This window comes from Seriola aureovittata, chromosome 12 (assembly GCF_021018895.1).
Source record: "Seriola aureovittata isolate HTS-2021-v1 ecotype China chromosome 12, ASM2101889v1, whole genome shotgun sequence".
Lineage (NCBI taxonomy): Eukaryota > Metazoa > Chordata > Actinopteri > Carangiformes > Carangidae > Seriola > Seriola aureovittata.
Genome location: NC_079375.1, coordinates 20091014 through 20224491, shown reverse-complemented (window position 1 = coordinate 20224491; position 133478 = coordinate 20091014). Strand labels below are relative to the sequence as shown.

General features: G+C 39.9%; 8 protein-coding genes and 1 long non-coding RNA gene across 9 annotated transcripts in view; 7 read left to right on the top strand and 2 right to left on the bottom strand.

Moving 5' to 3' along the window:
* Positions 1 to 23266, top strand: part of LOC130179030 (uncharacterized) — a 72573-nt gene extending 49307 nt beyond the window's left edge. The window contains exon 4 of the long non-coding RNA XR_008829221.1: positions 23188 to 23266. This is a non-coding gene — a long non-coding RNA (uncharacterized LOC130179030). The remainder of the gene's footprint in view (positions 1 to 23187) is intronic.
* On the bottom strand, positions 7435 to 23752 carry LOC130179027 (BMP/retinoic acid-inducible neural-specific protein 3-like). Its single transcript, XM_056391734.1, has 8 exons — positions 23550 to 23752; positions 23139 to 23419; positions 19284 to 19486; positions 17006 to 17223; positions 13798 to 13903; positions 12223 to 12459; positions 9982 to 10204; positions 7435 to 8719 (listed from the first exon to the last, which is right to left on the bottom strand). Exons 2-8 carry the CDS (start codon positions 23384 to 23386, stop codon positions 7585 to 7587), a joined length of 2370 nt encoding a protein of 789 aa, XP_056247709.1. The 5' UTR covers positions 23387 to 23419; positions 23550 to 23752; the 3' UTR covers positions 7435 to 7584.
* A 47944-nt stretch (positions 23753 to 71696) lies between these two features.
* Positions 71697 to 76664, top strand: rgs18 (regulator of G protein signaling 18). The gene is made up of 5 exons (XM_056392539.1): positions 71697 to 71957; positions 72479 to 72583; positions 72802 to 72863; positions 73429 to 73595; positions 74900 to 76664. Exons 1-5 carry the CDS (start codon positions 71836 to 71838, stop codon positions 75152 to 75154), a joined length of 711 nt encoding a protein of 236 aa, XP_056248514.1. The 5' UTR covers positions 71697 to 71835; the 3' UTR covers positions 75155 to 76664.
* A 6197-nt stretch (positions 76665 to 82861) lies between these two features.
* LOC130179198 (regulator of G-protein signaling 21-like) lies at positions 82862 to 84282 on the top strand. Its single transcript, XM_056392022.1, has 3 exons — positions 82862 to 83235; positions 83310 to 83476; positions 83750 to 84282. Exons 1-3 carry the CDS (start codon positions 83061 to 83063, stop codon positions 83924 to 83926), a joined length of 519 nt encoding a protein of 172 aa, XP_056247997.1. The 5' UTR covers positions 82862 to 83060; the 3' UTR covers positions 83927 to 84282.
* A 4151-nt stretch (positions 84283 to 88433) lies between these two features.
* Positions 88434 to 90119, top strand: LOC130178250 (regulator of G-protein signaling 13-like). Its single transcript, XM_056390319.1, has 5 exons — positions 88434 to 88608; positions 88722 to 88781; positions 88876 to 88937; positions 89044 to 89210; positions 89320 to 90119. The coding sequence occupies exons 1-5, from the start codon at positions 88526 to 88528 to the stop codon at positions 89503 to 89505; spliced, it is 558 nt and encodes a 185-aa protein (XP_056246294.1). The 5' UTR covers positions 88434 to 88525; the 3' UTR covers positions 89506 to 90119.
* A 6334-nt stretch (positions 90120 to 96453) lies between these two features.
* LOC130179067 (regulator of G-protein signaling 21-like) lies at positions 96454 to 99055 on the top strand. The gene is made up of 5 exons (XM_056391800.1): positions 96454 to 97268; positions 97377 to 97448; positions 97551 to 97612; positions 97706 to 97872; positions 98222 to 99055. Exons 1-5 carry the CDS (start codon positions 97219 to 97221, stop codon positions 98468 to 98470), a joined length of 600 nt encoding a protein of 199 aa, XP_056247775.1. The 5' UTR covers positions 96454 to 97218; the 3' UTR covers positions 98471 to 99055.
* A 1211-nt stretch (positions 99056 to 100266) lies between these two features.
* ro60 (Ro60, Y RNA binding protein) lies at positions 100267 to 106912 on the top strand. The gene is made up of 9 exons (XM_056390686.1): positions 100267 to 100399; positions 101259 to 101865; positions 102539 to 102759; positions 103088 to 103234; positions 103330 to 103467; positions 103558 to 103674; positions 104065 to 104181; positions 104401 to 104547; positions 104955 to 106912. The coding sequence occupies exons 2-9, from the start codon at positions 101277 to 101279 to the stop codon at positions 105105 to 105107; spliced, it is 1629 nt and encodes a 542-aa protein (XP_056246661.1). The 5' UTR covers positions 100267 to 100399; positions 101259 to 101276; the 3' UTR covers positions 105108 to 106912.
* Positions 106913 to 107199: 287 nt separating this feature from the next.
* cdc73 (cell division cycle 73, Paf1/RNA polymerase II complex component, homolog (S. cerevisiae)) lies at positions 107200 to 128929 on the top strand. Its single transcript, XM_056390687.1, has 17 exons — positions 107200 to 107375; positions 108047 to 108152; positions 108336 to 108405; positions 108972 to 109034; positions 109178 to 109230; positions 109801 to 109889; positions 110102 to 110315; positions 112104 to 112202; positions 112517 to 112595; positions 114363 to 114427; positions 123513 to 123570; positions 125164 to 125199; positions 125404 to 125491; positions 126488 to 126649; positions 127069 to 127169; positions 127765 to 127906; positions 128047 to 128929. The coding sequence occupies exons 1-17, from the start codon at positions 107245 to 107247 to the stop codon at positions 128081 to 128083; spliced, it is 1593 nt and encodes a 530-aa protein (XP_056246662.1). The 5' UTR covers positions 107200 to 107244; the 3' UTR covers positions 128084 to 128929.
* LOC130178450 (beta-1,3-galactosyltransferase 2-like) lies at positions 114505 to 119337 on the bottom strand. Its single transcript, XM_056390688.1, has 2 exons — positions 118226 to 119337; positions 114505 to 116860 (listed from the first exon to the last, which is right to left on the bottom strand). Exon 2 carries the CDS (start codon positions 116671 to 116673, stop codon positions 115405 to 115407), a length of 1269 nt encoding a protein of 422 aa, XP_056246663.1. The 5' UTR covers positions 116674 to 116860; positions 118226 to 119337; the 3' UTR covers positions 114505 to 115404.
* Positions 128930 to 133478: the final 4549 nt, after the last annotated feature.

The following is a 133478-nucleotide window of genomic DNA, read 5'->3' as shown; positions in this document are numbered from 1 at the left end:
TAAAATCCTGGAGGGAAACACTTAATATTTGCCACTTTTGACATGAAAATAGGCACATTTTACAGATGAATTACTGACACTGCGACTTCAGTCCAAAAATGTCGGTATGGCATTAAAAAGCCGTCAGTCAAACTCTAAAACAAAGCTGGGCGATCATGAGATTCAGTTTAGAGAGAGAGTTGAATATCTTCACATGCCGTGACAACATATTCAAACAGTGGCGTGTCAGATCTCATTTGGTGTCCAAGTGTCGTATTACATTACTGGATCGGTGTCACATTATTTGATGTCTTATCATTATTCCAGTCTACATTAGACCCCTTATTACTGCTGGCAGAACATAGCCCCTCTTTTAATTTTCTAAATTAACATGTCCTTATGCTAATTGAATGGGGTTTTAATAGCTCTCAGTAGACAGCATTCAGAGTGAAAGGGAGAAAAGCTACGAGAATGCCCCCACCGCCCACACACATCTCCTCTCAGACAAAAGGGGTTTCTCATGAAAGCACCTGATGACGTGAAACAAAGCAAATACCCTTTCAATTCACAAAGCAGCCATTGTGCAAATGCAAAGTGATATATGTTTATGATTTAAAAAAACAAATATGAAACACAAGACTCTAAATTGAAATACAGCGATCAATAACCTGATTTCCTTTTGTGTGCTCTGTTTATCATGAAAAGGTCTAAAAAGCAGTGATGCTCTACAGTCAGTTTCCAAGGAAAGGCTCCCTCTTGGCTTTTAAAGCAAGCTGTCTGGACTGTTCTGACATATCGTCAGCTATTATTCCTGATGCCTCCCATGGGGTCGTCCTCTCCATAAACTCTTCCCCTTCACTGAGCCCCTGCCTCCCATCACCAGCATGCTTGTTAAACAGACACACACATTAGTCTAACTCATGTTTCCTTCGAGGCCCACAAGCCTGCCAAGCCAAAGCTCCTGCGTATCGCCCAGCCTGTGCCCAGTGTGTGTGTGTGTGTGTGTGTGTGTGTGTGTAGGTACGTACGTGTGTGTGTGCACGCCGCTTGACACGCGTTTATACTCCTCTGACCTCAGATTAAACATCAAGAAGCGTGTGTACTTTTTCTCTGTGGCTGCATCCTGCTTCTTAACCGCTCAGTATGTCTGGTTTGACCTGTAGAAGATTTGACCCAGAATCCATTAGCAGAGGAAGACATATGCATTTTCTCCATTTGAATAAAAATGGAAAAAAATCACGATAAAGAAAGAATCCTGTAAGAAAATATGCAGATGTAAGGGTTAACATATTCTTGCAACACATATTCAAACTTATCAGCGCCAAGAGGAATTCTGTCTTATAAATAAATCTCTGCAGGTCAAGAGGAGTTTGAAGTCAGTAGCATCAATGTATCTGCATAAATACAGTATGTTCCTAAAAAGTGTCTAAATATCCTCAAGTATCTAATAGAGAAACGGACCTCAGGCTATGCAAATCCAAATCAACACTGTGGTGTGATGAAATACATTTGCAGAACTAACCGACAGGGTGCGTTGCGGGGTCCAGGCCTGTTTAAATCAGTGCAGTGAAGAATCCTGTAAAGACTTTAGCGTAGAAGCCACTGATGGATGGACCAGACCCAGACGCCGCCGACGCCATCCTATCCTAACCCGGACCTATAACCTATGAATTATTGAGAATTATGAAATTTGGAGCGGAGCGTGCCGATTAACCGGTGCAGCATTTCTAGCCTTTACGACACAGGGTCATGTGACATTACTCAGCCAATGACTGTGACGCCAATCAGTGAGTGAGAAACACACACACGCGGTGAAAGTGGAGGAAGTGGGATAGAAAAAGGAAAGAAAGAGAAAAGGAAAGATGGTCAGTTGTTAAAAAATGTTAAGATTATTTATTACATAGTGGTTGAGACTGATGGTTAACTGTTGGAGTTGACCATAAAGAAGAAAAATGGAAAGTCAAGCTAAACTTTTAAATTTCATATCGCAAAATTAAGCACTTTATTGTATTTTTTCAAAAGCCCGCTGTCTCTATGTAGTTATTACTTATTACAGCCTTTGTTATACTCAAATGCTGAAACAACATATAGTTAGTATAATGTTATATAGAGATCATTATTATTATTATGATTATTATAGGGTGTACATATAATATATAGTATATATGTACAGCTTGTAGTAATAATAATAATAATAATAATAATAATAATAATAATGATAATATATAATATTAACCTGCGTGTCCCACCACGGTTTCATAATGAGCTGAAAATATTTTTACAGTGTTTCCCATTAATCAATTTAATTGTGGCAGCTCACCACAATATCAACGACTGCCACAATAGATTTTTCTTCACTTTTTCAAATCTTATTTTGTTGATTAGCAGCGTGCAGAGCATTGATTCGCTCAGCCCCTCCTTGCCACTCTCTCTCTCTCTCTCTCTCTCTCTCTCTCTCTCTCTCTCTCTCTCTCTCTCTCTCTCTCTCTCTCTCTCTCTCTCTCTCTCACACATACACAAATACGATCGGATATATATCGGAAATATAGAGCAGGCGAGTGAGGTCCGATCAGAAGTGATCACTAGAGGCAGATGTGGCGACGCAGATGTGAAGTGTCACGCTCAGAGCTGTCTACTTGTGATCGGATCATCCAAGGGTCATGTTAATGGGCCTGAGTCAGCACCTGCTCCTGGTCAGCATCTTAAGGCTATTACTCAGCTGTTAGTGAGAAAAACAGAGCAAGCCCCCAAATCTTTTATAACTGAACCTAATGTCTTCCTCGTTATAGTCTCAGTTCTCAGATGTAACAGCAGCTTCCCATTCTGGCCATTATTTAAAAGTCAAGTCGTGTTAGTTACTCGTTGGTGTCACAGTCACGGCCGTCGCTCCAGTTTATTTCCTTGTGTTTCTAGTATTTCCCTCCTGTGGTCCCCTGTCCGTCTCTCTCTCTGTGTATGTGTGTGTTGACCGTAACAGAGCGACATGGACCCAGCGGACACAGACTCGCTCCACCAAGCCCTCGCTTCAGTCAGTGTTCTGTAGTGGGACAGCACGACCACATTCTCTGAACGTTAACCCATGTGATACGGATTGGTAACCAGGTGGACATTGTCTCCACTCACCTCACCCGGCCAGCCTCTGGAGTCCAGTCTAGCCAGCCCGCTCCTGTAGCCTGTCCTACTCCCCCAGGCTCCCTGCCAGGACAGCCTCACATCCCCGAGCCAGAGCATTACACTGGAGATGTGGGGACGTGCAGGGCTTTCCTTCGTCATTGCTCCCTGGTGAACAACAGCCGTCAACCTCCACTAAAGATAATTATAATGAACTTTCATTTGTATGGCTTTACAACAAAGAAATGACATGCATTAAGTGAGACATAAAATGAACATAAAAACATCAATATAAAATGAGATGGAAAATAAAACCCATTTGTTGATAATTATTTGGTAAGATAAATTGAATGAAAATAAAATAAAAAGATGGTAATAAATTATTAAAAATAGGAAGAAATAGAATACATAGAATTCATAAAATCCAGTGAGAAACTTTTTCTTTAAGATGAAAAACTTTTTTCGTCTGAGTTTGCACTCTTCTATGAAACGAACAGCACAACAGAACTTCTATTCCCGACGGAAACAAATGCACCACAGGTTTTGATTACACCAGGGTCGATCTCTGGTAACATCCTTTTCACAGGGTCTACTGAGATTATCTTTGTTTACATCAGCAGTAATACAGGCTCTAACTGAAGTTATTTTGTTATTGAAGAACAAAGCAAGTTCAGCACATCTTGATTGCGGGGGGTTGGGGTGGGTGGGGGGGGCAGTGTTGAGCAGCTGGTCAATAGTGGTGGAGAGTAATATTCTGGAGTAATCTTGGAAACGTAATCCTTTCTTGCCAGACGTAGTGCTTTGTCAAAGGCAGTCATGGCCTCTTAGTTTATATCACAGTGAGGTGTCGGTCAAATTTTCCTCCAGTCCGTCTCAGCTGCCTGACTTCTACCTCGACCTCATTAATGCTGTTATTGTTTAACCGTGGGGAGATTCTGTCAGTCGACCTCTGCTTAACCTTGACTGGAGCAACACAAAGAACAGTCATAACTATACAGCTCAGCCTCGCCATGTAGGAATTGCAATTGAACTAGTCTTTTACTCTCTCTATTACTAGGTTGGTTGAGTTCAAGGCTGTTAATATGAATCTTCTACATTCAGATAGGTCAAAAGTGACCTATATTATGTGGTTGCTTGGAGGGGATGCTTTAGCTTGGGCTGGGGGAGAACCAACCTGCCATTTCTTTTACCGAGCATCTCCCAGCTCTGCCTCTCCGTTCTATCCCGGAGGAGAACCCGTGCGGCTGCGTCGGGCCTGTCTTTCTCCTGCTGAATAATCTCATGCATATACTGTGGTGAGACCAGGTAATTTCCCTGACACTTGCTCCCTTCGGCCAAAAGGCCAGACTCACCAGTAGCAGTGGTGGTGATGAGCCAAACAGGTGGAACCAGCAGTCTTTGTTGCTGCTTGCTTTAGTGGACTCCAGAGCTGGAGTTTCTGTCAAGCTGCTCGATTTCGTCCTGGATGCCAAAGCATCGGATGGAAGACTGTCACACACTGTAAAGAAATCTTTCTCTCTCCAGTAACCATGGTGAGCAGATCCAATTCCACCTCATGCTGTCTCCTCAGGCTTTTCTGGTTCTTGGTCAGTCGTGGTTGAGACAACATAATCCCATCCATTTCTGAACCAACCGTCTCGTCCACTGTTGCCTCTCAGTATCATGATCTGGGGGATGATTTGGTTCGCAACCTGCCTCTCCTGAAGCGACATTTCTAGTTGTCCCCAATTGATGCTGAGACTCGTGCACATGTTTCTGCCTGTACTGTGTGTGTGCCCACCTGCAAGGCTGCTTCATCCCCTCCCTTTCCCTCGTTGGCCTTGGACTCACATTGTGATGGGTCGACCTCCTGCTCACAGTAAAACAGTAATACTTAGCATTGTGGATTGTTTCTCCAAGGTTTTGCACTTTGTGGCTCTCCACAATCTCCCTACAGCCTGTGAGACAGCTGACCTCATAGTTCATGACATCTTCATGGTAGCCCCTCGGACACTGTCTCACACCGGGGACAGGGTTTTAAAGGCATAGAGGAGAGGTAGAGTAAGACAACATTGATACCACTCTTATATCTGTTTGCTGTTGCTACAGCCGGTTAGCTTAGCTTAACACAAAGACTGGAAACATGTGAAAACAGCTAAGCTGTCTCTGTCCAGTGGTATTAAACTCTGCCTATACCAGAAGTGTGAAAAACTAGTTAACACATTGTATTGTGTTTGTTTAATGGCTGCAAAGACCACGGTGTAAAAATGACACGTTAGCTTAGCCTTTGCACCAAGCTAGCCATCTATATAGCGTACACAGATGAAAGTGGTATTAATCTTCTCATTTTACTCTCAGTAAGAAAGCAGATAAATGTATTTGCAAAAATCTGTATTTCTTCTTTAAATGGGGGTTAAGTTTATTTTGTAGTCCGTCCTTGGTTGTTACTTCCCTCTTCTTTGTACATACAGTCTTTTTAGGTTTTAGGGAAGTCCCCGAAGGTTTGTGCTGTGTTTCCTTTGAGCACTTTTGTTGTTGGTTAATAATGATAAAAGTGACAATTAAATGTTTGTTTACTTAGTATTTTTTTTTAATGCAGTTCTACTGGAATCTGCTAATGTAGCAGCTCTCTCAAAGTGCTAGATCATTAACCTCAGTAATTCAGTTAAAGATGATGCCTTTAAATCAAACTGAACCAAAACATAAGAAGACTTCTTTTCAAACTGAGCTCAAGGACAAGGTGTGTGTCCTCAAACCAAAACCTGCTTCCAAGCCAGAGCTCTTTTCCCCGTAACAGACTTACCCCCGAGGTACACTGGACTGCTTCCAATGAACACTGCGCCACATTTTCACACCCAGATGCAGAATATTTGCTTGTTAAAAAGATTTTAAAATCACGCCAGATGCTCACTATTTAACCACAGGAATTAACCCTTTACTGGGACGTGGTCCAGATTCACTATCTTCCTCGCACACGCAATCTTTTCCCTGCAGTCAATTAAAACACACAGTTCAAGTTGGTAGAATTTGGCATATTAAATATTACTGCTGCAAACTACCTCCAGCACATAAACTTCTCTAAAAGTAAAACAACTTTTAAAATGAGAGCAGAAGAAAAAAGGAAAAGGAAGGGGTGTTAAAGGAAATTTTAAAGGGTGATTTTACCATATGACTCAACTAGCCAATACCTTGCTCTTGTGATGTCTTAATAGCTCAATAAAAGACTTATGTTACAGCCTGGAGACAATGCAGCTGTGTCTTACAATTGGTCAATAACATTGTAAAATCAATGTGCTCAAAGGCAGCCTGCGGAAGATGCTAAAACTCGTAATGAAATCGGTGCCTTCAGCACAACGTTGAGCTTTACCAATCTACTCTGCACTCTGTGTGTCTGCTGATTGAACAGATTTTTACTGTAACACTGCAGCGTGATGCATCATACAGTAATTTGAATGACAGTATGGTGGTGGTAGTATTATGCTCCGCACCTCATCTCACAATCAAAACTGCATCAACAACCTCTCCACATTCATCCTGAGCGATAGAATCAGAGCAAATTGTGTCTGGCTTTAATCTCATGAGAAACATGTCTGGTGCATCTTGATGAAGCTGCGTCTTTGCTACAAGCTCTTTAGATGCTAGTCTAATCAAAGCCGCGCCATGCTGCTACCCCGCGGCTCCACTGCTGACAGCCTGTAGGGGATTAAAGCTGATTTCCCTTTTGGTCAGAGTCACTCTTGTGACGGTCCAACTCGCTGTGGCGCCGGGCAAGAGTACTATCCTTGTCAGTGATACCTAGCTTACCGTTGTTTGATGCTGGGCATGTCTCTGTGGTTCCCCAGCTCATCTATCACAGTAAGTGTGAATGGCGGACGGGGACGGCGGAGGAACAGAGGACGGCTGCTTCCAACCCTCCCTTCTCTCAGTATATACTTAGTAATCTGCGCCAAGGCCGTTCCCTCAATGGAGAATGGAGACCTTGTGTTCTGAGGCTCCAGATGGGCAAAAACAACACAGCACACACCACTACGACTCTCCAGTGAGAGAGATGCTACAAGTGTCAGACAGACTAGGAAGGCTATGAGGATATTTTCATGCATGAGTTTTTGTGCTTGTGTTTGTGTATGCATATTTAAAATGTAACGTGACAAAAATAGGAAATTTTCTCAGTCAACTTCTTACCACACCATGACCACACCCACACACTGCTAAACTCTTTATGAATAATTTCTAAGGATGTTTTTTCCTCAAACTTTGACTTTGACTAGATTATTTCTTATTTAGGAATGAATATTTAATCATGTAGAGAAATAGTTCAGATTTGAAAACAAATTTTAACGTTGATCCATTAAAACTACACTGAAATGACAAAAACATCAAATTTAATTGCACATAGTGTTTGTACAACAAAGCCTTGAACAACATACCACACACTTGACACAAATGGATCCAGCTGACAAAGGATACAGGCCTGTCTGTGGCAAGGAAATAGTACAAAACATCAAATAGTGGCCATTAACTACACAGTTTATTTGCCTCGTACTCCACGTAGTTTGGTTGTCTGGCACTGAAAGCTTGCAGGGCAGTGAGTATCCTGGTCACATCTGCGCTGGACAGTTTGAGTCTGTGGCGGAGCAGACAGGCGAACAGATCGACATGTGGGGCCCCTGGAGGCGAGAGACGGTTAACCCTGTAGCGCAGCTCCACCAGCTGCAGCAGGGCCGAGTCCTGTGATCCCTGAGTGTACGGGTAGTCTATTTGCAGAATCAGGTCCTGGATTGCCTCTGGGTCAAAGTGCACGCTGTATCCGAACAGCTGCATGCTGTTCACTTTCATATAGCCGATGTTGTTGGACGGCTCCGTCTCCTCCAGAGGCTCATAGTACACCGTTGTGTTTTTGTTTCCTCCTGTCGCTCCCACAGAGTCCCTTATACGACTCCTCAGGTAGAAATGAACTGTCTCAAAAAAGCTCTTCCATCTGTTTCCAAGAGTCAACGTCCAATTATAGCAGTCCAAAGGGATATCCAGCTTGGTCCGCTCCCAGTCGGGGTATCCGTGCTGGCCTATAGGCATGGTCCAGCTCTCTGAATGGCTTCCCCCGAAGGGATTCACAAACAGAGACAGGGCCGGCTCCAGAGTGCTGTTCCTAGTGAGGCAAAACTGGAGGGCGAGTCCGAGCAGCATATGAACACGGTTGGACTTCACTCGGTTGCTCTTGAGGGTGAGCAGCATTCTTTTCCTCCATGACGGGTCGAACCACGTGTTTACGCGCACGTCATTGCTCACGAACACAGCATGCAGAGAGATGCGCGGGTCGCGCCGCTGCAGCAGGTAGCGCAGCTCTAGATCCTGCAGGTCTCGGTCGCTCTCCAAGCCCAGGTAGGGGTCTGTAGGGTCGGGCACGGCAGGCCGACAGGCTCCCTGGGTCAGGGTGAAGCCGGAGTTACAGCCGGAGCATCGTGTCCGGTTCTCAGTGGAGCAGGAGGCGCAGCGGGCTCCATCGCCCACAGAGCAGGGAATGAGGCCCTGACAAGGTGGATGGCTGTAGGGGCAGGAGCAGCTGCGGCTTTCGTCACTGTAAACACCAACCTGGTTGTTCTCACTGCAGTATAAAATGGAGAGGGCGTAGCTCAACCAAAAGTGCAGAGGCCTGAAGGAGAGACAACAGCTGCGTTAAACACTTCAGTTTCAGAGAGTCTGCACTGCTGTATTGGCTATTACAGGAATTTATATTTGTCACTTTGAGTCTTTTTCATGTTTTCGTGATTATGCAATGAAAGAAATGTTTTGCCCAACAGGATTAGTACTTTCACAAAAAATATGTGGTGTTTTGATGTGCAGCAAAAACAATTTGAGCCAAACTCCGGCTCAGCTGGAGCCACAGAAGCAAAATCAGATCAAAATGAATATTTTAATCTATTGAATTCCCCGTCTGTGTTGCAGATAGGACGAGATGACACACACAGACCCACACACAGACACACACACATCATTATCATACATCATACCCACACCCATCATAATACTCTTAGTATCTCATACATCTTATCTTTCTCAGGTTTACACTAGTTTATAGATATGGCACAGTAAAACATAATTATAATGTGAATACAGAAAAGAAATAAGCAAATGAATAAAACAAAACACAAATTTTGTTTCACAGAGACACAACACTACAAAATTGAATCACCTAGTAACCCTAAGCCGCTACTGAATTTATTTTTTACAAGCAGAGGGCGTGTGATAAAGAAGTGTAATTGGATTGTAGACTGAGGAGGCAGGGCCTGCAGTCTGACTAGCACACTGATGGATTGTGTCATTTAGTTAATTTCCCTGCCAGAAATAGCTATCAACATGGAGCGTTCATGAGAGAGGCATAAATCTGAGTGAAGTTATGACCACAGAGGTCTCTGATAGGCTGCTGAAATAGAGCGTCCAGGTGGGAGTGCTGCTGAAACAGCAGCCATAACAGTAAAAAAAAAAAAAAAAAAGAAAATGTAGGGATAGATATAAGCAAAGAGTGTCCACGGCAGCATGAACTCCTGGATGCGATTAAATTGAATGAATTATTACATGAGGCATCTGAAGATGCTGGATTGATTGTGATGCAGTTTAAAGCTAATGTGAAACCGTTGCGTCTGTTTGGCAAAACATGATCCCACTTGTCTCATGCCCCCCCCCCCCCCCCCCCCGCTGGAACAGAGAAGCAGGTCTGCTCCTGTCAGCACTTTTCACCTCACTCCACAACCACTTTTCCTCAAGTGCCTTCTAATAAGTATCGTCTCACTCCGCTGCTTTCTCCCAGCGCCTGCCGCATAAATCATTTTCATAATTATAAGTTTTGGGGAGCACCTTGGGTTAACAGGCTGCAGTATAAATATTCCTCCCACTTGCTCCTGTCTTGCATCTTACCTTGGCCGCTGCAGGACTATTTTGGGCTGTTTCCGGCACCTCCTGCTTAGGCTGAAGAGCTTGTTAGTGGTGCGGCGAGCTTTGGCGAAAAGCTGGTTGCTACTGGTCTCCAGGTGCCTGTAGCGCTGGAGCAGGCTGGCATCTGTCCTCCACAAGTGTTCCACGACAGATGTGTTGACAGCATAATGGGTTGGCAGTTTCCCAACAAAGCTCTGGAACTCCTCTGGTAGGAAAGAGAACATGAATAAGTAAACTCTGCCCGTAGTTATGAGCCGCAGGGTAACAGTATTGGGAAAAAAAGAAAAACCAAGAAAGAAAGAAAAGAAAACTGTCTACTCCTCATTGTTTGTCCCAGAAAAGCAAACAGCTCAAGAGAAGAAGTAACAGCTGCAACACACCTGAAAAGCATGTTTTGTTATTTTGATTTTCTTCTGTTGGAGGGAGGATTGCTGATCTCATCAGCGTGTCAGACAACAAACACCTTCCATATTTTGCTTCTGAGAAAAGATGCATGTTAACCACCACCTGTTGTCAGCATACAGCGCCGCACACCTTCAAAGCAACTAGTCCATAATTAGACGTGAATGACACTGAAAGCAAAATTGCTGCTCCTGCCTTCTGTGATGTGAAAGTAAGGCAGGTTGCCATGGTAACAGTAATGACTTGCGTGAAACATTACCAAGAAAAACAAGTGTTTTAGAAAAGTTCCATGGCATTTTTATGATGGGGGTGGGGGGAGTGTACTTTTTCACACTTAGATGCATTTACTGCATCTACATTGCTCCACTCAGTAGTATTAATAATAATTTGCACATGACAGCCGTGTACTGTGTCACTCTCTTTGTACATGTGAGATCCCAAAATAGAGACTAACCTGAAGCACTCAACGCCACCGGGGTCTGTGTCAAAGGTGTGCTGTTTTTTTTTTTTTTTTTCCAACATCAGTGAATTCAAGATACTATAATAACACAGTGGTAGACCTGTAACCTTGGCCTTGTTTCCTCTGCCGGTTCTTCCTCCTTTGTCTGCCACAAAACAATCTTACAAATTGGCTGCAAATGTCTGCGTGAAGTGCTGTGCAAAAATGTATGTATAGTGTATTTATGGTAATTAGAGCGCTGTCTCAAAATTAATGTGTATACATTACTAGCTCTTGGGCACAGGCCAGGCTTTGTGTAATTGCTGGTTCCTTTATTTGTTGAGTTGCCTTTGTGCACGGCGTGGAGCTGAGGGACATTAGAACAGGGGCTCTGAAAGAGGAAGATACAGCGTTGTCTTATACATCAGGCCTCTCAGTCAGCGTCAGACAATCAATGAAAGAGCTCCAAACTGGTGCTTCGGCTGTAGTGGTTAGGGGAACAATACAGCAGTAATTTAACATTTTGATATTATAATTTTAGATCCTTAATTTATTCCCTTTGTCATTTTTTTTATTTTATTTTATTTTTTGTACGTTGATTTACTTTTTTGCTTGGATAAAATTTAAGCAAAAGGTGCCTTTTTCTTTTCAGGAGCTTTAACTTGTTGAAATGACTTATCGTTAAATTACTTACTTAATTTAAAGTCATAGTCATTTTGGGGAAAAGAAAATGCGTTTTTGTTTTTTGGACTGGTGTTAGATGAGAGGTTTGATACCACACACATGTCTGCATGGTAAAAATGAAACTGCAACTGTTGTTTATGTGCTGGACTATTTTTGCATGGAGTAATCGTCGGTTTAATATACACTGTGCAGACACACAAGTGCTATCAATCTTTCGCCTAACTCTTGGTAAAAAAAAAGCCAATTAGCATATTTCCTATAGTGTTGATCTATGCCTTTAATCACACTTCTTCTTCAGTGATTCTACACAGCACATTGGTGGGAACAGATGGATGTCTTTAAAAGGTCTGTGTATTTTCAGTCACTGCAGCCCTGAGCACCTTGAGAGCACCAGGAACATCATTTGATGTGACACATGACTGGCAGGTCTCTTGATTCAGTATCTGGCAGCTGCCAGTATTTGACAGCCAAGAATTGATTTAGAGCAAAAACAAGACATGTGTTTTTTGTTCATGTTAGCTCTTAAATCCAAGTCTAAATTTATTCTTTTGTTGATAAAAAAATCAACTATATCCTGAAATCCAAAATTCTGAGAAAAAAGCCAATGTTCTACGTCTGGGTTTTTGACAGCACCATTCAAACTGACATTTTCAAGTCCCTTTTTGGAGGGTCACAGTAAATTCAAATCCCTGACTCACCGGATTCTTCAAACTCCTGGTTGGTCAGCCTCCAGGAGTCTCTGATGTGCAGCAGGTTGTTTTCCAGAGTCTCCAGGTCAGAGAGGGGACAGTTGCACCGAGGGAAGTCCACGCTGCACTCGCACCAGCAGTCACTGTTCTGGCAGACAAACTGGCCCTCAGATTTACAGCCAATGTAGCTGAGAGCCGCCTGAATGAAGCGGCTTTGTAAATAGCCGGGGAGGATGACCTGCAGCCCTGTGGGGTGTGAAAAACAGGATCAGGTAGGCTCCAGTAACCTTTATTAAAAGCTGTACTATTGAATTACTGGACTTTTTTTTTTTTAATTTAAACATTAGTAGCAAAAATTTGGTTGCTATAGACCTTTTTGTGTTTGTAAACAACAATGCTGTGTTTTGTGGGCGGAGCCGAACTGGTGGCAGAAAGTAACGGTTAGAGGTGTCAAGTGTCAGTTTGCGACATAGTGGATCAACCGGACACCTTCCCCAATCATTTTAATGGAGCAGCAGGAGACCAGTTCAGTAAGTCAATAAGTGAACAATTAGGGAACAAAGTCTGGATTCTCTGGATGTATGGATGCCTCCCATGTAAGACATCCTCAGTCATTATGTTGTCACACTAACGATATCATCAAGTTTGTCCTCAGTCGTAGTGTAAATGTCATATCACAGATCTAATATTAACATATGTCTCGTGCATTCATTAAATGCTTGTGTAAGTTCTGGGTTTACATGCTACTTCTGCTTACATGCTAACGTTGCTAACGTTGGTCAATGGTCTACTGAGACTGTCAGCTTTGTGGTCGCTGCTATTACTAATTAATTGTTATTAACTACATCATTGATTATGGATTTGTGTGTGATAAATGGGGGAGATTTGATCAGTCCAGTCTGTCCGCTTGCAACCGTAAACGTCTGTGTTTAGCTTCAAAGGGCAACTTAGACAGTGATTTCCTATAAACACAAAGATGCATTGCTTTTCTGACGTCCAACAGCACAATAAGACTTTTTTTCCCCTTATCCCGAGGATCTCGTTCTCTCTGAAGGAGAAGGAAGGTTTTGGTCTTTTCATGAGATTTTGTAACAATAAGAAAAATATCGAATAACGGCAGATGTATCCTTTAAAGCAACATTTATATTATAGACATTTTGGGACGTGCTTATCTGTTTTGTTGGTGAGAATTAGGTGATAAAAATCATTATCAGTTTGGTAAATATAAGCTGAAGCAGCCAGTGAACTTAGCACAAAGACTGAAAACAGTGGGAAACAGCTAGCTCATTATTAACATATTGTTGTATATATTGTTTTATCGATACAAAAACCGAAGTGTAAAAACAACATGTTTGCTCAACAAAGCTCGAGCATCTCCTGACTGTATCTTCATATTTAAGATGGAGGTGTCAGAGTGGTATTGATCCTCTCATTTAACTCAAACGTGTGTGTATTTCCCAAAATATAAAGTTATAAGACCAAAAAAAGAAAAGAAAGAAATCACTGTCAAACTCTGCAGCGGCATCAGTGTTAATTTAGAAGAAGCTCATAATGACAAATGATTTTTTAGGGAGCAGATTTTACCTTGTAGTTGAACCTTGTTCTCTGGACTGTGAACCAGCACCGAGCTGACTGTGTCCAGGTTGTCGTAGTTGCTGCATCCGAGCGGCCCGGTTCTGGTTTCTGTCACCTGCAAGGATATTGAGAGAATACAGTTCGGTCTAAAAACTTTGTCTGGTGTCTTTTTGGTGATTTCATTATGCGAGACACGGCTTAGTTGTGACTCAGTTGTGTCTTCTATTGAGTTTGCTGTGTTTCCTCATATTAAATAAAGAAAACAGACAGCAGATAATTTTAGTTTAGTCAGTGGATATAGTCATCAATCATGTCACTTAGGCATGACCTATATGTATTGACTCATTTATTGTGCGTTTTTCTTTTAAAAAAATGACAATCAAAAGAACATAAACAGCCTCAACAAAGGCGTTTATGCCTCTAATGAATTTTAAATGCAGTGAGTCACTTTGAAGTTATTCTGAAAAGGTCTTCAATTAGAAAGTTTTCTTTCCTCAGACAGAATAATTTGTTCTGATCTCAGAGAAGAAATCAACTTCTCTCCAACTGAAAAACTTTAAACTGATTCACTTCTCTGCTCACATCATTTCTAAATGTAATTAATCTGGATGTTCTGACACACGGAAACACAAAACCACATAACTTACTGTGTATTAGCATAAATTTATGCTCAGAGTCCTTCCTGTTTCTCACTGAATCCCCAGCACCACATGTGATTTTAATGAATGGCCATGTAACACAGGTGCTGCTTCACATCCCTCATAAAATGCAGTATTCATCTCCCTCTCCCTCCCTCTTTCTCTTGCTCTGATCTTCAATCTGCCTGAACTCCACACATGCTGCAAAATGGCAAATGAATGGAAGTCAGCCTGGCTGGAAATTAATGGAATGATATCTTTAATCCATCAAGCTGATGCATAACCAGAGGAACACGTTTTCAGTTCGGGGGGGGGGGGGTACTTGTCTTCATCAGTGGCTACTCACTTTAGAATCTACGTTTGCCCCTCGGGCTGATTAATGCGTACGCTCTAATAGCCACTTCAGATGATAAAATGGATGATTGGTGTTTTATACTACAGGACGCACAACTGCTGCTCCGGGCTGCTTCTTCACTCTGCTCTTTAAAGCTTGCTGCTGCTGAAGTCTTAGAAACCCTTTATCTTGTACTATACTTTTCTTGCTGCTTTAAAAGAGTTAATTAGCCTGTAATGGGTGGTTAGCAAAGACACATTGACCATTTTGCTATATATTTAAAAAAAATAAAAAATAAATAAAAAAATCCATTTAACAGAGTCTAAGACGAATCAAATGTTGCTAGTTTCTCCTGCACACATGAGTTCACTGTGACAATAAGCTGCACGTTGAGGAGAGAAAAAACAGCAGCGATAGATGCGACAGTCTTGCTGAAGCCCTGCAGGTGAATCTCCTTGTGTCGGGCCAATTCTGTAAATAAGCATTTGTTCTTAATCCCACATCATTTAATAAGTTATGGAAATAAGTTCCCTGAGCTAGTACCAAAGTATTTGTTCGTACACGTATCTTCAAATTGAGCTACCAGATTGTCATGAAGGAAAACTTTGCTCATACAGTTTTCAACTTTGAGTGTTTCCTACTTGTACTATATATATATATTATATATACTTCTATTCCACTATATTTCAGAGATAAATATTGATTTTGCTCCACTGTTTTTATTTTATAGGTATTGTTACTAGTTACTTTTCAGATTAAGATTTTACATATAATCTATATGATCTGTTAGTAAAATATGATCCATTGTTGCAGATTAAATTACCTAGCAGTATAAAAAGATGTTTAAATTAGCCCCACCTCCACCAGTTACAACATTGAAGTACTATTATTATTATTATTGTTATTATTGGTAGTGGTAGTAGTAGAAGTACAAACAATACAACAGACAAATACAACTGTCAGAAAGTGAAAGTGAATATGCAATTCTAAAATGATTTCAGGGTACAGTGATTTCCACAGCCTGTTATAAAATGCAGAGCACAGTGTTATACAGTGTCCAACTTGTTTAGATGCTGGTGCATTCATGAAGAGCAGATTACCGTTATCCAATAAAATTAAAAAAAAAAAAAAAGTTGCCAAAATCAAGTGTGACCTTGTCTGGAGGAGATTTATTCTTAAAAAAAAAAAAAAAAACTTATTTTAAGTTTCACGTTGGAAACAAGCTTTTTAATGTGTGATTTGAATGACAAGTTTTGGTTCCAATAATAATACATAGCTACTTGTTGTGACAACGAGAATAAATGTTAATTTCAAGCCCTTGAGCAGTTGAGATCTGTGGAAGATTAGATGTTACCTCTTTGCCATTTCAAAATTGCATGACTATGGATTTGTCTGCATTTAACAGCAACTTGAGTTGAGTTAAATGGGGGCTGAACAACATGCTACATGTTAATGCATCAATAGAATCGTTCCAATAATATTGACTAGGGTCGTTATTTATAATATAACTTGATATAACTTGAAAAAAGCCCACGCCCAGCAGTGATGTCACAGAGTACTGCCACACCCACGAGTACACGTCTACATCACTGCAGCAAGGTGAGAAGTTAAACTAGAGAAAACCAGCAAAAGCAAGATTTTAACTGATAAGATTTTTTTTTCAACACTTATGTAACATTAATAAGTAACATTTTGCATTCAATACTTTTACCTTAACTTAGTATGTTTAAAGCGTCATTTTGCTACTTTTACTCAAGTAAATGATCTGAATACTTCTTCCACCACTGATCTCAGTCTCATAGTTAAAACAATGAATATATAATATATCGTTTAATATGTGAAGGCACGTTTGTTCACACCAAATATCACTGGGTCAATATCGCACCAACAGAATATTGGGTTGACTTAATATTTTAATCTAAAATTATACTAGGTACAGTTAACACAGTATTTTAACCAAGTGTTGTGTGTGTGCATTTATTTATTTATTGATTGACTGTACTCATTTTCTGTCCCTGAAGACTGAACAAGCCATTCATAAATATTCAGTAACCTCATCTGAACCCACAACCATGCAGGTCCAACTCGATGCTTTATATCTTGCCATTCCCACGTGTAAATGCTGGAGGCTGACACACCACCACACTGCTGGGGAACAACTCTGCTGCCTTCAGGCAGTGACTTTGTGGTGTTTAATCTCCCAACACACTGCTGCTGTATTTAAAGCTGTTTGACTCGAACATACCCGTATGGCGGTGGATGCGATCTGGAGGTGGTGCAGCCTGCGAAGGGTGCTCTCTCTGTCGGTGAAGTAGGAAGCAGCCAGCTGGTGAAGGGCTTCCAGGGTCACCGTCCCCGTGGTGTTTGAGTTCCTGTTGCCGTTACGGCCGGCCTCGGCCCCCGAGGGTGAAGACTCCTGGCTGAGCTTCCTCTTGTCCACGAATATCGTCAGAGACTCTTCCCCTGGTAACAGTCAGGCAGAGGGAACGAGAGCTTCATTAGCTCTGACAGAGCAGCACTAATCACCTTTCATTAGTATCTTTTTGGGTCAGATAGAAAAGCGCAGTAGTGACTAAATGCTGTGGGGAAACTGATGGTTTGGATGATTGGAGGAAAAAGCACAGACGAGGTCTCTGAACTCCTCTTGAACTTATTCAAGATCATTGATCAAGTTCCATTAATTATTTTAATCATCTGAATTATGTTTGCCAAAAATTGAAAAACAAAGCAGCTCTCAGGTCAGCACTGATTCACTAAATAAATTGTCCACTCAGAGATACTTCTAACAATTATGAATATTACATGAGTAATGTAAAAGCAGCCAACTCTAGTTAAGTTGAAAAGTCTTAATGAGTCTGTTTTGGAACTAGAACAACAGACTCATAAAGGCTTTTCAGCTTTTCTCACTATGTTTGAAGTATTTTATCGAAGGAAACTCTTCAGTTTACTTGAGGTGTTTTAGTGATACAGTTACCAAAATGATTGATAAGATGAGATAAGATAAACCTTTATTAGTCCAACAGTGGGGATGTTTGAAATATGATAGATATACTGTATATAATAGATAGATAATAGATACGGGTCATAAAAAGAAACAATAGGAAACAGTCTTGTGATGGCTGCTCGAGGTCTTTGTCAGGCAAACTTAAACACAAGACATACGTGTTCAAAGCAAGGACATCCACTTCACTCAGTCAGTTGTGGCAGCTACAGCATCAGCTACGTCTGAACAAGAGATCAAGAGTTGTTCCAGGTGAGACAAAGGAGTCGCGTCCGGTTATTAAAACCTTCTGTGTTGTGTTGTGGTTTGTCGGGTCTGCCGTCAGAGGAGACAATTGCCTGAGAGACTGTTGAATATTGGTATAAAATGGTGCAACTATGAAGAAGCTCTTTGTCTTTAGTTGAGAGGCTGAGGGCACGTTCACACTCAGACGTTTTCATTTTAAAACGAAAACGATCTCTGTGCAGAATCACTCTCCCTCCATACTATCACAGCTGAAGACACATACATACATGAGCATTAACATACACTGGGCATGCGTGAACCGGTGTAAACAGGAGGCAGGTTGTCCACTATGCAGTTGGTTAGTTGCAGAAAATACTACGAGCAAGGAACTGCAAAGGCAGCTGCAGCGTCGAAAAGCAGAATTTAACTTCACAGCAGCTGCTAGCAAAAACAGCGTCATCAGTAACACTTGTAATTCATTATTCATGTTGCTTTCAGCACCTGTAGTCCAGGCTGATAAGACCCAATCAGGGAGCGACCTGGGGTGTCTACTTCGTTGTTTCCAAAGGTGTCAATTTTAACCGCAGGGTTTTCAATCTCTAACGGGAGCAGCAGCGTTTCCAAAAGGCTCTGTAGGGGCTCAAAAACCCCGGCATCGTGCGGATGCCAGGTGTAAACGTACAGCGATGCGTTTTAAAATTAAAATGTAGTATTGTGGATGCAGCCTGAGAGCCAAACTGTATGTTTACTGGTGATTATTGACTAAGTGCTGTGTTTGTTGGAATGATATAGAAGCAACCAAAACATCAAAATAATCCTGATAACTTTTCTCAGAAGTCATTTCAACTTGCACAGCGCCTCCAAGTCGTGTGTTGTTTTTCTTACAGCCTACACTTTTCAAACCCATGCGCTCACATCTTCTTACAAAATATACTTTGCCATAATGATTTATTAACGAGAGAAAAGATAAGCCAATTGTGTATAAATTATAGTGTTGTACAACAGTAATGAAGCTCTGTTTAGGGAACCATGCTGTTTTGACAGCCAAACAAAAATATTAAACCAGTTTTTTTTCGCCTTTTCAAATTTAGTTTTTTGTACTCTAAACCAGACTGATTTGAGCTTTTTTGTGAGCCAAAAGACGCTGATCCAGAAAAATTATTACATGCTTTGTTGTTTAGAAAGCAACAGACGGTAAAATCAGTGCCTCACATGCTGGAAAAAAAACAAAACAACCAATCACATAAGAAGCTTTGTGAATCAGACTTGCTTTGAAGCTCAGTGTACTCTACTGTACCTCCAAGAGTGGCAGAGAGGAGGAGGTGGGTGCCATATTTCTTGATTAGACTCTCTGTAATCGTCTGGAGGGTTGGCCGCCTCCCCAGCTGGCGAATGGTGTGTATGAAGTCGGGGTCGAGGGGCAGAGCCAAACCGCCGCTGCCACCAAAACTGTCCCTCTTCTCTACTGCCAGGCTGTTGACCTTCCATCGACCAAACTCCCTGGCAACACGGCAACACACACACACCACACACACACACACACACACACACACACCACACACACACACACACACACACACACACACACACACACACACACACACACACACAGACATTTTGCTCATTTGATTGAGGTCTTTAGCTGTGTTTAAGGCCCCAGGCTGCTGTTTAACAAGCTGTGGTGAGAGCACTGGAGAAGGTGGATGTGTGGTACATACTTTAAAGCACATATACTATACAGTGTAGTGACCCCACAGCTGTGAAGCTGTATCCCCTGAAGAGCCCTAATAATAAGCTGATGATATGTCAGAGAGACACTTTTTTAACCACCCACTTTCTTACTAAAGGGAGAACAAGTTTAGCTTGACCTTCAAGTCAGTTATTTATCCACTGTAAGATTTTCATTTGCAATTCCCGTGGGAATTTGATGAAGTATATTTTATTTATTTTATTCTGAACCTTTTTTGTCTTAAATACTCTGGATTTAACACTAGTAATTATATATTACACATTTTAAATAATAATATAGTGGTTACAGTTTTTCCATGGTAGAATTGATCTCTTTTCTTAAACAGAACAAAGAGGCTTTGAAACTGCGTTTAGACATTCATGTTGGGAAATGAGACTGTTATTTTTATTTTTTTTTTACCTGTCTTTTTCTGTCCCATTTGTTGGAAAGAAAATAGAGACAAAGTTCTGAGTCAAAGGAATTTCGACATTTTTGAAAATATACTTATTTACTTTCTGGCAGAGACTCACATGAGCGTTGCCGCCCTTGTGTCTGTAAGGTAAATATGAAGAAGCAGCCAGCAGCTGGTTATCTTAGCATCACATCTTTTTCTTGTATGGATTAAAAAAAAAAAACAGATAAAACATAATAATGAGTGAGCTTTACAGTTGCTGGTTGATGGATTTTTTTGTATAGAGCCAGGCTGGCTGTTTCTCCCTCTTTCCAATCTTTATGCACAAGCTCAGCTAACAGGCTTCTGGCTGTACCTTCATAGTTACCCTCCAGACATGAGTGTTATCAATCTTCTTATCTAACTCTCACCGAGAAAGCAAGTGAGTGTTTTTCCCTAAAATGTCAAACTGTTTGTTTGTTTGTTTGTTCGCTTGTTTGTGTTGTTCACTCCAAATACCTGCTCTCTTTAAAGTGCCTCAGTATTACAATGTACTCAGGCTGTGCTGTAATTGCCCTGTGTGCCTAGAGGTTATTGATGATTTGGATACTAAAGATGAGCATCACACCATTTTTTTTTGTTGTCAAATTCATGTGTTTATTTTCCTCCTATAGACAAATATGTTGATATGTATTTACTTTTTTTAACCAAATCATGATTTTTCCTTTTTCAAATCAGCTTGGTTACTCCACAATCTTTCCATGTGCCCTCTGGAAATTGCAGAAGTTCCCCCTCGGGTACAAGAACCCCAGGTTCCAATCCTTCGTGCTGCTTACTGTTGTCTGAACGAGCTTGTCACAGCTTTGAATAACTCCTATGTGGGTAAAACAGAACTTATTGCAGCGCGACTCCCACTGCTACAGAAAGGCGCAAAGCCGAAAGTCCCACATCATCAGCTGCCATCATTTGTTATCTCGTGCCCTTTGGACACGAGTCTCACTCAACTCTAAAGCAGCTTCCTCCCTCCTCCCTCCGTAGCATCAGCTTGTGTCTACCTCTCCCACAGTGCAGCCTGCTGCTCTGTGTACTTCCCTCTCCTTCTGGGAGGCAATCAAATCACTGCCATGAGAAAAACGATCGGCAGAAAAATAATTGGGGAACCGGGACAGTGTGGAGTGTGTCATTACAGCCAATCATCATAACGAGGGGACAGGCTGAGTGTCAGTCACTGGCGGACAGATGGGCATGGCAGATCCAGCCCAGGGTTTAGCTTACAGCTATTCCATCAGCATGCACACACGGCAAACAGAGGGATGTTTGCTGTAGGAAGGTCCTGGGATATCTAAACATGATGGTTTAATGTATGTTCTGTAAGCAATCAGAAGTGATCAAAACAGCTGCTTGAGAGGAAAAGAGAACTATAAAAGCAGCTGCTGCGAAGAGCAAATGGACATCTTAATCACATGCTGCTGCATGACTGATAGGCACGTGATGCTCATGGTGGTGTAACAGAGGTCAGAGGGCTAGAATAGCAGTTTAGTCCCCCCCCGGCTATTTAAGAGCACATAGAAAAATATGGAGCATCTGCAACTCTGTGGAGACTGTAAAATATAGATATGACATATTTCTAAGAATAAATGCCTCTGGTGTTTATACACTACAGTTTATACTTTTCCTGATATTATCTATCTACAAGACATTAAATAATTGGTCAAAACAAGTGGAGGAACTATAAACTGGCCCAAACTGACTCTCCTGCCTGCAGTCATTTTACAGCGGGTATTTTTTTTTTTTTTTTTAAAGTCTTGGTTGAGTCTCATTTTGGAGTTATCCTTAAATTCATAATCCCTAATCCTCGAAAAAGCCTTTGGGTTAGAAATGTGTGCAGGCAGTTTACAGGTCGCTGCTTCAGGGTAAAAGACCCCACCGAGTGGTGAAATGTCAGCCAGCCAAAAGGCTACAGATGGCGGCCGCCTTCGACATTCCAATCTGTTCACCTCTTTGTCACTTTCATTGATTTTCACTAATCATGGAACAGGGTTTGGAAAAGAATACGCCTCAAGTCAGGGGATCACTGGGACAATTATGCAGCAAGGCCCATTGAAAAAAATGCAGGTGTCACTCGGAGATAAACACCACAAACTAAAAGCTCCCTGGGAGGAGATAATGGACCGATTGATTTATAGATGCAAACATAAAGTACTTTTTCACTTTGGAAAACACTCGACAGTGTCCACCACAGAAAGAGAAGCATAGTCCTGAGGCATTGATAAACCACACAAGACTGCAGGGACAGCAACTAAATATCAGCAGACATTGATTTTTGACAAAATCGTACACAAATATACGTGCAAAATCTGAGCCACCTTATTGCATGTGTAAAAGATGTTGGACTGAAGTGCATTGACTGGCATAGTTTACACCTCACAGTTGCAACAAAGCAGGAAAGACCTAAGCTTCCTTGTGAGGAACATTTAGACACAGGCAGCAGCAGCTAGAAGTGCATGCAGCTCAGGGATGCTGCAGAAAGTCACTGACAGGATGTTGCTGTCCACACACCGTCATGGCTGCAGGGGTCATTTTGAGAAAATCAGCAATAACAGAATCATCAAAATGCCAAACACCCTGAAACGAAAACCCAAGAAAGAAAGAAATGTTTGATTTCTATTCGAGTGGCAGATCAGTTTTCAGGTGCAAGGGGGAGCGGGGGGTTGAATTTTGCAGTGCTACAGTGGTTCTTCAGATTTGCTCATCAGCTTGTGACTAATTCGGTGCAGGTGTGATACCTGTGAGGGCAATCCTGAGAGTGAGCAGCTTTTCATTCCAAACACTACAGCAGCTGCTTTCACTGATTAGTTCCTCTCTAGCTCAGAGTGCTCATCAGTGAAATTATCCAGTGGTATGTTTGGATGAAATGAAAATCTGCACTTTGCAGCCCAAACCTGAAACAACTGAAGAAAGATTTAAGAAATGTATATCTTATAGGGGAAAAGTAAATGCAGCACACACCCATAACACTCCAGCTGTCTCACCTGTAGATCTTGTATCTGGTGCTGAAGCCCTGCTGGTATCTTTCCGCAGCCTCCGTGAACTCTAGTGACTGGTGGAAGGGCCCTTTATCCGACAGCAGCCAGCCCAGGGAGCCGAGGGCGCTGTCGCCTTGTCCGGCGGCGGCGGCGGCGGCCCTGGAGGTCCAGCAGCAGCAGCAGAGCCACAGGCTGAGAGCCGCCCCCTCCCATAGCAGAGACAGCCGCTTATGACTGATTCTCTGACAGCTCATGCTTCACCCAGCGACACCTCATTTCTCTCCGGACTGGGAGGAGGACAGGAGTAAGATACTGTTACACTTTCACACATTTCAGGGATGAAAAAGTAGTGCGTCGCGCATAGACTAAGTGCATGATCAAATCTTTTTTATTTTTTATATATACTCAGGCACTTACCTGATTTTGCAATAGGGGCCAAACGATGCGCTCTCAAGAATAAGTGAACTCTTCTGATCTTGCGAGAGCTGCGAATAAAAAAACCTCTCCTGTTCGACGATCCGACCAAATTCATTAACTCGCCATTCGTGAGTCGTTCCTTCCGGGCGCTACTCCACAACTTAATGTCCGCTCTCGCTCAACTTTATTTCGGCAGACGATCCTCCAGCACCCGCGCATCCACGCGCTCCTCGGTGACAAGTTGCAGCAGCAGCAGCAGCAGCAACGGAGGCACGAGCACACAGATGATGCTCATTCCGAGGATGTCCGCGCGGTCAGAGATATGTCCAGAGGTTTAATGCAAAGCCCGGATTTTTCCATTTTATGGGAAATCCCTTTTGTTGCACCTTAAAGTGGCTGCTATGGAATAAACAATAATCTGGGTAGATGTTGCATGTGAGCTGTTATTCCCCTCTCTGCTGAGTGAGCTGCTGGATGAATGAGCGCCTGCTGCAACACACAGAGCTTTTCTTCCCTAGTTTTTTTTTTTTTTTTTTTTTTTTCCAAGTGAGATAGCGAGAGGGCGAGCAAGTGCATCATGATGAGGATACTGTAAATGGCCTGAGTGGATTCAAGTTTTGAGCATTGTGCATCAGTGCTGTTGATCATTCACTATAACCTTCACATACTTCCCTCATTATTTACCACCACAGCCGATTCCAGCCGAAGTGACACATTAAAAGTGTTAAAAGGAGCTTGATAATAGGCTAATTATCTCCCAGTGTACAGTTTCTTTTTTTCTTCCTTTTATTGTCCTGTGCCACAGCTTCAAAGCCTGCAGCTTGCACAACTAAATGGCCCACACCGACCCCTCCTATGATGACATGCACACTGCTGGATTTACCAGTGGGAATAATTGCAAGCCATTATCGGAGTACAGGTTTCTCGGGTGATGTGATTCAGGTTCAGGAGTGCGCTCAGTTTGGCACATCCAGACGTCATAATTTGCATGAAAAGAAAACAGTTTCTTCTCACAAAAGGATGCTTGGATTCCTAATTATGCAAAAGAAATGTTTGACCTGCAACTTGTAAATAATAAACTTTGAACACTCGGAACATTTTAGTGCGAAGCCTTTGTTGCTAATGGCGTCTTTTTTCAGACAGTGATGGGCGAGGAGACAGGTGTAGGAACAGATGCTGATTTGGATTTCCCCTCCCCTCTCCCAACTCGCTTGCAGCAACATCACAACCACTTGACACACAGTCAACAAATCTTTCAGACATGTGAAAGCTGAATGGCGATAGGGGGAAAGTTAGCTGCCACGAGCCTTCAAATTATGGCAGAGAAGATAGCAGGGACGTAGATCTGTGTGTGTGTGTGTGTGTGTGAGTGTGTGAGTGTGTTTGTGTTTGGGGAAGGGAGTTGACAGGTACAGCAGATGAATCTCTTATTAGATTCCTTTGTCTGCTCTTCGGGGACTATGACAATGGAAAAAAGAAATACGATAAATTCCCAAGCCAGAGGTTGTTTGATGTTGGTGCTATTATACTTTATATTTTCCAGGAGTCCTTTGTCTGGCTCTTTCAAGTCATCTTGTCATTATGCTTGTCATTCACACTGAAAACCTGATTGACAAAGGCCTCCCTGTGTTAAATGGGCTGCGAGGAGAGTGTCTGTTATCCATGATGGGGTTGAATCAATAGTCTGCTTTTATTGATCCCCCTTTTGCTTTAATGTTATTTGGCAAGCGCTCCTCAGGATGCCAGGCGCTGCTTCTTTTCTTTTTCAAGCTCAAATTAAGAGAGTCAATTCAATAACGAGGGGTCACATCTTCAAAGCCTAAATAGCTGTAGTCACCGCCGGTGCTGCTGACAGACAGACGTCGGGACCGTCTCAATCAACCGAAACACTTTGAAATTTAAAACAAGAGCCACTTTTTCTGCTACTCCTCCAGCAGGAGGATTTGCCTCCCCAGGTAGCTGATCTTGGCATTTGGGACTTCTGTAATGATAGCAGAGCCTGCATTTGCTTGTGCAACAAAAGGAACGCATTAAATATTCCAACTTGTAATTTGCGTGGAGAAAGGATGGGAGAAATGAAGGAGGCTAAATGAGCTTTTCCCTCCGGGGCTGCAGACTGTTATAGTCTCCTGAAATCTGGGTCTTTGTTGTCTGTGTGAGCTGTAATTGAAAAGTTCCAGCCCCTTGTTTCTCCCTCTTCCCTCCACATTCCTTTGGTTTCCTCTCGCTCTCTCTCTCTCTCTCTCTGTCTCTCTATCCTAGTTTCTTCATCTGACATCCCTAACTTCCCTTCCACCACCCCAACCAGCAGTCTCTTTCTTTCAGCCTCTTTGCTTCTTCTCTCTATTTAAATTCTCTGTCATCTCTCGTTTGACTCATTCTCCTCCCCTCCCTCTTCCCTCCCCGGCTGCCTGCTGAGCTTTAGGACGAATGTAGCCTATTTTGATCATTTGCGCCCCAACCATCCGCTGAATCAACCTGCTGAATCCAAGCAGATGAGGAAAAGGGCGGAGAAACTCAGAATTGTCCAGGAAGATGATGTGAAAGGGCTTGACATGGCACTGGTGTTAATATGCCTGAACACAAATGCCTCCAGCCCACTAACATGCAATGTGCCAAAGTAATCACAAGTCAGGAATGACATTATGAATCCCTCCCACATTTGGAAGTGAGGGGTTCAACTTCACCTTACTTGACATGAAGGCTTTGGCATAAAGCAGGATTGTGCGTCTGTGGATGCGAGCATGTGAAGCCTGGCATTATCTCTGTTGAAAGGACATAAAAATGACTAATTTTGCGCAAGAGCTCTGGCATCTCTCAGACAGTTCTGCACGCTTCTTTCTGTTTCAGCTGATAACACGCTGTAGCTTTCCCCCAAAGACAAATGTGTTTTACTGAGTAATTACTTCCTCTGCACCTTTTATTGTGAAAGAATGAATTGTAGTTGATGAGCACAGTGTAAAGCAGATCATGGCCGCACTGTGCTGTGTGCCCATTGTTCTTTGAAAGTCTCTCCAAAATGGAAAGGCGACGTAACTTGGCAGGTGGTGAATGTGAAAGTGCAAACAAAATGGAAGGGATGATGATGAGGTCTCGGCTTTGCTAATTCCATTTAACCCTGGAGTGAAGACAGCGATTGGACCAAACCTCTCAGTGTGAGTAATTGGACAGGCATTGGTGAAGAGATGTTTGGAAACGAAACAGCGAATGCTCCCACGCTTTTCATGAGAGCGTGAGGGGGCTGAGGCACATTAGCAGTCGTTTCAGCACATTAAACATGTTCTCGGTGCAGAGGTTTAATAAAATAAATGAATTTAGGTTTGATTAGTTTTTCTGTACCGCCTTTTGTTTCTCACTAAATCAGCGAGTGAGCAAAATATTGCGTCAGCTCTGCTATTCCTCTTACTGTAAGTTGGGAGGGTAAACAACAAAATGAAAAGTGTCTACGGATGTGAAAGAAAAATAGTGCTATTTTCCGACACGTCTGGGAGGTCTACCTGGTTGAGAGCTCTGCGGCTCTGTTGGTTATTCAGGTCAGGGAACACACATGTCCGAGGCTTTGTCAAATCTTTGGCTTCTGTGGCCCAGCTGCTATTTTTGTTTCTTCCCTGTACATGCCCTTTCATTCTTGAGTCACACTGGAGCATCGGGGGGCTGACCTAGAATACCGAACGCCTGTCACACAACAGGACACCAACATCTGTGCAGAGCAAAGGTAGCCTAACTAAACAGTGGCTCGGGAAATCCAACTGCTTTTCTATCCATTAAACAGCCTCATGATCGCAGCGCTGATAAATGCACTCCAAGGTGACTGGTGCCTTTGAATGACATGACGCATATATGCAAAAATGCACTTCATGGCCTTCCTGGGTAATTATTGAGTCCTAGAGTTCAATTTATTACTGATGAGGACAATGAAGTGGTGGCACGTTTCCTGAACTATTTCAGCATATGTTTCTCCTGCAGTGTGGTAAAAACCAAACAAACCTACTGTGAGTTGCATATGTAAATCAATTCACTTGAAAGGCAACATGTTAATTTACATATTCCACTGAATTCTTGTTAGTGTTGAATAAATTATGATTTTATATCCTTATTATTTCCCTTTATCACCTTTTTATTGTATTCCTTAATATGCTGGTTTATGGTTCTATTGAGATAATGAGAATAATCTTTATTTATAGAGCACTTCTTTAAACCCACATTACAAAGTGCTTCACATAAGACAGCAACTTCAAAACGAGTGGATCATAGGCTTACAATAAATACTGTTATTCATGCAGATGTAACCCTTTCTATTGTGAGAGCTTTAATTTACAATATTTATTTTTCAGAAGTACACTTATTGTATTTTCTCTCTTTTCCAAGAATTGAATTAAGTGACTGGCTGATTTCAGAGAGAAGATTGTGTCTATATAGTAAATAGCCAGCAGACCAGGGGCTGGAAACAGGGACACCGCTAACATAGCTCTGCAACAAGGGAACAAGATCGCCTGCCCGCCCCTCTAAAACTCACTAATTAACATGCTGTATCGTTTCTGTTTAACCTGTACAAAATCTGAAGTGTAAAAACTTTTTGTGGTGTTACTATGGTTATGTGCTTGATTGTTTCTTTGCTAGGCGCTATCACCTCTTGGAGTCCCTGTTACTGTGAGGTTGCGGCACATAACTTCGCCTAAAACTTGTTTTTACACTTCAGTTTTTGTATGTATTAAACAACAGAGCCAGAGCTTGTTAATGAACTTTAGAGGTGCTTATTGTACTTTTGGAAAGAGCCAGGCTAACTCTTTCCGTGTTTCCAGTCTTTAAGCTAAGCTAAGCTAAGCTAACGGCCTCCTGGCTGTAGCTCCATATTTCCCATACAGATATGAGAGTAGCATCAGTCTTTACAACAGACTCTCAGTAAGAAAGTGAATTTCCGAAAAATAAAACTATGCCTTTAATATCTTTTTATTGTCCAAATTTCTGTGTGTTGGTTCACATTTTAAATAATTTATACAGAGCCTGTTCTAATGTGACTGACAAACTTCAAGTTCAAATTAACTGATGAGCAACTCACAGTTAGTTAATATGCACTGAAATAAAGAATTTAATGCTATATAAGCATGATGTTGGGCAAGGAAAAAAAAGAAACTAAATTTCTTATATATAATTAATGTAAATTATGGTCTCTCCCTGGGATGTCCATTCGTCACCAGTTCAAGAGATAGCAGTAACTTTGAGTCACTCACAATGTGGTCGTCACTGGGTAGTTGCTTGGTAACTTAACTGCACTTAAAGACTAATGGAAAAAAGAATTTGTGAAGTGAACTTCATTTTCTAAAAAAAGAAAAGCACTTCATTGTTTCCTTGCACCAGGTAACAAGAGCGTATTTTTTATTGTGAAAGAGTTTAGAAGAAGTAAAAAGAACACAAAAGATCCTTGTGAGACACTTACTGTATCCTGCAGCGCTTTGAAAACCACCAGATCGAAAGAATAAATTAAAGCTGTTTTCTCATTAGAACTCGAGTCACCATGAGCTAAGACTCGTATTGAGGTAGATTATTTTATTGTTTCCTTTATAAAAAGATATTCAGCACTCGGGAATGTCGGTGTTTCGGGTTGCGAAGCAAAAATAACAGGACATATATTTCCTCTGAGGCTCAGATCATTCCTCTTTTACACCAGGGCACTGAAGGGATGCAGCAATTGATAATAATAATCAGTTAACACAAATTCAGCTCTTTTCAGTCTCAGTTTCTTTGGCTTCTGGGTCTGTCAAGATAAAAGGGTAGAAAAATTGTGCGTAATAATAGTAATTGTGCATGTCTTCTTTCAAAATCAGGTACAAAGGTCTGTCCTTCGCCGTGTCACCTCTCACTGCAGATACATTTACTTTAGGACCGTTTCTGCTGGTTTTAGCTGACAAAAGTGTGTTTTATATTTTTGAATAGACTTTTTTTCACCAGTCAGCCACTTCTTTTCATTAATTTCCATATGATATGAAACTCAAATTGTACATCACCTTGCACTTCTTTATAGACCCTTTGTTTGTTTTTCTATATAATGTATATAATCAGTGTCAGGTTGACTTTACGGTACACTAAATGTATTTAATGTTTTTTGTTTTTGCATGTTATTTACTGTAATTGAAAGAGTTTTCATAGTGTCTAATTGTAGACTGAAAGGTGCTGAAACAAGTTGTGAACACAACAATGACGGATATGTTGAACTTGTCAGTTCACAGCAGATACATAGCAACATTTGCATTCAGTCTGTGTCGTGTTTCTAACCACATGGCAGGTGTAAATCAAACATTTCCTTTCCTTTTAGCTCGGTGTTTGGTCTCTCCTGGGGGAAATATCTGGCTTTTTAGCTGCTTAATGCTCCACTACGTTCACTGGCTAGAATCTCACTTTGTTGTTTGATGCTGGGCAGGTAGTGTACTGTGGGGTCTTTAGAGCTTTTTTTCTGAAAACATATGTCTGCTGCATCTCAACACGATGGTATGAGAAAAGGTGAATGTGAATCAGAACAGTAAAGTTGCAGGATGGAAAACCAAAACAATTAGCTAAAAGATGCTATAAAGCTCCATAACTGGTCATAATACTTTGTGGGTTCATCATTACATCCAAAATTTTCTGTCATGTGAGTCATTGCTTTAAAAATGTTTACTATTTACTCCTATCTCAGGGGAGCCCAGTTAATGTTTACCTCTTCATGTATTTTTCATCCCACAGAGTGCTGTGTTGCCGGCGGCAGCCAGGGCCCGGGGGCATTATGTTATTGGGTTGCCGTCCGTCCGTCCCATTCTTGTGAATGTGATATCTCTGTAACGCCTTGAGAGAATTTCTTCAAATTTGGTACAAATGTTCACCCGGACTCAAGGATGAGCTGATTAGATTTTCGTGGTCAAAGGTAAAAGGTCAAAATCAAGGTCAAGGTCACAGTGACCTCACAAAACACAATTTTGGCCTTGTGAACGCAATATCTCGAGAACTCCTCGAGGGAATCCCTCCAATTTGGCATAAACATTCACTTGGACTCAAAGATGAACTGATTAGATTTTGTTTATTAAAGGTCAAAGGTCAGTGTGAGCGCACAAAGCACTTTTTAGCCATAACTCAAGACTTCCCACAGGAATTATGACAAAATTTGTTATCTTTCTATTTATATCCATATCTTATATGACTCTGAATAAACAGGGATGTTATCTGAAACTAGTTGTGCAAGTGATGCAACCGTCTTTTCTGTATATCCAATTATTATTGTAATAGTGGGAGAAGTTTCACTGGAAATTTGTACCAATTTTTTTTTTTTTGCAGAACTGAATGATTTAAGAATAGGGCTTATTAGTTATTTTGTAGGGCTTGAACAGACGATCCATACAACATTGCGAACACATTTTACAGATGACCTCTTAAAGTCCATCTGATTATATACCAGGAAGTTCAATTTGTAGAGACTCAAACCGAATTGAGATAAGTAATCCATTGCAGTAAACATTGTATGCTTTTTATCATGCAATATTGCAGTTGTGCGTGAGTGTGTAGCGCATTATCACATCAACAGTGACTTAACCTTGACAAAAACAAAAGCCCACACTGCGTGATGTTCTCTGTGATGAATTATCGATCTCAAGCAGGTTACAGGTCTCTGCAAGTTGATTTTTTTTTTTTGAAGTGAAAAGAATAGAACAAAGTGGCTTTCTGCGAGGAGGAAAAAAAAGCACAAATACTCCCTGAAAAGTAGTTAGTAAAGTGATTTGTAACCAAGTTAAAACATGTAAAAACACTGTTATAGTCCTTTAACATGCTTTCTGATACATAAGTTATGTAACTGTTTAGATAACTCCATTGTGGTGATGTTTTTTCTTTTTTACTTTGAGTCGTTTCAAATATCTTAGAAATGACTGAATTTATTTTCTCGGCTGCAGCTGTGAAACACTAATGAACTTGCACTTCCCATGCTGGGCTGCTCCATTGATCGACACAGTTGGCCTCAGAATCAGGGTTGAGCTCCCCAGGAGACACAAAGACAGCCACTGAGGATTATTTGATGGACTTTATTCAAGTCACCTTGGACATATGACAAAGAACAAAGTAATCATTTGATTATTATATAAGATGAATGATATATCCATCTGACAGCCCGGCGTTGCTCCTCATGCATCATAATTGCTCATAATGTATTTTTGTGAGCTTTAGCACAGAAAAAAGCTTTGCAGAGCTTGGGTGAATATGTAATGATTCCCCGGTCAGTGGCGCATTAACACGTGAAAAGAAAACATCATGAGCACTTTGCCAGGGTGGTGCCATTTGAATACATCACATCACATCTAATCCAAACAATTGCTAATATATCCATCCTCACTCTGGGCAAAGCTGTGTACACACTCAGAAACCTGTTGCACCGTTTCCAAATAAACCAGTTTGCTGGCTCTCCGGAGGACCTCCAAACTTTTTCCCAAACTGTACAGGTGGCAGTTTTCTGAAACGAAGCGTGACCTTCAGCTCTCATTAGATTAGGCTGTGTTACGAATTTGCTTGACATGGGAAATTCAGTTGCCAAAAAACTCTTCTGCAGGAGAGACCCACAAGCTCGTTACACCAAGCGAGTATATATAACGATGCGTTCTAGCTGCAGGGTCATGCTTCTCATGTGTGCTCTGGTCAGAAGACACAGATAAACCATCTTTCTCTTATAATGATGTCTGATGATGATGAATAATGAATGATGGATAACTTCCTCCTAGTGTCATATCAAGAGTGTGACATACATTTTTACCCACACTACTCACGCTTTTCTCCAGACCGGAATATCCCACCAGCTACTGAAATTTACTTGACTACTACTTGAGTTTCCATCAAATTGTAAAATTCATGGTCCCCAGAGGATGAAGGTTACTGACTCAAGTGATTCTCTGACTCTTCCAGTACCACCGTGAGGTTGATCTCTTTGGATTTTAATGAAATGTCCTAACAACAAGCCCCAGATGATGATTGCTAATGATTTAGTTGATGCTGAATTTTTTTTTCTAGCACCACTAGATCAAGATTTTCTTATCAAGTAAAACTGAATAGATTGGAGAAAATGTCGTTCAGTTATTCAAAGTCCCTAAAGGATGAAACTGAATAAATTTGATGCTTCCCTGAAGTTTCTGCTAGAACCACAATGACGTTGACCTTTCTGGTTTTTAGTCAAATGTCTTAACAACCATAACATTTGGAGTCGTTCATGTTCCCCTCAGGATGAACTGTAATAACTTTGGTGATCTCTAAACTTTTTTTTTTTTAATCAAGCACTAAGTTAGAATTTGCCCAAATACAACACATACAAATACATATAATTACTGTACATTCCCATCAGCCGCAGCTGTACTTTGTGCTTACTGCTAATTAGTGAATTCTGAAATACTAATTAACTAATGTGTTCAGCGATGAAATAAACCTAAAAGACAAAAAGTAACTTTTCGGTGGCCTGACACAGAAGAACTTTAAGGTTATATTGATCATCTGGCAGCTGCAGAGTGTCTTTGTGTTTTAATGTTTAATGTTTATAATGTAGCTCTGTCACCAGTAGTTACCTTCAGGCTTCAGCAAGTGGAGCACATGAATTTTGAGCTCCATTTTGGAACACCGTGCTCCTCTCCCCGAGTCATTTCAGACATGATCTGAGAAAAGTAGACATTGTGATTCCTTAATGCTAAATACTCCCATTTTTCAGGCCTCTCATAGTGGCAGTTGATATTAATTTGTGTGTTAGGTGAATGTGTGTAATTGCTAAGGACAGTCTGTATCTTAGTTTGGTTTACAGGATGGCGTTACTAAGCTTGCTAGACTTTTCTGCCTCTCCTCAGGGTAGAGATTCCTTCTGAATAAAATACCAATTGTAGCTGTTGTTGAAATGTGACAATAGTTTGATGTTTAAAAACTGGTATTTTGCTGTATTGAAAGGAACCAAAATGTCATTTTTATATGCATTTCCACAGTAGCATAAAGCAGATTTATTGATGTTTCGCTGCAGTTCAGACGTTTTAAATAGAGAGTGACTGTGAGAGAGCTGTTTACACTGAGATATTTATTTGCATTTGTATCGGTTTGTATTGTTATTTTGATATTCAAATCATTACAGACACGATCTGAGGATGTGTGTCGCTCCTCGTTTCAGGGCTTTTGAAAGATGAAAGATGCTTGAACGTTATAAACATCACACGGTACCTGCTTAGCATCAGCACGTTGACGCGGTCACCGTGAGTGTGTTGGCATGCTGACATTAGCATTTAGCTGTGTGAGAACATCCTCGCCGTCTCACTAGCATGGCTGCAGACTCTCAGTCCTGTTTGTATGTCACTCCGATAAAACATCTGTTTCGCCTCTACAACACAAAGTTCTCCTTCTCTCCTCAGAACAAAAAGTAGGACACATTTTCACCAGGAACAAGACGTCATGTAACATTTTATATTTGGCAGTGAGTTATGCCACAGTGAGCCACATTATTGATGGGAGGAATTGTTGGGTTTTGTGCTCAAAGACAGACATGACATTCACTCTGACCCTCTTGATGTCAGGATAATCTGCCCTGTCAGCTTTCATAAAGAAGCAAAGGACACTAAAAAGAGCCCTTTGACTAAAACTAAGCCTCTTACTTGAATTTTAAGTCTTTGCTCTTTTCATGTGCTCTTCTTCCCCCCATCCCCTGTCTCTGTGTATATCTGTCTGTCTACTTATCTGTTAATCTCTGCCCTGGCCTCTCACACCCAAACGTCTGAAACTTGTTTGAGGAGAAGGCAATTTTGTTGTAAACACACCTGCTTCACTTTCCACGGCTTAGTTTAAAGTCTGTAAGCATCTGAGCACAGATGCAATGTTTTCTTTTCACTCAGCGCTCCACTTGTCTGCAGCACACTGCTCATTATATGGAAATGTTTCCCTCTCTGTCCCTGTTACCTGTGTAGGAGCTGGTGGTCCTCATTAACCTCTTGTACCGCAGATGAATGTTTTTCATGACAACCCTTGCACACACGACACCCGTGCTTTCATGTACTAAGTTCTTGGAGCACTGGAGACAGCGGGTATGAGATTATGCTGTCCAGTGGATGAAGTGTGTCCAATCCCCCGCGAGAGAGAGAGAGAGAGAGAGGGAGAGGGAGAGAGAGAGAGAGAGGAGAGAGAGAGAGAGAAGAGAGAGAGAGAGAGAGAGAGAGAGAGAGAGAGAGAGAGAGAAGAGAGAGAGAGAGAGAGAGAGAGAGAGAGAGGAGAGAGAGAGAGAGAGAGAGAGAGAGAGAGAGAGAGAGGAGAGAGAGAGAGAGAGAGAGAGAGAGAGAAAGAAAGAGAAAGAGAAAGAGAGAGAGAAAGAGAGAGAGAGAGAGTTTTGTTTTGCTTGTGAGTATCATTTTGAGCTTTGGACTTTTATTGGAAGTGGGGTCATTTTGGCCGGTCCTTGCTTCACCCGATTCAGACGGTAGTCGAGGATTAGGATTTTGGATTAGGGATTAATTTTAAATTAGGGTTTTCTTAGGGTAAGAGTTCAAGGCAAGAATTGCATTTAACAACAGCTGCTGATGGAGATAGTTTACATGCGTCCATAGATATTCCCAATTTTATATGGGGGTTTAATTCTCATATAGAATAAACTGTTCTTTTGGAAACATGCCCGGAGTACTGCACTCTTAACATGCAGTTACTATGAGAGAAACCTGATGTTCTCTATCGTAGTAAATATAAATATCGACTACAGAATCAACCACATTTTTGAAATGAGCTGAAATTCTTTGCGATACATGAACTTGTGTGTGTCAGTAGCTGAGGTTGAGACGCAGAGGTCATGTCCTCAGTTATAGTTTAGTTGTCAAGTAAAATGTCTCAAATTCTACAAGAAGGATCGGCACAGATTCTGTGAAGTCATTCATGTCCCCTGAGGATGAATCTTTATAACTTATTATAACAGATAACAGATTATATACTGTGTATATATATATATATATATATATATATATATATATATGTGTGTGTGTGTGTATGTATAGGTATAGATCACATAGTGCGGAACATGGTAAACATTATACAGCATGTTTGCACTGTCATTTCTTAAAATTCATTGATCACTCGATCAGTTTAGTGTCGACTCCAACTGGATGTGCGAGTGACGTTTGCAGAACAGAATACCGTTAGCATCTCAGCAAGCATGCTAACGCTAACTGACCTGTGGCTCTGATGAGGTATAGCGTGATGCTAACTGCCAGTCATCTGTCATCACCTGCTCAACAGTTGGAATGAAGCTTTGTCTCTGCTGAGTTTGGGATAATCTTTCTTTAGTGTGATTGATTTTCATTGATGAAATGAAAGAAAAAGGACGATTAGCCTGTCTTCATTTTTAGTATTTGGAAAGTATTTTCATATTTCATCCTAATGGGTTACTGGACTTTACAGGCCATGGGAGAGGTAATTAAGTCTTACCCTGTATGTATGTATACTACTTGCTATAACAACACATACCTGGTAATTATACAACTACAACTTGTCATTGTACTGATTTTACTGATTTTAGTTGGTTGTTATTTCCTGGGGATTTCTTCACATTACTACATAATTATTAATAATAATTACACATTTTTCCTTTTTTGAGTCAAAATTGGTGGTTTCAGTTCTGTCACTGGAATTTTGGAAAGACTGTGGGCTGGGTTACAGTTGATGTTAAATATATCATTATGTCAACCGTAGGTTCTGTGCAATATAAAATCATCAACATAATCATAGAGTTGTTTTGTGTCAGACCCCTATCTGGCTCACAGGCCTCCGAGCTGCACGCTCTGTTTGTGTTAATGAGTCATGATAGTCCGACCAGCGGAGTCCGGGTCTGTATCAGCATGACTGTTTCCATTCTGCGGTGGCTACACTAAGAGTCGACGTACCAGTGTGAATTATGCTGCACAGTGATGAGAGTATTTAAAGCAGCTGGTGACACATTAGCATCAAGTGGTGTTCTCTGCTGCCACAGGAAGTTGAGGCTGTTAGTCACTATTTATCAGGAAGGAGAAACATCTTCTTCTGCTTCTATGTTGTTAATAACTGACCTGAGATCAATGACGTCCCAAGGGCATAAAGTAACACATCTTTGTACATCTGAAAGAGTGCAGTCACACAGAATTTTGATTCATTTACACTTTGAAATTAAAGCGTCCAGATTTAATGTCTACCACACCAAAGATCTCTTTGACTGCTAGTTGTCAGTTATCACTGCTAATGCTCATTAGACAGATGAGAGGCGTGGTCCAGAGGCAATGATGCTGTAGGTGTGAGGCTGCCGATGTGGCACTTGTGGAAATGTAATGAGAAGCCACGGATTAAGAGTCTCATTTGAAAACATAGAATGACACATTAGTGATATTTCTCTTGAATACTGGAATCTCGGTCGAATTGGTACAAAGCACTTAGGGTTTTTGAGAGACTAAGCACAGACTTTCAAATGAAAGCAGACTTTTTAATCATTGCAATAGCATATGACGACCTGTTTATAGTAACACCCTGATCAAAAGGATTCTAATTTTTACAGCTTTAATCATTAAGAGGAACAAACTTCATATTACAGTGTAGAATTTAAGTGAGGATATAAACAGAGGGGGATCAAAGTGGATTTTTGGTTCTTTGTTGTGAAGTGGGATTCTTTCATGAGCCCCTTGGGTTCTTAATATCACCTGCACAAGTTTCATTCTATTCCTCTCTATTCTGTTTTTCGCCACTGTATTTTAATTGTGTTTTTCCTCTAACTTTGCTCCTGTGCCATCAAATGAACTGAAGGTATTAACCTTGACAAAGCACTCTACAGCAGTGCTGACGTGACAGAACATCCCACACACCTGAAACCTGACAAAGTTCGGCAGCACTTTAAGGTGAACCATTTTCAACCTTTTGTTTAACATGGCACTCTTATAAGAGTAAGCACATTTCAAGGACCTTCCGCGGCGTGGAGCGCATAAAGCCGCAGACATTTTTCAGAGCGACTATCTCATTTCACGGTGAGTTTGTGGTGTGGTTTCTTTTTTTTCTGCTTCTCGGCTGTTGGAGTTCGGAGAGGTGGCAGAGACTCAGAGTGCAGGTCAGGAGGTGCAGACACCATCATCGATCCTTCTCAACTGGATCCCCAGCAGCTCCGAAGTGGGGACATCTGAGGGGAGCGTGTGTGTGTGTGTGTGTGTGTGTGTGTGTGTGTGTGTGTGTGTGTGTGTGTGTGTGTGTGTAGGTGGGTGCAGCCTCACTTGCAATGCCTCAAAATAGAGTGAAATTCCTGCTGGGGTGTCAGAACAAATATTAGTTCAGAGGGATGTGACACTCAGCAGCTCAGCACAGATTCTTACGTGTAGTAAGTACTGTGAGGCAGCAGTTTAACGTCAGAACAACAGGGCCCTGAAGCCAACATGAGTCCACTTATCACAGGACTTTGCAGTTTATCACACCTAATGACAGGATTTTTTTTTTATCTGCATATCTAAATTGGGAAATTTCAAGTGTGCGCTCATTACGGTTATCCTGCACGTCTCCGTCAACATATCTCTGTGTCTTGCCTCTAAGCACCATATCTGGTATAATAGAAAGCCATTTACTGATACCTCATTAGGACAAAGCCAAACAGCTAGTGTTAAAATACCAGCAGTGAAGCTCATCTGCATTCCAAATGTTCAATACAAATGGGAGTATGAAATGAGCAGCGGTGCAAGGCGTGAGTCCCCATGCTTCACTAAGCTAAATTAAAGAAATGTTTTGTGTATCCACACACACAATTACAAGCCCTGCATGCACACACACACACACACACACACACAATTACAAGCCCTACACACACACACACATACACACACAGAGAAAAACATAAGCTCACAGTTGCATTTTGTCTGCAGATTAAAAAGAAAAGCATCTAAAATATTTCTTATAGCTGCGCAAGAGTCACAATCAATATCAAAATTGGTGGAGCGTAAAACTATGAGAAAATAAAGAAGAATGCAATTCAGGGGAGGAAGGGTTTTCTCTTTCTGAAGGTTTTTATTTTTCAGCTCTATTGACAGCTTCAGCTTCGGTGTAGAAGGAATCTGCGTCTCACAGTATTGATCACAGTCGTTATCGTTTAGGCTTCATACCTTGTGAGTTCTCATCTAATGAATTATTTAGTCAGCTGACCAGAAGGTATGTGGAAGCAGCAGCAGCTTTGACAGCAGCCACTGACTGGTAGATAATGTTACACACTTTGTTATATCTCTTTATCAGTGGCGGTAAGGATCTAAGTTCATTAATCAAGTGCTGTACAATTTTGAGAGTCTTGTAATTTACTTGAGTAAGTCGCTCTTATGCTTCTTTATACTTTAACTCCACTACATTTATTTGACAGTTAGTTATTTTCAAATTAAGATTTGCATTAAATCATTTATGGTAAATTTATTGTCGAAGATTAATCTAGTATTTCCCAACTTTTTGGCATGTGACAAAAAAATAGTGTTCAATTGAGGTCTGTTGTTATGTCTCTGTTTTCTGTGAATTAGAGTGATCTAACCCTGAACCTAATTCTAAACCTAATTTAAGATTTCAATCCTGGTTGATGTAGCGACACCAGAGACGTTATAAGAGAGGACACAACTTAATAACTTAAAGAAACCTGAGTTGTTAGCCAAGGCATTTTAGCGTAGCAAAGCCACGACTACACTCTGTAGCACAGCAGAACTTTACTTGCAGCGTCAACAGCAGGGGTGAATAATCTTCAAAACATTTCAACATCAACAATGAAATTATAATTAAACAACACCAAATGTCCCGCACACACTACTAATCACGTGTTTGGAAAGTTGAATAACCGTTGTTTCTTTTTAGTGTCTTCTGAATGTTTATTTGCCGAGCGAATAGACACCTAGACTGTCCTTTGCAATTCATTATTAAACAATAGCCTGCAGCGGTAAGACATAAATAGCTGCAAATAATTCATTTAAACTAAAAGAAAATCCCATCTCGGTTCTGGCTCACTGCTAGCAACAAAGGCAGAGATAACAACCTGATGGCAGTAATTATAAACCATGTGCAGTAAAAGAGGAGACAAAGGAGCTCAGCTATAACAAAGAGCAAAAAATAATGCACAATCCTCAGCTCAGATCAATGTCAAACAATTCTGTGTGTCACTTTTACAAATTAAACTAACTCGACCATTACAGCCCTTCATATACTTTTTTTTTTTTTGATAGTGCACTTTGCAATCTCATCAAGTGCCAGAGTTACAAAGTGCCTTTTGTCCAGAAGTGACTATTAGGATAAGGAATGTTAAAGCATACAATTATGTCTGAGTCTTGCAATTTGCATTTGTTATGTATAAACAGATCATAAATGCAGCTACCGTACAATTATAATGACTGCAGAAGTCAGCTCCTCATGCGGCTTGTGTGCTGCGGGAAGGGAAAAGATCGCTTTTAATGTGAACGATGGCAAAGTTTCCACATTAATCAATGTGTTGTGATTTTACAGCTTCATTGGCTCGGCAGCACTGTAGTTCATAGCACCATATGTTCAACACCGACATCTCATGATGACTTCATAGCCCCGTCTCCTACAAATTGCATGTCTGTACAACTAAACTACAACAGCGAACACGCTTTGTAGGAAACGTAATTGTGGCTTGTTCACGTTTTCTATTATCATAAGGAGGATACTGTTGCTGTACGTATTTGGCAAGTTGCAAATATGTTGCTATTGATACAACTGATTTGTTTTCCTTCACAATATTGGAGTATCTTGCAGTATAATATTGGCATGTAGTGAAAAAATTATTGACTTGGAACCATACAGCAGATTGCCTCCGTGTTGCTGATTTAGCCAGTGGGTTTGTCATAGTTGGAGCGTCCCCAGAAAAGGTATTTTTCTCCTCTGACAGACAGAATAATCTACTCTTCTTTGAGTGATTACTTTTAAGGTCGCAATGTCACTGACATTACAATTGAAAAGTTTGAGTCAACAGTTGCTTCCAAGCTGTCCACATACAAGGTCATTGTTAGCTTTAGACTGGAAACAGACCGCTGCTGTACTTTGTGTAAATTGAAAATTGCTGATGTTTTCAGCGCTGCTTTATTGGATCTAGTGCCAGCTCTCACTTAAAACCTGCAATTGCTGATTTTTGGAAACTTGACCTATTATCACCATTTAAGTTGATATGACAAACCTGGTAGCAAAAAGTCCAACATTCAATCTCCATTTAACTTTGTCGTTTGGTCTCCACCAGCTCCTGAGGGGAATATGTGGATCTTCAACTGCTAGATGCTACAATATGTTAACCAGCTAGTCTCTTACTTTGTCTTCCTGCTGCTCGGTCCTCGGCAGGTAGTGCACAGTTGGTTTTTGGGGTCTTTTCCACTGAAAACAGCTGCCTGCTGTGGCAGAAAATCACACTATGAGAGTGATGAGAGAGTATAGTGTTACAGGTGTTACACAGTGTTCAGGAAAACACAGATTACATAACTTGCCCACTGGCCCCATTTTCTTTTTTTCTTTTTGTTTTTATAGACATAAAACCTATTTCTTTGATTTTCGCAGTGCCCATGTTCATCAATAACCAGTTATCGATACTTAGTCAGATGCTACATTTATAACCTAGTGTCACGTGACGAGTGGAGCGTTGAATCACAAGACAACGGTGGACGACTTGGTGTCAAGGCGAAGAGTAAATTCACCTACTTGGCAATATTTCTCACTATTTCTCGCTTTGATGCAATTCACAAATCGTCATTCTCCCAACTCTTAATGCAGTCCTCCAAGCAGTTTGTGCATTTCTCATAGCAACTAAATCCCCTGTGTAAAAGCCTCTAAAACAATCAAAACCTTGGTCATGTTTGTAGTCTTCGTTGCTCAGGGAAAGAAGGCCGCATTTGAAGGAGCCTTTGAAATGGTTTAAGTCCTTAAGTCTCATGCACGGCAAGATTTAGAAAAATAGCACATAATCATACACAAGGACAATCAAGTGCGTTACATTGGGTTTTAATGGTAGAAAATAAAGAAATAACTAATTATGAAAATAGAATAGTTAAAAAAGAAATAGGCATAAACAGAGACACAATATAGAAAGCACTGAAGTAAATGCAAAGTGGATAATGGTGAGTGCCCATGGCAACAGTAGCAGACCTCTACGAGATGATCCGAGAGGGTACATATTGTTAAAGACAGTCAGAGATGTCCTTTGATTAAATTTATGGATGAGCACTATTTAAACACTTTTTTGAGATACACTCGGAGCAGTCTGGAGACCTGGGGCTTGGCGTTATCTTCACCCGTTGGACCCTGAAAGCAGCATTGTGAATAGCTGGTGTCCTGAACAAACACTGTTGCAATCGTCTACCCTGGAAATAAAAGTGAGTCATGGCAGGACCTGAATCTGAATGAATTTCTATGTTTGTCAAATAATACTAAGGAGACTTTGTTATTGATTCGATGCGGTTATTAAAATTGAAATCCAGGATAACAGCAAGAGTTCTGGCTTGAGTTTTGGTCTTCAAAGACAGAAAATAGAGATGAGTGCGTCTTTGCCTCTCCTCTTTTACATCAGGTTCTTTTTTCTTCTCTTCTTTTATCTCAGTTTTGTCTGTAGTTACCTGAAGGACGTTTAGGCGTAGTAATTGATTTGTGCATTGGAAGGTATTTTGATCATATGAAATTGTTACATATGAAGACTGAGATATACAGTTGGTATTCAAGTAGTGTATAGACTTGAACGTTATCCCTATTGCTACATATTCATCCTTCACAGAGAGAGAGTTCACAGGAGTCTGTTTGATGTCAGCCCACCTGTAGCACTGCATTCTCAATTACTTTATTTCTTTTTAAGTTCTGAAGAGCATCTGGAGGCATCCAACGGATTCATCAGCAAGGATGGGGTGTCCTCCTTGAACCAGTTCAAGAACACACACTTTTGTATTCAGCACTTTGATAGACACAGCGCTGGGTTACACAAAGACATCATGATTAACACATAATTAAAATAATAAAAACTAAGGACAGCCTTAACCATTCAATAAAACAGCTTCACCTTGTTCCAATGCTGAAAAAACATATGAATAAAAATTGTCTATTTGCACCTGGGTGAAAAGAATCACACGGCTCATGTTTTTTTGCACCATTAAGAAATGGCGGACAGGCACAAATTGATATCTACCACCTTCAAGCACTTCTAGACACGCTATAGTGGCAAGGCTTTAAAGTTCCTCTCCAGACATGTTTTCAACTCTGTAAAAAGTGTTCTGCTATGATTCATATTTTGTTTAACGTGGTTTTGCTCTAAACACATCTACACTTACATCAGAGAGACTCAGCCACATGTTTGAGCCTCAGACGTCCACAGTTTTGGACGGCGACTAACCGATGTATCAGAACAGTTAGCGCGGTTAGCGTCTTCGTTTGTGTTGTTTGTTAGCTTTTAACTGGCAGTGACTGACACAGTGTTAGTGGTTGTGCTAATGCAGACTGTATGGACAAGGTTTCGGGTTTATATTGCCCCCCCCCCGTTGAGATGATTGGTTCCTTAGGTTTGTGACATATGAATCACTGGCTGTCTGCATCTGTTTTTATGGGACTGTCATTGGTTCACTGCAGTTCCAAGGTGGAAGTAAACAGTCGTAGCATTGACTGATTATTTTGCTCGTGATATGTCTTGTACTATTACTCTTGTACTACTACTAAAACACTTTATGGAATATATGTTAACAAGGTTAAAACTTGATTTTCATCGCGGGGGTCTTTAAGAGGTGAGGGGAGATTGTATAAAGAGTGACCAAGTCCGTGAAGGGAAGAGGTTGTGGTGGATGAATGGGTCGAGCACTTTCCTCCAGAAGACTGTTTGACTCTTGTTGTTAGACTTACTTGACTTATTATCTTGTTTTTTATTCATTTTATTTTCAGTTTTCAGTCACAGCTTGTGGTTAGGTTTAGGAAAACATTATGGTTTGGCTTAAAATAGATCCTTTCACAACATTAACCACATGTTAGAAAGCCTCTCTGCCAGAACGTCTCCCATGTGACTCACAGAAGTGATCCAGGAGAACCTGCCACCCAGGTGTAAATACTCACTTTAGCTATCCACACAGTGTTAAAATAGCATTGTTGGCCACACGTAAGTGCTCGTCTCTGCCACACTCTATACTCCCAGCTGTTATAGCCACGTTGGCAGATAGCAGTAAACTAAACCTAGAATATATTGTGCGAACCAGGTTTACTTCCTGTCAAGGGTCTAAGAACAGAAGGTGCTGTATGCTGCAAAGATTGAAAAGCCCCTTAAAGAAAATTTGTGATTTTTTATATTGGACTATATAAATAAAACTGACTTAACTTGATAAGTGTATCTGAGAGAGGGTACTTCAGATGCCAAGGGGAATGTGGAAAGATTTTGGAATTAGGAAGGTGAATTATCTTAAATGGTTGAAACATTCAGCATCTGCCAGTCTAAGTGGAAAAATTACACACAAACTTGATCAAAGCACCTAAACACTGACAGTTTTATTGCATGAAAATATTATTGTATTAGTTCAGCCTCTAAAATGCATTCAGTTTAAGATCAGTTCAGATGAACACATTTGAAACATTACAGTTGGTGTTGATTAAAGGTTACTTGAGTTCATACAGGGCTGGGGGGGGGTATGTTTGACAAAAAAGGTGCCACTTCAACCATAGCGAATGATCTGTACAGAGAAATTTTGACTCACTCACACTCTGTGGTAAACTGACCCAATACATTTTATTGCACACACACACACACACACACACACACACACACACACACACACACAACTCTACTCTGCATGTAACTGTATATTCACTGTATTTTTAGAAGCGTTATTGCCTTATATGACCACTTCCATTTGCTCTGTTCCCTTCCCCTCTGTCATTATGCTTCTAAAACTTTATATTGAAATATTTCTGAATGAAAACTAAATGACTCAAGAAATATTTTGCTCTCTCTCTGCATCTTCTCTGCTTCTTACTTTACTAAATTATTTTCTTTTAACCGCTTTATGGCCTTTGTCTCTTATTGCTTTTTGTAAAACTTTTGATATAACTTAAATTTGCTCCCTTTCAGGCCTCAAGGCTCGATCTTATTAATCTTTTTTTATAACATATTCGGTATTGTTTTAAAGGTTACATTTTTTTGCTTATATTCAGCCATACTTCTAAGTTTTGGCTTGCCGTGAACACGTATAATTTAAAATTAGCTACAAACGGATAACAAAAAAATTAGGTCATTCCTATCTTTTTTTTGGCAAAAAATAAACAAACAAAAAAAAAATTTCAAAACAATGTTTTGGCACACATTCATGAACACACACACACACACACACACACACACACACACACACACACAAGCACAAAACATTAACATGTAGGCGTGTGAATTTTATTATCATCTGCTGCACTATTTCATGGGGATAGAAAAAGTGGCAGCAATTCTCATACATATAAACATATCCTCATCAGGTATTCCTCCGTTGTAGGATTATGTGTTAACTTTCTACACCCTGAGGTAAATTCCACCGTTGCTGTCTCTGCTCTTGGGTTCACCCATATAATGTTAATTTAGTTACTGCGCTGACATTAACTCCAGTGCTGCTGTGATTTGTCACAGGGTTGAGAGCCAAAACTAAACTTCAAATGCTCTGATGCAGTCCTCCCATATGTCAAATCAGTCCACTCACCAAGTTCTCCTTCTTTTGACCCACTTTTCCCGATAGTTACTTGATGTCTTTTGAATAATGACACTGAAGTGATGGATGCAGCCATCAGTCACACACTAACATTCAAGTAGGCCACTGCCCACATAAATCCTTCATTCATCAGATGCCTCGTGTTGCCATTTTATGCCAAACAGAGATCACAGATTGGAATCTAACTAACATAACAACTTGTGGACAGTGAGGGGGGAAATGTGTGTGTGTGTGTGTGTGTGTGTTTTGGTGGTCTGGTTCAAGAGAGGGGTGAAGGTCAGCCACTTCCTGCAAGCCACCAGTAGTCGTTGCAGGAGGTGCACTGCTGACTTGATCAGCGCTGAAGGAGCTTTGATGGATGGGCGGGGACAAAAAAGCAAGGTCTCGTGACATGTATTCTCAATGACACCGCACAGTGTCACAGCACGTGGTCATGTTGACACGGCGGCAGGTAAAGCCACTCACAAATGACAAATGACACTGTGAGATTGAAGGGCAAAACTGCCATTACTCACCGTGTTAATTTAACAGTCTGACACTGATATCCATCAGCTGCTCCTGCAGTGAAAACAGCAGCGTGGATCAGAATATTACATTTTAATCTGTTTCAATTAGTAAAACAAGGTAAAGCAAGGCAGATATAATCACGTCGGGATGAGTCGAACGTACAGTCACTCAGCCTGTCTGTGCATTTAAAGATCTTCTAGCGTCAGTTACTGTGATACTGACGATTTTATTATGTAATAATGTTGCATCATTTCCTGCTGTTTCTTCAAACAGGTGGGCAAAATGGGCAAAGACCCTCCACTGGGTCACCTTATGAAATGCAAATATTAACAGACAAAGGTGATTGACACCTGCTCAGCCACTATGTAAGTGCTTATACAAACATTACGTGATGATGTCACAGCTACAATGAACTGTTTTTATTTATCTAACATTGCTTCTGCTGTACCAGTGCAGACATGTTACGGGCCTGTTAAAAGTGTCATCTGTTAAAACAGGGATGAACGCTTCGTTCTCAGGCAGAGAATCAGTCTGGATGTGAAGCTCCCTGCTGCTCACAGACCTCGTTCACACTTGCTACCAACATGGAATATTTGATCCCCAGAACACATCAGTGTATAAGCCAGGTCAACTTTTTTTTGATGCTGTTTTATTGATTTTATACTGACGTTCAAGGTTTTTTTCAAGGTTTGTTTATGTCAGCGTGTGTTTTTATTTTTAAATGTTTCCTTTATAAAAAAAGAAAAGAAAAAGAAAAAAAGAAACTGTATCTTAGTGTTTTTATATATATATATAAGATATAGAAGAGATGGAGCTTCCAAGTTACAAACAATTTCAAAACTGTACAATGTTTTTAGGAAATTTAAATGAGGAACCTTCTTATTGTAGTTTTCATCGTCATTACCGGGTCGCTCAGTTTATTGTAATGACACTTATACACGTGTCCCTGACGAAGTTCACCAACGTGAAAATAACGTGGCGATATCTTTGTTCATGGCTCCAGAACGTCTATTTGTTTGAGTGTCAGAAATTTAGGATGACTATCTCACAATGTGACGGCAGCTACTATCTACGAGCCAGCCAATAAGAACGCAGCATGAAATGATGCATACATACGTTAATGTATCCTCAAAAAAAAAGTTCTTACCTGAAGCTTTCTTTGCAAAACTGGCATCCCAAGTTGGCTCCTTCTCTATAGCCACAACCCGGCCCACGTTTTCCTCCTTCTCTTCTTCTTTGGTTTTTTTTTTTGCATACACATAAATACCACTATAGCAAGGGCTTAATTTTTTCTTAGCTTCATTATTTCTCACTACGGCGGCAAAGATGAGGGACGCATGCCGATGTTGTTTTAGTCTTTGTATTTGACTTGTGTTGTCGCCTACGACTCAGTAGGTGTTCACATGTTGCACAGTGTGACTCGCAGTAAACTTATGAGACTGCTGAATCTCACAGTCTGTAGGTGCCTTAAGGGTGCTCGCTTTCCGCTTTGGGTGAAAGATTTACTGTATGTTTTGTTCAACCTTCTGTTTGACACACAGAAATGATGTGGGCAAACAGGAAATCTGATTGTTACTGGAAAACGTGGTCCAATTCCCTGTTGCAGCTTCAATTTGTAATTTTGGCATTTAGAAGGATGTGTTCTATCTGGTTTTATAATAATGTAATTGAAAATATTTTTAGTTGATCTCTTCAATACAGCGGAGAAAAGATAAAACAATGTGCTGTCACAGATTTCTCACAGATTCCAAGGACAGATGTCATGGTCACAGTTGGTTAAAGACAGAATGGTGTCATCCAGGCAAACATTTTTAATGAGAGACAAACCAAGATGTGGTTGAGAAGTGAATACTGCCTGTCTGCTGATGTGTAACATCTGTGTACATCTGTGCCTGCCTGTATGTGTACGTGTGTGCGGTGGTGGCACTGGAGTCATGGTTTGCAATGAAAGCTGCAGTGAGGATGGAAAGTTCAGGTTTAGGATTCTTTTGCCTGCAGATGACCGGACCCCAATCCAAAAAACATCAAATATAAGACAAATTTCAGCGGGTTATTTCATAATTTGCATCCATTGGTTTTCTCTGTTCCACGGAAAGTGTGGCATCCACTGGAGACACAGTTGCTGACGATTTGACAAGTGTGACATTTACAAATAAATCTCTGGGGGCTGCGAGGAAGCACAGATACATTTTCTCTTCCTGACAAACTTTGATGAAAGCCAAGAAGACACAATTGATCTTCTCCTGCCGGCGTTTGTGTTGGCATCTGTTTTCTATGTCAGTTTCCGTCTTGTCATTCCGCCTCTTGTGTAATGATCACCTTCAGGCTGGTGGACTGATCTGTGTCCATGTAAACTCTCAACGTCCAGTCTGCCAAAGCAGCTGAGAACAAGGTCTTAATTGCTTGTGCTCTTTCCAGACTGTGTTTCACCAGATGGCTCCCCCTCCGTTATAAGAGGATCTCTCTCATCACTGTTCCAGAGCTTTTTCTGTCTATTGTAATCACATGGATTAGATGCAGTACAATTTTCAATACACTTCTTTTGTGTACCCCTGCATGCTTTACTATCCTGATATATTTGGTCAAAATCAATTTTTTTTTGTCTTCTGGTACTGGTGCATTGCAGTGTGCCATTACCACTGATTGCAGTTATTTCCTATGACAGGAAATGCATGATTTTACAATACAATAAACCCAGAAGGTTAAGGGAAGTCTAGAGGATTTTCAATTACTGAGCAAAATTCACAGAGTAACATTCAGAAGCCAGTCTTATGATAAAATAAAGAAATACTTTCAATGCTAGCGGAGCACTGCAGCCCTCCAGGACTTTCCTGAAAGTATGGAGACTGTCCTTTAAACACTTGCTTGGCTAAGTGGCTGCTGTGCCTTCAAGCGCGTTTTTACCCTGCAATTTCTTCAAAAAGGCGTTTCTTTTCACATTTGGAGCCGTGTGGCTCCTTGGCTGAGTTCACTGTAATAATGACAGCGTTGGAGAAAGTCTTGAAATCACTGAGAAATGAACAGCAATGCATCAAATTCATCAATTCAAGAGCTCAAAAAAAAAGAGAAAAAGGTGAAATTATATATCAGGATATCAGGAAATGCGAAGGAGGTATTTCTTCCCAGACCCCCTGCAAGCATAATTTCCACAGAGCAGTTTAGTCACTGAAGTGCTTTGATAATGTACCATATACTGTATGAGGTACTGCTCAAGCGTCCGAGTCCATACCTTCTGCAGCACAAGTGGCTTTGCTTAAAATATTAGCAACTTAGAAAATAGCATTTTTACATGCAGAACAGGAGCAGAACACTCCCCATCTCCAAAACGCAACATTGAGTTCATTTCAGATAATTGTGCTTTATTTAGAAAGGCTTCTTCTCCAGCAATCTGTCACTGCAGACAGTAACGTGCTGCCATCTTCCTCGCAGCGAGGACCACAGAGAAAGATGCGGTCATGTGGCCATGTCCCCTTGCCTCCTGCCATCTGGAGACACTGTCATATACAGCCTGACTTCAGTGATTAGAGTTAGATCTGCGGCCAAACAGCCATATTCAAATTTTTTTTATTGTACTGTGTGGGCTGGCCATGATGTTCACCCGGATGTTCACAGTTCATGTAGAGGAGCAATCTTAATCCAATCTGCCAGGGCCACGGTCGCCACGAGCCTGATGCTTTTCACCTTTCCTGCCATGCTGTCAGCTGCGGGTACAAACTAAGCCACAGCAAGCTTAGAGTACATGAAATGTTCCAGGTGGCCTTCTGTTTGTTGAAACGCTTTTCAGCTATGTTAGTCTTTTTGACCTTAATGCCAGAGTGCAATGACATAAGGCACCGCTAATCATCATTTACTCCTAGAAGTCAGCAGAGAGCGCCGCAATTATGAAAAGTGGGAGAATACACAACAGGGGGAAATGCACTTTTTGTGTATATGTATTACGCTTAGTCACTTCCTGTGTCTTGCGAGGGTCGAAAAGCTAAGTGCATCCGAGATGCATCGGAGATGGATTGGTGTCTGAAATTGCAGCCGGATGTGAAAAAGGTGTAAATGTATCTGTCTTTCCATATCACATACATTATCGTTACAACCCTTACATGATCATCACTCTTTACAGATGCTGGAAACATCAACTAGCAGGGACTGTTCTCTGTGTTCTTTGTGATAATCGCAGTTGAAATTACAAACCAGATTCATACGGACGAGGGAGACGGGTTTCAGTTGTTAGCACCATCCTCAGAGCTGAATAGAGCTGAACCCAAAAAGTGTAAACAAAAGTGTATTAAATGACTATTAAATGGTTTGTATCTGGATATGAGACAAATGACAAGTATATACAGTCTAAATATTTGGACATTCAGAGTAGGAGTGAAATACTTTGGTACATTCCTTTTACTTTTACTCACAGTGTTAGATGAAAACCTTTATTTTACAGCCCACATATCCAGGACATGTAAGGTTTACCCAAGTGTTCGTGTGACGTAACTCTCGTCGTCGGATGGTGTAGACGGGGCTCTGGTGAAGTCATCCGTGTACCCACCAGTTTAGTCATGCTCCACTAGGTAGCAACTGCACGTGAGCTTCAAGGGTAGGTCTTTGGTCCGAACCACTTTCTTGTGCTTTGCTCTGTTCCTTCTGTATGTTTTTGCACAAAGTACAACCGACAAAGCAGCTCTTCTTCTTCTTGAATGGATGTCCCCATTTTGATTCGAGTCATAGTGAGCATGTGAAAAAAAAAGTACTAAGCAGCCACCAAGTCTTTTATTGTCATTTGTGGACTTTAATCTAAAGCATCACAGAAGCTTGTAAGTAATTACCTTTATTTCCTACATTTGTCGCTGGGGTTTCATTGTTTTTCAAGTAAATCTCCAGTCACATGAGGATCCACTCTCTACCAGAGTATCCTGATCTGGCACTGTTGTTGCACAACACATTCAACATGTGGAGTGTGAATAAATGTATATAACCACAGCCTCAGTGGTGAAAGACAGAAGAGCTTGTTTACAGTCCCACAGTTTTGATACAGTAACATACAAATAAAGTGTGAAGTAGATTGTCTGCATTAAATCATTCCAGCTGTGTTAATGCCATTTAAAACAGCATGCTGCAGAAGTAAATACAATCAACACATAATTAAGACCAGCTCCCGTCTCCACGAGTTATCGTGGATGAGAATTACAGCTCAGGTGTTCTGCCTTTGAGAGCGCGGTTGGAGATAATGAGGATGTCTCATATAGAGGAAGTGTGGATAACAGAACAGAAACCAACACATGCTGTAGGTATCATTATTCCCTCCAGAAAGCACCGTCAGGGAAATGAAAACATGCAAAACAAAGTAGAGAGTGGCATCTACTGTATTCATCAGAGCCTCTTATAACCACTGACTGAACAAAAGAGTCTATAAATAGAGAACAGTTAAGGTTCAGGTGCACCCAGCTCGGTCTCTCTCTGTCTGCGCCTTCAGACCTGTGTTCAGCCCCGAGGCTCAGATGTTTCAGTCTGAATCAGGGCAAATTATGATAAGCCTGGAGCTAATTTTGTACATGCAGATTTTCCTGTTTCATTGTGGTTTTATGCTGTGATTTTTATAGAATGAGAGAAACTGTGTGCCGAAGATAGGGGGATTTGAATTCCTCTCAGTAGTTGTTCATTTTTATTATCAGGCAGGACTTAATTTTAGGTGGCCATCTGCACAGCGCTAATTAGTCCTTTCATTTTTATCTTGTTGAATGAAGACACCAATTGAGTCATCTTGGGTCAAAATGGATGTTTATGTATTTTATGCATGTGAGTATGTCATTTAAGTCCTTCAAGTATAAACACCAGAAAGCTGTTTACCCTACAGAGGACGACATTGTTAAGAACGACGTCTATCTACAGACAACCCGCTGATTTCCCAAGGCATGATTTCCCTGTTCTAGAGCTGCACCAAGCCATTTGATTATAGCTTATCTATCCTGCACAACACAACAAAAATCAAATTGGATTGGGTTGGGTCTTATTGTTAGCACACAGTCCACCTGCTACACGAACAAACTACAGTATGATTTGGCACAGACATATGATCCCTTTCCCAGTTGATAGAGTGAACATCTGAGCCCTCGTATCTGAGCAGTTCCAACAGTAGGAAACTTGACACGATACGCCTTAGTGCTCTGGGAAGAACAGTTTCATCTCTGATCTCTGAAGACTTTCTTCTAACAGCGAAAAGTAATGAGTAAAAAGTTGTTGTACTTCTGTGTTTGGCTTTGTATTAAGGATTTACTTGCCATAGCATCGTATAAAATGTCTTGCCCTTCACAAACAATGCCAACCCATACATTATGTTAGGATAAGATAAAGTCATAGCAGCTACCGATCAAGCATGTCAACAGATCCATCTCTGTGACAACTGAGCGCAATCCATTAATTGATGAAAAACAGGCGGTACGGTTGAAAGCTCCAGAAAACAGCAGTGCTTGCTTGTGCTTTTGTTTTATCAACTCACAGCATTTGCTTGTGTTTTTCTTTATGCTGTTGTATGATGGTTCTTGTTTTGTAAATGGCTTTGTTTTATTTTATTTGCACAGGTTTTTTTTTTTTTTTTCTAAATGTGAAATATGTGATTGGAAAGTGGGAAAGATATTTTATTGTTTTCTCATATTCTGTCCCCTTTGCTCATAAATAGATATTGCTTAAGAAATAAATGTGTTAATTAATATCCCTACCACTCACATTGTACTGTCAGGCTGGACACCACATCATTCCTAGAGACCCCTCACCATGCATTATACATTCCCAAACCAGCCCCCTTCAACAGACGAGTTGTTTGTTCCTGTGAACCCGCCAGAAGCCGCCGCCGCCGCCGCCGCTCACTGCTGCAGTGAGGAGGGAAAATAATGACATGTCATCAGATAATGGCTGCATTGCAGACGAACTAGCCCTTTTAATGGATTCATAATTAATGCTTGTGTGTTGGCCGATGCCACTGATGGCTGCGGAGAGGCAGGATAATGTTCTGGAACTACAAAGTCATTTTAGATCAGTGTGGATCAAGCCGAGGCCACAGAATCAAAGATAAGAGGTGCATTTTTATTCCATGAGAGGTACTGGGCTGGCAGCTGCAGCCCAGAGAGCTTTCGGTCCCTTTTCTCATTCCCCTCCATCTCTTACCCCTCTCAGTCAGGGCATTAGAGGCCAATGACTCTCCAGGCTGCTCAATACTTATAACTTTAAGGACCGAGGGTCATTATTGTTCAGGTTTTTGAGGTCAGTGATTCATACCTGGACAACACAGTCACGTAACTGGTCGATGCGGTAGGGTGAAATTTTTCATTCAATAAACCTCCATATCCAGATTTGTTATAAAGAGAGTCAGATAAGGAAGTTTGTGTATTGAGGTCTGAGTTTGCAGTGAGGGCTCTCTCTTTTCTTAATGAGTGGAGATAAAAGCCACAGGAAATGAAAGAGTGTGTTTTTTTTTTGTGCCCATCTTGGGTCCCGTGGTGCAGTGTACTGCACAAAGACAGAGGCCAACTGATTCTTTGATATTGTTGAGACTTGTTGAAACTTATTTCAGCCGCTGTTGAGCATATTTAAATCGAGGTTAACTAGAGAGTGCATTCCTCTGCCAAGGCTGCACAATCCCTCCAAGCAGTTTCATTTGAATATATCTGCAAAAATTCACAGAAATATCTGAAGTAGTTGTTGAGATATCCAGCAACCGGACGTCCTTGGAAAAGGTAATAATTAATTTGAAGGAAATGACAAGCAAACCATTTTGATAATTAATTTGAAGGTAATGACAAGCAAACCATTTTGAAATAGCATGTAATTATGACAGAAAAAAACATGTTTTTCAGATCAGTGAAACCATACACCTGACAAAATTTCCCATTAATGGCTTGATAGAGCTGTAATATTTTAGAGAAAGCCTGGGACTTTCACATGGGACATCAAGCTTGAGTAGGTACACCCCACTTTACAGACAGAGAGCGAGTGATGAGCAGTTACAATTAATTTTCATTAAATTCTATTTTAATTCTATTCCAGATGTGGCATTGTAATTTGTGATTGAGCGAGTAATCTTCTAGCTTTTTGGGAGCCATTCATTTACTTACTAACTTGCTTCGAGAAGGATGTTAGGTCCATCAAAACTCCTGCAGTTCTTTACATGATATATGTTGCAGGTACTGGTTGTCTCACACACACACACACACACACACACACACACACACACACACACTTGTCTTGGAACACAGGCCCCATCTCTACCTCTGAATCTCAAATATCTCCTGCTTTTTCACATAAGATTATTTTCAGAGCTTTCGGATGTTGTGCCCTCCTTTGATGCACAACAGCAAGCTCACCCTCTTTATGACTGAAGGAGTGACAGATGTGCAAATGTTTCCCTCTCTCATCTGTCTATAGCACGTCAGACTGGAATGAGGAGCGCCAGTGTCAATGCCGGTCAGTGAAACTCTGTGAATATTTAAGACATATTCACAGCCTTTTATCCTTTGTTGTTGAAACAATAATGTCAGCAGAGACCCTCATCCCCCCCGACTGCACATCTGAGAGAATATGTGTACTTCATTTCATGACTTGCCACATTTCAGCATATGAGATAGAAGGTTGCATCACTTAACTTCCTCAAAACAGCTCAAAGGCTTCATCATTTTACTGGCAAGAAGACGCCGCCACAGAGTACAGCAGTGACATGAGCCTGTAATATGAAATGGGATTTTTTAGCAGTGATGGGATGCCTTCTCGATGATCTGTGCTACAGATGGAGGGTGGAGAGAGTCTAAAGATTGCACTTACCCTGCCCACATTTTCCCATGGAGTCTGAGGGTTCCTACAGAACACCTCTGCGTCTCCGCACAGCTTCTCTCACCTTTAGGCAGCCGTCACTCATCTACTGTGTTTTCTCTGTTCATGGTATCACGTACCAGCATCAGGCAATTGGGATGCTCCCAGTGGAGATCCTTTCTAGGACACACACTCCTTCCTAGATCAAAAAGACTGCAGCAACCATTTAGACCTATGGCAAGTATAGAAAACACTTTTGTTTCAACTTTTCTCTCATGATGAATGAAAAACAAGCAGATCATAATTCCAAATTTAGCCCTTCACACATTCTTCAAAGAGCAAGTTTGCTTTTATATCCATAGTTTTTATTTATTAGTTGTTATTTGAACTTCTTTTACTCAGCTTCTTTTACTACAGTGCTCATATTTTATGTGCAAGTATAAAAATATTTTTCCAAGCTTCAAATGATGACTCTTTTGACTGGCACTGGGTATTTCTCCTTACTTTCTCCTTAAAATTTTAGACAGCAAGATCCACAGGGATATTATTTTATTAGAATTTTAGTTTATTTACATTATTTTCATTTATTTCGCTTGATTGCTTCTTCCTCTTCAGGGGGCTGCAGTGGGGATAGAGGGGTGGACACAACAAAGACTGCTACCTTATCATCAGCAAACCTTGCATATAAATCAGTGGCCAAATAAAACAGTTAATGCTGGTTCAGATTAATTTATGAACTTGTTTCATCTGTGTGTGTTAGAAAGTTCAGAAGTTCAGAAAAAATGCCTCTACTTAATTTGGTGTGTCCCTGTGGCCTAAGGCCGGGAACACACTGGCTGTGTGGCGGATGTGTGGCGGCTGCAGAACATCTTGGATTTCACTTCGGTGGCCATGTTAACGGGTTAGGGCGGACAGACTTATCTGTGTGCCGCTACGTTGCATGATCTAGACATTTGGCATCTCGCCTATTTTTCACACATGTAAGGTTTACTGCAAAAATAGATAGAGAAAAGACCCTTTACCAATTGTCTGTGTTTAGGCTGAATCTGAATATGTCACAGACATGAAAAAATATAAATATGACATTTTATAACCATTTTAGCAGCTGCATGTAGAAACAGTGGCATTTTACTGACATTTTCTGTCAAAAATGAGAAATTTATTCATAATGAAAAGAAATCCAACATTCAAGTAGCCTGCTGCTGGCCATTATCCAAGGCAAACTCTATGTACAAAGATAGAGCTTACAGTAGCAGCGATGCAGCCACCACGCAACATAGGCAGTGTGATCCTGGCTTAAGGGTTAAGATGCCAACCGTGAACCGCAACATCCCCAGTTTGAGTCTGGCTCAGGACTTTTGTTGCATCTCTTGTTCCCTCATTTGGTATCATGTCTCAACTTTGACCGTATAATGATGGCACACAATGTCCAAAAAAGTGATTAACAACAACAGAAAATTTCAGTTTCTGCATTTTGTGAGACAAATATGATTGACAAAGTGAAGTTTTCAGAAACTTCAGAATCCATTGTAATTCAAAATACTCTTCTGTTTTATGGCTTCCTTAATGATATATAGTATAATAGCCCTATACCGTAATCAGTAAACTATTTTTAGCTGTTGTTTAACACATCATAAATTCTCCCTGCCATATAATGACAGGCCTTGTATTAGAAAAGCTCAATTAACACATTTTTGATTGATGGAAAACATCTCTGGATAACGAAAACTGCAGTTACAGATTTGACCTTTAAGGAACTTCAGAATCAGACTGAACATCCTTTTTTCAATTAATGTCTATGACAATAAACCCAAATTTACATTTTTTATGACATAAGGTTTTTATTCTTAGTTGTAATTATTTTAAAATAGCATCCATAACATAGTGTACATACATGGATACATACATATATATATATATATATACAGTACATCTAGAGCACCTATACATCTGTTTCTAGGATTCATCTCTCCTTGTTGTCTGCTCTGTTTTCTGTGAGTAGAATTTAAAACAGCCAGGTGTGATAGAAGATGGGCAACTCTGGAAAACAGCAGGAAAATTTTATTACAGTTTTGCTGAGAGCTTAACCATATATCTGGATTGCTTTAATTTGTATAAGTGTGCGTATAGTATAAGTATAGCCTTGAGTAAAAACTTAATTGTTAAATCAGTCTGGCTGACTTGAACCACCCCGCAAACATTATTGACTGAATGCACAACGTGTCTTGTTTATCAGTTGTCAGAAAGTCCTGGCTTAAAAAAACAAAACAAAAGAGACGTGACGTTCTGATTTAGGTTTAAAGCTCATCTGTCGATTGGTCTCCCTTTTTCTGTCAGTGAGTGATGAAGCTGCATTTTGAAGATCTCTGCAAACATAACAAACACCTGAATTACTTATTCATTACTCAAGCGCCTGACTGACACACAGTTTGAAGTACTGACTAATTCACTTTGCCAAAAATTCTATTGGGCACAAACTGACATTTTCAGGATGAGTGGTCTCTTCTACTCTTTTGAATTGAATAGAAGGAATATTCACGGCTAAATGTTTTTCTTGCCTGTTAATTAGTTCTTATAACAGGAATGTGGGAAAGGAAGTGTGTCCTCTATCACACCCAGAGTTAATCCCGCTGAATATTAGGAGGGAGGAACCTCGACAGCTCCCTCACGGGCTCACATGAATACCAAAGATGCACTTATTTGAAGCGAAGAAGAATGCCTCACCTATCTCATTTCCTGTTTTTTGTGATAGCAGTTTTGTCCATTGAAAGTAAATCACATCTTATGGTGAACCCCCCTCCACTCTTTCCACACACACACAGACAAAGAAACAAAGAAAAAAGAAAGAAACTGGCCGAGCGATGCGTAAGTCATCAATTCATAAGTGAGCACTGACGTGCTTCTGTCTTGTGTCGGCTCAGTTGGCCAGACTCTGAGATATACAATAGGTAAACCACCCAGTGTGTTGTTCTTTTACCCTTGACTTAAAACAGAGAAGACTGTGTCCTGAAGACAAATGAGGCTGACTGCTGGCACAGAATGAAAGGTATCATTTAATCTTGGCCTCGGATACAATCTAAGTGGGTTAATTAGGGCAAAACACTACTCCTTCCACCGCAGGGAAGATGTTGTGTTGATACATCTCAACAAGGGCAAGATCCAAGATGCATGTTTAAGGGGATGATTTGCATAGGAAGTGGAGGCAACATTTACCGGCAGTTTTGTGGTCCACCAGCTGGACCTGGTCAATCCAAGTCAGTCCAACTAGTTTGAATTTGCATGGCTGAGAGCTGCACAGCAAATGACCAAAGACTTTGAAGCAGAATCCCAATTAACATTTCCAGATGTTTCTGAACTGTGAAACAAAACTAATGATGTGCCTCCCAGGACTTCCGAAGCGTTTAATCAGAGATATTTGGACTATACTGAAATTGCTACAACTGTGAATCAAATATAAAACCTTTGACCTATACCGTAAGATATACTGTTTGTACTGTGCAATTAAAATGACAGATGTAACTCTACCTTGCTACTTATAAAACAAAAACCAAAATTTTCAACATCTTGGTGCCACCACAGGAAAATCAGTCATTAGGATTTACTGTCTGGAAACCATGAATGTCTGCACACATGGTTCACTCCCTGCAGACCATGGATGTCTTGCAAAAAGAAAAAAATCATAGCAACCCTGGCAGTCGTTGCTGAGCTATTACGAGACTGTCCTGCTGTGAAAAACGAGCAGACAGGTCGTTTGCTCAGCAGCTTATTTTGACCCATAGTTACGTTTTGTTGTTAGGCGACATCTAGTGATCGTAGTAATTATGACAGGAGCAAAGGAAAAAGTGCGGTGATATAGTATAAACCGACGAAGTCCGTGTTAGGAGGAGGTTGTGGTGGATGGATGCGTCAACAAAACACAGGAATATGACACAGGAGATCAGTGTTGGACTCCCATGTGAAACCAGTAGTTTATATTGTTTATATTACCCATGACAGTTCGTTGTTATTATTGTATTCATGACAACCGAGGTCTGGTACGCATGCCACCATAGGGGCTCTATATTAGGAAACATTCCTCTGGGTCGTAAATGAGGGAAGGAACAAACGACCGACATGCTGGTATGGATTGGCGGACTTGTTGGATATCACCATTGCAGGAGTTGAGAGAAGAAATGCCAGATTCAAGTAGAATTGCAGTTGACTTCAATTTTGACTAATGAAGTAAGTCCAATGAAAATCAAATTTTTAAGATTTTGGTGCACAACAGACTCCTCATCTGAGTCTGGCTCTAAGTCTCTCCGAGGTCGACCTGGTGCAAGTTGTGATCGAGGAAGTAAGTGTAGAGTATTTCTCCATAGTTTAAAACATGTCTGGAGGGGAACTTAAAAAGTTTGTTTTTGGGTTCATGGGTTGATGCTTCTCCCAGAGAGAACTGGAAAGAAGCAGAGGATCAGGTCAACAGTAAATGGACAAAGAAAAACCATCATCCATACTCATTGTCTTCAGGTTACACTTGACTTGCATTACTTTGTTATGGAGGAGAAAAACTGTAACACCAAAAGACACAATCCTACGAGAATATAGGAAGAACATGGATGCATTTAATTCTCTATGTGCTATATTCATGTTAAAGTGACCTTTGTCACTGTGTGCACACATGCTGTAAATAAAGCTGAGTATTTTATATACGTGGGTGTGAACAGTAAGATTTGATAATGTCCTTTAGCCTCTGTGAGGCTATGACTCCAGCTACTTTATGCTGTTTTTTTACTAGCTACAATATAGTAACATTTAAAGTGATGCGTTGTGAAAGTGACTACATTAAAATATATTTGCACTTATAAGAACAAATCATTTTGACACTGAAGCAAGACTATGTAACTTTGGCTAAACAGATGAAGAAGATGCTGTTATATCAATTAGCATAGGTGCTAAATGCTCATATATATACGTCAACATTAGCAGAGTATAGATTAGTGTTAACATAGTTTAAATTTAGCGCAGGTTTAACTGTAGCACAAGCTGAGAAGCCTCAGTGAACTGACGCAGTTGCACAAGTGTCTTTCTATAGATGACTAACATTAACTAACATTAGATGCTGAACTGCCGCTACTGGTCGTACCAGACCAAATAAGGCTGGAGCAGCAAAAGCCCTGAATGTACTAAACTGAGCAAGGCAACATTTCATTGCCCATCAATTCACATTTTCATTTGTGCAAAGAGGAATGTCTTATTTCTTCTTTCAAAGGTCAAATAGTGTCGCTTTAATGTGATAACTCTATAATTTACCCAGAGAAAGTTAACTACAGTGCTAGAGTGCTACACACTGGGAATTATTGTCCATTCATTTTCTGTACAGATTTATAGATTTTCAGCATGCAATAAGCTCAGCCTGACACCACCCCTGACATGCTGCCTGCCTGTCACAAGGCAAACACAGTACAGACAGAAAATTGTGTAGACTCACATTCACACCTATAGGCAATTTAGAGTGTCCAATTCATCTACCCTGAATGTGTTTGAACTGTGGGAGGAAACAGCTGAGCACCTGTGAAACGTGACAAGGGCACAGGGTGAACATGTTAACGCCACATAGAAAAGGCTCCTGCCAGACAGTGGCTTCAAACCCATTTCAAGATTTTTACTGTGAGATGATAGCATGAGTCACTGAGCCATCATGGAAACCCTGCAAAATGATGTTTAATTGGATAATCATTCAGTGCATTGCACCTAATTCAACTACATTTTGCATGTTTTGTGAGGATGTTTTTGGTTTTTATCTCAGTCTTTCAAATGCTCAAAGTGTCTGGTATATTACCAATTGCGTCTGCTCCTGAAGGCCGACAGCAACACTTTTCCAGCAGTTGGAGGTTCCTCGCTTAAGGGCACTTAACTTTTAACACTAGTTATTGAAGAGCAGTCTTTCATTCACTATTCAAATAATCACACTCCCATTTGTAAGACTCATTCTATAACCTCCAGGCAACTGTAGCTGCTAACACTACCTGTGCTACCTTTAAAAGCTCTGATTCCTGTTACACTTGGCTCTGCTGCGGCCATGAAAACATTATGAGATCTTTAGCATTAAATTATGTACAGCATCATGCAATAGGTGCACATTACCTTATATAGAGTATGTAGAGTAAATACTGTGAAGCTAGAGGTGGTGGATATCACACACAAAGAAAGGTGCTGTTTTTGTCATGACACAAATACACTGGCATCGTTTTCTGTTGAACTCTTTTGACCTTTCTTTAATTTAGCAGTCAGCACTTAACAGATTTTTTGATTTTTTTTGTCAGACTGTGGCAAATCAAAACTGAACAGATCTTTTCTCCATCTAACATGGCTTACGGGAAATGACAGGGTTGTATGTTCTGTCCTGTCATATCTTTGAAACTGCTGATATGTATGCATGGTAGCCATGGTGATTTACCAGTTTTTTATTAAAATATCCCAAGTCATTAAGAGTAATGACGCACAGTGAGAGACACACACACACACACACACACACACACACACACACACACACACACACACATCAGTACGATATGATGGAGAGCTGAATCCATAAATGGCCTCTGCCTCCACAGTCTTTTCCTACTTTTACTTGAATTTTTTTTATTACAGTAGAGGAACTACATAGTGTGTGGAGGTACTTGCTTTATGTGGAACATATTCACAATAAGATACACACTGTAAACAAGCTACATTTAGCTTCATATTTATTAGGATTTCAAAACTGCTTTGTCCACATTCGTGGTAATCAGCCGGGATCAGGCTACACTTTGATGCCTGGTGATTCTAATGATGTTCTAAACCATCACAGGTCACTACTGGAGCACATTAAGTCACTTCTTTATTCATTAAAAACACTTTAATGAGGCCCGAATGAATTGTGTTAACTAGAGCACAAGCTTTTCAGAATTACTAATAAGATTTAGTACTGTATAGTGGGCTGGCGATGCTGAAAACTGCAGTGTAAACATTATGATGCACTCTATAATATGATTAGATAAGCGGTTATTAGCTGTTGTAAGGGGATTGAGGTTCCTGGTAGCGTCTAATGTCTCTCCATAGAGTGGACATTAAGGTTTACAAACTTAATATGAACAATAAGGAGTCAAAGAGCTTTCACTATTCATTTCTGTTTAACCCACTTTAAAGGGAAAATCCACCCTGGAAGGAAAAAGCCCCACCCCCTCCTAGTTACTGTTGCTAGGCTTGTCAAGCTTTCCACTCTCATACGGTGAATATTCAGTTTACAATGATAATGAGATAATAAGGTTTGACACTGTTTTCCCACTAAAAACGACCCCACAGGTCAAGCAGCCAGTTTATTATGTGTTATGACCAATAGTTAATCAACATCTATCGGTAGTGTGAGGCATTATCAGTCTTTCCAGCAAACACCCAAATGACTTACATTTAAAAGCCCTCTAGTGGCTGTAGTCGTTATTACGGTGCTGTTTGTTTTAACCAAGACCATTGCATAACCTTTACAATATGTCTTATTGTAATCAGGACGACAAAGGTCATCTAAAATTAATAAAGAACTTATTTTGACACAAACCACAATCTTTCGCTAAACCCAACCAAGTTGTTTATGTGCCTACGTCCAAACAAACCAAACCCTTACCATACTACTGTCACACCATGGAAGTGTTATTTCTTTTTTAACAGTGATTTTTGATATTTATTTGCAGGATATCTCTTGCCTCTGTTGCGGTGATAAATCTTGACAGGCCTGTTGTGCTTACTTGGTTGCAAAGCTATGATTGGACAATTGTAATTGAGGGAGGAGTTTTTATCAAACTGTCAGTTGAACTTTTATCTTTTACTGTCAAATTTGACTATTATCTTTTTCAAATCTGTATTGGCAATAGAGAAGTATTTCCAGTGTTGGCTGCTGAGTCACGCAGAACTAATTTGATCCTTCCATGGCAGATGATTAATGTAGTCATTAATGAATTTCTTTCAAAACAAATGTTCACCATTACAAAGACAAATTTGGTTTTAACTCAATTATTAAATAGCTGATAGAATTTTAAAAGACTGAAACGAAAATAGAACCTCTATATAAAATGTTTATTACATGACCACTTCATGAATGAGTGATATTGAAACTTGTCCAGAGAATATTATCTAATAAAGTGGGGAGTAAATATGATTCACCTCCAACTGAGACATTCCTCATGTCAGGACAAAACAACCCATCAAAAAGAAGAGAAAGCAGAGACTACAGTCGTCCCCCCTGTAGGAGTCTCCAGTTTGACCGATGGATAGTTTTATCTGTGACCTGGTTTCTTTGCATATTAATCACAATCCTTGTGCGCTCCCAGGCAGAGGGATTTCACAGATAACAGTCTGTTTATAGTATGCTGATAATTGGCGCAGTGTGTTTCACAGACCATCAGCCAAATAATTCACTCTAATTAGACTTGCCTCATACAAAGTGAGAGCAGGACAGCTGAACTTTCAGAGATTGTGGGCTATTAGAAATGGAACGAGAAACAGGGACCCTCCCTGGCAGCGGGGGGGGTGGGGGGTGGGGTGGGGGGGTGTCAATGATGAGTCATGAAACAATCAAACCTTCGCAGTAATTCAGAGAAAGAGAGAGGGAGAGATAGAGGAGAGAAAGCAGGTGGCACTACGGCTATATTCCATGATTTACCATAAATAGTCTAAATGAAAATATTAGGATGTATCCTCTGTAATTAGAGACACAAGAGGATGCGGGGGGGGGGGGGTGAATGTGAGTTACATTCTCCTGCATCGTGAATATCGCAGATCAGGAGTTGCAGGAGAACTATTGCAATATTGTTCAATTAGGACTTACATTGATTTTCTACTGACACATGGGAATATGCAGAACGTAATCTTTTTTTTATTATCTTTTTTTTTTTTTTATTAGGAGTACAAAACAGACACACTGTAGGGCTATTATCAGCTGAAATACAAGTTACTCTTTTCAAATCAATGAAACAACATTCGTATTGCCAGGACTTCCTTTTATTCATTGCTGTATATTTAGAAGTTTTCTAGAGGTGACTCTTCGGCAGCAGGGTGGCACATTGAGCGAGGTTACTGACCTTCATGCAGTACTCAGTGAGAAACCATCTCACCCAAATGTCCTTGAGTTTGACTCCTTGAATCCCCACCAGCTCCAGGGCTACTGGTCTGTAGCTGACTCTGACCTCTGACCTCCCTGCAGAGGGGAGTAAGTGAATCAAAAAATCAGCCTGCTTTTAGGCATGATACAGTTATCTGCTTTCCCCCCTGGCTGCACGGGTGAGATAGCAGCACCGGTCAAACAGATTCAGCAAGAAGCAGCAGCACTCAATCAGTATGTGAGGGATTAGTAGTCATAAAAAGAGGCTAAAGTTTTTCTATTCAGGGAAGCTAAATTGATGCACATTAGTATTCATACCTAAAATAATAAGAACAGAAAAATAATCATTGACTCCACTTCTGGATGTAATCCATTTACTTTAGTGTTGAACTTATTATTCTAGGATGAGTGATGAGGGATGAATGTGTTAATTTTCTGTTTAAAAAAATCCCCCACAAATATTACACACCACAAAATAGGACAGTGGAGGATTGTACAAACTGCTGGTCCCGCTGAAAGTCTTTTCACATGCCAGACTCCAATCTGTATCCCAGCGTGAGTCTGTTCTCTCATAGTCCAGCAGTCAAACGTGTATTACATTTCTTGCTATGGAGCCACACTGAGGTCGAATGTGAAATATCAAGTCAGCTGTCAGCAAAGTTTTAGCAGTCCAGCGGTGTCCAGGCGCGCTCCGACATGTGTCACTGCTGAAACAGGGCAAATTCCCCTTCATCCAACCTGAGGAGCTAAGCCATTTGTTGCGCTCCTCTCCAGCTTAATCAGCGACAAAAATGCTTTCAGCTAATTGATTAAAATGATCTCTGCATTTTACAGCATTATCATTAGCCTCCTTATACATTTGGCAGCCACAGTGGCTGGGTGTCTACCTGCATTTGCTTGGTGTCTGGCAGCATCAGCAGCCTCCTCCTGTAAGAGTTTGGACTACAAATTAAAATGGAGTCATGATGATGTGAGAAAACAAGATCTTGTTTATGTACATTGGCAGAAAATGCCAAAGTCAATCCACTGAGAGGTCGTCCCATTGGTGCATTTTCTCATGTATCAAGGAAAAGTTTGATCTGATTATGAAGACAGGCTTGCAGAAGCAGCCTCTCCTCAGGAGTAAATGTTTATTGATCAAGAAAGACTTGGCCATGTAAATTCTGATTTGTATGTATGTGTTGTCTGGCGCAGACGAGCTGCAGAGTAGAATCCATCACTATTGGCATGTGGACCTGATTACTGGAGAGACTCTGAAAGTCTCATAGACCTATGATAAAGAACTCTGTCCAGGCCTCTTTACAACCACATCACTCAGGGTGTCTGCACAAAGGAACAGTGCATTGCAAAAAAAAAAAAAAACCTCACTTCACAGGCCTTGTGTTGGAACAATCGCCTTAACTCGGCTTTATCCCTGCAGATATTCTTGCATGTGGACCGCAGAAATACATTTTAAACTCTTTATAAAATATGGCTAAGGAATATTCTGGGAAATAAAAACAAACTTGAATTCTATAAGAACCTAAATTAAAATTGAATTACAACATAAATGTCCTGAAAAATGTGAAACTGTAAGCGAAAACAGATGTAATATTCATGGGGAGGCAGAGTGGTGGAATCTGACTTGCATTTGATTCGCATTTGAAATGGTAGTAAGATTCAGCAGCAGAGCCAATTTGTTTTTGAGAGTAGGCGGGGTGGTCCATTTTGATTTGAAACACCGTACTGGCAAAAGAGGAAAAATAAAATGTGAAAAACGATCTTTCCAGCAGCGGGTATGGTAATCAGGAAGGAGTTAGCATTTTGCAACAGCAGGCAGAAAAGCCCAGCCTGATTAAGCTCCTGGCTCACAGTGCAAGTATAGACAGTACATCTTGTATGTGTCTTATGATAACTCTTAACACACACAAAAAAAATGCTTCATCCTGTTTAGAGTCTCCATCCAACCTTCCAGCTGAGGAACATATATTTTTATGTCCCACACTTGAAATGGAAAGCCATGAAAACTGGATTACTCATAAGGGAGTCCAACTTAGTTTCACATGTCTTTATGTTGATGTTCAGCTCCTGGTTGGACAATAATTCCTCAACATGTCATCAGGTGGCGGCATTGAGTCTGTCTTTGTCTGCCAAAGCATCTTATGCAAGGATCACATGTAAACAAACTAGATGCTAGCCTGTGTTCATGAGTGATAGTCAGCTGACAGCACTGTTCATTAGAAACAGATGACCACTTATGGATAGCTAATTGGATTCATTGTGTTCATTATTGATAAATTGGTAAATAAAATAAGCAATTAAAAAATATCAGAAAATGTTTTAAAATGCCTTTGACAACTTCCTGGATTCTATGTTGCCAACACTCAAAAACCCAAAGATATTCAGCTTTTGTCACATTAGGACAGTGTTTGCCCACTTTTTGCTTGTGACCTCTTAAAATAAAAGCATATGATTGTGACCCTTCAATGAAGATTTCAGAAGTTACAGATTTCAATCTCTAAATTTCTCTTATCATCTTGTCCTGATCTTTTTTTACAGCTTGAAGAAATAACACTGTTTTGTTCTTCTAAAACAGTCCAGTTACACATCTGGTATGTATGTATGTACGTATATATAAAAAAATTATAATAATATTTATTATTATTATAATAATATTTGAGAGAAATATTTCAGTGTGCATTTCCTAAATCTGGTGTTGTTGCTTCAGTACAAGAGTTAAGACATTCTGGCTGCATGTTGATGAGTCATTTCCCATATCACTGCCGTTTCACATTAAACCAGAGCAAACACTTATTTTACTTTCCTGTACATTCCCCATACACACACTGCTGTGCAGCAGAATCCAACACGCCTTTCATCCATGGAGAGAGCACCTGTGTGACACGCTGACAGGGAAATGATGTCACCGCCACCATGCAGCCATGTTGCTGTGTATACGGTCTCTGCTGTCGGATTCACAGCGACAGCAGCTAAAAGTGAGGCTCATTTCCTGGAAGCTTTCAAGCTTCTTGTAAAGTCTAATGAGGGAGATCCCACGCTTGATCACTGTGAAAGCTGCGAACCAGTCGAAGCTGCGAAAACCATGTTCAACGTATAGTGTGCTTCAACTGATTTAATCATGCCAGCACGCTGTACATTTATTGTAATTTAGGACAGATAAGAAACCAGCTAATGCTATCACATTTTTCTTATTTCCAGATCTTATTAATTTCCTCTTGGTCAGGTCTCATTATTCAGTCTTATTTATGTGAAAATAAAAGCTTTCATCAGTTTTGGGAGGGATCCACACAATCTGTTTGTACAAAGCTCATGAAATTAGAAATATGAAATTCAGCATTATGTAAAATCATATTTATACCAGGTTATAACAGGATAATTTAATGTGGACCCCCAGTGTTGGTGTCTCTTATTTTGTCGTCTTTCTCTCTCGATGTGCTGGTCTGCTCTGCGTCACACACAATCTCAGCACTTTTTGTGTTTCTTCCGTAAAAGAAACAAAAAAAAGAAACAAAAATAAACAAAAAACAAACAAACAAACACACTGACTGTATGCTCATTATGGAGCCGAATGTTTCAGATGAAGTAAACATTCAACATGGACCAACATAAACTAAATAGAAAAATTGCCTTTAATAGAAATTATATTCATTTCCATTCATAGATACTGAAAATGGAAAAGTAAACAATTGAATTACCATTTCCTGACTGTAACTATTCTGCAATGAGTAGCCAATATGTCTATGTGACGGATCCTGTTTGTCCGGACTCCATAATGCTACTCTGCAACGATCTGCACATGTGGGTTGCTAATGGAGCCAAGGAAAGCTTCATGTGCTCATGTGAAAAGACCCCAGGCTTCACATGGACTGCTTTTGTGTTCATTTAATTGGACTCATGTTTGAGACAAGATAGGCCCAGTTATGCCCATCAGGTTACATGTGCTGTAATACTGTTGCTGTTTTGTTTTGCATTCACTGCACAAACCCACCAACCACCCACTAGGAGTCATTAGTCCACCAACACCATTTGGACAACTGCAAGCCCCAAGCTGAAAAGCACCACAATGGCTTAAAGGAATCCAGTTTGCTGTTGTGGTAGGCAAATGTTGTTTTTATGCAACACACAGATGCCAACCATGATACTATAGTCTAAGTAAGCTGAGATTCACTTGTGAAAAGTAATGAATATTAAAGTCATCCCGGACGGGAGTGGTAGAGAATGGCAAATAAAGGTTCATTTACAAATTAGATATCCACATGAGATAGTAGAACGCCAACTCAGGTTTAACCCTAATGTGAACCAAAAGAAATCTCTTTTACAGTCCAATTTTGCCACAAGGGCCCCACCTTGCACAGTGGAACCGGTCCAACGGTCCAGTCTAGTGCTCTAATGCAGTCTAATACTGTTCTGCCACAAAGTTTGCTGTTATGATGCCTAGAGTGTTTGTTTGTTTGTTTGTTTGTTTGTTTGTTTTGTGTGTTAGGTCATCGGTAATTACCTAATATATATATATGTGTGTGTGTGTGTATAAGTGACCACTGATTTAAATGTGGCCAATCCAAATGCCATTTTATCATTTACCCTGTCACTAACCACAAGGAAACACCCGACTTCTCGGTGCAGAGAGTGGTTAGAAATGTAGAGTCAGGAAAGGAAGCAGTGGAGCAGAGGTCTCGAGATCATGGGCTAAACTAGACAGTAGGCAGAAGTGGAAGCCCGTTGTACACCCCCCACCCCCCCCCCACCCCACCCCCGCCCCACTTCTATCAGCAAACAGAAATTGCGATTTTTTATTTTTCTTTAAATCATTTGACTGAATGAATGAGTGAATAACACGGTTTTGATATCAGAAATGTGATAGCAGCTGTTTATAATTCAAAGCTGATGTCATTAAACAGAATGTCTAATATGGCAGATGATAAAAATAAATAGAAGACATTCTTAAGTCCTCTGGTTCGACATACTGTATCCTCCCGGGAAACATCAAGGCCGTATCGATGCCCAGCCTCTCCTCTGAGCCTTTCTGTTCATCGCACTTGCAGTGTCCCATTTTCATATGAACGCGATCTCACTGAGCCATATTGTTCATTTTGAACACAAAGGCTAATTATTTACATTCTCAAGAAATTTCAAATTTGTTTTCTATGTCCGTTTGTGATTTTCTGTGTGTGTGTTGGTGTGTGTGTGTGTGTGTGTGGGGGGGGGGGGTATCTTGCTGGTTCCATGGAGTCTGTAATTCTCTATCATGTTTTCAATTCTTTTTTTTCTTTTTTTTTATAACGTAATGACAAAATGTACAGACATACCAGGCAGACTAAACCTGTGTGAACAGATGTTTTCACAGGAAGTAACAACACCCCTCCTTCCCCCTGCACCCATGTCAGCACTTTGCAGTTTCAACTCTGTCACTTCCCTTTTCACCAAACAACATCTAAACCACGCTCATAAAGATAATATTTACACATTATCTCATACCCACAGATGTGCAGTTTTGTATATTGATTCAGTTACACAGGAACAAAATGGGGAAATTCATGCAGGGGTGGGTACACCATAAATCAACCAGACATCATGTGATTTCATATTAGTGTGACTATTGTGAGCAGACAACATTAACTGCTTAGTTCAGTGACACTTCAAACAACCTGGTTATCCCTGAGCGAAATTGACTTTACACAAACTTCTCCTTTGGCAATAATTGGATCTGTATTTCCTTTTTTCTTTGCAAACCATATGATATCATTGTATGAAGAAACAACTACAAGTGAAATAGTTAAATAATTAATAAAACCGTAAATGGAAATATTGTTTCAAAATGATCAAATAAAGCAATCCTAATCTTTTGTGGCCAGCTGGCGAGAGCAACCTTCTTGGCTGCGTGTGTGTGTGTGTGTGTGTGTGTGTGTGTGTGTGTGTGTGTGTGTGTGTGTGTGTGTGTGTGTGTGTGTGTGTGTGTGTGTGTATTGATTTTGTTGGTCTTCTCATCTGGTATGTTGACAAGAGGCAAATACATACAGCGAAGCTAAATGGCTGCTATTTAATTTGGTTTCAGTGATTCAGCAGTCCGCTGTTTACCTGAAGGGAAAAGATACTGCAGCTTCAGTTTATCGGACCACTGGGCTGTAGCTGCACACATGCATTTGCAGTCCAGAATTTGTCTCTTTTAATCAATATGTGTTTGTTAATGCGAGGATAGAGAAGGACTTTGAGGTAGCCGGGAGTTACACAAGTACATGACAGGTGAAGAGAACTTTCACCTTGCAGCATTTGTGTGACTTTGACCATTTGATTGTTTGTCCAGCTGGTTGTGAACTACAGCTAGCAGCTAGCTAGCTATGCACTCAGCCGTGTGTGTACAAAATTCTCACTCTAGTTGAAAAGTTTTCAATTCCTCTGGACATGTCTTTGCCTCATTTCATGACATCAAGGGCGAATTCACACGTTTTGCCCGTCACCTTTAAAATTTGCCTTGCGTTCAGTCTGAGCACACCTTACAGTGACAGCTAACAGGAAGTAAACGAATCATGTGACACCACCTCTGCCACTTTTAACTTGTTGCTGTTTACCTTTATTAGCACAGTCCCTGTGATAGAGACAGCTGAGCGACGTCACCGGTGAAATCTATTCTTTCAACTTTGTTTCTGAAAAAATCTAATTTTCTCCATAATTTTTTGGCATGGCGGACAGAGCTAAAATATTACAATACCCATGACCCTTAGCCATGGTTGTCATGGTGAACAGGTCTGACAGAGTTTTACTTACAGAACCAAGGACGTCCAAAATAGGTTCTTCCACTTCAGTTTTACGATTCTGAGCACGTCCACTGATGTTATTTTTTGGGCCAATCATGGTTCTTAAAAACAAGATGTTGAAACTTGGCTATGTTTAGTTCATTTGTCCATTTATCAATCCATTGTTTTATTTTTTTGTTTTATTTTTTGCCTTAACATTTATTTTTTGCCTTTTTTCTGTTTTGTTTTGTAGCGATAGAGATAGACAGATAAGTCAGGGAAGAGAGGGAATGACATGCAGCAAAGGGCCCAAACTCCTCAGTCGTAGCAGGTGGTACGCACTCTACCAGGTGAGCTGGCGGGGCGCCCCTGATGTGGTCTATCAGGGATGTTTGTTTCACTCGACATTTAGCCGAAATACAGTTTGAATTCAGTAATTACATTGACGCATAAAATTATGATTTTGATTCCAGTGTATTTGCTCTGGAGGCTTCAAGCTTCCACATCACACTTGTGCAAGTCGCGCATTGGACCAGGACGGTCTTCCCAACCAGTTGTGATATCACAAAATCTTGTTCACAAATACTACATGTCAAACTTAGATTTAAGGTGGGCATAGAGAAAAGTGTCAAACTCTGCACATACATCATTCTGCACAGAGAAGGTCAAACATCCAAGTGACGTAACGATGAGCAACACACATTATTTTTTCGAGGCGAAAGAAACAGTGTCAGGGTATTCTGCTGGTATCTTTAAAGATAGTTTCAGTCTCTCGCTAACAGAGACATCACATTTGTCTCCATCTGCCCCAGAACACACCTATTCCCTGTTGCTTTTCACTGTGTCACAGTGAGTTTGTCTTTCTCCATTAACGCTCTGATGTTCTGGAAAGAGCTAAGCTCAGTCTCTGCGCAGACACATTTTATTATTCATTACATTTCATTCTTTCAATCTCTGCAGTGTCTGGCCTTGCTGGTGGTGAAAGTGGAATCGCACAATAAGCCTGACCGCTCTTATAATGCACAGAGCCTCGCACTTAAAAGAAGACATTTATCAAGAAGATTGATATGATTCATTCGTCAGCCACATCATCAAAATGCATGCAAGTATAAACACCACACAATCCGCAAAAGTGTTAATAATCAAGAGAAGATATTACCTCAATCAAAAAACAAATAGACAAAAAAAACCTACTCTGTGAATGAGCGTAACCATCTTTTTCAAATTTCTAAGTAAACAGTTGACAGGATGTTGAACCCAGGGGGTTTTCTGTGTCACTGATGAAGCTGTTAGCAGTAAGTGGTTACAGCATTACAGGAAGTGGAGAAAAAGGTATGGGAAATGAAATGCGAGCAGGGTTTATAAAAGATGAGGTGGTTCATCGAATGATGGGTTAAAATTTTCAGAGAGCTATTTGTGGCCTGCCGCTTTAGCACGCCAGATACTGACAGAACAGAATGGAGACACTTCTTTTTCTATTTCCTCAATTCAACTACATGGCCCCAAAGGAGGAAGCATATTTCAAAATGCTTGGTCCAGAAGACTTGCAGGCACCAAAGATGAAGGACGATTCTAGCAGGTTGGTGTGTGAACCTCAGTTGTTTTCAAGTGGCTTTTTGATTTAGGAATGAGAAGTTTTCAAATTTGTGCTTTAATGAGCGTCGCAGTTAATGTCAGAAATCTGAGTGATGTAACGTCAACCGTGAGAAAAGAGATTAAGCAGTAGGTTCTTTTGTACAGGGAAGTATTTTACTCAAGAGCAGCATAACACTGTCGTAATAGGTATGTAATGTTTCTATGTAGTACTTTCACTGAGTGTGATCGAAAGCTTCTACTCTACATAAGATGGTTAGGCTTTTAAAAGCCGCTGTCCTCCATGATGACTCTCTTATGGCTTTGTGTTTGAACACATGAGCATATGTGACTTATGTTGCAATTCTTACCACAACGATGTTGTGTAATTTATGGTTTGTCAAGTAAGCCACTTTAGAAATGTGTCTTTGAAGAGTAATTCTTCGATAAGATGCTGATTTGGTGAATAGTGCTCCAGCTGCACGCAATAGTTTGTGGAACTTGATGTATTTTCTCTGTTGTTTGCAGACAGAAGGACAAGGAGAGGAAGAGCCGACTAAGCCTTTTTCTCACCAAGTCAGGCTCTCATGAAAACGTCAGTCCCCATAAAAAGACAAATACGACATCCAACAAGTGAGGCAAAATCCATTAATTTCATACACAGGCAATGTTGTTTGGGGACAAGTATTATTCATTTTTTACCACAGTTTCCAGCACTCTCCATGTCTCATTGCACACTTATAGAAACATGACAGACATCTAGACATCTCATGAGAATCCTAAACATTTTTTTTTTGCTGCATCATTAGGGAAGAGCTGACTGCATCTCTGATTTTTTTTCTTCTTTGCAGCATCTCACCAGAGGCAGCTTTGCAGTGGAGCGACTCCTTTGAAGAACTGCTAAAGCACTCAGGTCAGATTAATGCCCCAAACTTCTCAAAAATGTTGTGTGGAATTGCTGCCCAAAACAGTTTCGCCTGCTGTCAAACAGTTTGCTACATTTGAATTGTAAACTGTTAAGGAGTGCTGGAGGCGATAAATAGTTAATGGCGAGTGCAGTGAGAGTTTCACTACATCTTTTAATGTCTGTTAGCGCAGATATGTAATACAGAAACTGTTCAACTTCCTCATAATCGCAGAAGTTGCACTTGCTACGTTGAAACACTGTAGATCACTATATGTGCTCATTTGGGAATGAGCACACATACAGTTAATGCAATATAATGAATATAATAATGCTGTCTCAGTATATTAAAACTGTCATTTATTATATTATTAAATTGCTTATACAGTGGCACATTTGAGTGACTTTATGGTGTTATGAGTCCATACCTACTTAACACACTTTGCTGTTGTTTGAGCCTCGTTTGCCCAACATGCTCAGAAAAGTTACAGATTTGGTTTCTAACAGCTGTCTGCTTCCTTTTACTTCCACTGTAGTAACTAAAAGTTTCTCTGTTTCCGTTTCTCCATATCAGATGGAGTAGAAACCTTCTCTCAGTTCCTCAGGACAGAATTCAGTGAGGAAAACATCGAGTTCTGGTTGGCCTGTGAAGAATACAAGACCATTGATTCCGAGACGAAGCTGCTGTCCAAAGCCAAATATATTTATACAGTATTTATTGAATCGGAGGCCCCTAAAGAGGTATGGCATGGCATGTTTATTTATCATAAAATGCATGGATGTAATGCTACAAAATAGGCTGTAAAGTTGAGCTGCAAAGGCTGAAATAACCCCTGTGGTTGAGCATTTTCTTTGGCTTATTTGTCACTGATAGTTGTTGGAGGTTTAGAATATTTATGCCATTGTAATGAAAATAACAGTGGGCGAATTGTGAAGCTTTTCATTGGTCATGAGCCTGCAGCAGGTTGACCTTTGTAAACAATTGTTAGGAGCAGGAGCCTACTGAGGTCACATATCTAGTGCAAACACCATTGCAAAGCAGGTCGGGTTATTTCTGTGAGAAGACAGTTGCGGTATGAATACCATCGGATATGCTCTCAGGCCGTTAAAGAGTTTGGTGTCTGGTCTGAGGTTTTGATATTCCTCTGCAGAGCCAGAGAGAGCGTCACCCACACACTTTCAGTCTAAGATGAATGTAAATGTAAATATGAAAGATAGGTTTTTGGAGCATGCTGCAATAACACGAAAGTGCACCAACACAAGTGATATAATCCAGGCAGATGCTATTTGCACCCATGGTGTCCATATTTCTTTAAACAAACAACTCATTCTCGAGACTAGGAGCCAGAAAATGAAAATCCTGATGTAATCCAGGAAGATGATGTGTGTCGGTGATGGTTTGTATGAGCTTTAAACTCAGTTGGTGCCAATAAAAACAGAGAATCTCTCCTTATTAATAATGATGAGTTCAGTTGCAGTGTCCTCAAATGTCAGTCTTATCTACCACCAAAAGAGCAGGATCATAAATTAATACAGATTTTAGCTTTGGTTCACAAGGACCTTTAAGAAAATCAGACATTGCCAAGTGGTGCTTGTGTCTTTGTGGAGAAAAGACCCTTTGAGGCGGGTTATGGAGACCTACGGTATCTTTACTGCCTGAATTGGACTTTAAGTTTGATGTCATGTGTGTAATCTTTTAAAACATGCAGATTTAGGTTTTCTCCACTCTTTCAAATGGATCTGTTTCACGCTGCTCACCCACTGATGATCTTGGGGTTTCCCCTTCCTTCTCGTCACGATTTGATGTATTCTCAGTCAGAAAGAAATCTATGAGGAACTTCATCCATCCCATTTTTTACCGTATTGTTCTTTAGTCAAATCTGCAACACAAGGCACAAAATCCCTTCACTCATGCATTCAGATCTGGACGAAAGTGTGCATCATATATAGCAAGTATAGATTTGAATGTATGTAGTTGATTTGCCATGTCAGTGACTGTTATTCTGCATAGTTTTTCATTATGTCCTAAATTTGCTTTTACTCAGGTCAACATCGACTACAACACCAAGATGGCCATCCAGAAAAACATAGCACAGCCCACAAATAGCTGTTTTGAAGCCGCACAGATGAAAGTCTACAGCCTGATGAAAAAGGACTCCTACCCCAGGTTCCTGCACTCTGACATTTATCTGCGTCTCACCAGGCGGAAAGGCCCCGGGGCCACCATGTTTCGCAGAAGGTCACGTTCCTGTGTGTTTAACGAGAGAGGCGAGGCCACGACTGAACCCTCGGCCTGGTAATCGTAAAAGTTCCAGGCGTAGTTTAGCTCGCTGTGTGAAACTGGTTATTATATAGGAGACAATCCATGATTTGCAGCACGGTTGTTGAAACATAATGTGTGTTGCATTGGCTTATTGTCCACAGGTTTGCTTCTGCAGAGTGCATTATTTTTTTTATAGCCAGAGGGGTCATAGTGGATTATCCCAGTTACATAGGTAAAGGCAATAGTTTGACATTTTGGGAAATATGGTTATGTGCTTTCTTGTCATGAGTTATACATTATCAATTAAAACTACAGCCAACAGCTTGTTAGCTTAGCTTGACAGCTAACCTGTAAAGCTTATCACTAAACACGTTATATCTTTGTTGTTTAATCCGTAAAAAACTATGAGCAAAAATAACTTGTTGTGGTGTTACTGGGGGGTTGGGTACCAGACTATTTTTTGCCCAGACATAGCAACTTCCTTGAGTCTTCACAGACTGCCCGGCACCCTCACAACATCACAGCTTTTAAGGAAGTTTAGTTTGCTGTTACTGCCCTTTTCCAGTATACATGCAAAGCTAAGATGGCTGGCTTATATCTACTGTACAGACATGAGAGTGATATTGATCTTCTCATCTAACTCTTGACAAGAGAGCGAATAAGTGCATTTCCCAAGATGTTGTACTTTTTCTTTAAGTACTATACGCTACTACATGGCTGGATAACGGTTTACATCGTTAGCCTTTCAGCTATAAGAATAAATTTAGAAAGGTTATGAGGCCATTACATCACAGCCATGTGGTTATCTGAAAATAACGGACACCCTCCGGCCAATCAGAACAGAGTATTCTCTGTGGCCACAGTATAAAACTAGATTACTCTGCAGCACTTGCAGCAAAGATCTATGCATTCTCTTTCTCAGAGGCCCTGCACTCCTTGTGGATTGAACCTGATGATTTCTATATTTTCTTAAATCTTGCAAAACTTGAATGACAGTGGGATGGTTGGAGACGGATTCTCAAATGAAGTGCCTCAATGCTGCTGACAGTATCCAGTCAGCTGTACAGGCAGCCACAGTGAGGCAACTCTCCTGACTTCAGACATGTTACACTTCAATTGCTTTGTCTTCCAATCCAGCAATAGCACCTTATACAACATTAATACAGCTGATATGGCATGCAAGCTAGCTTGACCATATCTCTTTAAGATGGATTCATGATTTTATCCCTGTCTAACCCCCTCCAGACTAACTTGCAGTGAAAGGCTGTAGCCACAGTGACTGCAAAGCACTGAAACTTTTTAATGAGGGACATAGATCATTCATTTCTGTTAATAATTAGAATGTATCCCATTTTCACACACAGAAAATGCATATATCTTATTTGAATACTAATATTATATTATAATAATTATGATTGCTGTTTTTCAGTTTGCTACCATCTAATATAATTTATGTATTATTATGATCATATGTGTTGCCTTGTTGTCTTTAATGTACATACTATTATAAGTGGAGTAACTCAAATAAACACTTTCTTATAAAAGTAGTTTTAATGAGGCCTTTAGTGTCGTTAATTAGTTTGAGTGATCACTTTCAAATGTGACAAATGGAGCCATAATGTGTGCATATTACACTTGTGGGGAAAATTGTGACTGTGTGTTGCTCTCTATTCCAAAATCACTGAAAAATTTATTGACCTTATCAACTCCCACGACTCTAGCACAGAATTATTCATGTTACTGTGTATGTATGCACAAGCTATGCTTCTTACAAGACAAATACACATTAATTCGAAACTGTCAGTGATCCCACTGAGTTCACCCCCAAACTCCTGAATATGTATGCAGAAAATAAATCATCATAGTACATACAAGCTGGGCTGGTTTAGCTCATTAACACAGATGTCAGGGTTTTCAGTAGCCATCAGAGGGATAAAGTCCATCTCAGCCCAAGCTACTGTCATTTTACAAAAACCTGCGTGGAATACCTCACAGTTCACATTAATTATGCATCCATCTAGACGACGGTGGCTGCGTATACCGCGATTCCTGCTGTCTTCTTACACAAATAATCAGAGGAGGAGGGGGAGAACATAATGATGTGTTAACAAAGGTAGAGGCTCAGCTTGGCTGCCAAATTCATCACTGCTTTAAGACTAGTTGCCTGCTAAGAATTTGCTGCCAGATTTCTTTTTTCTTTCCCATTGGTATTTAAATTTGGGACTCAGTCTGTGTTTAAAGCCTCTGAAAATCATCCACAAGGTAAAGATGTACTGTAGAACCTTTGAACGGAAACAAAAGTGTAAGAAAGCAGTTTGTCCAACAATATGAGGCTTGTAAAACAAGACGAATACCAGTATAAGAGGAGTTTGAAGCAAAAAGATTCATTGTATGGCATCTATAGAGGAGTTCTACACAGGCTCTCTTAAGCTTGTTTTTAAAAGATTCTTCAACTTAAACCAAAGTCTGTCAGTAGTTTTGCACCCATGGGATCTAGTCTCCAAACTTTTACACCACAGGCTCCCATTTTTAGAGCCACTTTGTCCCATCTCAGAAGCTTTTAACTGACTCTACGTGAGAGAAATTTGCTGACTCCCAGGCTCATATATTGAGTTGTGTCCCCTTACAAACCTGTTTGCACTTCATGCTTTTGCCCTGCAATGATATTGACGGACCTAAATAAATTTCAGTGCAGCTGCAAACAGAAGGCCGTGTTCAGTTTGACAGTCTCAAGGTGAGAGCTTGTACCTTCCATTCCAAACACTGTACTTCAGCTGAAGTGTTTGGATTGATTTAGAGACATCTGTATATGCTTTTGAAAAAGCAAGTGGAACCTTGGATTTAATAATTGGTTGAACCAATAACCTCAAACAGGCTCCTTCAGTAGCTGCTGATCAGACCTGCACAATGTTCAGGAGGAATTTTGGATTGGTCCTACAGAGCTGCTTCAGCTCAGACAGACTCTTACAATGTGTGGTGTGAGCAGCTCTCTTCAGGTCTTTCCACAGTATCTCTACTGGGTTAAGAGCTTTGACTGGACCACTCTAACAGGTGGATTTTCTTTTTTTGAAGTCACTCTGTAGTAGATTTACTTTGATGTTTCGGGTCATTGAACTGCTGCATCACCCAGTTTCTACTGAGCTGCAGCTGGTGGACGGCCACCCTGACATTATCCTGTAAGAGACCTTGATAAACTTCATTTTCCCCTCGATGAGGTCGACCTGTTCAGAGGCAGCCGTGTCCCCAGTCCTGATGCTCCCTCCGCCATACATATCATGTTGGTATGCAGTGCCCTTTTCACACCACACACAGTGCTCCATGTTCTTCCAAAGCAAATCAACCTTAGTTTCAACAATCCACAAAACATTTTCCAAAAAGTGTTGTTGAGTGTCAAGCAAAGAGAAAAGGCTTCCTCCGTGTTGACCTGCCATGGACACCATGCAGCATGCACCATGATCTGCATATGGTAGACTCATAAACAGAGATGTTAACCAACTCTAATGGTTCCTTTAAGACTTTAGCTGTTACTCTGAGGTTCTTTGTTGTATTACTGAGCATTTTGTGTTGTGCTTTTGAAGTCATCTTAGCTAGGTGCCCACTCTGTTCTTGTCATACTTTGTCCACCCTACAATGTAAATATTTTAATTGTGTATTCAGTATGGACAAGAACAGTACAGTGATTCGTGTGTTAATAGATTGAGATGAAGATCTGACCACATTTGAGGTCAATTCCAAAGGGTTCACTTACCTTTTCTTGTCAGTGTAAGTTTCTGGAGGCTATAAATAACTCTTCATGGCAGCCTCTGCAGGGCGAGAGCATGGAAACCATTTCAACCAAGTGAAGACACTGGGCCTGTATTGACATGCTATTTTCCTCAACTGTATGCCACAAACAATCACTAATTCTAACCCATCTGTGCATGCTTTTCAAAGCAGTTTGTTAATCAGTGAAAATTGGGGAAAAGTTTATTAAAAGATCATAGAAAATGCAGCAGATTCTGTAACTCCCAACTTTACCAACTGAAAGGGTTATAGTAGATTTAAAAGAAAAAAAAGAAAAGCAGGGTGACTTGAGGATCCCATACTAGTCGAAAGAAAGAGACGAGACACTTTCTAATCAAATGTATGCTTACTGAATCCTTTTCAGGGGCTCAAAATCTAATTTAAATAGGTTTTCGGTTACATCTTCACTCTACAACAACCTCCACCCTGCAGCCCGGGACTTGCGCAGCCTCAGAAGAAGGGTCAAAACCCCATTCATGTTCAAATGAATAAAGCAACCAGGGCCAGCGGTGAAGAGAAACACACAGATTCAATGCTGTCACCAATTACAGAGAAAGGTGGACACATGAGGGAATTGTATAGTAGAAACACGAGGGCTGGAGAGGATTGGAGTGCCACCCTGTGTTTGATGAAAAAAGTACAACTTGGCATGAAGCTACAATGAATTACTGTATCACTAGTGAGACATGTCACTTCAAATGTATGAAAATGAATCATTGCTCTTTTACAGAATGAAGCTTTTCAGGGTTGCATGAAGTCTATTTTGTCCTTGGATGGTCGGCACTTTTGATTCAGGGACATGAGAGGCTAAATCACAACATGAAAAAAGGCTGCACTCCTCAGTAGTCCTCATGTTGTTCCTGGCAGAGCCGTTTTTGAAAAACAAATTCCTCAACTTGGTGCGTCTACACACATGCAAATAGGGGCAGCCTGGGAGTTTTCCATCACCTGTTGTGATTTACATTCTTGGTTTGTTTGGGCCCCATCACATCTCGAGCGGTGGTCAGGAAGGTCAGGACAGGTTAAATTACACTGGACAGGACATGCATGTGACGATATATGCATTACAATTCACTGTGTGTGATGACCTGTGTACATCCAGCAGACCCAGAGGAGCAGAGGACACTCTTCCACATGATGCTATTCTCTGCAACTGTGCAGTCGCAAGTCAGAAATACCTTGTTCATCTATTTTAAATCACAAGAATATGTAATTACATACCCTGTAAAGTATGCCACACATTCTGTTTTAAACAGTATCAAAGTAAATACTAAATCAAAGAAGTAAACATCCATTGGTGGAAATAGACTGTGAATGAGTAGAGGAGTGAGGAGAAAATTCAAATCTTTACAGGGCAGCTGTTTTTCACATGAGCAATTTTTCAGGATTTTTATTTTCTTGTAATCGATAAGCAAAATTACCCTCAAGTTTTAGCAAAATAATGGACATCAAAATACATTATCATTATTATCAGTGCTGTCTGTTAGTCCACCATTTTGGTCCAGATGGAAATAGAAACAGATGGATAGCCATGAGATTTCAAAAGCTTTGAATGTTCATGGCCCCTTGAGGATGAATCCTAATGACTTTCTCTCCCGACCTTCTCTCTAGCACCAACAGCAGGTCAAAGTTTTCATTTGGCCCATGAAAGATCTCAACATCTACTGTTTAAACTGGCAAACGAGTTTTGTAAAGATTTCCTTGGTCCCCAGATGAATGTAAATGACTGTGGTGAAGTTGACCATGAATTTTTGATTTTTAAAATGATTAAGCAACTGTCAGATTCAACGGGTAGAGATGTTTATGTGCTCCTTAACTCTCTGTGGTCAACGGATGTTTCTGTTACTATCTTAGCGATAATACAGAGTAGAAATATGGTTTAAATTTTGTTAGAATTTGTTGACGCTCCACTTTCCGGTTCATCTTCTTATGAGATTGTACGTGACTCATAGGCGGAGCTGGAAGGCCTCTAACATTTGGTTAAAGTAGAGAGACAGACAATCTACTATTTTTTGAGATTGGACAATTGGAGAATTTTAAAAACCGGACTTCAGTTTTTCAGCATTTGGGCTGAATGATCTTTTTGCACAGCGCGGGTCACAGAAAGAGGTGAGACAGTTCAGATTAAATTGTGATATATATCATGTTATATGCAAGTTTTTTAAGAAATCATGTAGAAACACTATTAGACCTCAGAGGATTAAGATGAATTGTAATAACTATGGTGATTTCTTAAAATCGTCATCCGTTTTTCTGATATGACCAAACTCACTAAACCAATTGCAATCAATCAGGCTCAGCTATATTTTATCTCTAGTGCTAATTACCAAATGTTAGCGTGATAACATGCAAAGAGAAGAGGTGGTGAACGTGGTAAACATTTCATCTGCGAGCATCGGAAATTCATGTTCATTCAAATAATTTGTGTTAGCATTTAGCCTAAAGCAGCATTGTTGTGCCTAAGTATAGCCTCAAACAGCTGCTAGCATGACTCCAGTCACTTCAGCCCCATTCAGACTGGATTCACATCATGAGTGGTGGGGAATTTTTTAATTTTTTAATTTAAAATTGCTCCTCAGTCCTCATTCTTAACAGCATTTTAACCACAGTGAAATTACAGGATGAAATCTGTAACAGACATTCAGCAGGTCAAACCAAAATACCTACTTACTAACTTTTGTGGGGTCCCGTTAATGCTGTCTTCATGGTGCTTCCCAAATGGGCAGTTATGTTGACATTAACATGTTTGTGTCATCTTCATTTTCACAAAAAACATCAATTTCACATAAAGCATGAAACAAGAAGTAGAAGAACAGCTCTACCAACAAAATAACCCCCCCCCCCCCCCCCCCCCCCCCCCCCCCCCCCAAAACTCTGAGATCCATTTTAAAATTCAAGGACAAGACTCTTGGATTCAAATTACAGGCGGACCAGCGAGTTCACAGGAAAAAACAGAAGGTAATTGCAGCTGTAAGTATTACTTTGGCGGGAGTGAAAAATGACCCACATGCACACTCTGGATGGGATTAAAATTAAGTCATCTCACCTCACCTGGAGAATAAAATCCAGGCCAAATGAAGCTTTAGCCATGTTCACATGAGTGCTGCTTTTTCCAGACTTTTAGTTTTCTGTCAATCCACATTTGCACCAGAGGTTGACTAATTTATTGACACGCAAAATTTCTGTCCAAATCACAGCCTTTCTGTTTCAAGGGTCGGTGAGCACCTGAATCAACTGAAGGTGTAGTAAGACGCATATTAATAAATCAGTGCTTGGTTATGTTTTCGTCACCATGACGAATTAGAAACACCGCAGATATGAAAATAGCAGGAGAACAAGCCTTTTCCTTAATAGTGAATTTGTTTATGCTCATTTGTTTATGGTCAGGATCCCGGAGCTTCCTGACCATTGTTGATTGCCTTAGTTAAACCTTATCCTGAATTTGACACGTAGTACTCTACCACAACAGCCCAGTCTGTTACCATGTTCCTCACTATAAAACCTGGACTTTAGTTCTTGTTAAGTGGTGAAATATATAAAGAAATATAGAATTTGATTCTTAGAAATTCATTGGTTTGAGTCATCTTGATTAGATTCACTTATTTATTCTTCATGTTCATCTTCCTCACTCATAATGTCACATCCATGTTGATGATGATCACTGTTCTGGACACTGGTGAGGTCAGCTTTAATCACAGCCGAGCTCTCTGTTCCTTGAAGTGTGACACACATGGAAGGATGCCCTGTCTTTCCCAACAACAACAACACTTTGCATACAGATTTCCATATATTCCATTCATGTTGGATGGGTGGGGGAGTCATTTAGATTTGTTCAGTCACTTGACTCCCTCATTTCCAAACAATCACAACCCCATCTTCAGTCTGGCAGGATCTTATCTCTGTCTCCCTTCGTAGAGGACGAGGAGATGGCGATAAAGTGAGTTACTGCATATTTGATTATTGGGCCTTTACCATTTTCAGCAGGCAGCATCTTACAGCAGCCATGTGGAAAATACCAAGGAGGTTTTCACTCACTGTAAGTCTCACTTTGCATTGTGCCTTTATTTCTGCAGGGGCTTGTAGTGATTGGAGGATGCTCAATGCATTAAATTGAATGTTTACAGGTCGTCTTAAAACATATAACACACTTTAAATGATTAATGAAATGGCCTGCCAGTGTGGTTTACAGGTATGTGCTGTGGAGTTCACAGATAACTGGGCTAGTGATAGATCTTGATGATCTTTTCAAGGGTAGATTGTGTTGCTTTCCCAAGGATCCACTGGAGGATGTTGAGACTTGGAGTGAGTCTGTGGACAAAGTCCTCGGTTGTAAAGGTGAGAGTCTCATCTAATATATATTTGTCTGTGTATACACTTTATACCTACTTACTGTCATCTGCGGTCTCCAGCCGGACAGATGGCTTTCCGGGAGTTCCTGAAGTCCGAGTACAGTGAGGAGAACATACTGTTTTGGCTCGCCTGTGAGGAGTACAAAAAAATCAAGACGGACCCGGAGATGATCTCATCTGCCAACAGGATCTACTCAGAGTTTGTCCAAACAGAAGCACCCAGACAGGTAAATGACTGCAAGCTGTAAAAAAAAAAAGATTTATTTTAGGAATTCAAATTGGAAATATGCACCAAGATGCTCATTGATGGTAATCTGAATTTAATACGCCTATTGTGATTTATTAGCTGCAATAAACTGTGTATTTGTGAATTTTATGGTGGTAAAACTGCAGAAATCTACTTTAAAGACACTCAAGTTATTTCCCCCAAGCATATTAGAGTGAACAAAGATGAAAAGAGTTGCTGTAATACACCCCTGGGCAATATTGTTTGATTCCAGATCAACATAGATTGCGGTACCAGAGAAAATATAACAAAGAACATCTCCCAGCCGACCCTGACTTCGTTTGATACAGCACAGAAGCTCATCTACAGTCTGATGGCCAGGGATTGCTACCCACGGTTCCTAAAATCTGACATCTATCAGGGACTCCTGAGGAGAACCGATTCAAGGTGACTGTTTTAAAACTGACAGCCTCTCAGATGGAGGCTGGCGAAATCTTCTCCCCGACTCTGATCTGCTGTAGCACTCTTTGATTTCAGTGTGGATAACGGGTTTATGCCATACCATCCATATCCTAGGTGTAGCAGAAATAGCTTTTCTCAGCCTGCGTGATTCAGTAGACAGTTACAGCTCAAGAGAATTTGTGGCTTGTAATATACTTTATCTCTTTAATTATGTTAAGGTGAAAAAAAAAATCTTGTTCACATAATTCTTCTGTGATTATCTGTTTTATTTCCACCAACCCATGAAGTTAGAAATTAGAAAGAATTCTCTAATTGTAAAGTATTATCAACACTTTATCTAATTGATTCTGCAAATATAAATCCAAATATGCTCTTATGAACTTCAGCTTTCACAAGCAAATAAATATGTGAGTGTATTGTTAAACTTCTGTCTCAGCTGTGTGTTCTATCCGCTGTTTTCTTCTCCATTGTCATTGTAGATTTTAAGATATCTTACAAACAAAATATATTCAGTTGAATGACATTTGGGTGTGGCCCTTTTGAATGTAATGCAAATCACCTGGGTTGTTGTCGGAGAAGAGTTTACTGTATTGTAATGTGGTCGTTAGTCACATAAACAGCAGATGGCAACAGAGACCTTCAGGTAACATCATTCATAACCAAAAAGATACATGAAAGCCGGTTTCACAGTCAAGTCACTTTCTGAGGCAACTTCCTTTCGCCTAATGTGGTGTGTTTCTGCAACATCCCCGCCGCAGATGGAAGAAGACTATACATTAAGCATGACAAAGACGAGGAACTTTATGAATCAAATCTGTCTTGAGTGAAATTTGCTCTAAGTTACACAGACACAGGGTGGCAGGGCGGGAGATACGGGGTTGTGCTTCTGGTGGCAATTCAGTTGGTTTCATTTTGCCAGGCGAATTCATTCATTATGAAAAAGCATCTGAGGGAATTCAAGACACAACTTTGAGTCTGATGAGATGGAAAAAGGCCTCTCTCACTAAGCTCACTTTGCTTTATGTAAATCCTTTCGAAATAAGACTAGTGTAGGTTTTGTCATGCAGAGTTTTAGGTAGTATTAGATAGTTTGAGATAGTATTTTATGAGTTGTTTTTTTTTTTTTTTTCTTTACTCGTTAGGGCGTATTGAATTGTACAAACTAATGATCAATGTAAAAAACATGCAAATACAATAACAAGCAGAATAAAGTAGGGTTTCCATACTTCTTTTAGACAAAATGTTCAGAGTCTCATGGAAAATATTGCTAGGAACATATAGGATTTTAAATTAAAAGAACATTAGGCATAAAATACTTAAAATATTGTTCCATTTAACGTATTTATTGTCTGATGTGTTTTTTTGTGTTTGGAAAGTGGAAGTAGACACAGCGTGGTTCCTGCATGTGACTGCTGCATGTTAGATGAACAGTTTGTTCTGTTTTTGTTGGTGGCATTAAATGTGGGGGTGATTTATTTCAAGCGGTGTTTCTCATGTTTGGCAGAATCTGATCTGTGTTGTGCAGACAGTTCACCGCAACTTCCCTTAATGTAGACTACCCTGGTTTCACTCGAATCTCTGTGGGAGGATTGTTAAGGTTGTTGGTTACTGCTGATTAAAAAAAAAAAAATGTGTTTGACAATCTGTGTTTAATCAGCACTCATAGGTATGAAAGCATAGGGCTGCAAAGATATTGCTTGCAGCATGTGAAGAAGACATAAAAATGACAGAAACAGAGCGAAGTTATAATTTTCAGAGTGACAACAGTTGATGGAGGAAACTCACAGATGGGTGTTGCAACCGATAAAGAAAATGTCTGAGATAACTGTCACTGCATCAAGCCACCAACAGCTGCGCTCTATCACAAAACGTTTCCTGTCAAGCAGCACATGAGCAAAGACAGTTAAACAACACAGTTCTCGCCTCAGGTTCAAAAGCAAGTCTTACTTAAACACTTTACTAGGGTATGTTTTGTGTTTATGTAAATGTATAAGCCACTACGTTTGCCAAGGTTGCAAGGTTTTAAGATATCGTATTCACAGTAAACATCATCCCTACATCTACGGTTGTCAAAGCCACATTATAAGTTTTTTGTACTTTCCTGTAAGTGCACCATTATTAAGAAATGAAAGCAAAACAAGGCAATACAAAATTAGTTCGAGACACAAAAGTGGGACAACATCGAGGTCAAGTAGGTGAATCAAATGTATCAAGATGAATTGAAGGTTACACAATGAAAAGAAAATGTGTTGAAACAATGACAAAAATAGCAAACTAACCTGTTGAAATATGTTTTCTGACTAAACAACATTTCAGGCTTAATCTCCAGAGGCTGGTTTTTAGCCAGGGTAGCGGCATGGCTCTAAAGATGGCTCTGTAAAGCACTTTATGACTCAGACCAAGTGTGAGACACATTTACCATTGTCTTAAGCTGAGAGAGTCAGAGTATATTAGTCCACTCGAGATGTATGAAAGCATTTATGAAAGTGTCCAGATGTTTTCCAGAGATTAACACTCCACAGGTTTGCCAACTGTTTTGAGCCTTCCCCCAGGCCTGAGGATATTATTATAAACAACACCAGATTTCAGCTTGACCATGTAACAAATTGGACCAAGTTGACTGAAGATATGGGAGTTCAAGCATTCTCCATCACTTATGAGGATCAGAAACATGCATGATGTTTACTGTGTGGCAACCAGTAATGGACATCACTTCCATTACTGAATGAATAAATCTTTTATTTTTCAAACAACGAGTGAAGGGCGCCAGTTTTGGATTAAAAACCACAAAACAAAACTCTATAGTGGCTTTAATACACTACAGAGGTTAATTTGATATACTGTGTATGTAGGGCCCATACCAAAGGAGATATGACATTGTAAAGCAATTAATAAAAAGGGTCCACAATGATAATAATAAAAAATAAGGCAATGACATTTTTCGAGAATCCAAGTAATGAAGGACGACGGATGCTTTTTGTATCAAGAGAGGTGCCGTGATCAGAGCTTTAAGAAGGTTTAAAAACAAATTATCAGAAAAAAAAAAACAGAACTTGATCCGCAGCAGTTTCATCCTAAAAACTTGGAAAGTTCAGATCAGTGTAATACTGCTTATGTCACTGGAACTGAAGTAAGACAGGGGAAACAAAACAGAGGAACTACACCTGACACATTTATAGATTTAATAAAAAGTAAATATGAGAAAACTTATGTTTAAGGATTGATTATGTTCCTCTGGATTTTTGAAAAGGCCAGGAGAATTTCCAGACTGCAGGTGAAAGTTTTAGTTTTTTCAAAACCTCCTGTCAACATATAAACAGGAAATGAATAAGTCATTTTTAGCTTGTCTGTGACAAAGAGCTGGCATTAAGTCCTCGGTGACTATAAGCTAAAATGGAAACAGTGGGGTGGCTTAGTGGTCTGAGACAGCTGCTATGGAACCACAGGTCCCTGGTCTGGTTCTGGTGGGTGACACTTGTTACATGGCACCTCACTTTCTGTTTCCCCCTCTACTTCCTGTCTGCCTCCACTGACTAAGGTCAAATATGTCCTTATATGACAACACTAAGTCAAGAGTGTCTCCCACAGAGTGAGTGGGCTAAGCTAACTGGTTGTTGGCTCTAGATTAGACTAGAAGTACATGACATAAGCGTGATATCAATCTTATCATCTCATCATCTGATTCTCAGCAAGAAAACAAATAAGCATGTTTCCCAAAATAAAAAACATTGATATTTTGCTTTTGGTTAGTTAAAGGTAGAGTAGAATTTCTTTCCCAGTCCAACCATGCAGTCTCCGACACTGGAAAGCCTTTCCAATGTTAATGCGGCTGTTCGCCATTGCCTGATCATAGCGCTTCTTTTTTCATTTTTGTTGTTCTGACCTTCTCTTCTACATTCTGCCATCACGCCCCCACTGATAGAAATTTCATCCATGCGTTTGCCTTCCCCTCCGGTCTCTGCACCGGTGTCTCATCTGCAATCTCCCCCAGTCAAGCAGCAACAGAAAGGTAGAATCATTTAATTGGCACTATCTGTTAGCATGTGCCAGATATAGCACCTCTCGCTCCCTTTGCCGCCTTTTGTGCATCTCCCCTCTTCTCTGTTTCTTTTCCTTGTCTTGTGCACAAGCACTGACCCCCCCACCCCTTGTTGCTGATATACTGGGATGGCTGAAACAACTCGAGCTTCTAGTTCACTAATCTTGAAACATTGGTTTCTAGCATTGGTTCTAAAGGCAGACTAGAACAGAGACCAAAGCATTTGCTTATCTGCTGTTGAATTTTCCACTGCCCTATTTGCATCTCGAGACTTTAAGCCAAACAAGTAATGATGCAGGTTTGAGCACAGTACAGACATACAGCTGTAGCTGCAGTGCGTGTATGTTTGCGTCATCCCTAACTTCCTCTTTTTCTGTGGTTAGTGCAGAATGATGTTGTGACGCTACTCACCAAACTCATTTCAGACTTCTGCTTTACATATATAAGTTAGCGCTGAGCGGGTTCCTCACACACACTGACAGTTGGCCTTAACACAACTCTCTGAGAGCGGCTCAGCACACAGTCTCACATGTACAAAGCACTGTTGCCATGCCAAGTCTAGTCGCATCACCACCAAGGGAGCTGCAGCACCTCAACATGGACACTGAGAATAAGAAGAGGGGGAAATACAGGTAAATATTTTATTTGAACCAATGCATGATACGTCCTACAGTATTTCATGTTGTTGCTGATCAATCTTTTACTTTAACATGTCAGTAAAATAAATGTTTGTTTGGTTAACCAGAGGAGGAAACCTGAAGTCTCGGCTGCAGTGTAGATCGTCTCAAGCTGCCAACACTGAGGGGTAAGTGAAGACAACCTCGGCACTGGAAACTAAACATCCAAACTGTTGATATACTTGTTTCATGTATAAGTGACAGAACACCCTAATTTTGCAGGCTTTGTTTTGAAGAGATGTCGCAGTGGTCACACTCACTAGAGGGACTTCTATCATCCAAATGTAAGTTAATGAATACAGTCTCAAAGTCAAGTTTCATAGTTGTTATCCGTTGGTTATCCGTTTCTCAACACTGGCTAACTGCTGCTCATTTGTCCTACCTGTTAAGATGGCATGCAGATATTCCAGGCCTTCTTGAAGTCAGAGTTCAGTGATGAAAACATTGAGTTTTGGTTGGTGTGTGAGGACTATAAGAAGATCAAGTCCTCCTTCAGGATGTCATCCAGGGCCAAAAAGATCTACAAACGCTACATTCAAGTTGAGGCCCCGAGAGAGGTAAACAAGGAGGTTTTTATAACGCAGACAGATTCACAGCTGTTACTGTTACAATACTGCTAATAGTTAAGTATTCATCGGTCCTCATCGTGTGTCCTTTTGCTTCCAGATCAACATTGATCACAAGACCAGGGATGTGATCAGGCGAAACATTAAAGCGCCCACCACTGTGTGTTTCGACGAAGCCCAGAGGATTGTCTTCGGGCTGATGGAGAGGGACTCTTATCCACGTTTCCTCAGGTCCGACAAGTACCGGGCTCTAATGGACACCACATCAGAATCAGTGAAGATGTAAAGAAAATAGACACTGTGGACATTGTATTTGTAGAAGCTGAACTGTGAAGCTGAGCCCAATGCTGGACTACCTGAGAGCAGCTGTGGTTTGTGTTTGCTTGTATTGGGACAACCGCTGGTGATTCTAACTAAAAGCATCCAAAACATGTTGGCTAATGTTCAACACATTCATGCCTTCCTTTTCAGTTGGAGAAGTCATGTTTTGGGGTTGTACCTGTTGTGGTCCTCTAAAGTAAAGGACTTCCCAGAGATGAAGCGATTATGTAATGAAAATGCTGGGGACTTTCTGTGAGAGACGCCAGGAAGTGTATGTGGTGCACACAACACCTTCCACCCATGATTCATGTGCATGAGCTGGTATCTACATTTGCACATCATCTTATTTTAAGTTAACTGAGATCTCACTAAAGCAATAGATAAGTAGATTGCATCTAGATTGTTTTTTGTTTGTTTATCACAGTCTGACATCAGTGCTGTCACACTGAGATGTTACAACTATCATAATGTGTTATAAGCTATATGTTGAAAATATATTCCACAGTGTGTCAAAACATTGTGAATATGAATATTAAGATGGATTTGTACATATTTAATAAAAAAAACATTACATTTGAATTGTGTAACACAAATCATTTTAAATGAAGAGTGCCGCATGACTAAAGTCAGGATCAGAGAGACAGACAAACCAGGTCTAGTTTCCACGAACCTTTAGATTAACATCACTTTAACTTTCCACGAAGCAACTAAGTCACCATCACATTCATTCATTTTTTTTCATTCATTCATCAACTTACTCACAGTTACAATATTTACTGTCTGGTAGTTTTTATGAGTTTAGAAATGTGTACAGACGTGTACCAGGATAACTTAGTCATGTCGATCTGAATCTTTACTGAAAGTAACAGTTGGATATCTTAGTCATTTTCTCAATGAGAGTGAGATGAGAAGATTGACAGCACTCCTTAGTCTGTACTGTAAATATGAAGCTACAACCTGCAGTCGCTTAGCTTAGCTTAGCTTAGCTTAGCTTAGCTTAGCGTTGCAAAAAGAGCAGAAACTGGCTAGCTGGTTGTCCAACCAGCTAGCCTGGCTCCACCTACAGGCTCCTCTAAAGTTCACTATTTAACACTTTATGTCACTTTTTTTTTTTCTTTTAAAAAAAATCTGTACAAGCACAGAATATTCTTGGCTAGCTGTTTTCCCTCTTTCCAATCTTGATGCTAAGCTAGGCTAACCAGCTGCTGGCATAGAAACATGAGACTGTTACAAAAGTGAATCTTCTCATCTAACTCTTGCTTCTGTTCGAAACTATTGTGTGTACTTTATGTTTTGTTTGGATCACCTACTTTCGGCTCCTCACTGAAACTAGCGTATGATGTTTACACAGAGTGAAGCACTCAAACTCAAAAATGTTTTTATGGCTGTGGAATTCAGCCAAACCAAGACTTTTAAAATGTCTTGTACATCATTTTATGTCAGCCTGGCATATCTGGTAACTTTGGTTACCACTAGAATATAAAATGATATATAAAAATCTCTCAGCCTGCACTGCAGTTGTTTGTAATTAGGATCAGTTTTCAACTTGTAGGACTATAGAGCTAATGACAATGTGGTGATTTGTGTGTATTTTACAGACACTCTTTGAAATAGTTAAGTATGGGCAACATGAATAACACAGGCTGTCACATAGTGCTCCCACCTACGCTGCTGTTCTTACATCAGCCTTTCATGTGTCATTGGCCTTTCATGCTTATGAATGTATTTCGAGGTCTTACTGTCATTCTACAATTCATTCAGCCTTTATTGTACCGTTCAGTCTTTCATTTAATAGCAACTAGATCTCACCCTCATAAATTGTTCTTAATAGAAGAACAAAACTGAAACTCCATCTGTCACAAAAAACAAAAAAGGAAGTTTATGTGTGGGAAACAATCAGGTATCACTCTGCTAAAGGTTACAGAAATTAGGAAGAAGCATTAAGGCCCAACTGCTCTACCACATCCTCTTTTAATTTCACTTGTGCATCCATGTGTTTGCACAAGCACACACACACACAGAGGCAGGCGCGCATACACAACTAATAATGCTTCTGAATTACCTTTTGTGCTTTCAGATGGTAATAGACAACAAATTGTCAGTGTAAAGGCACCAAAGTAATTTCATATTTTTGCCAAAAGAGCTTTCAGTGGGATGAGAACGTCCTTCTTATTTCTCACACAGGTCATCAGCAGATATTTTTCCTCAGATGCAGCTGAAATGTAAAACTGACACAGAAGGACCACTGCCTGACTAGTCATCATTTCCCTATTTACACTGTTCTGTTTATTAGTAACGAGATTATCCTTTTATAGATTAGTCATATGACCATGAAAAGCTATAAAAACCAAAAAAAATGAGGTCACACAGTAGACAGGATGTTAGAGTTGTCATGCAATGTGTGACATATCTACAATTCTCTGACATAAACCCTTGAGGGTATCCACTATACACTACATATATTACTCAACCATTGAGACGAAAATTCAGTTTTGAAAGCCATAGGTTCAGCTGCCGCGGGTGTCATGAGACAGAAGTCATCCTTGTGGAACCACATGGGCTGTATACAGGAGGTCACTGGATTACTGTGTGATGTTGTTTGACCAGTTCAACAAAGGAGGCTTTGTTCCAGGTCTGTTTCAGAGCCAGGTGAAAAATGTTCCAGTGAGGAAATTTTCCACCAGATAAAAATCAGTTTCAGTCAAACATGAGGTTGAAGAAAATTCCATCAGTGGTATGAAAGATCAGATCACAATACATTTTAAAAAAAGAATTTGTCTTGACCATTTTAAGACATCAGGACTTTTTTTTATCACAACATTCATCTGGAGGAACAAACAAAAGGTCAACTGATGTCACAGAGTTTCATATAGCACAGCAGCACACACTGAGAAAAACTGAGTCAACAGCCATGCAAGCACTGGTGAACTGTACTTAGACATATTGGTGGTTCAAGCTAAATGCTAATATCAGCATCATGCTAATATGCTCACAATAACAAAGCTAACAGGTTAATGTATAATGTTTACCATGTTCACCATCATGTTAACCTGCTAACATCTGTGAGTTAGCACTTAACACAAAGTACAGCTGAAGGGTTAAGGGATTACCAAGGCTGTTAGAATTCTTCCTGAGGGGGATACAAATTAAATGACAACCCATACAATAGTTTTTGAGACATTTCACTAAAAAACACAAATGTGAAACTTGTGGTGGCACCAGAGGAAAAGTCAGGGGATCACCAATGTCATTAGCATTCATCCTCTGGGAACCATGAATGAATTTCATAGTTATCCACCCAGCAGCTGGATGTCTGGACCATAATGGTGAACCGATCAACATTGACCTCACTAGAGCCGTGCTGTCAACGGTTTAAAAAAAAAGAAAAAAAAAGAAAAATAAGGGGGCGGACTACATATAACAAACTTCAATGTGTTTCGACTTTAGATGGTAGGTAAGTTCAGAAGTTTAACCTCATCTGTGAACAGGTTTCCCAAAACATTAAATATATCAAATATATTTATCAATGCTTGGTAAAAAAAAAATTGTTGATACTGAAACTTTCTTTACTGATTTACTTACTGATTCAGTGTCTTTAGTCACAAAGTAAAACCCTGTATCATGGATAGGATTATGTCTCAAATCAAATCTCTCCTAGCATGCATCATGTTATCATATTAAACTCAATGATACATCCACCTGCTAAACGCCAAACCATCACGCTGCCCTGACGGGAATGCAAATGAAATGTTGTAAAGTTTTTTACCCTTTTTGGCTGCCAGAGCTGTATTATGTAAACCTAACATGGTAAAAGTATAACCAAATGACCATAATCTTCAAAGCCTGGCATGCAAATCGAGACTCTATATTTATACCTACAGTATACAGGGGTTTTATAACTTCTTATTTCATTAAACAGTTTTATATGATGCAAAACCTTCCTGACTTATTTGTGAGAGCTGTGCAGAAAAGCTACGGAAACTTACAGTGATGAGGGCGATGATGCTGACCAAAGTTTTATTTATACATCAAACAGTAACAGGTTTGTAGCATATTCTGGTCTCATGGCCTAAAAACCAGTGTGATTACAGTGGTTTTATGTAGATGACTGTGTAACACTTGTGTGAAAGCAGACCTAGATATTCTGATTTGTGTCACTGTTCAGCCTGGGTTCACACTACTTCCTCAGCAATGACCTCAATAATGCACAACAAAAACAACAACCATATTTAGTCATGTCCTCAGTTTTTAGGTCAAATTTATAAGTGGCTGAGCTAATTTAATTTTTGCTTCTTTCATGTATTTTTATTGAAACCAGGAAGAATTTAGAAGCAAGATTTTGTCTGTAACTAGTTTAAAATAAAATATGACAATTTTGCAAGCCCATATTTTCACTTTTTTGCTTTTATATTAAATACATGATTCAACTACCTCTTAATTTCGTTTTTACTGGTCTAAGAGAGCCATCTAAGAATGTGATAAACAACTATTAAGCTTTTTCCTTACAGTGGCTTATTATTTAATGTAGAAGTATGATCAGTCAATTATGAGAGGATTTCTAATAATCTTGACATAATATATCATGATTATGAAATTATGTGATAAGTCATTATTATTAGATAATGCAATGTTTCTCAAATAGAGCTCATCATCTCATAACTGAGTCACATGATTCTCAGCTAATGAGTCATAACTGTGAGAAAAATACAAATAAAAACTGTCTGTTTGTTAAGTGGCAGTAACGGGTTTCCATACCAACTCAAAATTAAAACAACTGTTTTTGTCTCGTGAATTGTAGGTTAATTTTTGTTTATGACCCTCTAAAAATTCATATTCATATTAAACAAGAATGAAAATAACTCTTAAATAAAACTTTAGTGACAATTTGTATACCAGTGAAACAAGGGGTCATAAGTAGACATTGTTTTGATTTTGTTTTGAGGTGTCACAATGCAAAAATGTTGGGGACTATAGTGATATCTTTACAAGTGCATATACTACTGATATTTCACACACTCGTCACAAGTAGGCTATGTATAATAAATTGTTGACTGGATAGGATAGGAGATTACACTGACCGTTCAGGCAGCCATGTTGTTAATCCAACAGATTATATAATGAAGGTCTATGTGCTGTTAATGGCGTTGTTTTAGGTACAGTATACCATATCTATATGGAAAGCATGCTTTTTCTTGTTCTCAAAGTTCAGGTCATAAAAACTTTACAACACACTTTTGAATGTGTATGAGGCTGCAGATTTTCACTCTCACAGCTACTTCCTGTTAAACACAGTCCGGTCTGGTCCTGCAAACCACATGCTAATTCATGAGCGTCATGTCCTTGTTTCATGTGCAAGTTCAGTCTTGTCTGTACTAGTTTTTGTTTGGTTTGTGTGGCCTTTGCAGTATCTCATTCACAATGACATTCTGTTTAACAGTTCATGCTCACATTCCCTTTACTGCAGAACACATACATCATTCACTGATTGCCCTTTATTTTTAACTGTGAGAGACTATTAACAGAACAATCATTACATGTGCAGATTTTTAATTGTACCAATGACTGGTTAAACAAAGTGGAAAGTTAGCTTGAATATCTTTTTGGAAAAAGAGACAAAAAAGTAATTGTAACTTTCAGATTTTTACAAAGAGCTGTAACTCTCATTACTTAACAGTGAAAGTTGCAGTTTCTCAGTTTTCTGAACTTGTGACCTGAATATTTTTAGCCATGCTAGTGGCGCGGGGCTGCATGCTAGTGGTGTGGCTGTGGGGCTGACAATGTTGGTCTTTTAGACTAGTTCTTCACTTTGGTCCAGAATGAAATATCTTGCAACTGCTGAACAGCTACCATGAAATTTTGTAGAGGCATTCATGGTGCCCAGACAATGTATCCCACTGACTTTGGTGATCCCCTGACTTCTCCTCTAGTGCCACCAGCAGATTGAGATTTGTGGTCTGCAGTGAAATGTACCATCAACTGTTGCATGGATTGCAACAAAATTTGATCAGTCATTTACCTATTCAGAATAAAGTATAATAACTTTGGGGATCCAAATTTCATTTAGCTCCATCATCAGGTCAAAATTTTATTTTTTTTAATATATTGGTTTGTTTTTTAATCAAATACCTGCAAACGAATAACATACTGTAGTTTGCATTAAGAGCTAATTAACAAATGTTAGCATGCTAGCGTGCTAAACTGAAATGACACATGTAATACCTAAAATAAGTAAACACACAAACATATAAAATGGAGAAAAGAAGCAGTTGGATTTAGCTCTCAAGAGTGTGCGAATTTGAACCCCTTATATAATATATACTTCTTTTTTCTGTATAGTGAAATCTTAATTATAAGACCTAAGATTATGTGTGTACAGGGTCTGTTCTTCTAATCTTATTTCATCCAAATTCAGATAAATTAACTGAATTCACAATCCTGTGCATTGAATCATCTCCATTTTAAACTTCATTAATAATCTCCTTCCATTTCTGGTGCGGTTAGTTTCAGCCCATTTTTGGTTATCTGCTTAAGTGCTGCTTCTCTTCAAATTCTAAAGAGGTTCTTGTCAGATTGGTGAGAAAGTAACTGAGTTGCTTTACTTCATAGTTATTACTCTGGCCCCAAAGACAGCACGCAGTGAAATAAAATGTTGATCATTCGCCTTATCTCAGTCCCATGTTAATACTAGCAACAGCTAAGTTAAAGATTTTCTTAAGTAATGCTTGCAAACAAAATATTAAAACAGAAAAACAAACAAAAGACTACTATATGGAAATATATTGTACCTGTAATTTATATGGTCAAAGAAATTGAAGGTTGGACCTTTAAACCACTGTAACAAATATCGACTTGAATTCACCCAAAGTTTCTAAGACTGATACTGAATTGCCCCTTTCAGAAAACAATTTCCACTTTATTAGAACTTGTGATGTAAAACCAGTCAGCAGTTTTGATATTGTGATGTGTTTTATGATCCTAATAACAAATGAATATAAATTCTGTACAGAGACATTTCACTTTTTTGTCAGGGAAAACCCAATTAAAATGCTGTTAATTTCATGTAACATCATGAAATCAACAGAATCTATAAGAATCTAAAAAAAAAAAAAAGAAATACAACTGTGAGAGAGAAAGATAAAGGGAGCGGCAAAGAAAAAGCAAAAGTGCTTAAAGAAACTCATGACCACTTGACCTGTGACTAAGAATAGCACAGACTTGAATGGTGAGCTAAATGACGTAGATACTGGAAGACTATCAACAGTCTAATACATTTAACTGTGGAAAATCTGATGGGGGTTGAGATACACAGCAAAGTCCTGTTCTATAAATGAACATTAAGGAAGAGCACAAGGTTTGACGCACTTTGAGTATTCATGTGGTTCCCTCTAATTATGCAACAATACGTCTGCATGTCAACAGAGGTTAAAGAAAGCAAGACACAAGGGCGAAGAAAGTGCTGTGAGCTGGGAGAAACAGTGGTGTCTTGACATCAGAGTCAGATTCCACTCTGTTTTTGACCCGCATCAGTGAGAAGAGCCAGTCAGGATGAAACTGTGTAGTTGGAAATCTGAGTGATACCTAAGGAAAAATTCTTCTGAGGTTTCAGCGGTATCATGCATACTGAGAGATACTGTCAAATTATAATTCACCGAGGAGGTAGTGCACTTCAAATTCAACAATGAACAGGCTCTCTAGGACATCTCTGGACCTCCAGGACACAAACAGAATGTAAGTACAATATGTTTCATTTGTAATGAGGCTTATTTTGAATGTTTTTTGTTTTACACACCTGGGACAGTAGCACTTATATATTCCTATCGTTTTCCTCTCTTGTAGACATAATGCATGGAAATCAAGAATACAAGAATACTTCATCCAGAGCCCATTACCATGGAGGAAAATCAACAGGTAGATTTTAATTTGATCATACTGCATATTAATATTGAATTTTCTAATATTTTCTTTAAAATGTGAATGAGACCAAAAACCTTCTCTTTCTTCCATTAACAGACGGAAAACAAATGAAGCAAGCCTACTGGGAGAATCTCTTGAGATGCTCCTTTCCCAGAAATGTAATTTTTCATCTGCTTTCAAGCAATACAAAACTAATATCATGGATGGTTACTTTTTTCTGTATAATGAAGTTATGTTCTCTTGTTTTACAGGTGGACAAATAGCGTTTCGGGACTTTCTGAAGTCAGAGTTCTGTGAGGAAAACCTGGACTTCTGGCTGGCCTGTCAAGAGTTCCAAGCCTTTGACAGTCCAGAGGAACTAACAAGGAGAGCAGCAAGGATTTATGAAGAGTTCATCAGGGCTGAGTCTCCCAGACAGGTAAAAATACACTCTGCTGGAGGACTGAACCATAAGGGTATGGTTAAGAAATATAGTGCAGCAGAATGTGCTCAAACCTAAATATAGGCATGGCATAAGAAAAACACAATTTAGTTTGCTCTTGAATATTCTATGTGTTTATTGCAAGAGTGAGAACAGACACAATTCTGTAGAAAAATGCTCATGAAGGTAAAGGCCAGAAAAGGCTTGTATCATGTACTGCACTGAAACCGATGTTTTAAATAGTTACTTTCTGACTGCTGCAGATAATGTGCAGTGTGTAGCGCACATTAAAAGTCTAAATTGTAATTGCATATTTAAGTATGTATTACTCTACTTATCTTTTCAGATAAATGTAGATTTTTATACAAGAGAGATCATCAGTCAGAGTCTCCAGCAACCAAGTCCATCGTGTTTTGTTGTGGCACAGAAGAAAATCTACAGCCTGATGGCGAACGGCTCCTTCCCACGCTTCATCCAGTCTGACCAATACAAAGTCCTATTTGATGCAGCCTCTAAACAGAAAGGCCTTAGGAAGCACTGGAAGACCAGACACCAAGCAGACACTTCCCCTTCCCTTAAAATGTCACCTCAATAACATAATGTCTGGCAAGACTGAAAGGTGCGCCAATGCAATGGTCATAACATGCTGCAGGCAGTGACATCTGGTGCACAGTCAACACTGGCCATCACCAAAAGTAAAACCGTGAATTTTAATTGTGATATTTTGAGTGTAAACTTTTTGCACATGACTGCAGGACTGTTGTGTATTTTGTGAGTGTGAACTTGAACAATGTTCATAAAAAAAATGTATATGATTTTGACATGTATGCATCATGAGCACTGTAATAAATTGCTCAACTGACTTAACAAGTCACATGGAAAGACTGTACCTTAATGGGTGTGATAAAATTGCATCATGTGTTTGTACAGTTGGTGTGCTACTGCCACCCAGTGGTGACTTGGAAAACTTACAAACAAAATAAATCATGAGTGACTGGTCTCAATATTTGCAAGAAAAAAATAGCTTATACAGGTTGTGTGTAATAATGAGAAAAAAGAAAGATACTATGAAGATGTAACCAAGAGTAACTCTTAATGAATGGAAGTTGTGTCCCAACTGAACATGTATATTATATGTCCTCAGCAAATCCCACAAATAAACAAGTTGTTTCTATTATTATTTTAAAGGCGTTTCAGCCCATTTGAAATCCCATTTCTAAAATAATCAACAGTAAATGTAATTAAAATCTGTTTACAGACAGTTATGATAGTGGTGGAAAGCGAAATGAAATATGGACTGTGCAATGGAGAAAGTAGTGAGGTGTATGAAATACATGAAGATGACAAATGCAAGATGTGACATGTACAACCAATAATTAAACTGTGTAACAGCAGAGGTGGAAGGCAAAGTACAAAGTAAAGTATAGGTACATGAAGCTGGTGATCTTCTCAGCTCAGTTTATGGTGCTCCGCAACCTCTGAATGTCCTGTTTGGTTGCTGCACTGAAGCGGACAGTGGTGTGATTTGAGGATGGACTCGATGGCAGTATTGAACTGGATCAAGGAATGGATGTGTAATGGAGGGGAAAGGGGAGTCTAGGTTTAGCCTTTGTCTGTGAACTTGTTCAGGTCACCTGCCAGTTGATTGTCATCTATGGAGATAATTTATGATGATGTCTTGCAGGCCTTTCCAAACTGACAATGAGTCATGGGCCTTCATCTCCTCAGCATACCTCTCTTTGGCTGCTCTAATTATTCTCTTCAGCTTACAAGGAGAGTGAGGAGGTAGAAGGGGAAGTAATGATGTGTGTAACCGACCACCAGGTGATTTGGGTGTCATGGGGAGTCAGTGAATGGACATTTCACTAATTCTATCAGATATTTTGATGGGTGGCGATGCAATGTACAATTACTCTTGTGTAGGACTCAGCTTATGAGTGAAGTGAGTGGTCAAAAGTAACGCAACCCTTATTTCTCGGTCGGTAGCGTTCTCCAGTCTCTCTGGGCTGTGGTTGACAAGTGGGCTACAACACGGCAGGACAGCTGACTCAACTTTATTCTGCTCTCTTAGCAATACATGTGAATCCAATAGACTTTAACATTCACACCTGTCCCTCTGCAAACAGAGGGGGGTTGTAAATTACCAATTTAAATATTACACCTATTGCACCACTTAATATACACACAAATTAATATGGTAATCTTATAATTAAAAGCATCCAAATGTGTACAATAATTAAGGCCACAGTAAAATCAATGCTTTATTAGCCTGAGAAAGAGAGAGACACTGAGACAGACGGAGGGAGAGAGGAAGAGAGGAAGAGATAGACAGGGGGAGAGGGAGAGGGAGAGGGAGAGATAGACAGGGGGAGAGGGAGACGTGGTCGTGGTCGTGTATGTGATGGTACTCTGTATCCCAGCATCCATCGCGGCACCGCCCCTGGTTAGCTCACTGACTGTCAGAGGGGAGGCCTTTCTGCGTCTAGCCACATCAAAAACTTGAACACCGTGCGCATATTTTGTGGTAAGTTCGTGGATATGTCTTATAATTGCATACCGAAACGTTTTCATTAGCAACACTGCATGTTAGCAGTTAAACCGACACTGTTTCGATAAGGTTTATCGGTGCTCAGGAGCCAGCTGCCCATCCCAAGCGAGCGGCATCAAGCCGCCTAACGCAGCTTTTCGGTGCCCGGTTGGGAAAAAGCTCTGATGTGGTACCTCATAGTTTGTGGTTGGAGGAGACCGGGAGGCTAACATCACTATGCCGCTGCAGCTAAAGAAACCTTAGGAATAGTCTGGATTTTTTTTGCTACTTACTTGGCTATATAACTGTTAAACATGAATATAACATTGTTAAAATCGGCAAAGGCAGCGGGCTAACGTTAAATAACTTCGTATTGCCCCCTCACTGCCCTCCTTTGCTAGCTTAACTAACTTAGCAACATGAACTGGTAGTTAGCAGCTGAGATTTTTGCTGTATCTAGCTTAAACATTATGTGTGGTACCATCTTCTATAAACAGCTCAGTGTGGCTTGTGTCCGTCTTATGTGTATCATCATGTCCTGTAATCGGCTTTAAGCTATTTATGTCAGTGCACAGAGGCAGTGAGTAAGTAATGTTGCTGATGAAGTCAACGTTATGTTGTGTTCATGGAGACACTGTGGTTTTCCTGGAGCTCAATCTTGTGGCACTAACGTTATTTTCCATGCGGCTCAATCCTATCCCACGGCAGCACTATGAAGAGGCTCATTAACTTCAGTGTATTTGATCAGTGACAGCTTGACCTTATATGTGGCAAAGTTAGAAAGGGTTCCTTAACCCAGTATCAACCAGCGAATGTAAAAGTGAGTAAAACTCCCCTTCACCATTTTCTGTTTCAGGCCTTGTCTAGTGTTACAATGGAGCCATCGGGAAGTACTACAATAGCTGCATCAAGCAAACACACCCTGAACTCAACAGGTGGTGGTGGTTGTCCATGGGAGGTCAGCGATAAGACCAGACTGTGCCGCTTCCTCTGCTATGGCTCGGAGGGAGACATATACACGGCCAGGGATGAGGGTCGTGTCAGCATGGAGAGTGCCGGAGCCCTCCTCGTCCTGCTGCAAGAGGGCCGGGGTCCTGAGGTGGTGGAGGAGATAAAAAGGTTCACTCAGGATGGGAGAGCTGTCAGACTCGGCCCCTCTTTCTTCGCCTTGGCTTTGTGCTCTCAGCACTCTGAGCTGAAGACAAGACAGGCGGCATTCAAAGCACTAAAGGAAGTTTGTCGGCACCCTGCCCATCTGTTTTCCCTCATCCAGTACAAGAAGGAATTGAAAGAGGGCATGAAGTGTGGGATTTGGGGACGTGCCCTGAGGAAAGCAGTGTCCGACTGGTATAATGAGCAAGATGCCATGAGTCTGGCTGCGGCTGTGACCAAATGTAAACAGAGAGAGGGATGGTCGCACCAGGATCTGCTCAGGCTCTCTCATACCAAACCAACTAATGAAGGTGAGTTTACACAGGCCCACATTGTTCACTGCTGTTTACAGGGGACAGGCAAAATTATCCACCTTACATAATATCCCTGTTTAGTGTCTTTAAGTCACTGTTGGCCTCATGCCTAATGGCTACCATTGTCATATTTTCAGAAACTTTTTCCCTTTCTGCATTACATGCAACAATTGTGCAGTGTTTGTGACCTCTCCATCAGCAACATAGGCAGTGTCAACTGCAAATCAGAAAGCCAGTGAAGTTAAAAGCCAGTTAGCAATATGTGCAAGTCTTAATAAAGATATGAAAGTCACCATTTGACTGATTTCACCAAGTATTGAAAATGCTACAAAGGTATGCAAAGACGGAGGGGGAAATGCCTCGAAAGTCATGATGATCAAGAGAAAAACTCCAGTAGAAAAGGGAACAGACACATAGAAACTCACCAACACTGACAGAAAGAGACGCCTCAAGCTACGGCCTCAAAAATGGCCGTCAAGTTAAACTGTAAAAAAAAACAAAAAAAAAAAAAACATGATCTTTAGCAGCATCTTATTAACTGCATACATTTGCTCTATCTGTCCTGACCCTCTTCATTTGTAACCCTAACACTGTGTAAGATTTAAATTCTAACTCTACATCATGACTTAAATGAAAAAAGACTGTAATGTTCACACCTTTGTGTTTTCAGTTATTGCCTTGATCAGCAAATATGTAACAAAAGGATGGAAAGAAGTCCAGGTTGCTTACGCGGACAAAGAGAACTCCGAAGAGGTTATCAAAGTGCTCTCGTATCTTGAAGTGGTGGAGAAGGTCAAGCACAGTTGTGATGAAACAGAGGTCATCAATTTAATAGAAGAACACAAACTGGAGAGGGAACAGCTGCTTACAGACCACCTCAAGTCTAAACAGGTGAGTGTGTGTGTTTTTTAAAAATCACTTTTGTTATGAGATTTCAACCGGGGTATTATTCTCAGAGCTTCCTTTGTCAATGTATATGGTATTTGGAAACAGTTTTTTCTTATAAGTATAACTGCAAAATGTGCCATTCTGTCTACACTTTGAACCGTATTTCCCTGCAGTCTTTTCAAAGAAATAATGAATATTATGGGTGGAGACACATGTTTTGCATGAGCTGCACAAATAAATCCTAGTTATGGGAAAAACTGATTGGAAGTATATCATCTGGAATGGATCTGTTAGGAAATATGTGGTCATGTCTTTTTTTTTTCTACTGGAGGTATGGAGAGCACTGCTAAAGGAAATGCCTCTCCAATCAGTGCTGAGGATCTTGGGTAAGATGACGTCAAACAAAATTCTTGAACCAGGAGGCTCGGAAACACAAGCAGTATGTGACCGAATCCAGAGCGAGACGGCACTAGAGAATGTAGGAACTAAAGATATTTTTGATTAATTTACAGCTGTGTTTTTAATAAATCATGAGACAGTTTGAGTATTTGATGTTTGTCTTGAAATCTTCAGGCAAAGATCCACCCTTTCAGTTTACTCTTGGCTTCAGAAAACTACAAAAGAGGCCAAGGCTACCAGGGTAAAACAAAATGGGAACCAGACAGCAGCATCCTCAAAGCAATGGACTCTGCCTTTTATAAGAGTTTTATGGTAGGTTCTTTTGTTTCCACAGTTTCTCACAGAACATTGAAGAAGAGCATATTAGATAACACAAATAATCTCTCGCATTTCTGTCCTCAGAATGTGGAACCTGTGGGTAAACGCTTTGTAGTCGCAGTAGATGTGAGCACATCACTGAGCAGCGTCGTGCCGGGGACGTCAATCAGCACTGCTGTCGCTGCTGCGGCCATTACCATGGTAAGACGGTGCTAGAAGAACATAGCTACACAATGTGCGGGTTATTGTTATTGCAGTTGGAACAGCTGTGTCTGTAATCAGAGCTCGGACCAGCCCTTCTTTGGAGGAAGCCTGGGTCAAGGAATTGGTGTGTTGACATATTGTGGATTCCTGTGAAATTCCTTCCGCAGTGTGCTTATTGTAGTCCCCAGGCCCTGCAGGAGTTATTAGCTGAGGTGTGTGCCATCACAATGATGATTCTCAGAGTTGTTGAGAGAATTTTAATACAAGAGAATACTTGTAGCATTAGCAGTTGTTTTGTTTTGCTGCATGACGTGTGTGTATGTGAGAGAAATGGATTTCTGTGATAGAGATGTCATGCTTTTCTTTTGACCTTTGTGTCTGGTGCAGATATTTGCAAGGACAGAGGTGGACACACAAGTTCTGGCCTACTCTGAAGGAGCTTTGTTTCCATGCACTGTGTCTGCTGACATGAATCTCGCACAAGTAACAGTTGAACTGGTTAAGGTAAGGCGTGCCACAGCATCAGAGAGGAAGAAGTTTATCAGTTACTCATCAGGATTCCTTAGGAATACAAGCATTTTATGACTGTCAATAATTACACAATATTTATAAATCGGTTAATACATTTTTACAAGTCCAGTAGCAGATAAGGCGTTGTGTTCACATTGACTTCGCTGAACGTGTCTTGCTCTTGACCTCTGACCTTTCCACCATGTGCTCCAGATCCCGGGTGGGAGCACAGACTTCACCCTTCCCATCACATGGGCCACAGAAAATGGGAAAGCTATAGATGTGTTCATTATTCTGACCAACAACCCATTGTGGACGTTTACTGCCAGCCCAGCGGAGTCTCTACAGAAGCACAGACAAGTACATTTATTCAGTCACGTCTGCTTGGGGAGGGGGTTTTAATAGGCTGATCTCCTCTAAGATAAGGATTGTTTTTGAAAACAGGATTACGCAAACACCAGCTAAAATAAATTTGCAATTTGATGGGTACAGACTTAATCAGACAAATGGGATTAGGTTCTTTTTCACATTTATATCAAAGCTCATCTCCGGGTTTTAATTTCCAAAATGACATGGCATTTGACCAGTACACAGTTTATGTCATGTATTATTGTTATTCATGTTGTTATGTTTTCATCATTGACAGTTAACAAGTAAGGGCCAATTTTTAAGTAAATGTGAGCATACATACACATACTTTTTGCAAAAACAATTAAATAATAATTTAAAAAAAAACTAAAACATTTGTATGTGCCTTTTCTCTACAGATTTCAGGAGCCAATTCTAAGTTGGTGATGTGTGGGCTGACATCCATTGGACACACCATCGCAGACACAGAAGACAGGGGTTTACTGAGCATCTGCGGCTTCGACCTTGGAGCGTTGTGCGTCATTCGTAACCTAGCCCAGGATCTGATCTGATAAAGTATTGGGACTTTCTCTTGACATCATGTGGTTAGAGTATAAAAAGAAGGCACAAAGTGGACCAACGTTGGCTCACTTAGCATGTAGAGTGCCCTTAAACAGCACTAATCCAAAAGATGTTGACATTTACAATTCCAATTTCTCTTTTTGTATTATGTCACTTACAAGTCAACTGACAAAGTGTCCAGCGGGCTGGACAACACTATGGAAATGTTGTGTGCATATATTTTTTCTGAAATTTGAAAAGGAGGTGAAAAGACATGATACGTCACTGTACATCATGCTGTCAAGAGTTAAAGTGCAAATAGCACTCCATATGACAGTCTGTTTAGTGGTTTGATGGTTGTTAGTGAGACACTAACCCTTTTACTAATACAATCCACTCATTTATAGTGATATATGGACTGAACAAGAGGAAAAGTGTAAGAGTCAGAATGTTACTTAGTGCTTACTGCAACTGTAGTTTGATTTTAGGGGATTGACTAGTTTCTAGTATGTATCTATCTGGGATGATTTTAGCAGGTTTGATGTGATGGTAGAGGCGATTTAAATTTGAAAACCTGTCCCTCTCTTATGCAGCATTATTTTAAGTTATTAACAGATATTAAAGAGATGTATTGAAACCAAGCACCAAAAGTCAAAAGAATACTTTCAAGGTTTTCTGGCTATTCTGTAAAATTCTTTGATTTAATTGACCAGAGAAGATTTTTGTAATAGTAATATTAATGCCTAGAATTCTTTTTACGCAACTCTTGTTGTTTAAAAGTTTTTAATTGTTGTATTAACATTGGTTTTCCCTTGAGAAAATTTTTATTTTAAAACTGAGTTGTCTGCTCTGCTCTTGTTGAATTTATTCCATAAAAGAATACCCATAGTGCTCTTAAATATCATGATACAGTTTTTGGTGGGATTGTTTGGGTTGTGGGTTCTTGTATTTTCCTGTGTGAAACGATGCCAATGTTTGGGACTGTAAGTCAGTTTACTGAAAGTTGGAGAAATTGACTTTTTCTCATATTGTAGTCTGAATTCTATGCATCACAATTGGGATTTTACTGTATTATTGTGTCCAGGAAGGACAAATTATAGCTATTTAACAACTGTTTACCGAGACTGAATCTGCTAGCACATTAATGATCCTGTATTTTTGATGTAAGAATGTTCGTTATGCAAAGACTTACAGATAATTGCTACCTTCCTGGACTTAAAGGAATTGAATGTACTTTTGTAAAACATGTAACAGTAGAGATTTAAAGTATAATGCTTTATATTTCTTCAGACACAGAATTAACACACACTACTTACAGAGTTTTAGTGTTAGGGGCCAATTCATTTTGGGGAAATGCAAGCAAACAGCTATAGTGGTGCTTCTCATTTTAGTTAGTTTAAACAGTAATTGCTGTGAGTACTGACAGCATTCACTAAACTTGACACTTATTCATTGTAGTGCAATTCACTCTTTATGAAGAAAAATAAACTGACCATGTTACTGTGAAGGATTTTTGTCCACACATGCTGATACTGTCATTTTCAATGTTAAGACAATGTCCGCTGTCTTTTTGGCCAAAGGTCAAAATGCTACAAAGCTGAAATATTTGTGTAATATGATTATTGATACAACATTTGTAGTTGAAAGTCTGGCACAATAGATAGTTGTAATGAAGTTTGGTAGTTCACAGGTGGTCATAACCATGGTTAACCTTTTCCCATCCCATGGTGTGTTGTATCCATTTTCCTTAACAAATAAGTATTTGACTGTAGTAGCAATGTAAACCCCTAATAAACAGTTTGCTGCTCTTCAAATATTGCTGTTTCTCTTGGTGTTCTGTGATATAAATAAAGTCCTGGAAATTAACTAACATTACTTTACTGTGGGATTATCACAGACTGTGCCCGAAGTGTCCATCCAGTGGAGGTGTACTTGAGCAAAGAACTGCGACTCGCTTATTATTGTATCTAACAATGTGGACAAAGTAGTCAAAATTAAGAATTCAGTTTATCATTGTTGGAGTCTCTGTAACCAAGGGGGAAATTGGTGTAAAAAAAAAAAAGTTTCATTCGGATCAGGCATCCTGAAAGGCCACATGCTGTTGATAACTGGGGGCCTTTCAAACACTCTACAACAAGACAAGTGAAGATGGCGGATGTGTTGAGTGTTCTTCGTCAGTATAATATCCAGAAAAAAGAAATCGTCGCTAAAGGAGATGAAGTTATATTTGGAGAGTTCTCCTGGCCGAAAAATGTCAAGACCAACTACATAATCTGGGGGTATGTCAGTGCTAAAAATATGTATAAGTGGCGTTTGTAGGCCTGCAGCTGAAGCTCATCGGTGCCTTGTGCTGCTGGTGACGGCGGAACGCTCGCTAGCTACCAGATGCTAAGATGCTAACCTAACTCCTCTCCTCGTTGTTGTTCTTCAAACTTTAAGCACTCTTTGGCCACTTTGAAGTGATACTTAATTGTTGTAGCCTTGACCACATAGCCTCTTTACTAACCTGTATGCGTGTCAGTTGATCTTTTTTAAACTTGAAATGTGTTTATGAGAGCTATATGCTAAACTTGCAGTAGTGATGTGATGCTAACTACTTAGCGACGTTGGCTAGTACCGAGTTGTGTTCCCATGGAGTCAGGGCTCCACTGGATCAAGGGAAAAGACTTGTGTTTTTAGTTTCAAAAGTCATGGCTATACGCAGCTGTTTTAACAGTGCAAAAAGCGTTGCTTGTGTAACGCAGAAAATGAAGTCACAAGGATTAGAAGATTAGCTACCATGGTATGTGTTGATAGTGCTGTGCTTATTTGACATCTGAACCAGTGTTTCTTTGCTTTCATGCAATAACTCAATCAAATTTATTTTATTGATTATAGGCTTTCAACTTTTAGTGGTATGCTATGGTGGTCAAATAAACTTGATTTTCTTTGCCTGTGTTTCTACCTTCAGTACTGGTAAAGAGGGCCAGCCCAAAGAGTACTATACTTTGGACTCTATCTTGTTCTTGCTCAACAATGTGCATCTCCCGCATCCATCGTATGTGCGAAGAGCTGCAGTAAGTGATCCGGAATAACTATCAAAATGCTACAACCTGTCACTGCCAGTACTGCATCACTTTGTAAATAAAATGCTACTCCTCTTTTAGCATATTGTTTTGTCTCTCATGCAACATCTGTCAAATTCCTCACAACTACCGAGACTGTGTTTTTGGGTGACATGAATGTTTGTTGTTTTATAGACAGAGAACATCCCTGTTGTCAGACGACCTGATCGAAAGGGCTTGCTGTCATATCTCAATGGCGAGAGTTGTAAGTAGCACTTGCAAGATCTATGGCAATTCTGTATTGTGTTCCTATCATATCTATGGTGTATTCAGATGTGTTGTCCCATGTCTGTATTAGGTAGGGCTGAACAATATGAATAACATATGCACAACAAAAATCATACTGTGATTATTTTGACAGATATTGTGATCTGAGTCATGATTTTAGAGGGACTTTGATTTCTGCAGAGGCCTGTACCAAACAAGCATTTTCCCTTACATATAGAGAATATTATTTGTAAGCCTGGGCTTCTCTAATAACACAATGCTTAATTTATGGTATGTTGTGATTTACATTTACGGTAATCAAAAAATTGCACCTCCTGTGTTCTGGATATTGCACTTGGCCACATTGCAATTTTAATAATATTTTTGATAAGTTGTTCAGCCCTACTATTAGCTCAATACATTTACACTATTGTCCTAAATTTATTATAGGTTTTGACTCACTTAAAGTTAGCTTTCACTGTTTGAAGCCCATTTGAATAGCACCCTTTGTACAGTTGGTCTAATATGAAACATAATGTGTTATCTAATTTTGTTCATTTACAGCTACATCAACCAGTATTGACAGAAGTGCACCTATAGAAATAGGTTTGCAAAGGCCAACACAAGGTAAGTTCACACTTTATTTATTTGGTTGTAGCTTAATCAGTATTATAATTAATCAGTATTTGACACTTGGATTACAGTTAAATACTTACTAAATAGTGGCTTTTGGTAGGACCTTTGCTTAATTGTTTTGTTTTGCTTCTCAGTCAAAAGAGCAGCTGATGAAGTATCTTCTGAAGCCAAGAAGCCGAGGATCGAGGTAAGATGGCAGGAATGTCTTATCTGTTTCTTCATACAAAACACTTGTAACATTAAATGAAATTCATCATCACATATTTGTCAGTGCAGCTAAATACCACTTAGAGCATTTAGTTTGAATCTCCAATCCACCCAAAGTTACAGCTTCATTACATAGAATTTATCACTGGTATAGTTGTGAGTAATAATAAGATGAAGTAGGTGTCTTTGCAAATTCTTATGAGTAAAAGAGTGGCTGACGTACATCATCACACAGTATTGATTATTAGCATTGATACCTGCTAGGTGACTGTTTTTGTCTGAAGCGTTCAAATTGCCAAAACACTCATAACAGTATGAGCAATCAGAACAACTTTATTTTAGATGGTTGTTAAAATTTAATTAAATGAAATTTCATTTAAACATGGCTTAAAGAATTTAGCATTTTCCATCTGCTTTTATTTGAGAAACCGTGTATATATTTAACCAAAATACAGTCTGTATGTACATTTAGTCATGAATGAAGTACATTTTGTTGTAGTTAGAAAACTTGTAGTTTGCTAATTAGTGTTTACACTGCTTTCATTTTAAGGATGAGGAACGAGTGCGTCTGGACAAAGAGCGTCTGGCTGCTCGTCTGGAGGGCCACAAAGAGGGCATCGTGCAGACTGACCAGATCAGGTAAAATGGACCCTCCCCAAATTAACGTTTATACGTATATATAATGTGCTCCCTGTAGATTATTACACCGGCAGGATTCGTTAGGATTCGTCAACATACCGTATTGCCAGTGTGAGGCAATCAGTACTGATGTCATTATTTCACTGCACATTAATACCTATAGTTCCTTGAGCTACTTAAATGATCCAAAACTCCTCCTCCTCCTCCTCCAGATCCCTTTCCGAGGCCATGTCGGTGGAGAAAATCGCAGCCATCAAAGCCAAGATTATGGCCAAGAAACGTTCCACCATCAAAACAGATCTGGATGATGACATAACCCTGAAGCAGAGAAGCTTTGTGGATGCAGAGGTGGATGTCACCAGAGATATTGTCAGCAGAGAGAGGGTCTGGAGGACCAGGACAACCATTCTCCAGAGCACTGGAAAGGTCAGAGTCCACTTCATAGTAATGATATCTATTCACAGAGATCTTTCTCGCAAACAGTTTTCTTTCTCATGTGATAGTGGATAAGTGTATTTCCCAAAATGTTAGGCTGTTCCTTCAAATACACCTGTTTCAAATTAGCACTTGTGGATTTTCTTATGTTTTGACCTGCAGTGGTTCAGTATTAGACCTTGACACTTCACCTGAATGGGCCATTCCCCATATTATAATGAGATTTAATGAGCAAGTCAGCATGTAATATTTTATATGAGGAAAGTATTGTTGCACTAACTCCTGTAAGTTGAAAGTGTCTGCTCTGTTGCACCTCTGATCACACACAACAGTGATGAAGCAATGCTCTGCAGTGTTGCATAACTATGGCTTTGGGTTGATGATGTTTTCTGATTTGTCCCAAATAGTCCATATCCAGGTTTGTTTATTCAGTCATTTTGGTTCAGGTTCATACGGATGTAGACTTTCACCAGAGCAATTGTGAACTTCTTAGTGCAGCCTGAATGGATTTCACTGGCTGGAAGCAAGTTTCAGACCACCATTTGGAACTGCTGAACTCTCAGGGACACAAATCTTCCCACCTTGAAAATACCCCAAGTGTGACACTAGATGGCAGCAATAGTATGGTTTCCATCAAGGGTGAATTTACCCTTTTTACTTTTTTTTTTTTTTTTTTCATCAGTTACAGAAGGACTTGTTCATTGGCTTGAATGTTCATTGGCAGTATGCCTAATGTAATTATTCTGGCAGAATATGAATTGCTTACAAGATGTAATATCCTTACCACTCTTCAATCTTTTCCCCTTTGTTTTGGTCGTTCATTCTTTTAGGCTGAGCATTTCTCATATGCAAACTGTGTGTGTGTTTTTGGAAAGTTTCTCCAGAAAGTCTGAATCCTAAAGGTTTGAGCTGGTGTTGTAATGTGAACAGGGAAAAGAAGTCTTCACATTTTTGATATTTTCACATAGGTTCACGTCCTAAAACACTAGTCAAGTGCCTTTATGAACATTAAAACTATAATCCTTCCTCCTGTTCCGGCCATAAAAATCTCTTTTAATTGTTCTTACAATCTCAGTGATTGAGGATCTAATTCACAGTCCTTGTTTTGTGCAAAAGTGTGTCCCAAAGCTTATCTGAAGCTAATCAGCCTTCATCAGTCTTAAGTCAAATTAAGTGGATATCTTCCAAAGTTACAGTGTTTTCTGCAGTGTAGTATACAATTCCCTCTTTTTGTTTCCACAGTCAGTGTTTCCCCTTTCAGCTGCAGTGGAAAGGAAGACAGGAATGACGAATGATTACAGCAACAAAAGCCAGTCTGTTATTTTAAGACAGATTTGAAAAGAGAAAAGACTTATTCCGGAGATGTTGCATGATATGCTCTGCGTCTAAACCACGGTGCAAACCCTGCAGATGACCTGAATTTATGTTGCCAGATGAGTCAACGCTTTAGAAATGAGTTAATACAGTTCACTACATCTAAACCACCTCCCATTTGTCTTGGAAATTAATCTACACTGGTTTTGAGTTGAGGCTGATGGACTGTAGGACCTTATGTCGAAAAAGCTGACAACTTCATATTTATTCTCACAACAGTTCCTGTAAAGGACAGTTTTGTGTGATTCTTCTGTTTAGATCAAAGTCTTTATTACTTTATCATCAGACCCTGAACCACCAACTGATGAGTAAAGCTATATATATATATATATATGTGTGTGTATATATATTTGTGTGTAAGTGGCTTTAACTAATTTTATACATATCCAAATTACTCCTTTACAGAACTTCTCCAAGAACATCTTTGCCATTCTTCAGTCAGTAAAAGCCAGGGAAGAAGGGCGAGCACCAGAGCAGAGACCAGCACAGAACACTACTCAAGTGGTACGTATGACATTTACTGTGCTTTACATATGCATCTTGCACACATGCAACAGTTTCATGAAATCTTCAGGGAAGTTCAAATTTGTCCAGACAATATAAATATGTATGTCTAATAGTGTTACACTTTGACAAGCTGGACAATTTTGTCCTTTTTTAAAATCAAGCTTAAAATCAAGGATATGTAGAAAAGGTTAGAAGTTATTTAATCCATGAACGTATCAGTAAGCCTATAAATGACTAGTAAGATTTTGACTAAAGAATATATTGACAGGCATGTACTGTAATTATTTGTTTGTGTTTCATGCAATTTCCAGGATCCGTCCTTAAGGAACAAGCAGCCGGTCCCAGCTGCCTACAACAGATACGATCAGGAGCGATTCAAAGGAAAAGAGGGTGAGTTTTATTTGTATTTCTGTAGTGGGGATAGGTACTGAAACCTGGTGTTAAACGGGCTGAATCTTTAAAGATCATAGTATTGATAAGCTCCGATGTTATTGGTTCAGCTGTTGGTACTGGAGAAATTAAATTTGTTGTTGTTGTTACATGTGCACATTCCACACTCCATTTCTTCATTTTCAAATTTCGCAGAGCAGGGGCGGATTTAGTGATTTGGGGGCTGCAGGTAATTTACTACACAGTAATAATACTGTCAAAGAAAAAGTCGTAATCATTGTGTATTGCATTAGATTTACATTTTCATCATTACAATTTTTTATACTTTACAGTATTTCCCATACGTTGAATATTGACATTGACCAACACATTGAGTTTTTTGTTTCAAATGCGTAAAATCTTATTTAATTATGGAACTGTGCACAGAAAATTGATTCACTCAGCCCCTCCACGCCCCTCTCTCTCTCTCTCTCTCTCTCTCTCTCTGTCTGTTCAGTTATTTCTCACAGTACTTGGCAGTTTAAGTATTTGCAGTTGAGCATCATATATATGGTATTATTTAATAAGAGTACAAAAGCCCCATTCTCCCAGACAGCCACAACACAAATAGTCTAATTCTGTAACATTGCTGAATAGTATTATTGTTCATTGTTTGGCACATTTTTTATGCTACACCAAGTAGTATCATTTCTGCAATTAACCATCATTGACCTTTGGAGCTGCTTCAAGTTCCCCTTTCTGAGATAATTTTGATATAGTAACGTCGAATGCTGATTGCTGATGCAAGTGTTTCTGGTTTTAACTTCTGCAGCTCCAGTGACTTTCTACTTTATGTGTTTTGTCATAGATAGACATATTTCTGTATCGATCATCTCACTCTTTGTGGGCATGAAATCCTACACCTGCTGATTCAAGCTAAACAGCGAAAAAACTACAGTTCATATGGTTTCATAGTTTCATTTTACTCTTAGTTTATCATTTTCAGTCAAGAAAAGTATTTAGTGGTTCCATCCCAATACATGCATTTGCAGTATGTGCACGTTAGGACAGCATCAGTTTGCAGGAACAGGCTCAGTTAACATCCTACTCCTTGTGCAAATGCATTTCTTTTTAGATCCCAGATGTGTTGTTGGTTTAATGTCCACATAATAAAGATCAATACAATATTACAGTTACAATCAGATGATGGTGAAAAACAAATGCACATGAAGGAGTTGAAGGAATAATGCAATAAGAGAGATTCAGGAGCACTTAGGTCTAATATAAATAATAGACATAAAGTCAAATGATTTTGAAAGTTCCTTGTCTGATCAAAAAAAAAATGTAGGGATTATTTTTTTTCAATTAATGATTTCAACTATATGATATTCAATATTTATGTTGAAAGTGCCAGATAAGCAGTATCAATGTGTTTTAAGGAAAATACATTTTCGATTTCGAGCATTAACTATCTGTGGAGGTTAGTTGTACAATGCATGGGTGATGATGATGAATTCAATATTTCAGCTTCTTCGAATCTACTGATTAATGTGAGTCCTAAAACCAGCCTACAGGTGCATCACTGAAGCACAGCAGACTGAATTGAGTTGTAGTTTTCAGCACATGTATAGGGATGAACTACAATGAAAAATCTATAGAGATAAGGTTGAGAATGAAGAGGTACAAACTTGTTGCATAATATTTGGATATTTTAGTACAATTATGCTTCTGAAAACGAATAATTTGTTTTGCCAACAATCTGCAACTCATTGTATGTTGTTCTCTTAGAAACGGAGGGTTTCAAGATCGATACCATGGGCACCTACCACGGCATGACCCTGAAGTCAGTGACGGTAAGAATAGAGCTTCTTGTTTTGCTGAAGACTTAACAAAGAGCTGCACTACATGCATCAACTTCACTTAGCACACATCGGGAAAGAGTCTTTTTTAATGATTGGTATTTGGTATTCACAGTCAAATGGCATGCTCTCATGTGCTCTTGATTCTCAAGCAGATCAGTAAGAATAATTAAAATATGTAATTTATAAACAAAAGATGCTGGTCTTTCTAATTCTATTTGACCACGTCAAAGAGAATCAGCGTAAATCACAGACAGGAAAGATTTTTCCGTAATGACTTTTAGAGATTGTCTTTGGAGGGGCGTCATCATCTACAATTATGTCACAACAAACCCTCACTCAAGTAACAGGGGAAACTGTTGTGCTTCATTAAGTCCTCAAATGTGCTTTTTCAGTTGCAATTACCAAAAAAACGTGTTGTATCATGTTTGGCTCATTTGCTGCATAACAAGTGGCTGGTCCCACATTTGTTGTCAATCTGCCACAATCCCAGTCTGTTACCATTGACTTCATGTTGAAACTAACCTCTTTTAAAATGACTTCCCTGACTATTTGATACACATGTTGACATGTGTATTGGCACTGTACCTTGTCAACTCAGGTTTTGAGTTCGTATCCGCATATATAAAAGACATACAGTAGGGTCCCCGCTGTATAGTAGGACTTACATAATTACAAAAAAGTCACTTTTGTGGACACGCTGCTTATTCTTTTGTAAAATAGAACTGTGTACATAAACCCTCCAGTGGTTTGACTCAGACATAGAAACAGTTTTCATCTCTTTTGTACAAAATTGGCAATAATATTGGAGTACTTCCATCGGTTTTTACACATTTATGCAGTGTTTGTATTCAGTTCCCATACGGAAAAAGTGTGGATTAATCCCTTCGTATCAAGTTAAGAAGAGAATGTGCTGAGATAAAAATGGTTTGTACCTCATATAGAGCTTGTGAGTGTAAAAGCTTCAGTTATTAAGCTTGTCTCCTTCCATTCATTCTCTTTGAGTGCGCCCTGCCTACTCTGTCTTTAAATGTGTTTATGCAGGCACTGCGTTTGGTGCTTTGCAGGTGATGCCAATATTTAAGTAGTTCATTGGGATGAAACCCATGCGAGGTTATCAGATGGCTGTACTTGCAGCTGGAGTAAGACACTCGCCAGTGGTTGAATAGGAACTCGTTGGGTGGGGGCGTGGGCTCGATCCGGAGCTTGGCCAGGCATATTCCCACATACACATCCTCCAGATGCAGGTGGCGGATACTTAGAGATGCTCTGTAAATTTTCCTCGCCAAGTCTCCAGAGAAGACATAACCAGTCCCAGAGCAGAAGGTTGGATACTTCTCACTTGGGTACAACTCTGGGGGCATGTACCACTTGCTGTTTTTATTTCTGTTGGGTGCAAAGCCTCTCATGTTATTGCCTGTGAAGTAGTTCTTCTTGGGCTTCTGTTCTGGCCTGAGTAGCTTATAAATGAGGTACTCTGTGTTGACAAACATGTCGCTGTCTGTCTTCATGACATAGCTGGCCCGTGGGCAGTGCATTGCCACCCAGTTCATTCCCATCAGCGTCTTTATGGTCAGGTTTTTGTAGGAATCCAGAAAGTCCTGCTGAATGATGTCATGATGCCTTTGGCTCTCTGCTTCTAGCATCCTTTGTTGTAATAGTCCTAGCTCTCCCTCATTTTTCCCAAGCATGAAGAGCCGGATGAATCCCAGAGCCAGGGCAACACTCTCATTCCCCCATGTCTGACGTATGGCATTCCTTGCCTCCACCTTCCGAGCCTCAGTGGCTATCAGCATCACAAGAAATGGCACGGGTCTGCTCTCTACACATTTGTCTGGCTCATTGATGATATAAGGGAAAGGCCCGTGAGTTATTGTGCTACTAAGGTCTCCCTCCTCACTTTGGCTTGTGTTGGTTGCCACATTGTTTCCAAAGCTTGGGTCTGCTTGAGGAGAGGCGACACCATCTTTTTCGTGGGAGCTATTAGCATCAGCCCTGAGAGTCGGCTGAGGAACAATGACAAACCTCCACATTGACTGTTGGGAGCTCGTGTTCAGTTTGGCTTTAATGGCATGAAGTCCACCACCTCCATACACCACTGGATGGCTTCTCCACCATGGCATACCTGTGAGCCTTGGCAGCCACACCTGGTGAACCAGAAAAACCAGTAAACCCAATAGTGAGAGGAGATAGAGAAGTTTAGCTGTGTGTGTACAGCAGTGCCGTCGTCTCCACTGCATGGTTGTGCTTGCAGTAATTCACTCAGACAGTTGCTACACTCATAAGGCCACTTGTCAGCAGCTTTCGACCAGGTCTTGATCCCTGGATTCAAAGTGAAGTTTATGTGGTGGGTTGACTAAGGGACTTTTACCCTGTGTTGATATCTCATTTCCATATATGTAAATCACTTTGATGTCTGGTGATTTCCTAGGAAACAGAGGAGAGAAGAGGATGTAATTCAGCAATAAAATAAATACATTATGTCACATAGACACTTTAAAGCTACTATAATCAATATTTGATATTAGCAATGGCTGGAATATCTGCATGCATGTGAAAGATGTGTGACGAACACACAGAATTAGCACCTGGTTGCCTTACAAAAGTCAAACAAAGTTGGGGAAGAGCTGGTGAAGACTGAGCAGCAGTTGTTGGGCTGCAAGAGGTAAACAGAGAGTGAATATTGGACTTAGATTCAGCGGGTGGCCAGAAACATGACTCCTGCTGAACTGGGGAGGGGAAGTGATAACATTTTATTGATATCAGTTATTAGTGATTGACTGTAACTGCCATTATCGATTCTTCTTATCGGTCTGATTGTTTATTGATTCCTTTAATAATTCCTGATCAAAAAAAAAAAAAAAAGTAATCCCGCACAGCATTTTGCCATACAATCACACCTGATGTAGCTTTGGCTATATATATATATATATATATATATATATAATGTGCATAAGCCTATAGGCTATGGCTGCAGCTTTATTATTCATACATACATAGTATAAATAGTATTCTATATGTCGTGGCTGAATACATGATGGTTATTATTTACTGAGATGTGCATCCATATTGTCCAGTATGCCCAGCTAATCAACATTTTAGATTCAATATTTTATCAATAGTATAATAGTTCTTTCCTGGTTTGATAAATTCATGGACTGCTCTCTTGTGGCTCAACAGATGACTAACATCATGATGTTGGAATAGTCACTTTATAAATGACTGTGCATGAAAATTCATAAAAGATACATGATTTTGAACAGCTGGCTAACATAACCTCTGTAAAAAAAAATTCTAGACTTTATGTACTTTCACATTTCACTGATTACATACTCAAACTTGACTTTGGACACATAATCTTCAGTTGTTTGGTTAAAGTTATTTCTTATCTTGTTGCTTTCAGAGCAAGAATGAACAGAATTAGGTTCTGCTTTCACAACTCTACATTCCCTTGCTTTTGAAAAGAATCCAGATGAGGAATGGTTATAGAAAGAACAGCCTATGTTTGCATGCTGCTAGCACCCTCAAGTGGAGTGTGTTCTCTGTTTTTTACTGAATTGCACACTACCGTCTTAAAGGACCCTAACAAGACAAAGAGCAGTTTGTGAGAGCTCACAGACCCACTGAAAAGACTTACGTTGGCGCTTTCACATATATCAACAGAAATGGAAACAAGTGTTTCCTTTAAAAATGGGCACACCCTTCACATCCTGTGTGGTAAAACTGACATAACATAAAAACGGATTAAGATTAAGACTTCGCAACATGAACTTAACCCTTAAATCTGAATACCTGTCTCTTTCTGGTATCGACCATTCCCGGATGTGATGAATTGCAATCTTCACACACTGATCGCCCTCTTGGTCCCCGGTCTGTGCTCCAAGCTGAACAACAATAACATACAGCTTTAGCTTGACGAGTTGGATCCTCATTAATTCCTTCCTTAACGTGTGACAAAACAACCTCTTCTTTTATTCAGAAGGTAAAAGAAATGGTGGTCTTCCTTGGTGTATTAACGGAAATGAAATCCTCATCCAGGAACTCGCAGCTATCTAGCAAATGCATGCACCACTTTGTTTGTGTGCATCGGCAGAACATGTGGTAGAGCTCCAGTGTTGCAGTCTCTCTGTCTGCCTTGGCGCATTGTCCCCGGAGGCTTGATGCTAACGGTGCTGCGCTGACGCTGCCTCTGGTCTAAGGGAGGAGAATGTCGGTGTCTGACACTCAGCCAGGGTCCTTTGGCTGTCCTTTCTTGTCATATTGTGAATATCAAAGCAGCGGTGGATAGATAGGGTTAATCTCTGGATGATTCACAAGCCTTACATTTCTCCGTCAAGCTCTAATTTCCGAGCTGATGCTTGTTTCCTCTTGCCCGTCTCCTTCCTCTGATTTGCATGGTCTACTGTTAACTTCCCTCCCCCAATGTGCCTCTCTTTCCTTTTTTGTTTCCGGTTTCCTCTTCTCACCCTTCTCACTCAGCAGTGTTGTCTGCGAGAGGGCTAGAGGGGTGAAAACAGCGGGGGAGGAGGAAGATGAACAAGAAGCTGTGCTGTGAGTTGTGTGTTCATTCTGAAAGGCAGCTCCAGGCTTGGTGGCAGTACGCTCTCCCACCACGTCACGGTCACGCCGTCTCTGCTGCTGTTGCTGCCTGCTCTGATAAAGGGGTGGGGGTAGTGGGCTCCTGACCTATTTGTATTCACACCCACTCTCGAGAAAGAGGAATAAAGCATTATTTCAATTTGGCATGCTGTGAAGTAAGAGGAGAAGCCTTCATATCAGCACCTCTGCAAGTCTTAAGGTAGCGGATTGTCTAATCTGACTGAAAGATGGCAAACGTCATCCTCTTGCAACCTCATACTTGTGCAACGGTGGACAGCGCAACTCAAAACCCACAGTCACAGTCTTTAATGTGTCTGCTTCCAGTCTCTCTAGCTGAATGATGATTAGAACACAGATAATTAAAACAATCTTTCCGCTATGCTCATTCAGTCGTGTTGGTCTGATGCCTGAATGTTCATGTTCAGGCATTGTCATTTTCATTCTACCACAGTATGACTGGGAGCAATATTTATTTCCGGAGGGAGGCAGGGAGTGAGGGTGCTTGTTTTTTGCATGTGTGCCAACGGGCAGTCACGATCCCTTCAGTTGCACTGTGCCCACTTTTTAACAGGCTTGGACAGCGTTTCACACTCAAGTTAGGGTCTTATTAGTTCACGGTGCAGACAAGTTCATAACTCGTAGTGATAAAATAACAGACTGAAGGAAAAGTTGTCATTCATTCAAACTAAAATTGAAAAGTAGCTCTCTGAGCAGACATATTGGTATTTGCTGGGAGCTGTGTTCTCTACGCAGCCAATAAATGGATGCCGAATTTAAACAAAACTAGGTCGAAACCTAATATATGTCTGGATCACCTGTGGTCAAATGTGACGTCGTCTGAAGAAATCACCAAACACATAAAGACAAAGACTACCTTACTCGGAGAGAAACGTAGAAGAGACAGACTTTCTTTTTGGTCTGTCGCACAGCTCACAGCCTCTGTCTGGGATCCAGTTTAGCCTTCATTTACCTCAACTCCAGAACAGACTTTACAGGAGGCAGGTGTTTATGTCTAACTCCCTCTTTTTGATATGAGTAATTGGTTATAGCGATATTTTAGTACAAAGCCCCATTTTAAGTCGCTCCCATTTGTTGTGTTAGAGTTACTGCATTATGTGTTAATACAAACGCAACACTTCCTGTACTCATTTCAAATGTATAGCCCTCTAGCGTTTCAGTGGGCAGAAACCCTTGCTGCTGCAGTAAGCATATTTTCTCTTCTCTCTCTCCCTCCCTCTCTCCTGCTATCTTATTTTTAGTTATTCCTCTGTCTCCTTTAATAATAATTCATAATAATGAAAATATAATACATGTAATTAAAGTAGTTTATTTGCCGGAATGGAGGTGAGGCTCAGTGTATTGGAAGCACTCCTCCACTTGCCTCCAGTTCCTGAGCAGCCGGGAAACCCAGAGCGGTGCGGTAGACTGCCCAATACAAAAGGTGTAGCCCTAATCCCCTGGCCGGCATCTATACACGGTCCAGTCAAGTACCAATTTTATACCCAGTTTGTTTGAAAAAAAGTCTCTAAATCTAGCATCAATGAGCTAAGTTGGCAACACTGCAAGCTGTAAACACCACCTAATAGAACCTGTTTACTACAAAATTGACATGCATTACATAACATAGATTACATGTATAACATTTTGTACATTACATACATAACATTACATTTCATACATACTTGCATACATACGAAATCATAGGGCTGGCAGCCAAAAATGCTTAAATAAATCACTCTGTTTTAAGACATTTTAACAATGTTTCCCAGCGCTTGAGTGCTAATACACATATACTGTTACCAGGGCTGCTTAATTATAGCAAAAATGATAATCACGATTATTTTGATCAATATTGAGATCATGATTACTCATTGACTTTGGGAACAAAACGCATTTATTGAACTTAAGAAAAAAAAGAGGGGAAAAAAACACAAAGTGTTGTCAGTGTCGTTTTTCTGGTTATACACGATAAGTTAAAAGATAATCTGAGTATGGGATAGCAGCCAAACAGGGCATGGTGTCTCTCGACTGTATATAGAAACTCTCTGAACCGGCAAGTTGCCCAAGATGACACACCTGCATATAGGGATGGGCATCTTTAAGATTTAAATGATTTATTTAATTTTATTTATTTATTTTTTATAACATTTTATTGAATTTTGCATTAACAAAACAAACAAAAACAGCACAGATCTTGCCAAATTACAAAGGAGTAGTAATGTACATGGGTTACAACAACACACATCTGGATCATATACATTATAGTTTGCATTAGGGTCATGTCAAAGGAAGAAATTTAACAGCCTACGAATTATTGGTGAAGCCATTTTTAAAAAATATTTAAAACATTTTTTGTTGGTACTGATTATCGATGCAGAACCTTAAAGGTACTATTATTGGTACTTTTTGTTATTTTGTAAAAGAAAAAAACCCAACCCCAACCCTTCCCCACCGTTGCATTAATTTAATGGCCACCATCCACATGGAAAGCTCCCGATGGGTCACTCTTTTGCAGTCCCATAAATACTGTATATTAACTCTGTAATGTCGAGCACGTCTTGGTGCAAGGTGTAATACCTCTGAAGAGGAAGTACAAGTGCCTGGGCTGCTGCAGAGCTGCAGATAAGATGTTTATCTGGAATTGACATTAATCCTGCAGTGCAGGCAGAGACTGCCTGGCAGCTAGTGTGATGGGACCGTTGGTACTCGTCACAAGACCATGGGGCCCACTAATGGTTAATTTTGGATTGTTAATAATAAATTAATATCATTGTGAAAATGCTGCAGTATGCAGATGTTATCAGCTGTGGCACAGAGCTGCAGTTTTCCAAATACCCAGTGGTTTTGACATCAGGATTGCTTGGATTGGGCAAGGATTGGGAAGTATTGGCTAAGCCTGTAGATGTGAGGAAAATCTGTGATTAAATTGTTCAACATTGATAACGATATGACTTGCAATGAATACATATCAAAGAGTGCATATTCAGTTCCTATGTCTTCCTCAAACAAATGTAAAATGTCAATAAACTATATAATATTCCTGACACGAAAACACTTAGTGAGGTAGAACACGGACATTAGTCATTATCAGTCATCTCCTCCGCTCTCCTCCCTCTGCTGCTGATGTGGATTCATTTCTTGCAGGTAACACTGCTAGAGAGGAGGTGGCTGCTGTGCTCAAGCTTGCTCGTAACAATTCACTATTAGCTTTACAAGTACACTGGGGTGCACGGGCGGGTGTCAGGGTGACAGTCAAATGAATCCTATAAAATATTCACACACTGTTCATTTTTTATACTGGGGAAACATAGTTTGAATAATTTATTCCAAGGGGCTTATTGAGCACTAAAACACTGGCTATACACAGGTCGCTTCAGTGCATCTGAGACTATGCTTTTGAAATGATCAGTATTAATATACAACAGCCAAGGTGTTTCATTGTCCTGCCATCAAGTTACTCACATTAATGTTAATACGCAGCAGCTGATATGACCTGCCACTGGTGGCACTTGTCATTTTAACCGTGCAGACAACGATCTGCACGTTTCAAAATGAGAAGCTCTTAGCTGAATGTTTTGTGATTTGAGGTCTTGTTGATAAGAGAGGATAGATAACAGCTTTGTTAAAGTCACTTTGTGTTTTGCTAACCCGTGTGTCAGAACAGGGTCGATCACTGGTGCAGCCAACTTATCTGCTTTATTTTGAGAGACTATTATTTTATGTGGAATTAATAATAGAGACAGATACTGTCACTAAGCAACACTCATTTTGTTCCTGCCTTCAACATGAGTTTCACTGTGTGGCGAAGTAACATATATATATATGACTTTTCCATTCCATTTCTGTCAAAACACAATTTTAAAGCGCTTTTTAGGCCAATTAATTAAAATTACAATATCGTCCTTATTTTTGTAAAGGTTAGCCTTTGCATAGATCAGTCTTCTGGGATAAGTGGCATGTTATGAATTCTGGGATGAAACTGTTGAGCACAACAGCCTGACGATACTGACACTGAAACATCCTCCAGCCTCAGCCGTAGTCCGACCACATCTGCATGTTTCTGTGGCTCCTCTGTCAGTGTGAGCTCTAGCCTGAGGGAATGTCACTGGATGATGGATTACTGCTTGACTGTTGACCACTCCTCCCCATCGAGCACATGCACATGCACATACACATACACATACATGTAAAGGGAATCAATAGTGAGCTTGGGGGTTTGGCGGATTTCAAGGAGAATTCTGTTAACATGGAAAAAGGGTCACATCCTTTAAATGAAACTTGTCCTGTTTTCCCACAGCTCGACCTTTTTCTTAATCTACATTTTCCTCTTGACTAAAGACTGTACTGAGCTAATGTTGTCTAACTTACACAGATAGCAAAACTAGCTTTGCCTAAATGTTGCTGTAACATTTTCTTTGTTAAAGACTCACGGTATGGTATGTTTATGTGTATGACCTTGGGGTGGTGTTTCATTTTCCAGGAAGGAGCATCTGCCCGGAAGGCCCAGACCCCAGCGCTGCAGCCTGTCCCTCGTCCAGGTTAGTGTTTAACTCAGAATATCTACATACATTTATGCACATGTCTCCTGATGGTGTTCTAGTGAAAATTGCCTTATGCTAATTTGTTTGAATAACTTAATGTATTTGAGTGTACATGTTGTTTATTAGCAGCAGGAGAAGAATTTTAGGGGATTTTAAACAAAAACATTTTCTTATACAATAGCATTGGTAGCAGAGGATGCCCTGCAAACACTGGACTCTTGAATTGTTTGTCATAAAACAAAAAGATGGAAAGAGGTGACACATTGTCACCCTCTATGGTTAAATGTAATAAAACTGTCTAAGGAAAACTGTGAAAACCAGTTATGGCTGTACATGGCTGTTTGAATGAATCTGAAATCGGATTACTGCACGAAAACAAACTGAGTAACCGACCAAGTGTTTCTTTTATGTTGCTGTTTGTCATTCGTCATCCACTCCCATCATCTTTACCTATTTCATGCATTCATTTTCATATTGGAAGAGCAGGGAAAATCCCACCATTGGATAATAAACTACAGTATATACTGCAACAAAGAAGCTTTTCTTTTCATGTGTAGCTTCACAGTTAGACCCTGGCTGCTTCCTCTTTTACAACTTATTCAAGGGTCAAAAAAGTCAGTCACAGGGTTCATACTCCAGCAGCTGCTACATCTGAGTTTTTGTTGCTCTGAGGCATTTCCTTATTATTCTCTTAAATTATTAGCTGCTATCTTTAAACTTTCCCTGCAGAATTAGACATTGTGTGATTTTAAGGTGCACAACCAAGAGTTTAGTTAACCTTGTTAGAGAACTAAAACTAAACAGACAAGACCTTCCTTGACTGTGATATTCTCGGTCCATGATGTAGCCATACTACCACTTTATTTGCTCGAGAAAAATTTACAACGATAAACTGGCAGATCTTAGCTTCTGTGAGATCGACTTGGCATATTTACACATGACCATATAAGATAGATATGCACATTATTTCTGTATGAACTGCCTCTGTGAAAGGGACTTTTGTTTGGAGAGAAGAGTCACACGTCTGTTTGACTCTTTGGCAAACACTGACCCAAGATGCTCCTCCACACGTTTTTTTTTTTTTCATTATGTGGAGAATGTCTGAGATCACAACAAAGCAGCATCAGTCTGTGTTGTGAGTGACCTGACTGGTTGACTGTGTGGCACATTTGTCCTACTGCTGTGATAGAAATTAATAAAGGAGCTCAACTTGATAGACAAAGTTGATGGTCTAAAGATGCATATTAAACGAACTCTCACAGCCTAGAGTTTAAAAAAAAAAAAAAAAAAATCTTTGGCTTTAATCTTTTTTTAAATCTTTTGAACTGAGCCGTCTGCAGTGAATAATTTGAGTGATTTAAAAGTTAGTGGGGCCCTTCAGCCCAATTCTGTTACTGTAATTTAAAATGAATACATACTGTTGTGGGTGGAAACAATAATCAGAACAGGAATAACCTCTAACTGTAGAACAGAAAAGTATTTTAACTGAGAATCATTTGTATCTTTGTCTGGTCTCTGAAATTTAATGCTATCTACATATCTGTATGTGCTCATGAATTTTACACATTTTTGTCTTTTTTTTCCCTCTAGTTTCACAAGCCAGACCTCCACCAAATCAGAAGAAAGGTACATTAGATAATGTTTTTGGTACAGATATGAAATGCATTAAACTGTTCATTTAGTGTTCTATAAACATTACATTAAAGAACCTTTTCTATTTTTTTTTCATAGTCCTGGTTTAGTATTATTTCCTGTAACTGCCTTTATTTAATACTCTGTCCAACAGCTTATCTGTTTTTTAAGACCTTTTTAACTATGGTTTTCTGACAGGGTCCCGGACACCCATCGTCATCATCCCCGCCGCCACCACCTCACTCATCACAATGCTTAATGCCAAGGATCTTCTGCAGGATCTAAAGTAAGTATAAATTACTATTGCACTTTTGAAAATTCTTGTAATCCACTCACTGTTACACTTTGGTGGCATTTGACAAAATCTTGCCTTTTAGTATTTTTAGAAACTAAAAACTTTCTAAGAATTTATCTTATTTTAAAAACATGTTAAATGAGTACAGAACAATGTTGTAGAAAGTAAAGAAAGTTGTTCAGCCAAAGACAATATTATTAATGGAATATTGAACAGAATAGGCAGAATAGGTTTAGTATTAAGTGATTTACTGGAAGCAGAATTGGCCATTTGCTAAGCCCCGCTTTACTACACCTAACAAGCTTTTGTTTTCTTGTACGCAAACGCAGTTTACAGTGAAAATGATGGCAGATTTACCCCTTGAAAATTCTTAAAACAATGAGTCCTTGATTTCAGATATTGGTAAACAAAAGAAACTTTTCACGCTTAATTTATTTTTCCTGAAAACTGAAACTGTCACTGACTGATTTGATCCACTGTAGCTAGTTAGCTAAATAAGCTAATGGTAGCTCCATGAGTTGAGTGAAAATGCTGTCTCTTGCGTACTTTTAATGTCTTCAGCTAAAACAGTATCTTCCCTAAAAGGGGTTTTACCACACTTTTAGTGTGATATCATGTATCACACTAAAAGATGGAAGCTAAAGCTGCATGTTTCGGGCAAAAAGTAAGTGTGTTGTGAACCAGGCTTTTTGTAAATGTAAGCTGTAACTCTACAAAATAATAAGTAAGTATATAACGCCACTGTCCTTAAAAGGAATATTCAGTTTTTCACTGTGGATAGCGAATCAGTTAACCAGACATGCTAATGTTTGCGGCTTACCTTAGAGCAGAAAAACAAACTCTTTAATTAAGCAGTTTAGTCAAATTAATATAATGTGTGCATTTAAGTAAATTGGTTGTGACACTGGCAAAATGAAATAAGATGAAGAAGAAACTCAAAAAATAACTGGAAATGAGAAAATGGAAATTTTGTTTGAACCGTACCAGGTTTGTCACATCAGAAGAAAAGAAGAAGGGGGGCATCCAACGTGACAATGAAGTTCTGCTTCAGAGGCGCAAGGACCAGATCCAGCCAGGTGGCACAACACTGAGTGTCACTGTGCCGTACCGTATCATTGATCAGCCGCTCAAACTGGCTCCACAGGACTGGTGAGTTTTTATTTAATACGTTTTATTCACATTTTTTCCACCACACAGGAATCTTCAGTTGAGAGAACCAAGCAAGGGTTCCGGGGTTGAAATAACAATTTCTAACTTCATAATTTCTTTTACTATGAGCCTGTCTGATACAAATACTGGCCTCTTTCTTGTCCCAATGTCAACCCTCAGTGCATAAACCATACAATACAAAGTGAATCAAATGTACAAGTTAACAACAACACACTGCAAAAACAAACACATAGTGTCACATTGATCATGAAACCCTGGCATGAAATCCAGCAGCATCACTACATCATTAGTATTAACTGGAAGCAGCGAACTTGGTTTTATTTTAAATGTTTATAATTCAGTAACACACCTGTCTCTCCGTCTTCACAACAACAACATTTGGATGTTTCCTCTTGCAGGGATCGAGTGGTGGCTGTGTTTGTGCAGGGTCCTGCCTGGCAGTTCAAAGGCTGGCCGTGGCTGCTGCCCGATGGATCTCCTGTCGACATTTTCGCCAAAAGTGAGCAATACACATTCTTAAGTTTTTTTTAATTATTATTATTATTATTATTATTATTAGCAATTGTTAGTAAAAACATTGATGTTTTGGTTGATCTGGGTCAGCAGTCGGCGCCTCCAGCAGATGAAATTAGACAATTTAGATGATTGATAACTGATTAATTTTTTATTTTTCAAGCAAAAATGTAAAACCTGTTTGTTCCCAGTCGTCCACCTTTTCTCTGTTTTACGTCATCGCAAACTGAATCTGTGGAATTTCAATGATCAGACAACAAAATACATTTGAAGACGTCATCTTGGACTTGAAAATGTGATTTTCACTTTTGCCTTTTTCTGACATTTTATAGACCACACATCTAATTGATGTTTCAAGAAAATAATCAGCAGATTAATCAATAATGAAAATAATCATTAGTTGCTGCCCAAGATGAAATTAAACTATACAAAAGTTTTTCAGTTTTCAATAACTAGATGAATATTGGCTATGAGAGCTTTGGGGAAAAAAGTGAGGTGCCACTGTAGTGAGGGCATTTGGTTTTTACTTCCACACTCAACCCTGAATCATTTATATTAATGTGTGGATGTTTCCCTTCCAGTTCGAGCCTTTCATTTGAAGTATGATGAAGCAAAGACAGACCCCAATGTGCAGAAATGGGATGTGACCGTCCTGGAGCTGAGTCGCCACAGGCGCCATCTGGATCGGCCTGTCTTCCTGCGTTTTTGGGAAACCCTCGACAGGTATTTATTCTCACGCACCTTCATACATACCCATCTTTTTGTCTCCCGTGCACACTTTATTTGTTGTTTGGAATTGTGTAATTTTTGAAAACATTTTGGCACTAACTAACCTTTCGTCCTTTCTCTTTCCGGTCCATCAGATACATGGTGAAACACAAATCTCACCTCAGGTTCTGAGCCCAGATCACAACGTCCATCCGAAAATCCCACAAATTAAATCTCCGACCCTCGAACTCTCCATGGCCCACCTCTTGCAGAGGCATCCCCTCTCATCCAAGCTCCCATCCCATCCTCCAACATGATCCCAATTTTAGCAAGAGAAGGGGGACACATTATGGTGGTGGTCTTCCTCCAACACTTCCTCGAGGACTCCTAATGAAATGCGCTGGATATGTTGCTCTGGACACTGGAGAGGAGATTTAGGGGATTTTTGTGTTTTTGTTGTAGTTGTTTTTCTAATGTTTTCACGTAGTTAAACAAAAATACCAAAATATGTTTTATATTAAAAAAGGCAATGTAAATGAGATGAGCAACATAATGGGGTCGGAGGGAGAGGAGGTTTTGTCAATGGTAATGCAGAATATTGTGAATTCAACTCAGAACTGTTCAGACTGAGAGGAATGTGAAAATAACTCTCAGTACAAAAAAAAACAGCCACTGAGTTTGACGGAAGAGATTTCCTTCACACTTATTTTTTTTCTTCATTTGGGTGTTTGTGGTCTGAATGTACATATATGATAAAAACCTGTCAGAGCCAAAACTCTTGGAGCAGAGAGGAGGATGCAGGTAAGGGGTTCAGTACTTTAGAAAGCTACTCTGCTCTGGCTCAATAAAATTATCTCAGTCAAGAAACCAGTTCCTAGCTCAGTTTTTGACAGATCAGCACAGCTCTTGGTCATGCAATGGCCTTGTTAAAGTCTTCTTTTTCTTCTTTGTTGGTGTTGTGCTAGAGGAGAAATATGATGGAAAGTATTGCTTTAAGTCATCACATGAAAATAGACAATAAAGCCTCAGAGAAACAAACTCATGTGTGCTCCCTGTTTTAGATTGTTAAAGTTTCCTTTATTTGTGTTTTTTCCCGGTAGTTAAATTTAGGTTTTGTTTCATCTTGACAGAATGAATAGGGGGACAGGAAACTATTACCAATGGGACAAGGAGAACCAGCTTTTTTTTTTTAAGGCCTTAAGGCATGGAAGGGTGAGCATTAGGTATGATACACACACATAACACAGAACAAATAATTCTGTAAATGTTACCTGGTAAGCGAAGCAGTAAGTAGAGGAAATCCTCCTGGGAATGAAAAATGAGCTGTGAAGTTGTAATGAAGGCTGCAGACCTGTGATGAGGGGTTATAATGAGTTAACTGTTTAGAGCAAAACTCCACCCTTATATCTTTTGTCACACTTCCTCTCTCGGTTCTTTGTTTTCATTTTCAGTAAAACACCATACGAATGGCCATTGTGGAGTTTTAGTTCTGAATTAGTGTACATTATACCCAGTTTCAGTATATTCATTTGGTAGCTACAAGCACTGAAAAGCGATTATGAAAATGACTTATGTTTTGCTGTTTTTTTTTTTTTTTTTTAAAGCAGCAAGCCGAATATTAAGTCTTTATTTACTATTTACATTTATTTAAAGCAGTTACCATGAATATCCTCATGTATGTTTTTTTTACAGCCAGGACTGTTTTGGCTCACTCACAGCTGTTTTCAGATAAGATGTTTATGAGAGCTGTTTCCTGTAAGCAAAACTTAAACCCCATCGACGTTACCTCCCACGCACCAACCGGCAAAGTAAATGACTAGCTAGTAAACATTGTGGAGCATTTAGCCGCTAAAGTGCGAGGTATTTTAATCCAGAGTTCTTGCACACCTAAAGGTTGAATATTGGACGTAAGTTTGGACAGGTGGACACAAACATGACTGTTACATTTCCCGATGTGTGCCAGGGGATGAGGAGAAGTATCGAATGAAAAAAGTGTTCCGATAGGAAAGGAAGATAAGGAGGCAAAGCAAAAGTGTGAGAAAAACCAATGATTTTTATTATCAAACGTAAAAAAGAACAACAAAAAGCTCTGGCTTCTAAACAACCAGGGTTAACAACCAAAGAACAAAATGGAACCTCAGACAAAGTCTGAAAAACCGCCCTCCTTCACGCAAGGAGTATCACACGTGTGGGAAACACGCTGCCACATTCTGGCCCACCCGCTCGACTCAGCCCTTGTCCTCCCATATGTCATCTCCGAACAATCTGCGAAATAGATCCACCTGCGCACAGCTCATCCTCGACACTGGAGGAGGCGCAACACCTGGAGGGAGAGAGAGCAGCAGCACCACCAGACAACCACCGGGGTCGTAACAATGACTCTAAGTGAATAATAACATTGCTATGTATGGATGTATAAACAGAACTGTTTGCTAACAAGCTTGCCAAGAAAGTGATAATGAATTAGTGGCCAGTTCCTTACGAACACCATACTAATACCGGCTAGGGCCTCCCTTTGCTCTCAGAACAACCTCAAGTCTTCATGGCATGGATTCCACAACACGTTTCTTTGAGATTGTGGTCCATGCTGACATGACTGCAACACATCCTTTATGCAGATTTGTGAGATGCACATTCATGCTGCCAATCTCCTGTTTTACCACATCCCAAAGGTTTTCTACTGGATTCAGGTCTGGAGGCTGGGGAGGTCACTGAAGTTCACTGAACTCATTGACATTTTCATGAAATCAGTTTGAGACGACTTTTGCTTTGTGGCATGGTGCATTACACTGCTATAAGTAGCCATTAGAAGAATGCAAATTGTGGCTATAAAGGGATGTACATGGTCAACAGCAAGGCTCAAACAGGCTTCATTGGTTTTAAGGGGCCCGAAGTGTGTCGAGAAAACATTACACCATCACCAGCCTTGATGGTTGACACACTGCAGATTGGGTCCATGATTTCATGCTTTTTAATACCAAACTCTGATCCTACCATCTGTGTGCCTCAGCAGAAATCCATTTTCATCAGACCAGGATATGATTTTTCAGTCTTTAACTGTCCAAGGTTTGGTGTTTCTGTTCTTGGCTGACAGGAGTGGAACCCACCATGGTCTTCTGCTGTTGTAGCCCATCCACCTCAAGGTTGTTGTCCATTCTTAGATGCTTTTCTGCTCATCACAGTTGTAAAGAGTTGTCATCTGAGTTACTGTAGCCTTCCTGCCCAAACCAGTCTGATCATTCTCCCCTGACCTCTCACATCCGCTGGATTGTTTTTTGCACCATTCAGGGTAAAAACTCTTCATGTTGTGAATGAAAATCCCAAGATTACATCAAAAACAACATATGGACATGTTAACAAGGTTAAAAACTTGATTTTCATCGGAGGGGGTCTTTAAGAGGTGCATATTCCCTTATTGATATGTCCTTTAGGTACTGAAAACGTTTGGGCTGACAACACTCAGATGAAACCCATTTGCAGTTGAGGGTGGCAGCAAGAGGAAGTACTGAAATATGAATATTGTTTCAGAATATTACTTCCTTTTTTCAGTAAGGGTGTTTTGAGTTTCACAAAAAGTATTCGTGACCAAAGTCACATCTGTGCTTTGACAGGAAGCCTTGTTGAGGGATCTGATCTTTAACCACTGTCCCAGATTAATTTCCTATTAGGGCAGTCCAATCACAGTTCTGAAAGACTGTGGCCATCTTTACTTCCGTTTGCCTCCTTTCATGAATGTTGTGAGGGTGAGAAGGTAGTGACGAGAGTGTATCATGCACTTATGATAATAAATATTCATCTCATGAACCTCACTTCTCAGGGGCCCTACAGCCAGAACTCAAAGATTTTCCCATTCTGCCTTTCAAAGATTAGTGGAGAGAAAAAAACCCTTAATTTCTCAGTTAACTTGCTCTAAGATCTGGATTAACTTCTAATATATGAATTTTTGCAGCAGTGGAAAATACATTCAGTATCATGTGTTTCTTCCACAGTCTTTGGTAGCCAATGTAGGTTGGCTGAAAGGCCTTTGTAGCAAATCCTGACTGGGTTCCTGGTTGTAGTCATATTCTTGAAACCCCAGTAATTATTCTCCAGCTGTATTGGCAGATGAAATCTGTAGGGGATTTCTCCTAAATGAAGAGTAATGAGCACTTTATCAGCACTGCTCAGTCCGCACAGTGGGTGATTAAGTAGCTCCTTCGGAGGCTTCTGGCTGAATTGTTAAAAAGCAGATATGAGGAATCTGGAGGCAATTTGCACAAATTAAAAGGGAACAAAATAAAATGACAGATGTAGCGCAAGATTTTATTATTCATGTTTTTTTTCATCTAAACCAGACAAACGAATTCAATCATATCAGCAATGCTTTTATTCCCCACACTGGCATTACAGTGACTTTTATTTTTTTATCCTCCTTCAGGTCAATTGTTTTCAGTTCGCCAACTGGGAATGGGTAGATTGCGTGATGGGAGGAGAAAATCAAGGATGAAGGAAGGATTAGATTGGTAAAGCAGACAAAGTATAGTCAGTATAGAGCTCTGGAGACTGAGGGTCTCGCACACAGACAGGAAGACAAATTGCATCCAAACCTCCTTCGACTGATACACCGTCCGACTCTTTCACCCTGCATCATTTTATGAAATCTCCCTTAGAAGAGATGCTGTACTCACTGTGGTTCAGTTATTGGTTTCTGTTGGGTTTTGATTATGTTGTCTAGCAAGGCTTTGTGGCCATGGAGCTGAAATTGACAAAAAATGTTGAGCAATCCTGGCAGTGCCACATGAAATGTCCAATCTTAAGATAAATGTTGAGTAAATGCTGAAGAACAAGAGTAACCGAGTAAAAGAAGCTGAGAATTACAAAAATTACAAAATATGATTAAAACCACGGCCTAACAGGGACCAGTGTTCCTGGTTAGATGCTAACTGACAGAGGATGTTGAATGAAGCTGAGTAAAGTTTTGTTTGAAATGTCTCAATGGGTCTTGGGTCATTTGTACTTTGAAGTTCTTTTCTGTCTGCATGTGTGTGCGTTGCTGAAAAGCCAGATGTCAGAGTTTTCAATAAACATTTAAACATCCAGTGATGAAAAAGACAAACTGTACAATCACATCATAATCATCAATATCAATTTAGGTAATTTTAATGAGTCTGTTTGTGTTTTACAGAATTTTCCCTGTTTCTAAATCTGACCTTTGGCATGACTGTGTTTGGTATTATGTAATGCTGTTATCTGGTCATAGCAAGTCCGGGAAGTCATTTTGAAATCTGGTCTCTAAACAAATATTGTGGATGACATTCTGTGATAACAAACATGGAAGAAATACTGCGGAATGCAACAAGATTTGCTGGAATGTCACACATGAAATAAACAAATTAAAATTTGACACTAAAACCTGAAGGCACCAAAGTCCTAGTATCATCTTTGATCAGGAAACCAACAGCTGTCACATTGTTTACTTGGTGATAAATTTGAGTGGTTGATGTGCGTTTACTTAATGTATATGGTTTGTTCTGAGGGGTCATGTCACAATGCAGAGATGAAATAATTGTAAAATAAATAATCATTATACAACTATTATTATTCAAAC

Bases quoted from the DNA above. Each gene is read 5' to 3' on its own strand.
- LOC130179027 (XM_056391734.1), bottom strand. From the start codon at position 23,386: ATGAGCTGTCAGAGAATCAGTCATAAGCGGCTGTCTCTGCTATGGGAG. The intron at 19,487-23,138 runs GTGAGACAGCTG...CCGTGTTGCCAG, and splicing joins ACCAGATACAAGATCTACAG to GGAGTTTGGTCGATGGAAGG. The intron at 8,720-9,981 runs GTAAGATGCAAG...TCTCTCCTTCAG, and splicing joins ATAGTCCTGCAGCGGCCAAG to GCCTCTGCACTTTTGGTTGA.
- rgs18 (XM_056392539.1), top strand. From the start codon at position 71,836: ATGGAGACACTTCTTTTTCTATTTCCTCAATTCAACTACATGGCCCCA. The intron at 72,584-72,801 runs GTGAGGCAAAAT...TCTTCTTTGCAG, and splicing joins ACAAATACGACATCCAACAA to CATCTCACCAGAGGCAGCTT. The intron at 72,864-73,428 runs GTCAGATTAATG...TCTCCATATCAG, and splicing joins AGAACTGCTAAAGCACTCAG to ATGGAGTAGAAACCTTCTCT.
- LOC130179198 (XM_056392022.1), top strand. From the start codon at position 83,061: ATGAAATGGCCTGCCAGTGTGGTTTACAGGTATGTGCTGTGGAGTTCA. The intron at 83,236-83,309 runs GTGAGAGTCTCA...TGCGGTCTCCAG, and splicing joins CAAAGTCCTCGGTTGTAAAG to CCGGACAGATGGCTTTCCGG. The intron at 83,477-83,749 runs GTAAATGACTGC...GTTTGATTCCAG, and splicing joins AAACAGAAGCACCCAGACAG to ATCAACATAGATTGCGGTAC.
- LOC130178250 (XM_056390319.1), top strand. From the start codon at position 88,526: ATGCCAAGTCTAGTCGCATCACCACCAAGGGAGCTGCAGCACCTCAAC. The intron at 88,938-89,043 runs GTAAGTTAATGA...CTACCTGTTAAG, and splicing joins GGGACTTCTATCATCCAAAT to ATGGCATGCAGATATTCCAG. The intron at 89,211-89,319 runs GTAAACAAGGAG...TTTTGCTTCCAG, and splicing joins AAGTTGAGGCCCCGAGAGAG to ATCAACATTGATCACAAGAC.
- LOC130179067 (XM_056391800.1), top strand. From the start codon at position 97,219: ATGAACAGGCTCTCTAGGACATCTCTGGACCTCCAGGACACAAACAGA. The intron at 97,449-97,550 runs GTAGATTTTAAT...TTCCATTAACAG, and splicing joins CCATGGAGGAAAATCAACAG to ACGGAAAACAAATGAAGCAA. The intron at 97,613-97,705 runs GTAATTTTTCAT...CTTGTTTTACAG, and splicing joins GATGCTCCTTTCCCAGAAAT to GTGGACAAATAGCGTTTCGG.
- ro60 (XM_056390686.1), top strand. From the start codon at position 101,277: ATGGAGCCATCGGGAAGTACTACAATAGCTGCATCAAGCAAACACACC. The intron at 104,182-104,400 runs GTAAGGCGTGCC...CATGTGCTCCAG, and splicing joins TAACAGTTGAACTGGTTAAG to ATCCCGGGTGGGAGCACAGA. The intron at 104,548-104,954 runs GTACATTTATTC...TTTTCTCTACAG, and splicing joins CTCTACAGAAGCACAGACAA to ATTTCAGGAGCCAATTCTAA.
- cdc73 (XM_056390687.1), top strand. From the start codon at position 107,245: ATGGCGGATGTGTTGAGTGTTCTTCGTCAGTATAATATCCAGAAAAAA. The intron at 109,035-109,177 runs GTAAGTTCACAC...TTTGCTTCTCAG, and splicing joins TTTGCAAAGGCCAACACAAG to TCAAAAGAGCAGCTGATGAA. The intron at 110,316-112,103 runs GTCAGAGTCCAC...ACTCCTTTACAG, and splicing joins TTCTCCAGAGCACTGGAAAG to AACTTCTCCAAGAACATCTT.
- LOC130178450 (XM_056390688.1), bottom strand. From the start codon at position 116,673: ATGCAGTGGAGACGACGGCACTGCTGTACACACACAGCTAAACTTCTC.